This window comes from Corylus avellana, chromosome 2 (genome assembly GCF_965113065.1).
Source record: "Corylus avellana chromosome 2, dhCorAvel1.hap1.2, whole genome shotgun sequence".
In the NCBI taxonomy this organism is placed as follows: Eukaryota; Viridiplantae; Streptophyta; class Magnoliopsida; order Fagales; family Betulaceae; genus Corylus; species Corylus avellana.
This window is the reverse complement of record NC_142491.1, coordinates 12,225,410-12,369,588: the sequence shown is the minus strand read 5'-3', so window position 1 is coordinate 12,369,588 and position 144,179 is coordinate 12,225,410. Positions and strand designations below refer to the sequence as shown.

At 34.4% G+C, this 144,179-nt stretch overlaps 7 protein-coding genes, 4 long non-coding RNA genes and 1 other non-coding gene across 13 annotated transcripts; all 12 read left to right on the top strand.

The window, feature by feature from the left end:
- Window positions 1-1,350: 1,350 nt before the first annotated feature.
- Window positions 1,351-7,631, top strand: LOC148587341 (putative disease resistance protein RGA1). Its single transcript, XM_088513551.1, has 3 exons — window positions 1,351-1,432; window positions 3,104-6,007; window positions 6,379-7,631. Exon 2 carries the CDS (start codon window positions 3,107-3,109, stop codon window positions 5,957-5,959), a length of 2,853 nt encoding a protein of 950 aa, XP_088369677.1. The 5' UTR covers window positions 1,351-1,432; window positions 3,104-3,106; the 3' UTR covers window positions 5,960-6,007; window positions 6,379-7,631.
- Window positions 7,632-30,000: 22,369 nt separating this feature from the next.
- Window positions 30,001-35,374, top strand: LOC132165968 (putative disease resistance protein RGA1). 2 transcript variants are annotated; one of them, XM_088513554.1, is made up of 3 exons: window positions 30,001-32,969; window positions 33,801-33,891; window positions 35,087-35,374. In XM_088513554.1, exons 1-2 carry the CDS (start codon window positions 30,080-30,082, stop codon window positions 33,809-33,811), a joined length of 2,901 nt encoding a protein of 966 aa, XP_088369680.1. In that variant the 5' UTR covers window positions 30,001-30,079; the 3' UTR covers window positions 33,812-33,891; window positions 35,087-35,374. The 2 variants fall into 2 exon arrangements, with proteins under 2 accessions (XP_088369680.1, XP_059432673.2); XM_059576690.2 differs by lacking the exon at window positions 35,087-35,374 and adding an exon at window positions 34,268-34,603.
- Window positions 35,375-39,905: 4,531 nt separating this feature from the next.
- Window positions 39,906-42,960, top strand: LOC148587340 (putative disease resistance protein RGA1). The gene has a single exon (XM_088512555.1). It carries the CDS (start codon window positions 40,060-40,062, stop codon window positions 42,958-42,960), a length of 2,901 nt encoding a protein of 966 aa, XP_088368681.1. The 5' UTR covers window positions 39,906-40,059.
- Window positions 42,961-44,936: 1,976 nt separating this feature from the next.
- On the top strand, window positions 44,937-45,628 carry LOC148587339 (uncharacterized). The gene is made up of 2 exons (XR_015911610.1): window positions 44,937-45,059; window positions 45,338-45,628. It is a non-coding gene; the product is annotated as an uncharacterized LOC148587339 (long non-coding RNA).
- A 2,775-nt stretch (window positions 45,629-48,403) lies between these two features.
- Window positions 48,404-51,179, top strand: LOC132171824 (uncharacterized). The gene is made up of 4 exons (XR_015911333.1): window positions 48,404-48,451; window positions 48,607-48,727; window positions 49,851-49,940; window positions 50,975-51,179. It is a non-coding gene; the product is annotated as an uncharacterized LOC132171824 (long non-coding RNA).
- Window positions 51,180-57,057: 5,878 nt separating this feature from the next.
- LOC148587338 (uncharacterized) lies at window positions 57,058-59,494 on the top strand. Its single transcript, XM_088512554.1, has 4 exons — window positions 57,058-57,369; window positions 57,453-58,445; window positions 58,553-59,041; window positions 59,123-59,494. Exons 1-4 carry the CDS (start codon window positions 57,058-57,060, stop codon window positions 59,492-59,494), a joined length of 2,166 nt encoding a protein of 721 aa, XP_088368680.1.
- Window positions 59,495-67,901: 8,407 nt separating this feature from the next.
- On the top strand, window positions 67,902-73,125 carry LOC148587337 (putative disease resistance protein RGA1). Its single transcript, XM_059605431.2, has 3 exons — window positions 67,902-67,959; window positions 68,163-71,051; window positions 72,457-73,125. The coding sequence occupies exons 1-2, from the start codon at window positions 67,957-67,959 to the stop codon at window positions 71,007-71,009; spliced, it is 2,850 nt and encodes a 949-aa protein (XP_059461414.2). The 5' UTR covers window positions 67,902-67,956; the 3' UTR covers window positions 71,010-71,051; window positions 72,457-73,125.
- A 3,478-nt stretch (window positions 73,126-76,603) lies between these two features.
- LOC148587336 (uncharacterized) lies at window positions 76,604-77,775 on the top strand. Its single transcript, XR_015911447.1, has 3 exons — window positions 76,604-76,725; window positions 76,826-76,936; window positions 77,654-77,775. It is a non-coding gene; the product is annotated as an uncharacterized LOC148587336 (long non-coding RNA).
- Window positions 77,776-84,536: 6,761 nt separating this feature from the next.
- On the top strand, window positions 84,537-87,259 carry LOC148587335 (putative disease resistance protein RGA1). Its single transcript, XM_088512553.1, has 2 exons — window positions 84,537-87,148; window positions 87,250-87,259. Exons 1-2 carry the CDS (start codon window positions 84,537-84,539, stop codon window positions 87,257-87,259), a joined length of 2,622 nt encoding a protein of 873 aa, XP_088368679.1.
- A 15,811-nt stretch (window positions 87,260-103,070) lies between these two features.
- Window positions 103,071-104,355, top strand: LOC132190431 (uncharacterized). Its single transcript, XR_009441131.2, has 3 exons — window positions 103,071-103,180; window positions 104,093-104,175; window positions 104,276-104,355. It is a non-coding gene; the product is annotated as an uncharacterized LOC132190431 (transcript).
- A 7,466-nt stretch (window positions 104,356-111,821) lies between these two features.
- On the top strand, window positions 111,822-124,575 carry LOC148587334 (putative disease resistance protein RGA1). Its single transcript, XM_088513632.1, has 3 exons — window positions 111,822-114,848; window positions 122,925-123,018; window positions 124,290-124,575. Exon 1 carries the CDS (start codon window positions 111,968-111,970, stop codon window positions 114,830-114,832), a length of 2,865 nt encoding a protein of 954 aa, XP_088369758.1. The 5' UTR covers window positions 111,822-111,967; the 3' UTR covers window positions 114,833-114,848; window positions 122,925-123,018; window positions 124,290-124,575.
- Window positions 124,576-137,554: 12,979 nt separating this feature from the next.
- Window positions 137,555-138,835, top strand: LOC148587333 (uncharacterized). Its single transcript, XR_015911510.1, has 3 exons — window positions 137,555-137,664; window positions 138,577-138,659; window positions 138,760-138,835. It is a non-coding gene; the product is annotated as an uncharacterized LOC148587333 (long non-coding RNA).
- Window positions 138,836-144,179: the final 5,344 nt, after the last annotated feature.

The window sequence follows — 144,179 nt, the reverse complement described above, 5'->3', positions numbered from 1 at the left end:
TTTTTTTTTTTTTTTGGATTTCTCCTGCATTTTCTATGGCGTCCATTCACTGGGCATTACCTATAATGTCCATATATATATATATATATATATATATATATATATATATATATATATATATATATATAAATTCGGATGACTTGCCCTCACAATGCTCAATAAGCGGATAAGTTTATTACTTTGTTGAATTTAATTTGCGAGATTTACTAAACACAGCAATAATAAGAGAGTGAAACAGGGAAGTAAAACACAGAAACGTAATATGGTCCTCCTAAATTTGATAATCCTTTTTGGAAAAATTTTATCCTTAGTTGTAAATTCTTTATTTTCTCCTTTTGTCACTATCATGGTATGTTAGTAATTGGCCTTATGCATGATGAATGAATTTCTTTCTTTTGTATAGTTTTTGCAATACATCTCGAGGTTCCTTTAGCATTTCATGACTGTTTTATGGTAGAAATTAACAATTTTTTCAATTTAATGAATTCATCTATAATTTTGTTCTTTATTATTATTATTATTATTTCTGTTTTTTTCTAAGATGTTTTTGTAAAAAAACAAAGTAAATTATAATGAAAAACCCGTGCATAGCAGAGGTTATAGGCCCAGTGGAAATAATAATACTCATTTTAATATATTCTGTCCATTATTATTCACGAGATGGTGAAGAAGCAAATCAAAATATCCACTTGATTTTGAATAGAAAGAAGAAAGAAAGAAAGAAAAAAATATCAATAAAACCTATCGTAGCAACGACTTGAGCAACAGAGCAAGTAACTGAGAATTTGAATAAAACCAACTTTCTTGATGTTGGTATACAAATTACAAAGAAAGGGTCTTCAAATTGGCAACATCAAGGGGAAAAATTACAAAAGAAAAAGACATAAATTGATAATTTTGCAAATCAATCAACGTTTGAGGTCAAGAATTAGAAAACGAGTAATCAAAGTAATTGTAAGTAAGGAGAACCACAAAACCTGAATTTAGAAGGGACCACCAAGCAACAAGTTTCAAACTAGAAATTAATAATGCAAGATGAAAAACAAATAATTGAGTCTTTTTATTAGTTTTATTTTTAATATTAGAATATTAGTTTTTTTAGCTTATTAGTATTTCATTTTATATTTTATTTAAATTTTAAGAGTTATTGTTATTTTATAATTCAATATAAAATCTCCTAATAATCTCAAGAGATAAAGAAAAGGAATGATAGAAACATTGAATTAAAGCGGTTCGGTCAATGATAAATTTATAATACAAAAACTCTATTTATAAAGCTTAAAAATTCCAAGACATTCATTGATTACTCATGTAAGGCAAGTAAGATAATTAAAAGTCTGGAGAAAGAACCCTCTTTCTCTCTTCCTCTGGGCAACATCAAGAAAGACAACACAGATGAGGGAAGATCGAAATCCCTCTTCCCCTTTCTCCGGTAATAATGCACAGTGTCTTTTATGTGATTTTCTTCGGTTTTCATTTTTAGGGAGCTTGCTTTAAATCTTAGTTTGTAGATCTAAATCCAACTAGATCTAGTTTTTTTAATCTTATATCTAACATGGTATACCCCTTTTTCCCCTCTCTCGCTTTGATTATATATATATATATCCAACGTGGTATACAAAAGTCTTCAAATTGGCAACTTTATGGCCTACTCAGAAATTCAGAGCAAAAATCCAATACATGCATGGACATCAAAGACTACTCATTAAGGAGAACCACAAAACCATACATAAGTAAATAGATAGGACCACCGAGAAGTTTCCAAGTAGAAATGATGAAGATCAAAAATAAATAATTTAGTCTTTCAGCATTATTTAGAATATTAATTTTATTTAAGTTATTATTAGTAATTAATTTTATATTTATATTAAATTTTAAGAGTTAGTGTTACTTTATAATTTAATAATGGGTTTAACCCAAAATTAGTCAAATTAAGATTAAAATTTGGTCAGTATTTAATTAAGTGTTCTTTTGTATTTCAATAAAAATAAATTAAAATTAATGAATTAACATATTTTGTTCTGTAAAATTGTGATTATGTTCTTTTGCGGGATGAAAATAATGAGAAGGGAGTAGATGGGACAAGCATTGCTGTGATGGACCACCAACCAAGTTTCATAGTGGAAAGCTTAAGAAGTTTTTTTTTTTTTTTTTCTTTAGAAAATTCTTTCATCTTTATTTCATAATAAGAGATTCATAGTATAAAACTTTCGCAGAGAAATATAGCGTAAACTCAAACCAACAAACTCTCGGACAGCTTTATCTACTGACAAACTTTCACCAAGTGCTCAAGGGATTCGTTTGGCTACTTAATTTGTTAAGTAATTTTTACAAATAAACTTTGTGAACTCAATTATTGTATTTGAATAATCAAATTGATTAGACAAGGGAGGTAGGTAGAGGACAGCATGTCACTGTCAGCATGATGATCATCAAACACTAAAAAGTAAAAAGATTCCCGCCAAACAGCCGGATGGATGAGCATCATCATCAACTTTATCTTTGACCCCTCAACAATGGGGTAAAATTGTGAGAAATGTTTGTCTTTATTAAAAAATTTATTTTTTAATTTTAAATGGTATGGCACATTTTTTATAAATTTATAAATTTATTGTTTAAAATCTATTAATCTTAAAATAAGTCATGTCACTTATAATTAAAATGACAAAAAAATAAACTTTTTAATAAAGTTAAACATTTCTCTAAAATAAAAGATAATTAGCGCTTCAGATGACAACATGGCATCCACTAAATAAGGCATTCCAAGCATAAGAAAAATAAGAGAAAGAAAGAGTTACGTGTTGGCCTATCAATAATCAAGGATTTGTTTGATTTATTAAAAATAGAAATAAAAACGTCAATTGTCATCCTAAATATAACTAAATAATCCTCTCCCTTTCATCTGCAATTGCTGGTTCCACTCTATTTCTGCGTTTTTCAGAGTCTCTCTATATAGTCTTTACATCTTCTCAAAACATTTCTGCAGTTCTACCTTTCACTTTAGAGCTTTCCTTCACTCTCATCATTTCTTCACTCTACCCTTCAACCCCTTCCATCAACAGCGCAGTGTTTCACTTTCGAGCATTCCTTCACTCACCTTCAGGAAATGGCGGAACCACTTCTCTCCTTTGTTGCTGAGCGAATCATTGAGGCTTTGTGCTCACCAGCTATCAAACAGATCGGACTGTTCTGGGGTGTCAAAGATGATCTTCAAAGCCTCACCAACACCGTTTCAACAATCAAAGCTGTGCTTCTCGATGCAGAGCAGAAAGAGGCTGCAGGGAGCCATGCAGTCAAAGATTGGCTCGGGAAGCTTGAACAAGCCATGTATGATGCGGATGACTTGCTGGAAGAGGTTTCAACTGAAGCTCTACGAAGAGATATAATGACCCGTGATAAGAAGGCCAAAAAGGTACGCATTTTCTTTTCCGAATCAAACCAGCTTGCCTTTCGTTTTAGAATGGCCCGTGAGATTAAAGCCATCAGAAAGAAGTTAGACGCCATCAATGCCGATAGGCTTAATTTCCACTTCGAGGTACGCCATGTGGAGACACGAGTCGTGAACAAGGAGAGGGATAACACTCATTCTTTGGTACGTGCGGAAACAGTTATTGGTCGAGAGGGTGATAAGAAGGCTGTTATCGACATTCTGCTGGACTCCACCGTTGAAGACAGTGTTTCAATCCTTCCGATTGTTGGCATCGGTGGATTGGGAAAGACTACACTCGCTCAATTCGTATTCAATGATCACCAAATCCAACAACATTTTGAGCTCAAAATGTGGGTATGTGTCTCTGAAATCTTTGATGTTAAAATTATTGTTGCTAAAATCTTAGAATCTGCAACATACAAGAAACAACCAGATGTTGAAATGAATACACTGGTAAAAAATCTTCTAAAAGAAATCAAAGAAAAGAAATACTTCCTCGTATTGGATGATGTATGGAATGGCGATCATAGAAAATGGTGTCGCTTGAAAGAAGTGTTGATGGAAGGTGCAAGAGGCAGTAGAATAGTAGTGACTACCCGCAATGAAATCGTTGCAAGGACCATGCGCCAAGAAAGCGTTGCAGGGATTATTGGGACTGTTAAATCATATTGCTTGAAAGGTTTAGATGAAGATGCGTCATGGACTCTATTTAAGCAAAAGGCCTTTGAGAGAGGACAAAAGCCGGAGAATTCAAGCATTGTTGCACTTGGGAAGGAGATAGTAAAAAAGTGTTCAGGCGTCCCTCTGGCGATATCGACAATCGGATGTTTATTGGGCTCCAAAAATTCAAAAGCAGAGTGGATGTCTTTTAAGAACAATGAACTCTCAAAAATATCTCAGAATGAAAATGATATCTTACCAACTTTGAAACTGAGTTATGATAATCTTCCTTCACATTTGAAGCACTGCTTTGCTTATTGTAGTTTGTTTCCAAAGGATTACTTGTTTGATTCATCAGAATTGATTCAACTTTGGATAGCACAAGGGTTTGTCAAGTCTTCTGATGATCAAAGCCGATGCTTGGAAGAGGTTGGTAGTGAGTATGTTATGGATTTACTATGGAGATCATTCTTTCAAGAAGCTCGAACGGATAAGTTTGGTGACATAATTGAATGCAAAATGCATGACCTCATGCATGATCTTGCCATATCAGTGGCAGGATCGTTGATGGCCAGATTAGGTGATAAGGAGACAAAAGTCGATAAGAAAACGCGTCATCTATCGTTACTTGGTTACGATAAACCTATTTCTTCGTTGTGTGAAGCAAGTAGGATTAGGACATTTCTGGTTCGCGGTGACCGTAAGCATATTGTGGATAAGAATGGTTGTGATGCAATTTTTTCAAGTTTCAAGTTCTTGCGCATGTTTGATATGTGGTCTATAGATCTTGATTATTTACCAAGCTCTATCGGGGAGCTGAAGCATTTAAGGCGTCTTGATCTTTCTGAGAATAAGAATCTCAAGAAGTTACCAGATTCTATAACTAGGTTGCCGAATTTGCAAGAACTAAGACTCGTGTGCTGTTACTCACTTAAAGAATTGCCGAGAGACATTAAAAAATTGGTCAATCTCAGGCATCTTAATATATATCATTGTATTGGTTTGACTTATATGCCACGTGGATTGGGGCAACTAAATAATCTTGAGACGTTAACAGATTTTGTTGTCCACTCTGGTTCTAACTTCAAGCATTGTGGTGGTTTACGAGAACTGAACGGACTCAATAAGCTGAGAGGAAGTTTATGGATTACAAAGCTTGGACATGGGAAAGATGTTGCATTAGAATTTAAGGCTGTAAATCTAAAGGAGAATCAACATCTTCATGGATTGACTTTATCTTGGAGTACTACTGAAGGAGATGTCAATGATTGGGATGTTGTCGATGATCAAATGCCATTTGAAGGCTTCCAACCGCCCCCAAATCTGAAAGTTCTACGCATATGGCACCATCCGGGTTCAAGGCTTCCGAGTTGGGTTTTTTCATTGACAAAACTTGTGAAGTTGGAGCTACGTGATTGTCGTACATTAAAGTCTCTCCCCCTTCAACATCTCACTTCCGTTCAATACTTGGCTGTTAGTGGTTGTGTTGAGCTTGAGCTAGCCAATGATGAGGATGGGATGCAATGGCAAGGCCCTACGAACCTCCTCTCTCTTTACTTAACTGGACTTCCAAAATTGGTTTCTCTCCCCTCAGCACTTCAATATGCTACCACTCTACAAATGCTCTGCATTTTGGATTGTGAAAGCTTGACGGCTATACCAGAGTGGATCCACAACTTCAAATCACTTGAAGACTTTAAAATTGGTGAATGCTCCAGTTTGACATCACTGCCCGAAGGAATGGGTAGGCTAACGTCTTTGAAGAAACTATCAATTTGGGCTTGTCCCATCTTATTGCGAAGATGCAAGAGAGACACCGGTGAGGATTGGGCAAAGATTGCTCACATTCCAGAGTTATTGTTACAGTAGCAAGAAGATTTGACCATTCAAGAGGATTGTGCATCTTTGACCATTCAGGTATATTACTCATCATTTTATTTGAATACTTCATATAAATTGAAGTACGCACCTTCTTCCCCTCCATTTTCTTCATTTTTCTCTCTTACGGCACCTTCTTTGATTTTTTGGTCGGATGTATTTATTTTAACTAAGTTCAATTTTTTGATTTAGTTACTACTTTCACCTGGTTATTGCAATTTGATGATTTACTTAATTGTTTATTTTAATTTTGCACAGTACTGTTAAGTTGAAAAAGGTAGGTTTTGATGCGCTGGTGAGAAGACTGAAGGATATGATTAAAAGAAAAAATTAGCGGGCATGATATGATAATCTATTGACCTGAATAAAATGTCTCCTACCATCTGTAATGTTTTTGTCAAAATTTGCAGCGATCTCATGAATGAAGGGAGGAACATGCAATGAAGGTCTACGAGAAGGAATGTAGAACAGTGTTTCCATGGAAGATGCTACATATCTATTGTGAGTATTATTTCCTCTTTTTATGTCATAAGAGAAGGAAATAGAAAATCAGCACTTGTATCTGCGATTGTGGGCTTTCTCTAAACCTTATTCATGGATGTAAAACTTATTGGCAATCTTTTGTTTTTGTACCAAAAGACATAATATATTGCAAAGGTTACATAGGAAATAAGATGAGGCAAAACTAGTTTGGAGAGCCTGATCATTGTATGAGTGGATGCTTGCTATATAACTCTCTTTGGCTGTTTATGTTCATCTCTGCATGATTCAAAGTGAATATCAAGTTATTTTCCCCTAGTTGAATTATACATACCTTTTCAGAATGAACATAAAATGGCTTCTTGCGGCTCTAATCTCAACTACCAAATCTTACTATCGAAAAAGAGAAATTCCTTAGGATGACAAAATGATTCATGATATTACAAAATTGATTAATTGAGTAAACTCATACCATTTAGAAAAGAGGATTTTCCAAGCAGCGTCTCCAGAAATAGATAGTAAAAACTTCACTGCGAGCAGAGCCAGCCCAAAATCTAGCAAAAGGCAGGCCTGTAGGGGGCCTCTTGATCATCTAAATAAATTAAAAATTGCATCATTCATCTCTACATGATTGCTGGAGATATTGAATTACTTATTAGTATAAGAAATGACAAAATTGAGTGGATGATTACTATCCTATCATTACTTCTGTTTCTGTTTGTTTAGTTTGTTGCTTGTAGGAATTTTTTCTTTTTGGCTAATAATCTATATTTTCTTTATCAATTTCCTTTTGCAGCATCTGAGCTCAAATTTAAAAGTTGATAGCTATATTTAATTCAATTCCTATGCAGATGAATGGTAGATGCATTATAAGTTATTTGTTGCTATTGATTTTTTCCTACATGAGTGCCATCATGTTTATTAAATTTGTTCTGTTCTGTTCTGTTCTTAAACATTTTGTAATTGTTTGACTATCTCTGCTTATGCTTTTATTAAGTTATCTATACTTGTTTATGTTCTCTTTCCAGATTGTTTATAATTTTTAGTATCTTGACTGATATTCTTTATTTTTCTTTATTTTCTCAAAAGGGGTAAAGGTAATTTGTTTCTTGATGAATGGAATGGCTATACCCTTGAGTATTGATCATTCTTAGCCCCTCTGTAACACAGAATTTATCGTAAGCATAATAGCAAGTAGATATCAATAGATGATATTGCCAAGGCAACAATACAAGCATGCCCCAATTTTTACTTTAAGATTTTGAGTTGTGCGTATAATAGTATTACGTTAATAAATTATTTTAGATCATAAAAGAAAATGATAATACGCAAGATTAGAGGAATTTACTTAGGTCTTAGAATAATGCAAAAAAAAAAAAAAAAAAATTTAACATGTTTTACCAAATGCCTTTATCATTTTAAAATCACACTTATTGAAATCACAATTCCAAACAGACTCGAAGTATCTCTTCAACGAAAGTATTAGTTGGCCTGCGACGAATATTCAAACTAGATACTATATATAAAAGAAAAACTTCGTTTAATCTCCCTGAATCACATTTGTAATTATTTCTCTAAATTTCAAAAGCTCTTCGATAAAATATATATATATATATATAACATGTTTTACCAAATATTTGTGCAATTTTAAAAACAAAATCTTTAAAATCGCATTTATTGAAATCGTACTCCCAAATAGACACTAAGTGTATCTATCTTACAATGTCACCCGTATGCTAGAATTTTTCGTTAAATCTTAATGAAAGGGTGTCAAAGATTCAAAAATACTCATTTTTTTAAAGGAAAAAAAAAAAAAAAAATTGCAATGATTTAAGTGTTGGTCAAAATTTAACCAAATTTACAAAATTATTCACGCCTAAATTTTTGAAAAAAAATCTATATATATTAAAAAAATTATTTTAAAAATTTTGACAATATTTAATAGAAAGTCATAATGAATGGGTAAAATTAAAAAATTAAAAGATGAATACACTAAATTAAGAATTTTTAAAATTTATGAAATAATTTCAAAATGGAGACAATTTAGAAAATTTATGTGAAGTTTTTTCACGTATATTATTGGGATGAAAAATCTATTTTAAAATTTTGAATTAAAATAATTATGTTTAATAGAGAATAAATGTAGAATTTGAAGATTTAATCACGTGGTGTGGGGACTGTGAAGTTTAGAACAGTTGGCGATGTTCAGTCGAATCTCTATGCATAAAAAAGAAACTATTTTACAATTTGTCTCTCTGTGTTGTTTAATTACAATTCATATTTTCAAAGAAAGAACACTTTTACCTCCACTCGCACAACAAACATTCAGCTTAATTTGTAGGTTAGCCCATAGTAATGGGCTTAAATGTCAAGGCTCGATTATTTGGGTCCAAAATATCTTAATAAAATAGATCAAAGGTACATAAATGAGATAATAAAATTTTTAATTTTATTTTGACAGACATTTAGGGTTCATTTGCGTTTGGTATTACGATTTTATAAATAAAAATGTGTGATTTTAAACTAAATCATAGAAAAATAAATTGTTTGAGATTGTGTTTTTAAAAAAATAACAATGTGAAAACATAAGAAATTTGCATTTTCAAATTGCAGACAATGTAGAATTTTTTAAAAATGCACAATTTTAAGGACTAAATTGTGGTTTTAAAAGTCAAACTGTGTTTTCTGCAAACACTTAACTGTGTTTATAAAAATCACATTTTCAAATCGCATATTTTAAAATTGCTATTGTTAAATCGCACCTTTTAAAATCTCAAATCCAAACCAACTCTTAATGTCTCATTAAGGTTAAAATTTCCCTTTGTAATTTTATTGAAAGATATTATTATTAAGGAAATGAAATTTACAAAATAAAAACATAGCCGGATCTTTCACTACCGCAAATATGTGGTTAAATTTTTGTGTGGCCTACGTATGGCCACGCAATCGCTTAAAAAAATATTCAAAAAATAGAAACCCCCTTCTCTCTCTCTCATCTCCGCTAATCTTTCTTCGTTTGACTGATTTTCTTTTTTTCTGAAGACTTTTGTCTTCTCTGCTATCTATCTTCTCCACTACCTCCCATGGATGCAATCCACTTTTGTATTTTTCTACCCAAAATACCCCTAAATTATTATTTTTTTAAATGGTTAATATAAAAATGACCACTTCTTTTTTTTTTTTTTTTTTTGTACCTTCAGTTTTTTAATAAATTTAGTGTTTTTTTTTTTAAAAAAAAAAACCGTTATTTTGAAATAACTTTAAAGGTATATTGGAGAGAAAAATACAAAAAGTGTCAAATTTGAGGATTTTGCTTAAATGTTGGAAAAAAAAAAAAAAAAAAAAACTATAGCGTACTCGTGTTGTAATTTTCTCAATAGTCCAAGTTTAATTTCATTTTTTTCTTTTCCCACAGGAAACTTGGAATTAAATCTTGAAATTAAATCTAGATCATTGAAACTACAACGCATGTATTATAGGTTTTTTTTTTTTTTTTTTTTTTTAGCACTTAAGCCAAATCTCTAATTTGACACACGATATTAATACTAGAGGACGCCCTAATATCACTTTTTAAAATTTGAAAGTGTAAAAATATATATATATATATATATATATATATATATTGACAATAGTATAGGTGGTTAAAAGTATAATTTTTCCTTATAATTTTTTTCCTATTCCCTTCCTAAGTTTTGGGACGATGAAGAGCATGAAAAACTCCATTATATATAAACTTGCTGCAATTGCTGCTTCCATAGTCGTTGCGGGTGCAATTGGAGTATGTATTCCATTACTGGGAAAGACTACTTGGTGCATGCGCTTTTGAGAGTTTCGCGTTGATTGCCAATCTCAATACAGGCAACAAAGGCCTTCAATTCATTATGAATTAAAATGCCCTTCTTAGCACGCAAAGCCCAAATAGTCTTTCTCAGCATTGGAATATAGACTCCAATTCTAATTGCAATGACGATGGAAGTATCAATAGTAGCAAGTTTATATATATTGGTAAGCTTGGTGCTTATCATGCTCTTAATCCTCCCAAAACTTAGGAAGGGAGTAGGAAGTGAGACACAAGAGTGTGAGGTGTGATGCAAAGCTCTCCCGCAATAAAATGGTTATTCAAGGGTTGCCAAATTCTCTACATTAAGAAATAAAGGGAAGGAAAAAATATATTTTAACTTGTTAAACTATCACCACATTTTCATTTACACCTCTAAATTTTTAAAAAGCGAGATTGGAGCTCCCTGTACTACTTTCACAATTTTAAAGAATAAAATATGTTATTTATTCCTCTCTATTTTAACCAATCTAAAAAAAAAAAAAAAACTTTCTTATTCATCTAATTACTTTGGCGAATTGCTACGATGCCCAATAAGCTCAACACTGCATTGAAAAAAAAAAAAAAAAAAACCACTAATGGTGAGAGGATAATACACATAAGATTACTCTTTTCCTTTGGGATATTTCCACTCAGCTATGAGACATCGATCTTGGTATGAATTTTTATTTATTTTTAATTGTGTGTGTGTTTTTTTTATCTGTTCAATCTCCTTTGGTCTTGTACAGCTTTTTCTAATTATTATGAGGCTCTATGTAGATAGCTGGCAGTATTGTGTGCATCACTTTACTACTTTGGTCGTGTAGTGTAAAGGAGTAGTGTCAGTAGGCAGAGTGTGATGTATTAATCAAATCCGCGTCTTGACCTATTAATGTTTGAGCAATGTTTTACATCTCAAATTTTTTTTAAAAAAATTAGTTTTTAAATAATGTATCATCATCTTATGAGATTTAGTATTTTGAAAAGTATGTCACCAACTCATGTAATGGTTATATCTCATTTAGAAACCAACTGTTGATTAAAAAAAAAAATTGAAATATATATCATTTCTCTTAATATTTTTGTATGGTCAGCGCCCCTGTGGTGAACGTGTACGCATGATGCGCGTTCTTTTTGTTGTTGTTGGTTTTCTAATCCGTTTCAGACTTTTTTTTTTTTTTTTTTTTGTGGATTTCTCCTGCATTTTCTGTGGCGTCCATTCAGTGGGCATTACCTATAATGTCCATATATATATATATATATATATATATATATATATGTAAAAAAAAAAAAAAAAATTCAGATGACTTGCCCTCACAATGCTCAATAAGCGGATAAGTTTTATACACTCTTGAATTTTGCGAGATTTACTAAACACAGCAATAATAAGAGAGTGAAACAGGAAAGTAAAACACATAAACGTAATCTGGTCCACCTATATTTGATAATCCTTTTTGGAAAAATTTTATCCTTAGCTGTAATTCTTTATTTTCTCCTTTTTGTTACTATCATGGTATGTTAGTAATTGGCCTTACGCATGATGAATGAATCTCTTTCTTTTGTATGGTTTTTGCAATACATCTCGAGGTTCCTTTAGCATTTCATGACTGTTTTATGGTAGAAATTAACAATTTTTTGAATTTAATGAATTCATCTATAATTTTGTTCTTTATTATTATTTTTATTATTATTATTTCTGTTTTTTTCTAAGATGTTTTTGTAAAAAAACAAAGTAAATTATAACGAAAAACCCGTGCATAGCAGAGGTTATAGGCCAGTGGAAATAATAATACTCATTTTAATTTATTCTGTCCATTATTATTCACGATGTTAGAATATATTATGAATATATAATATATTCTGAATATATTTTGATATTCACCATAATTGCTGATTTGATATATTTTCCCTGTATATATATTTTGATATTATTCTGCAATATTGTACATTAATTCCTTGATTGTATTTCCTAGTTTATCTAGCCTTATTGAAGTTAGTACGTTCTCCACGCAATTCAAAGGCTTTTTCGATCTTGTTTTGATATAACTATTATACCAACAGGCTCAAAAAGGTCTGATCTATCCTGTGGAGTTCTCAGATCGTCGTTCTGAGTTCAACGCGCTCTCACGCGCCGTCGTAAGTGTCTGTGTCACTATTCACGGTCTCACACGTCGCCGCTGGCCACCACGCTCAGCCTAGTCAGCCGTTTTTCAGAAAAATACCGCCAGAATCCAGATCGAAGGCTGCCGATCTATTGGCCTGTAGAAAGTACACGCCACCAAGAGACCCCACGCATTGCCATGCGCCGCCACAACTTTCTGTGGAATTTTGAACCGCCGCACGCACCATTTCCGACCACCACTCGCCGCCCTTGTCAGCTGTTTTCATAAACAAATCTTAGATACGTGTTTGGAGGCTGCCAATCTGTCGAACCAATTGAAGCACGCGCACCGAGGAGCTGCCACGCGCCGCCACCTTTGTAAGTTGTTTTTTGAGCTCACCTAGTTACACTACAATCAGCCACACTAGATTATTTCTGATTTTTGAGCCCATAGACTTGTAATACACTCAGCCACACCAGATTTCAGCCCTTTTAACCAAGCCTATATACCTTATTATACACTCAGCCACACCAGATCCTAACCCTTAAAAACAAGCTCATATCCCCTATCATACACTCGGCCACACCAGATTCGATCTTCTCACCAAGCTCACAGAACCTATCCTACCCTCAACCACACCGGATTATATTCCCAAAAAAAAAAAAAAAATGGTCATACCTACTACCACTCTCCCAAACACCAAAGATATTACCCAACCTATCCTTATTATTCTCAATGGCTCCAATTACCAGGCTTGGTCTCAAAATATGAGTAGGTGGCTCAAAGGATATTGTCTTTGGGAGTATGTTTCTAGTGAAGAACCTAAACCTCTTGCTGGAAAAGAGGAACCCGATGCGGCTTTCTCTACCCGCCTCCGCACATGGAAAAGTATCCATTACAAGATTACTTCTTGGTTCTCCAACACTTGTGTCGTCTCCATCAGCATGACATTTGGCAATCTTGACAATGCCAAATATGTCTGGAGCATGTTATCTCAGGGCTACAGCACTACCGATCTTGCTCAGCAATTTCAGATTGTGACCAAGCTTCATCGCATGCGTCAGGAACCAGGTCAAAGTATTACTGATTTTTATTCACAAATGACTTGTCTTTGGAATCAATTAGCATTCTGTGAGCCTATGTGGAGGGATAAGGTTGATGCCTCTGAGTACATTGCTTTTCGTGATAGCATGCGCCTAGTCGAGTTTCTTGTGGCAATTCGAGATGAGTTTGAGCATACTCGAGCTTCTCCTCTTCACCACTCATCACTGCCATCCTTGGAAAGTGCTCTTAGTGAACTCATTTCAGAAGAAACCCGATTCTCCACTATGAAGTTACACACCTCTGAGATGGTCATGGCCACTACATCACGCAATATGCATGCCCCTAATTCTATTCTTGCCGGGTCTTCCTCATCCAATCGGAATATCCAGTGCCACTATTGTCAGAAATTTGGCCACAGGTATAGTGAATGCAGAAAAAGGCTTTCTCGTGAGAATCATCAAGCTCCTAGTCATAAGGCTGTTGCGGTCACTCATACTGATACATCAGATATGTCTTACACCAATGTTGCACCCTAACCCAGTATCCTATCAGGATTTATCTAAGTCCAATCTTAATACCGCCATGTCCACCACACACAGGTAATTCCTCTTAGCATATTGATTCTGCTTGTTGTAATCACACGACACTGAATTCTTCCATATTTTCTGCAAAATCTGTATTACATAAGCCTACCACCATTTACACTATTAATGGTTCCCATCTTGATGTTAGTCACGTCGGGTCTGTTTCTACTCATCAACTCTCTTTGTCTGATACATACTTGGTGCCTAATCTCTCGTTAAATCTTTTATCTGTTGGTCAACTTTGTGAACTTGGCTTAGAACTGCACTATTCTAACCGAGGTTGTGATGTGCAAGATCCACAGACGGGACAGCTAATTGGGACCGCCCGTAAGATTGGACGTCTTTTCGAGCTTTCATCACTCCATCTTCCTCCTGCTGTGTCTGCTGCCACTCCATCTCGGTCTCCCTCTACTACCCTCAGTTTATGGCACACTCGTTTAGGACATGCATCTATTTCTCGTATTCGTTTTTTAGCTATAAGTGGTCAGTTAGGGTCTGTTGAGTCAAAGTCATTTGATTGTGTTGCGTGTCAACTTGGAAAACAAAGTGCTTTACCTTTTTAATAATAGTGCATATGTTTCTTCTGCTCCTTTTGATTTGGTACATTCTGATGTATGGGGCCCTGTGCCTATTCCCACCATGGGCGGATCCCGCTATTTTGTAGTTTTTGTGGATGATTATTGTCTATACACATGGCTTTATCTTTTACAAAATTGGTCTGAACTTCCAAAAATTTACTCTGAATTTCAACGGATGGTTCAAACCCAATTTTCCCGAAACATAAATTTTTTTCATTTTGATAATGCCATGGAATATCGTGAATCTACCTTCCTTACTACCCTCAGACAAAATGGCACTCTTCCCCGTCGCTCATGCCCAAACTTCTCAACAAAAGGGTCGTGCTGAACATAAACACACGCACATCTTAGACACTATTAGGGCTTTGCTCCTATCTACTTCTATCCCTGAACACTTTTAGGGAGAAGCCGCTCTTACTACTGTTTATACCATTAATAGGGTCCCGTCTCCCACTACCTTAAGTAGGTCCCCCTATGAACTCCTGTATGGTTCTCCTCCTGATTACCAATCCCTCCGCATCTTTGGTTATGTCTGTTTCATGCTTCTTCCACCCCATGAACGAACAAAATTAGAACCTCGTTCTCGCCTATGTTGTTTTCTTGGGTATGGCATTGAACACAAAGGATATCGTTGTTATAATCCTATTTCCAAACGGCTCCGCATCTCGCGGCACGTCACTTTTTGGGAACATCAGTTCTTTAGTGATATGGAGTCTTTTCCTACTAGTTCCTCTAATTCTTCTCCTATCTTCACTAATGTCTCATTTGATTTGCTCCCCGACACTACTGATCTTGATGCAGGGATGACAAGCTCTCTAGACGACATTCTGACGATCGACCCCAATGACTCTGCCCCGCCTGTTGATCCATCTACTCTTGAGCCAGCTCCCTCTGTCCCTCGTCGTTCTACTCGGGCAACATCTCTTCCTTCCCACCTTCATGATTATCACTGTTATTCTGCTTTTGCTACTCTACATGAACCTTACTTCTTCTGTGAGGCTCATACTAACCCTCTTTGGTAAAATGCTATGTCTGAAGAACTTAATGCCCTTTCCAAAACCTATACTTGGGACTTAGTTGATTTACCTCCAAGCAAAACTGCGGTAGGGTGCAAGTGGGTATACAAGATTAAGACAAAATCTGATGGGTCTATTGAGCGATACAAGGCACGTCTTGTGGCATAAGAATTCAATCAGGAGTATGGTATTGATTATGAGGAGACTTTTGCGCCGGTGGCTTGTCTTACTTCTGTTCGATCCCTCCTTGCTGTGGCTTTTGTGCGTCGTTGGGATCTTTTTCAAATGGATGTGAAAAATGCATTTCTCAATGGTGATCTTAGTGAAGAAGTTTATATGCAACCTCCTCCTGGGTACAATCATCTGCCACACAAGGTTTGTCGACTTCGCCGGGGTTTGTATGGTCTGAAACAGGATCCTCGGGCTTGGCTTGCCAAATTCAGTTCCTCTATTGCGCAAATTGGGTTTATTTCTAGCCCCTATGACTCTACTCTTTTTATCTGGCGATCTGATGCTGGTCTCATTTTACTTTTAATATATGTTGATGATATGATTATTACTGGAGATGATACTGTACCGATTGTTCTTCTGATCCAAATGGTTACTATCTCTTTCAAGCCAAATATGCTTCAGATCTCCTTTCACGAGCTGGCTGTACCGATTGTAAAATTGTTGATAGCCCTCTAAAGACAAATGTCAAACTTCGTGTCACTAATGGTGAGCTACTTTCTAATGCCAATCTCTATCGACAATTAGTTCGAAGTCTCATCTATCTTACTGTGACACGACTGGATCTTGCCTATGCAGTCCATCTTGTTAGTCAGTTTATGACCGCACCACGCTCAGTTCATTATACGGTTGTTTTTCACATCCTTCGCTGCGTGAATGGTTTGTTTCATGGTTTGCATTTCTCTTCTCACTCATCATTAGACTTACATGTATATTCAGATGCTGATTGGGCAGGTGATCCCACAGATCGTCATTCCACCATGGGTTATTGTTTCTTACTTGGTGATTCTTTCATCTCTTGGCGTAGTAGGAAACAATATGTTGTTGCCCGCTCTAGCACTGAAGCTGAGTATCATGCTCTTGCTGACACCACCTCTGAGCTCCTCTGGCTCCGTTGGCTTCTACATGATATGGGTGTTTCTCAGGCCTCCAGTTCTCCTATCTTTTGTGATAATCGAAGTGCGATTCAGATTGCGCAAAATGATGTATTTCATGAACGTATTAAACACATTAAGATCGACTGTCATTTTGTGCGCCATCATCTTTTGCAGGGGACTCTCCATCTCTGTCCTATTGCTTCCGCTAATCAGTTGGCCGATGTGTTCCCTAAAGCACATCCACCTGGACGGTTTCGTGATCTTGTTTCCAAACTCAAGTTGGCATCTACATTACCACCTTGAGTTTGAGGGGAGATGTTAGAATATATTCACCATAATTGCTGATTTGATATATTTTCCCTGTATATATATTTTGATATTATTTTGCAATATTGTACATTATTCCTTGATTGTATTTTCTAGTTTATCTGGCCTTATTCAACTATAAATAGGCCTCTTTGTATACAGATCAATACACACATAAATACAATATTCAGTTCCATCCCTATACTCTCTAGTTTACTTTACACACGAGATGGTGAAGAAGCAAATCAAAATATCTACTTGATTTTGAATAGAAAGAAGAAAGAAGAAAGAAAGAAAAAAATATATCAATAAAACGAATCGTAGCAACGACTTGAGCAACAAAGCAAGTAACTGAGAATTTCAATAAAACCAACTTTCTTGATGTTGGTATACAAATTACAAAGAAAGGGTCTTCAAATTGACAACATCAAGGGGAAAAATTACAAAAGAAAAGGCATAAATTGATAATTTTGCAAATCAATCAACGTTTGAGGTCAAGAATTAGAAAACGAGTAATCAAAGTAATTGTAAGTAAGGAGAACCACAAAACCTGAATTTAGAAGGGACCACCAAGTAGCTCAATCGGCTGGGACCACGCCTAATTTAGCGGAGGTCACTAGTTCGAATTTCCCTCCCTCCTCTTATGCGGACATGTCAAAAAAAAAAAAAAAAAAACTAGAAATTAATAATGCAAGATGAAAAACAAATAATTGAGTCTTTTTATTAGTTTTATTTATAATATTATAATATTAGTTTTTTTAGGTTATTAGTATTTCATTTTATATTTTATTTAAATTTTAAGAGTTATTGTTATTTTATAATTCAATATAAAATCTCATAATAATCTCAAGAGATAAAAGAAAAGAAATGAATTGAACATTAAATTAAAGCGGTTCGGTCTATGCCCTACATTTTTCATTGATAAATTTATAATACAAAAACTCTATTTATAAAGCTTAAAAAATCCAAGACATGCATCGACATCAACGGCTACTCAGGTAAGGTAAGTACGATAATTAAAAGTCTGGAGAGAGAACCCTCTCTCTCTTCCTCTGGGCAATATCAAGAAAGACATAACAGAGGAGGGAAGATCTAGATCTTTATTCCCCTTTCCCCGGTAACAATGTACAATACCTTCTCTGTGATTTTCTTCGGTCTCCATTTTTAAGGAGTTTGCTTTAAATCTAATTTGTAGATCTAGATCCAATTAGATCTAGTTTCTTCAATCTTATATCCAACCTGGTATACCCCTTTTTCCCCTCTCTCACTTTGATTGGAAACATGGTATACAAAAGTCTTCAAATTGGCAACATTATGGCCCACTCAGAAATTTGAGGGCAAAAATCCAAGACATGCATCGACGTCAAAGACTACTCATTAAGAAGAACCACAAAATCATACATAAGTAATAGATGGGACCAGCGAGAAGTAAAGTAGAAATGATGAAGATCAAAAATAAATAATTTAGTCTTTCAGCATTATTTAGAATATTAATTTTATTTAAGTTATTAGTAATTAATTTTATATTTATATTAAATTTTAAAAGTTAGTGTTACTTTATAATTTAATAATGGGTTTAACCCAAAATTAGTCAAATTAAGATTAAAATTTGATTGGTATTTAATTAAGTGTTCTTTTGTATTTCAATAAAAATAAATTAAAATTAATGGATAAACTTATTTTATTCTTAAAAATTGTGATTATGTTCTTTTTCGGGACATAAAGTTCTTACAAAAAAACATAACTAAAACATAGCGTAAACTTAAACCGACGAACCCTCGGACAGCTTTATCTCCTAACATTGATAACGTCAAGTGCTCAAAGAGTTTTGTGAAGCGCTCAAATAATTTTGTGAAGGAAACTCATGGAGATTGCACTTGGTTGAATCCTTTCTTTGAGAAGCTTCTCATCATTCTGCAAGCCCATCACCTTCCAGCAACACGGCTAACATTCAATTACAGAAGAAGTAGAATATTAATGGACTGCAATATCCCAATCAATGTCATCTAATTTTGGCTCCCAAAAACAGAGCCCAAACAGAGGGTCACGCTCATGAAAGACGTGGGGATTGGGTAGAGTTGTGTTGTAGTGTGAGTTTTCCTAAATATGTTTGTCATGGACGGTGATATCAGGGATTCCTTTGGCTATGTAATTTATTAAGTAATTTCTACCTAAAGGGGTAAGATTGAAGATAATTAGCGCTTTAGATGACGTTGCCTCCACTAAATAAATAAGGCATCAGAAGAAAAATAAGCGCTACTTTAGAAAAAGCATAAGAAAAACAGAGCTCCTGATCTCCTACAATGCATCGGATGAAGAGAAAGAAAGTGTTACGTGTTGCCCTATCAAGGATTGATTTGATTTATTAAAAAGTAATGTCTTCTACTTTTTCTTTTTCGATTTCAAATTGGTTTCGGATGATAAAGTTTTTCGGAGAAACTTTCTTAAAGCAAATCTATAAAAATGACACGCGGGGTAGCCGTGAGAAGAAGATATTTTTGTAATAATAAGTATAAAATTGAAATAAATTTTAGGAAAAATTTTATTAAGTTCCTTTTCGGCCAATTTTGCAGATTCTTTTGAACTTCTAAATTTTTCAATTTAGACCTTTAAATTTTTATTTTCTCTCACTTTGGATCTCTCTGTTAGTTTTTAACGTTAAAGTCAAAAAGTCTGACTTTTTATGCCCATTATACCCCTAACCAGCCCACTTGAAATTCCAAAAATGCCCAAAATTACAGCACCCACCCCAGCCCAAAACGACACCATTTTGGGTATTAATTTTTTTTTTTTTTGGCTTTAAAAAAAAAAGGGAAATGCAAAATATTAAAAATATTGAAAAACTAAAAAAAAAAAAAAAAACACCCTAGCCCAAAACGGTGTCATTTTGGGCATTAAAGTCAACAATTTTTTTTTTTCCTTTTATAAAAAAAGGGAAAAATATATATATTTTTTTAAATAATTGGAGCCACCCCGTTAGCCGGAGCCACCCCCATGGTCGGTATGTGGGGGTGGTTCGACCACCCCCATGGCCAAGGGGGTGGTCCGGCCATCCCCAAAAGGCCAAAAAAAAAAAAAAAAAGAGGATTTTGGGATGGGTTTGGGCTTTTGGGGGTGGCCGAAACCACCCCAGGCCCTTGGGGGTGGTCCGGTCACCCCCAAAAGGCCGAAAGCCATTCCGATTTTTTTTGTTTTAGCCTTTTGGGGGTGGGCGGACTACCCCCTTGGCCATAGGGGTAGCTGGAGCCACCCTGATTTTTTTTTTTTTTTTTTTTAATATTTTGCTTTATCTTTTTTTTTTTTTTAAATAATAATAATAATTTTAATGACCAAAACGACGTCGTTTTGGGTCGGGTGGGTGTTGTAGTTTTGAGGCCCAAGGTGTAGTTTTAACGTGGGGGTATAATAGGTATAAAAAGTAAAACCGTTTAATCTAACGTTGAAAACTAATAGAGGGGTTCAAAGTGAGAGAAAATAGAAGTTCAGGGGTCCAAAATGAGAGATTTAGAAGTCAAGGGGGGTTTGCAAAATCGGCCGAAAGTTTAAGGAAACTTAGTGAAATTTTTCCTAAATTTTATTAAAAATTATGTATATTTCACGTGTTATTAAAAAAAAAAAAAAAACCTTATTTCTAAGGCTTTTGAGTAAAGAGAACATAGAATTTAACGTAATGGGAATAAGATCAGCCCGTCTAGCATAGTGGCCGGGTGTGTCGTGGAGTCCCTGGAGGCTTATCGAGCAGCAAATTCCCAAAAAGAGGGAGTTGTGTGTTGGGGAAATATTAATGATCTCAAATGGAAAGTCCTTAATAATGACTTTGTTAAAGTAAATTGGGATGCTGTTGTAAATAAACATATAATGAAGATGAGTACTGGTGTGCTTGTTAGAGATGGAATGTGAGAGGTTTTGGCCACTTTATCATCTCCTAAAGATCATATTATTGAGCTAGATGTCACATAGGCAATTGCAGTTTAAGGGTAACCTTTAAATTGTTAACCATGCCTTTGGTTAACACAAGAATACTTTTGGATCATTTTATACTGCAATGTAATTGCCTATAATTTGTCATGGATGTGCACCATTTATGTATATATATATATATATATATATATATATATATATATATATATATGAAGCTTGGATCTCCAAAACTGAAGACATAATTGGCCTAATTGAGCTCATCGTTGTAGTCTATAATTTGATCTGTATGGTTTACAAAAGTCTTCAAATTGGAAACGTCAAGGACCACTTAGAAATTTCATGCATCACTATCAACACTAAAGTTAAAATTAGGGAAAATTTCACTTTATACTTTTAAATTATTATGGGATTTGACAAGTTTCCAAACTTCAAAACATCTTAATTTGAACTCCTCAACTTTAAATTTCAGTCAATCTGAACCTCTCCATCAGATTTAGCCGTTAACTTCTAACAACAATACTTAAAAAGACCAAAATATCCCTAATTTTTTTAATACTTTTTATTTTTATTTTTTTTAATTGGCCTAATTGAGCTCATCTTCTGAAGTTATTAATTTGCTCTGCATAGTTTTGTTGCGATCCTCTCTTGATTTGGAGAAATAAATCTCTGGGTGATAATTATTTTATGTAATCGTTATTCGTTTTATTTCCTTGTTAGTGTTGTTTCCACAATAAGTAGTATAAGTCAAATCTAGTCATATTAAGAATGTATTTTCATAAGAGTCTTGAATATTAATGAATCGGCCCTAATTTTTTTTGGGAATACTGTAATAACTCCGCTATTTAAAAGTTGTAATGTTTATGAATAAAGAAAAGAGAATAATTAATCTAAATTAGCTCTTGCTAGGTCTACGTTTCCTCTAAAAGCCTAAATTATTCCATTACGGACTTAGGTTCGTAGCAAGTTTCTTTCTGGCTTTTTTGAGCAATTACACAGACCCTTCTCTCCCTTTTATCATAGCTTAAGAGCAATTATCAAAAATATTCAAAATAGAATACTTTCGTAGCAACAACTTGAGCAAGTAACCGACAATTTCGATAAAAAAAAAAACAACTTGCTTGATGTTTGAGGTTTTGGCATGGTATACAAAAGTCTTCGAATTGGCAACATCAAAGAAATTTCAGAGCATAAATCCAAGACATGCATCGACATCAAAGAAATTTCAAAGCAGAAATCCAAGACATGCATCGACATCAAGGACTACTCAGTAAGGAGAACCACAAAACCATACATAAGTGATAAATGGGACCAACGAGAAGTTTCAAAGTAGAAATGATGAAGATCAAAAATAAATAAATAATTTAGGCTTCCACTTTTATGTAGAATATTAGTTTTATTTAAGTTATTTGAAATAATTTTATATTTATATTAAATTTTAAGAGTTAGTGTTATTTTATAATTTAATAATAGGTTTAACCCAAAATTAGTCAAATTAGCTAGGATTAAAATTTGGTCGGTATTTAATTAAGTGTTCTTTTGTATTTCAATAAAAATAGATTAAAATTAATGAATAAACATATTGGTGGTGTTTGGTAAATAGGTTAGCCTAGACACTGTAGTTGATGTAGATTGATGTGAAAAAAAAATAAGAATATTTTGTATAAAAAAGTGAAAAAGTGAAATGAAAAAGTGCAAAAGTTTTATTTTGTAGTAATTTTGTTTATTTAAATAATAATAAAAAATAAATAATGTAATATAAAAATTAAAAATATTAAAATATTTTGATATTGAGTTTTTTAGAAAATTGTAATAAATAGTAACAAGGACACCTCACTCATTTACCAAACAAAGCCATTTTGTTCTTTAAACTACTGTTCTTTTGTGGAATGAAAATAATGACAAGGGAATAGATGGGACAAGCATTGCTGTCAAGGACCACCAAAGAAGTATCAGAGTAGAAAGCTAAGAAATAAATGCGTAGACTTTGTCAGGGCAATTTCGTCGAAATCAATGAAATCGTCACTAGTTGTAACTTGTAATAAACCATCAATGAATTATTATTTTAGAGTCTCGGCAGATTAACTGTTTCTCTTTTTTAATATCTTTTTATGGTGATTGTAAACGGGGTGGGCAAATTAATTGTTTACGGCCTATTGACCGTTTATCGATCGTCACTAAATTGTTACCGACTTTCAACAGTCGTTAGGCAAAATAAAAATATTGGTTCGACATCGTTTCGATTCAGTAAGCGGTAAAAAAAGAAAAAATGCCGGTTAACCGACTTAACCGATTTTTCAAGTAAATTTTGAATTTTGTCTGGTAACTTTTATTATTGTGTTTGTCTAAATGATTTGTGGTTGTCATTTTGATCCGTGTTCTATTAATTTACTTTTTCTTTTCATTTATAAAATATATTCTTTACTGATTCTGTAGTTACAATGAAGTTGATAAATCTAAACATAAAAACTTGTAATCGACAATTAACTAACTTAATCGACCACCTATATGAAGTTGGTTAATTAATCGACTTAACTGACTTTTACGAATCGGTATGCGAAAATGACCTTACTGACATCGACCAAGCCGATACCTACCCTTAATTGTGAGAGATAAAAGATGAGAAATAAATATGTAACTTCTATTTTATTGGATGAAATTTCAGATCAAATGCCACCGATTAACTAATAAACTGTTATTAAAAATATCTAGTACTAGACTTTAGTTAAAAATTGCTCAAAATATCACTGGTTAATAAGCGGATAAGTTTTATACTTTGTTGAATTTTGCGAGATTTACTAAACATTGCAACAATAATGGTGTGAAACAAGGAAGTAAAACACAGAAACGTAATCTGGTCCTCCTAAATTTGTTAATCCTTTTTGGAAAAATTTTATCCTTAGCTGTAATTCTTTATTTTCTCCTTTTTGTTACTATCATGGTATGTTAGTAATTGACCTTATGCATGATGAATGAATTTCTTTCTTTTGTATGGTTTTTGCAATACATCTCGAGGTTCCTTTAGCATTTCATGACTGTTTTATGGTAGAAATTAACAATTGTTTGAATTTAATGAATTCATCTATAATTTTGTTCTTTTTTATTATTATTATCCCAAACAGAAGAAAAACAAGAGAAAGAAAGTGTTACGTGTTGACCTATCAATAATCAAGGATTTGTTTGATTTATTAAAAATAAAAAGTGTTTCGGTGCTTCTGCAGATGCAGTGTAGTTTGTGCAGGGGCCATCTAATTGTATACAGCTGTTTCTTACCACTCTCAACAATAACCGAAGTGATGGATTGAGTCTTACAATTTTTTTAATTACTTTTAAAAATAGAAAAAAAAAAAAAAAGTATAATAAATCTATGAGTCAATCCTTCAAAATTTTAATATCGTAAAGTTTTTTTTTTTTTGAAAATTTAGTCTCTAGATCAATTGAAATGACAATAAAATTCATGCCGTTAGAGACGTTAGGGCAACTCAAAACTCACCGTTTTACCCCATTAAAATATTAAATTTTTATTAATTTAATTTTAAAAAATTAAATCAAAAAAAAAAAAAAAATTAAAGGGTGGCCAGGGGTGATAGTGGCCACCCCTGGGTGGCTTGCGGCCACCCCCAAAGGGTTTGGGTGGCCTGGTGGTTTGAGATGACCGCGAGCCACCCCATGGGTTTTGGGGTGGCCTACCCAAACCCCTCATGAGGTGGCTGCGAGCCACCCCATGGGTGTGGACCACCCCAAACCACCCATGGGGTGGCTCAAGTCACCCCAGGGGTGGGTTGCAGCCACCCTACAGGGGTTGGGTGGTGGCCAGGGGTGGCAGCCTTCAATTTTTTTTTTTTTTAGATTTAATTTTTAAAATTAAATTAATAAAAAGTAAATATTTTAATGGGATAAAAAGGTGCGTTTTGAGTTGTCCTAACATCTGTTAAAAAATTTTAACGGCAAGGATTTTATTGTCATTTCAATTGACCTAGGGACTAAATTTTCGAAAAAAAAAAAAAAAAAAAAAAAAAAAAAAAAAAAATTAAGATATTAAAATTTTGAAGGATTGACTCAAGGATTTATTATACATTTTCCCTTAAAAATATAGCTGATGTCTCGTGTTGTCATAACTGTAAGAGTTTTTTTGATCCAAATAAATGTATTTAAGGCTTATATATATATATATATATATCTGATTCATAGTTTCTTATTATAAATCTGACAGAATGGTTCAAATTGACGCGCGAGGTCTAAAGTGAAATTTTCCTTAAAACTATTTTTATATAGCATGCAAAAACTCATGTAGATACTAAAAAAAAAAAAATGGGGAAACTTCAGAAAGCCCTCCTGAACTTCCAGCCGTTTTGACATACCCCCATGAATTTCCAAAATTCTCACTTAGGCCTTCTAAACTTAGGTTTTCTCTCACTTTAAACCCTTCTTTTTATACATATTTTACCATCAACCAAAACTACGTCGTTTTGAACTTTAAAACTACAACACCTACTCAGCCCAAAACGACATCGTTTTGGGCTGAAAAACTATATCACCACCCAACCCAAAACGACGTCGTTTTGAGCATAAAAAATAAAAAAATAAAAAAGGGGGGGGGGGGGGGGGGTGATTGGGTGCATTTGAGGGTGGCCGGACCACCCCCAAGGGGTTGGGGGTGGTTTCAGCCACCCCATACGGCCGGTATGGGGTGGCCGAAACCACCCCAGCCCCTTACGAGTGGTCCGGCCACCCCCAAAAGCACCCGATCCCTAGAGCCACCCCCGATTTTTTTTTTTTAAAAAAAAATTTATTTATTTTTCTTTTCTTTTTTTTTTCTTTTTTTAAAAAAAGAAAATTAATGCCTAAAATGACGTCATTTTGGGCTGGGTAGGTGTTGTAGTTTTAGGACACAAAACCAACGTAGTTTTGAGGAGGGTAAAATGGGTATAAAAAGTCAAATTGTTTGACGTTAACATTAAAAGGGTTCAAAGTGAGAGAAAACTAAAGTTCAGGGGGCCTAAGTGAAAGTTTTAGAAATTCAGGGGGTTATGTCAAAACGACTGAAAGTTTAAGGGGATTTTTTGAAGTTTCTCCAAAAAAAAATTCATGTAGATATTTCAAACTTTGTTTTCTTTTCCCTGGGGCGCCATAAATAGGGTAGATGAATATGAGAAATCTTAACAAAACTATGAATTATTAGTGTTTTTTATTGTGTCAGAAATTGAAAGTTACAGCAGCAAACAAAGAGGTTGCCTAACATACCTATATTTGTGAGTAGTATTATAAGTCTTTCTAGTGTTCTATTAGAGTCATCTCAAATGTGATGTGACTTTTAAAATCACCAATAGATCAAAAGTCAATAAATCATATTTTAAATTAAACGGTAATTTTAAAAGTGATATCATGTTTGTGATGACTCTAGAAGGCTAATAATTGCGAGACCTCAGGCTGCGTCACCCACGTGAAAACATATCCTTCTTAAATTATTGTTCAATTGAAAATATCTTCTTAAATTTGTAATTGAATATCCCTTCAAATTACTAAAAACAAATTATCAATGTCTTACGAACTAATAAAAATATAAAAATACTCAACGAATTTTACAATTAGACAAAAATATTTTTATAAATTTTTTAAAAAAGAATAAAATCTAATATAATGAATTTGTTAATGAGAGATTTGAGGAAGGAAATTTTCAGGATGGTTGAAGATTAGATGACCAAAATATATTTCAGAAAAAAAAAAAAAAAAAAAAATCAGATGACAAGCGAAACATAGAACGTGAAGAAATATATTTTCAATTTGGCATGATTATCCCAAATTGAAAAATACACCTTGGTATTCAATCTGATTATAGCAGTGTTAGTTTTATTTTTGTCTTCCTCAAATGCAATCTCGTTTGCAATCCGTCGGAAGATGGATTTACTTTGAAAAACTTGTTTTTAAAAAAATCAATTTACACCAACATATTCATCTGAAACTAGAAATAAGCTACAAACGATCAACGAACATATACATGAAGGGTATCTTTAACTGTGAAGGACGGTTTTTGGATTTTTTAAGGATGAATTTTACTTTAAATTTGTATTATATATCATCAACATATAAATGCAACTCTCTCCTTTTTTTTCATTTTTTATTTTTTATTTTTAAGTACAAACATATATTCCTTCGCTTCGATGTATCATTTTTGTTTTTGTATAAATTTTTCGTGACCATGTCTAGAAAAAAGGCTTGTCTCTTGGCTCTATTTTATATATCAATATATGAATTATTTTCTACCCAAAACTTAAACAGCCCAAATTTATTATTTTTAAAAAATTAGACATGAGAAATAGCATATAAGAGCAATATGTAAAAGAGTTTTTAATACAACATAGAGCTGAAGCGGCACAATATGGCTATGACAGAATGTTGGGTTCTATTTTGATATACGTTTGAATTGAAAATTGAAATATAAAAAAAAAAAAATTAATTCTTTTTTTTTGTGTATTTTTAGCTAATACTTAATATATATATATATATATATATATATAATTTTCAATGTTAGGCTGGTACGAGGTGAATATGGAAAAAAGAGTGAAGGAGAAGAAAGAGATCGCATGGAGAAAAATATATGAAAATAAATTAGTGCTTCCATGTAAATAATATGTTCATTACTGATAAATAAATGGAGAAACTTCAGTTTGCTCCTTGAACTTCTAGTCAATTTGACAAATTATCACTCAATTTTTAAATCTTTCACTTTGAATCCCTAAACTTTGATTTGCTCTCACTTTGGACTCATTTATTAGTTTGAGGTTGAAAACGGTGTAGTTTTAACGTGAGGATATAATGGGCATAAAAATACAAACCGTTTGAGTTTAATTTTAAAAACTAATAGAAGAGTCCAAAGTGAGAGCAAATCAAAGTTTATGGGTCTAAAATGAAAAATTGAAAAGTTGAGGGGGTTTGTCAAATCGGTTAAAATTTCAGGAGGGGCAAACTGAAATCTCCCCTAAATAAATAAAAGAGCCAGGGGTAAAACAGGAAAGAAGAATTAGGGGGTGTTTGTTAAACAACACTTCCATGGCACTATTCATCTTAAAAAAAAGTTAAAAAAGAAAATAATAATTAATATAGAAAAATAAAAAAGTGGTATTGAAAAATGAAAAAATTTTATTTTGTAATGTTTTTTTATTTAAATAAAAATAAATAATAAATAATAGGATATAAAAAGTAAATAATTTGACATAAATGTAAAAAAAAAAAATTTTAAAAAAATAAAGTGAATAATGTCGCGTAATGTGAAAAAATGGGATTGAATTTAACCAACAAAGCATTAGTTCCTCGCTGTACGTGAATGAATGGCTCAATAAACGAGATTTCAGTATAGAATATTAATTAATAAAGTGAACATTATCTACATCAACCAACCCTTTTACCAAACAAGTTGTGTGGTTTGACTTCAATCCCCTTTGGTGCTCTACAGCTGTTTCTAATTATTTTGAAGCTATTTCAAAAAAAATATATATATTTTGAGGCTCTCTGTAAACATCTGGCAGTAGTGTAGAGGAGTAACGCCAGGGGTGAAGTAAAACAGAACACCACCAGCGTACTAAGCAAGTCAGTCAAAAAAAAAAAAATTCTGTATCACGACCCGTAAGGCCAGTAGGCAACGTGTGATGTAATTGTCAAAGTCGTTGTTATATCAAAATGTAATCAATGACATTCCATTCAAACTAGTTTGAATTTAATTCTTTATTTTATTATTTAAAGAAATAATAAGGTTGAAAGTGAGAATACCACCTAAAATATATTATAACTCTTATTTGCTCTTCTTTTTCTTCATCTTCTCTCGGTCCCTTTATTCCCTCTCTGCTCTATTGCTCTTTTGCTGTTCTCGTGTTGCTGCCGTTGTTCATCCTTTCTCTTCCCCTCTATCAGGTCAGAATTTCACCTTATTTTTTAAGTAATATTCTCCTAATATATTTTTTTTCTCATAAAATACTTTTGTTTTTGTAAAGCTTTTCACTGTTTGGTGTTTATAGTGTTTGTTGTTGCTTCCTATGGTTTTGTAGTTTGTATGATTTGTGTGCATTTTTTATATGCGTTTATGGTATTTGATGCCATAAAAATTTTAATATTTTTTTAAAAAAATTATATTTAGATTAGCGTGCACACACCACAGCACATTACTATGCACTGTAATGTGTAATGCATCACCAATAACAATTAACAATTAACAATTTTTTGAATTTAATGAATTCATCTATAATTTTGTTCTTTATTATTATTATTATTATTATTTCCGTTTTTTTTCTAAGATATTTTTGTAAAAAAACGAAGTAAATTATAATGAAAAACCCGTGCATAGCAGAGGTTATAGGCCAGTGGAAATAATAATACTCATTTTAATATATTCTGTCCATTATTATTCACGAGATGGTGAAGAAGCAAATCAAAATATCTACTTGATTTTGAATAGAAAGAAAAAAATATATCAATAAAACCAATCGTAGCAACGACTTGAGCAACAGAGCAAGTAACTCCAATATTGAAGGTAACATGGTATACAAAAGTCTTCAAATTGGCAACATTATGGCCGGCCCACTCAGAAATTTCAGAGCAAAAATTCTAGACATGCATCGACATCAAAGACTACTAATTAAGGAAAACCACAAAACCATACATAAGTAATAGATGGGACCACCGAGAAGTTTCAAAGTAGAAATGATGAAGATCAAAAATAAATAATTTAGTCTTTCAGCATTATTTAGAATATTAATTTTATTTAAGTTATTATTAGTAATTAATTTTATATTTATATTAAATTTTAAGAGTTAGTGTTACTTTATAATTTAATAAGAGTTAGTCCAACCAAATCAATAGGAGAAAAATTCTGAATCCATTTAGTTATGTGTTTTTGTCTAAAAAAATATAAAATAACAAAATTGTCATCCTAAATATAACTAAATAATCCTCTCCCTTTCATCTGCAATTGCTGGTTCTACTCTATTTCTGCGTTTTTCACACTCTCTCTATATAGTCTTTACATCTTCTCAAAACATTTCTGCAGTTCTACCTTTCACTTTAGAGCGTTCCTTCACTCTCATCATTTCTTCACTCTACCCTTCAATCCCTTCCATCAACAGCGCAGTGTTTCACTTTCGAGCATTCCTTCACTCACCATCAGGAAATGGCGGAACCACTTCTCTCCTTTGTTGCTGAGCGAATTATTGAGGCTTTGTGCTCACCGGCTGTCAAACAGATCGGATTGCTCTGGGATGTCGAAGATGAGCTTCAAAACCTGACCAACACCGTTTCAACAATTAAAGCTGTGCTTCTGGATGCGGAGGACAAACAGGCTGCAGGAAACTGTGTGGTCAAACTTTGGCTCGAAAGGTTAGAAGATGTCATTTATGATGCGGATGACTTGCTGGATGCTGTTTCAACTGAAGCTAGACGAAGAGAAATAATGACCCGTAATAAGAAGGCCAAAAAGGTACGCATTTTATTTTCCAAACCAAACCCGCTTGCCTTTCGTCGTAAAATGGTCCGTGAGATTAAAGCTATCAAAAAGAAGTTAGATGCCATCAACGCCGATTGGAAGAATTCCCACTTGGAGGTACGCCGGGTTGAGCCACGAGTTGTGAATAGGGAGAGGAATAACACTTATGCTTTTGTACCTGCGGAAACAGTTATTGGTCGAGAAGATGATAAGAAGGCTGTTATAGACTTTCTACTGGACTCCAACGTTGAAGACAATGTTTCAATCCTTCCAATTGTTGGCATTGGTGGATTGGGAAAGACTGCACTCGCTCGATTCGTATTCAATGATCACCAAATCCAAGAACATTTTGAGCTCAAAATGTGGGTGTGTGTCTCTGATATCTTCGAGGTTAAAAATATTGTTGCAAAAGTCTTAGAATCTGCAACCAAGGAGAAACCAGCATACGCTGAAATGGATACATTGGTGAGTAAACTTAGAGAAAAAATAGAAGGAAAGAAATACTTCCTAGTGTTGGATGATGTGTGGAATGGTGATCATGGAAAATGGTGTCGCCTGAAAGAAGTGCTGATGGGTGGTGCAAGAGGTACTAGAATAGTAGTGACTACCCGCAATGAAATCGTTGCAAAGACCATCCGCCAGGAAAGCGTTGCAAGCATTATTGGGACAGTTGAATCATATCTCTTAAAAGGATTAGATGAAGACGCATCATGGTCTTTATTTAAGCAGAAGGCCTTTGAGAGAGGACAAGAGCTGGAGAATTCAAGCATGGTCGCACTTGGAAAGGAGATCGTAAAAAAGTGTTTAGGTGTCCCTTTGGCCATTACGACAATCGGAAGTTTACTGGGCTCCACAAATTCAGAAGCAGAATGGAAGGATTTTAAGAACAATGAGCTCTCAAAAATATCTCAGAATGCAACTGAACTTTTACCAACTTTGAAGCTGAGTTATGATAATCTTCCTTCACATTTGAAGCACTGCTTTGTTTATTGTAGTTTGTTTCCAAAGGATTATCTGTTTTATATACCAGAACTGATTCAAATGTGGATAACACAAGGGTTTGTCAAGTCTTATGATGATCAAAGCCTATGTTTGGAAGACGTTGGTAGGAAGTATTTTAAGGATTTACTATGGAGATCATTCTTTCAAGAAGCTCGAACGGATGAGTTTGGTGACATAATTGATTGCAAAATGCATGATCTCATGCATGATCTTGCCATATCAATGACAGGATTGTTGATAGCCACATTAGGTGATAAGGAGACAAAATCCGATAAGAAAACGCGTCATCTATCATTACATAATTACGATAAACCTATTTCTACGTTGTGTGAATTAAGTAGGATTAGGACATTTCTGGTTCGCTGTGACCGTAAGCTGGATAAGAATGATTTTGATGCAATTATTTCAAGTTTCAAGTTCTTGCGCATGTTGGATATTTGGTCTATAGATCTTGATTATTTGCCAAGCTCTATCGGGAAGCTGAAGCATTTAAGGCGTCTTGATCTTTCTCACAATAAGAATATCAAGAAGTTACCAGCTTCTATAACTAGGTTGCAGAATTTGCAAGAATTATTACTCCGGGAGTGTGACTCACTTAAAGAATTGCCGAGAGACATTAAAAAATTGGTCAATCTCAAGCATCTTGATATATATGGATGTGTTGGTTTGACTTATATGCCACGTGGATTGGGGCAACTGAATAATCTTGAGACGTTAACAGATTTTTATGTCCACTCGGGTTCTCACTTCAAGCATTGCGGTGATTTACGAGAACTGAACGGACTCAATAAGCTGAGAGGAAGTTTAGAGATTATAAATCGTCGACATGGGAAAGATGTTGCATTAGAATATGAGGCTGTAAATCTAAAGGAGAATCAAAATCTTCATCAATTGGTTTTCGATTGTTGTGTTACTGAAGGAGATGTCAATGATTGGGATGTTGTCGATGATAAAATGCCATTTGAAGGCTTCCAACCGCCCCCAAATCTGAAACAGCTATCCTTTTGGGGCTGTCCGGGTTCAAGTCTTCCGAGTTGGGTTTTTTCGTTGACAAATCTTGTGAAGTTGGAGCTACGTCATTGTCGTACATTAAAGTCTCTCCCCCTTCAACATCTCACTTCCGTTCAAGACTTGATTCTTGAGCGTTGTGTTGAGCTTGAGCTAGCCAATGATGAGGATAGGATGCAATGGCAAGGCCCTACGAACCTCCTCTCTCTTGACTTAACTGGACTTCGGAAATTGGTTTCTCTCCCCTCAGCACTTCAACATGCTACCACGCTACAAAAGCTCTCGATTTGGGATTGTGTAAGCTTGACGGCTATACCAGAGTGGATCCACAACTTCAAATCACTTGAAGACCTTTCAATTGGTAAATGCTCCAGTTTGACATCACTGCCCGAAGGAATGGGTAGGCTAACGTCTTTGAAGAGACTAGCAATTTGGGATTGTCCCATCTTATTGCGAAGATGGGAGAGAGACACTGGTGAGGATTGGGCAAAGATTGCTCAGATTGCAAAGTTAAGAGTTACACTAGCAAGAAGAAGATTCAAGCACCGATGCATCTTTGACCATTCAGGTATATTACTCATCATTTTATTTGAATCCTTCATATAAATTGAAGTACGCACCTTCTTCCCCTTCATTTTCTTCATTTTTCTCTCTTACGGCACTTTCTTTGATTTTTTGTTTGGATGTACTTATTTTAACTAAGTTCAATTTTTTGATTTAGTTACTACTTTCACCTGGTTATTGCAATTTGATGACTTACTTAATTGTTTATGTATATCGGTAGCTTTTCTTGGTACTGATACTAAGTTAATGGGGCATGCATCTATTCACTATTAACTAGTTAAAATAAATACATCCAAACAATCTTTTCCACTTGCACTCGGTAATCTTTAATACTAAAGAGAGTTGAGTTGAAAAAGGTAGGTTTCATTCATTTATGGGCTTGATATTGTCAAATTAGAAGTTTCTTATTTATTATGGATCAAAGTTTCTGATTTTCTGAACGTTTCTGAATCAAGTATCAAAAATCTTGTTCCTACGTTGAAATATTATAAAAGTCCAATCTTGTTTCTGATGGTTAAAAATGAGGCTACTAAATGCATAGCATTTGAATTTTACTTTTCAGAACTTTTAGAATATGAGTTATCTTTTATTCACTGAAAGGGAAAAGGGAAAGGGGAAAGTGTACAATGTAATTTTCACTCGTTTACGGGATATAGTCGTCTTTTGATTGGATTGGGTCAGCATGCCTATTGCCTTGTTCATTTTGTGATTGATGTGCCAGTGAGAACACTGAAGGATATGATTAAAAGAAAAAATTAGCGGGCATGATATGATAATCTATTGACTTGAATAAAATGTCTCCTACCATCTATTATTTTTTTGTCATAATTTGCAGGGATCTCATGAATGAAGGGAGGAACATGCAGTGAAGGTCTAGGAGAAGGAATGTAGAAAATTGTTTCCATGGAAGATGCTACATATCTACCGTGAGTATTCTTTCCCCTGTTTATGTCATAAGAGAAGGAAATAGAAAATCAGCACTTGTATCTGCGATTGTGGGCTTTCTCTTAACCTTATTCATGGATGTATAACTTGTTGGCAATCTTTTGTTTTTGGAGAGCCTGATCATTGTATGAGTGTATGCTTGCTATAACTCTTTGACTGTTTACGTTCATCTCTGCATGATTAAATTTGTTTATTAACTTTGTTCTGTTCTGTTCTTAAACATTTTGTAATTGTTTAATTGTCTCTGCTTATGGCTTTTATTAAGTTATCTATACCTGTTTATGTTTTTCTCTTTCCAGAATGTTTATAGTTTTTAGTATCTTGACTGAGTTTCATTATTTTTCTTTGTTCAACCAGTTGAAATATGTGAAATGATTGGGATGATTGGCACGGCACGTATACTCATGCCGAAAGCAATGGTGTTGAAGTCATGGATCCGGTTAATTTAGTATTTTAAATCTTTTGTTAATTGTGTCTGTTTTGTGATTAGTTTTGTGACTCTTGAAAACAAAAGATTGTGATCAGTATTGAAGGCCATCACAGCATGTTGAAGTCTTATATATGGATCCTGTAAATTGGTAGCTGAAGGCATTTAATTTTTCTCTTTTTGCTTCTGTAGCCATCTTTTCTTCAAAGATGTTTGCAATCCAAAGTTCATTTTCTATGCGTACTCAGATGCTAATATTTTTCTTTTATCTGATTGTTGTGGGTTATTAAGCTTCTTTTATTTTGAATTAAAGAATCTTCAAATAGTTTTCGATTTCTTAGTTAGCATACCATACCAAGAATTACATAAAATGCCTTCCTACAGAACTATCCCAAAGCTCTTCCAACCCATGCTTTCTTAAATTCAGTTAGAGCTCACTCGTGTTAGAATATATTACGATATATTATTTTATTGTCATTGATTGTAATTAAATTAAATCAGATTTGAATACAATTAAATCTCATTTGATTTGATATTTATACCGTTTTGTATTTTCTCCAACTCCTTATAAATAGGGACTCTTTGTATTGTAAAATCATCAAGTTAATAAAAGCATAATGTAGACTTAAGGCTTTATCTTGTAGATGTATATCATAAATCGAACCACGTAAAATCAGTTGAGTTGTGTCTATTTTATTTTATTTCCGCTATTATCTTATTTTTTCCATTTGTTTATCTTTTCTTTGTAGGTCTTTTTACCATGAAAGATTTAGGATAATCTCTGATTTGGGTAACTTACAAAAACCAAAGTAATTCATTCATATATATATATATAGCCAAAGAGCTAAGAGCTCTGTGCCGTATGAATTACAAGAAGAACAAGAGAAGAAAACAATAAGGAGATAATTGTTAAGAGATATCAACATGATCAACATGGGTGAGTTGTCAATCTCCTTGGATAAATCTGCAGAATCAGGACCAGTGTCTGGATAATCTTGGATCACGATTACATAATATTTTTCATTTTGTAACACAAGTATAATGTGGCTTGTTAAACTTTGGAATTAATGCACTTTTTTATTAAAAAAAAAAAATTTGCCATCATAATTAGTTAAATGATGTGTATGAAGTTGTTTGACAAAATAATGCACTGTTCACTCTTGAAGTAACAATTGATAATTATTTGAACTTGCTCTTCCTGTAAGTCTTATGAAATTTCCACTTTTTGTGTTTAGATATTTTTATTAAGATGCTGATGCAACTTTAGGGGTTTGTTTAAGGGTAACCTCTAAATTGGTAGCCATGCCTTTTGATTAATTAACACAAGAATACTTTTGGGTCATTATTTTCCTCATCCTCAAATAATGCTGGCAAATCTAAATTAGTACAACAAATAAAGATCTGTCATAAGAATGCACTGTACTCCAAGTATTTCCCATCTGCAATGATACCAGTATCCACGTAATTAGATTTATATAATGGCCCACTTGCACTGAGCCTTTGACTGAAATTTGGTCACTAAAGGCATGGAAAGTAAGTGCAACTTTTATACTGCAATGTAATTGTCTATAATTTGTTTATACGAAGCTTGAATCTCCAAAACTGATGGCATAATTGGCCTAATTGAGCTCATCTTCTGTATAGTGAGAGACTGTGAGAGGAATATACATAAGATTACTCTTTTGGAATATTTCCACTCATGACTCAACTATGAGACATCGATCTTGGTCGGAAGAAGACGAGTAGAAAAAGCCCAATTTCTTGTGGCAATGGCCAAAAGGTATTTTTGACAAAAACCTAAAAATGAAGTTTTTTCTCAAAAGTTCTTTTTGACTTAAAAGTTATATTTCTCAAACACAATTCAAAACAGAATAAGGCGGCACACCAGCTGACAAAGATGGTTACTACAAATATCAATGATAAAATATAGAGATACTACACTCCAAATTGTATTAATGATATTGTTTTGATGGAGCAATTAGCTCCATCTCTTTGATCGTTTGTTGGAGACTCTCTCCTCCTCCTGATTTTATCAATGATAAAACAGCAATTTTTTTCAAAAATAAAAAAATAAAAAATAATGTTACACACATTTTCGCTATTCTTCAACTGTACGTGATGTCATTTAAACTTCAATAATGATTTAAAATCGAAGTCTAAGAATATGAAAATAAAAGCGTACGAGTAAGAATGAATTTAGCATCAATATTAGGACAGTGGGCCACGTTGAATCGAATCAATGCTTCAAAAAACTAAGAAAGATTCCTCCATCAGCAATTTGTCTCTTCCTTGTGTTATTTAATTACAATAATTCAGCTTTTGAAAGAAGACTTTTACAATTAACAATGGAGCTAGCTAGGATTGAACGGTGGAAGGTGGGTGTGCACCGCTTGTGATCATCTTACAATAATTAAAAATATTTTGTGGCAGGTGCGCTGTAAATATCAAGGGTTAGTGGGGTTAATTTTTGTTTTTAAAGTAGCAGGTGTGTTTGTCAATTTTCAAATCAAGGATTCGTTTGGCTTGCGCGACAAGTGAATAATGAATTGTATTTAAATATTCAAACTAAGGGAAGGAAAAAATATATTTTAACTCGCTAAATTATCACCGCATTTTTATTTACACCTCTAAATTTTAAAAAGTGAGATCGGAGTTTTCTGTACTAATTTTTTAGATGGCTTTTGTGGTGTTTTACATTGCCCATGGTGTGGAAAAATGATTGTACTTATATAGAGTATGCTCTTTATAAATAGTAAGATGCATTATGGGGTAAATCTAAGAACAAATCCATGTTAAATTTTTCAAAATATCCTTTTTTTAAAAAAAAAAAAGAAAAAAATTGTAAGGATTTAAACGTTGGTTGGGATTTAACTGAATTTATAAAAATATCTTTGCCTAAATCTTTGAAATTTTTTTTTTTTATATAAATATTTTTTAAAAATTTGTATTTTAGGAATTTTGATAGATCCTAACGAATAAGTGAAATTGAAAAAATTGAAAAATGAATATATTAAATTGATATATTTTTTTAAGTTTATATAATAATTTAAAAACAAAATGTGAAATTTTAAGGTTTAAATCACGTGGTGTGGGGACTGTGAAGTTTACAAAAGTTGGCCACGTTCAGTCGAATCTCTGTGCATAAAAATAAAAACTAATTTACAATTTGTCTCTTCTTTGTGTTGTTTAATTACAATTCATTTTTCAAAGAAAGAATACTTTGGAGGCACTCGCACGATTAACAAGGTTTAATCACGTGGTGTGGCCGACCACGTTCAATCCAATCTATGCATCAAAAAACTAAGAAAGATTTGTCTCTTCTTTTGTTGTTTAATTACGATAATTTATCTTTTCAAATAACACTTTTACGTCCACTCGGACAACTAACAATGGAGGATTGGATTTGTGTTTGATTGAAAAAGTAGTTTTTTTTTTTTTCAAAACTCTTGAAACTTTCATCCAAATTTGACAAACCTCCTTAAACTTTAAAATTTCTCAATTTAATCTCCTTAACTTTCAATTGCTCTTAATTTGAACTCCCCCGTCAGATTTAAAACGTTAAAAGTGAGACAATGAAGTTTATACTCCTGATTTTTTTTAAAAATTTCAAATTTACCCTTACTTTCAAATAAAAAAATATGGCCGAGACCCACCGTGGGTTAGCAGACCCACGATTGGGTCTCGGCTAGAGACCCAGCGCGGGTCTGGCCTAACCCGCATGGTCTTTTTATTTATTTATTTTGCTTTAAAAAAAAAACGAAAATTATGAGTATTTTAGTCTTTTTAGGGTTTGTCGTTAAAACTTAACGGCTAAATCAGATGGAGGGGTTCAAATTGAGAGCAATTGAAAGTTCATGGGACTAAATTGAAAGATTTTGAAGTTTAAACAGGGTTTATTAAATCAAGTGAAAGTTCTGGGGTCTTCAATGAAGTTAAAAAAAAAAAAAATGCTTGAGGAGTGTTTTATGAAATAAAGGTTATTAAATACACGAGTGTAAAGAGCTTAACATAGTGAGTCAACGCCAATTTCAAAATAATAATATAAGGCAAGCATTCTAAGTAGATTTATCAAATTTATTAGTCCAGACTCAAAATACTAAAATTCACTTTTTCTTTTTTATTTAACTATCAATTTTTTAAAAGCATTTTTAGTAACCTCAAAACTGATGTTATATACTTATATTCCGATAAAAAAAATATAATTCCTTAGTTTCCTTCTCTAAATTGTATAAATTGTATAATTCCTTAATCTAATCAAAGAAGGATAATCCGAATTTCAGTCCAAATTACGACACCCTAAACTCACATTTCCAAAAATGTCACTCGCATCATCCAACCAAGCTTATCTCTTCAGCGAAAGATGTATTAGTTGGCCTGCAAGGAAGGCAGATAGAAAAAGTTATAGGGGTGAAAAGGTAGGTAGTTATTAACCGTTAACTGTTAATCACTTTTCAAAATAGTTAGGAGAAAAATACTAACCACCTAGATAGTTATAGTTAGCGCTTTTAAAAAACTTAAAACCGCTAATAGTTACCACCTTTATGTATATTATATAATATATATTATATTTTTATATATAAAAATACATGAAACGACGTTGTTTTTATGTTTAAATATATATAAAAATCAAACAATGATGTTGTATATAGCAGAGAATTATCATATTACCATAAAAACGACGTCGTTTCGGTTTTTTTTTATTAACCGCTAACCGCCGGTTAACCGCATAAACGGTTAATGGATTGTACTAACGGCTTAGGCAGTTATGGTTAATGATTTTAGCCAATAACCACTAAGCGTAACTGCATTTTTATTCCTAAAAAAAACTTCGTTTTATCTCCCAAAATCACATTTGTAATTATTTTTCTAAATTTTGAAAGCTCTTAATTAAGTGTATCTATTTTTCAATATCACCCGTATGTTAGGATTTTTCATTAAATCCTAATGAAATGGTGTCAAAATTTCAAAAACACTCCTTATTTTTTAAAAGAAAAAAAAATGTTTTAGTGTTTTAAGACTTTGTTTTAGTGTTTTAAAAAGTTTTTAAAAATTCACGGGTAATAGTTTTTAAAAAGTATTATATATAACCACATTGTTTTAGGGTTTTTATATATAAAATTCTAAAAATGAGTATTATCAAATTATGGTATTGGATTTTTTTTTAATTTTTCTTTTTGAAAAGCAGTTACCGGTTAACAAAGCGGGTAGACAATTTTACTAACTATCTTGGCAATTGTAATTAATAATTTTAGGTAATAACCATCAACCATAACAACATTTTAACACTTACCCCGCACTTATTTTTACTTCTCATATAATTAGTTTTATATTAAAAACTATTTTTGTAGACAGCTGGCTAGAGCAAGGGTTAATGGTTTTTAAAGTAGCAGGTGTGCTGAAATATAAAGGATTAGTGGGGTTAATATGCTTTTTTAAATCAAGGATTCGTTTGGTTTTATTGAGTAATTTTACAGGCTAGTTTGCGCGGCGCAACAAGTGAATAATGAATTGTATTTAAATATTCAAACGAAAGCATCATGAATCATCGGATGAAGAGAAACAAAGCATCTGCACTCACGTGTTCCCATTTCAAGTATTCGTTTGGTTTATTGAATTCATCAAAACCATTTCTTCACTCTTCCCTTCTTCAACTACTTCCGTCGGTCAACAGCGCTGTGTAGTTTCACTTTTGAGCATTCATTCCTTCACCCACCATCACGAAATGGCGGAATCACTTCTCTCCTTTGTTGCCGAGCGAATCATTCAGACTTTGGGCTCACTGGCTGTCAAACAGATCGGGCTGCTCTGGGGTGTCAAAGATGAGCTTAAAAGCCTCACCGACACCGTTTCAACAATCAAAGATGTGCTTCTTGATGCGGAGGACAAACAAGCTGCAGGAGACCGTGCTGTTAAACGTTGGCTCGGAAGACTAGAAGATGTCATTTATGATGCGGATGACTTGTTGGATGCTGTTTCAACTGAAGCTCTAGGAAGAGAAATAATGACCCGTGATAAGAAGGCCAAAAAGGTACGCATTTTCTTTTCCGAATCAAACCAGCTAGCCTCTCGTTTTAGAATGGCCCGTGAGATTAAAGCCATCAAAAAGAAGTTAGACGCCATCAACGCCGATAGGCTGAATTTCCACTTCGAGGTACGCCATGTGGAGACACGAGTCGTGAACAAGGAGAGGGATAATACTCATTCTTTGGTACGTGCGGAAACAGTTATTGGTCGAAAGGGTGATAAGAAGGCTGTTATCGACATTCTGCTGGACTCCACCGTTGAAGACAGTGTTTCAATCCTTCCTATTGTTGGCATCGGTGGATTGGGAAAGACTACACTCGCTCAATTCGTATTCAATGATCACCAAATCCAACAACATTTTGAGCTCAAAATGTGGGTATGTGTCTCTGAAATCTTTGATGTTAAAATTATTGTTGCTAAAATCTTAGAATCTGCAACAGACTCGGAACAACCAGATGTTGAAATGAATACACTGGTAAAATATCTTCTAAAAGAAATCAAAGGAAAGAAATACTTCCTCGTATTGGATGATGTATGGAATGGCGATCATAGAAAATGGTGTCGCCTGAAAGAAGTGTTGATGGAAGGTGCAAGAGGCAGTAGAATAGTAGTGACCACCCGCAATGAAATCGTTGCAAGGACCATGCGCCAAGAAAGCATTGCAGGGATTATTGGGACTGTTGAATCATATTGCTTGAAAGGTTTAGATGAAGATGTGTCATGGACTCTATTTAAGCAAAAGGCCTTTGAGAGAGGACAAGAGCCGGAGAATTCAAGCATGGTCGCACTTGGAATGGAGATTGTAAACAAGTGTTCAGGTGTCCCTTTGGCAATAACGACAATCGGAAGTTTACTGGGCTCCACAAATTCAGAGAAAGAATGGGGGTATTTTAAGAACAATGAACTCTTAAAAATATCTCAGAATGTATCTGACCTCGTATCAACTTTAAAGCTGAGTTACAATCATCTTCCTTCACATTTGAAACACTGTTTTGCTTATTGTAGTTTATTTCCAAAGGATTACGTGTTTGGATCAACAAAATTGATTAGGCTTTGGATGGCACAAGGGTTTGTCAAGTCTGATGATCAAAGCCGATGCTTGAAAGAGGTTGGTAATGGGTATTTAAAGGATTTACTATGGAGATCATTCTTTCAAGAAGCTAAAATGAATGAGTTTGGTGACATAATTCGATGCAAAATGCATGACCTCATGCATGATCTTGCCATATCAGTGGCAGGACCGTTGATGGCCACATTAGGTTATATGAAGACTAACGTCGATGAAAAAACGCGTCATCTATCATTACTTGATGGTTACGATAAACCTATTTCTTCGTTGTGCGAAGCAAGTAGGATACGGACATTTCTTTGCTTGATTAACAATGAGCATAAGAATGATTGTGATGCAATTTGTTCAAGTTTCAAGTTCTTGCGAATGTTGGATCTGTCGGGGAGAAATCTTGATTATGTGCCAAGCTCTATCGGGGAGCTGAAGCATTTAAGGTGTCTTGATATTTCTGACAATGCGAAAATCACGAAGTTACCAGATTCTATAACTAGGTTACAAAATTTGGAAGCACTAATACTCACTTACTGTTTCTCACTTAAAGAATTGCCGAGAGACATTAAAAAATTGGTTAATCTCAGGCATCTTGAGATATTTGGATGTGGTTTAACTTATATGCCACGTGGATTGGGGCAACTGAATAATCTTGAGACATTAACAAATTTTGTGGTCCACTTGGGTTCTCACTTCAAGCATTGCGGTGGTTTACGAGAACTGAACGGACTAAATAAGCTGAGAGGAACTTTAGAGATTAGAAATCTGGGACATGGGAAAAGTTTTGCATCAGAATTTGAGGCTATAAGTCTAAAGGAGAAACAACATCTTCATGATTTGAGATTACATTGGAGTACTGAAGGAGATGTCAATGATTGGGACGTTGTTGATGATCAAGTGTCATTGGAAGGCTTCCAACTGCCCCCACATCTAAAACATCTACAGTTATGTGAGTATCCGGGTTCAAGGCTTTCGAGTTGGGTTTTGTCATTGACAAATCTTGTACATTTGTCGCTATTTGGTTCTCGTACATTAAAGTCTCTCCCCCTTCAACATCTCACTTCCGTTCAAGACTTGATTCTTGATGATTGTCTTGAACTTGAGTTAGCCAATGATGAGGATGGGATGCAATGGCAAGGCCTTACGAGCCTCCTCTCTCTTCGCTTCAGCGGACTTCCAAAATTGGTTTCTCTCCCCTCAGGACTTCAACATGCTACCACTCTACAAAATCTTTCGATTACGAATTGTGAAAGTTTGAAGGCTATACCAGAGTGGATCCACAACTTCAAATCACTTCAACACTTTAAAATTGATAGATGCTTCAATTTGACATCATTGCCCGAAGGAATGGGTAGGCTAACATCTTTGAAGAGCCTAACAATTTTGTATTGTCCAATCTTATATCGAAGATGCAAGACAGACACCGGTGAGGATTGGGCAAAGATTGCTCACATTCCAAAGATAGACTTGTGGTCGGAGCAAGAAGAAAATTCAAGCATCGATGAAGCTTTGACCCTATCAGGTATATTACTCCGATGAGGATGTGGCAAAGATTGCTCACATTCTAGAGTTAGCCTTGTTAGAATATAATCAGAATATATTCTGATTATATTCTGCCAATCACCATAATTGCTGATTGATATACTTTCCCTGTATATACATTGATATTATTCTGTAATATTGTACATTAATTCCGTGATTGTATTTCCTATTCTGTCTGGCCGTATTCAACTATAAATAGGCCTCATTGTATACAGTTCTAAACACACAGAAATACAATATTCAGTTTATCCCTATATTCTCTAGTCTTCTTTAGTTAATTTAAGATGGTATCAGAGCCAAGTTTTGGCCTTCTCTAGAGAAGTAGGAAGTCAGTTCGTTCAAAAGCCTTTTCGATCTTGTTTTGGTATAATTATTATACCAACAGGCTCAAAAAGGTCCGATAAATCCTGTGGAGTTATCAGATCACCGTTCTGAGGTTCAACGCGCTCTCACGCGCCGCCTGAAGTTTCTGTGTCACTATTCACGCGCCTCACGCGCCGCCTCCGGCCACCACGCGCCGCCCAAGTCAGCCGTTCTCAGAAAACTCTGCCAGAATCCAGATCAGAGGCTGCCGACCTACTGACCTACCGAAAGAACGCGCCACCAGGAGCCCCCACGCGCCGCCACGCGCCGCCACAACTTTCTGTGGAATTTTGAACACGCCCCGCGCTGTTTCCGGCCACCACGCGCCGCCATTCTCAGCCGTTTTCAGAAACGAATCACAGATTCGTGATCGGAGGCTGCCGATCTGTCGAACCAGCCGTCGCACGCGCCACCCAGAGCTGCCACGCGCCGCCCCCTTTGTAAGTCATTCTTGAGCTCACCTATTTACTCTACAATCGGCCACACCAGATTTTTCTCTGATTTTTGAGCTCACACACTTATTATACACTCAGCCACACCAGATTTCAGCCTTTTAACCAAGCCTATATTCCTTATTATATACTCAACCACACCAAATCCTAACCTTTTAAAACAAGCTCATATTACCTATCATACACTCAACCACACCGGATTCAACTCTCTCACCAGGCTCACAGAACCTATCCTACACCCAACCACACCGGATTATATCCAAAAAAAAAAAATGGCCGTACCTCCTACCACTCTCCCAAACACCAAAGATATTACCCAACCTATTCCTACTATTCTCGATGGCTCCAATTACCCGGCTTGGTCTCAAAATATGAGTAGGTGGCTCAAAGGACATTGTCTCTGGGAATATGTTTCTGGTGAAGAATCTAAGCCTCTTGCTGGAAAAGAGGAACCTGCTGCGGCTTTCTCTACCCGCCTCCGCACATGGAAAAGTATCCATTACAGGATTATTTCTTGGTTCTCCAACACTTGTGCTGTCTCCATCAGCATGACATTTGGCAATCTTGACAATGCCAAAGATGTTTGGGACATGTTAGCTCAGCGCTACAGCACGACTGATCTTGCTCAGCGGTTTCAGATTGTGACCAAGCTCCATCACATGCGCCAGGAACCAGGTCAGAGTATTACTGATTTTTATTCACAAATGACTTGTCTTTGGAATCAATTAGCACTATGTGAGCCAAAGTGGAGGGATAAGGTTGATGCCTCTGAGTACATCGCTTTTCGCGATAGCATGCGCCTAGCCGAGTTTCTTGCAGCAATTCGAGATGAGTTTGAGCATACTCGAGCTTCTCTTCTTCACCGCTCACCACTGCCATCTTTGGAAAGTGCTCTTAGTGAACTTGTTTCAGAAGAGACTCGATTCTCTACTATGAAGTTACACACTTCTGAGATGGTCATGGCCACTGCATCCCGCAATGCGCGCGCTCCTAATTCTATTGCTGCCGGATCTTCCTCATCCAATCGGAACATCCAGTGCCACTATTGCCAAAAGTTTGGCCACAGATATAGTGAATGCAGGAAAAGACTTTCTCGTGGGAATGGGAATCATCAAGCTCCTAGTCATAAGGCTGCTGCGGTCGCTCATACTGATACATCAGATATGCCTTACACCGATACTGCACCCCAACCCAGTACTCTTTCTCCTGCAGAAATCGAAGCTCTCATTCATCAGGTTTTATCTAAGTCCAATCTTAATACCGCCATGTCCACCACACTAGGTAATTCCTCTTGGTATATTGATTCTGCTTGTTGTAATCATATGACACCGAACTCTTCCATATTTTCTGCAAAATTTGTGTTACCTAAGCCTACCACCATTTACACAGCTAATGGTTCCCATCTTGCGGTTAGTCATGTCGGGTCTGTTTCTACTAATCAACTATCTGTGTCTGATACATACTTAGTGCCTAATCTCTCATTAAATCTTTTATCTGTTGGTCAACTTTGTGAACTTGGCTTAGAATTGCACTTTTCTAACCGAGGTTGTGATGTGCAGGATCCACAGACGGGACAGCTAATTGGGACCGCCCGTAAGATTGGACGTCTGTTTGAGCTTTCATCACTCCATCTTCCTCCTGCTGTGTCAGCTGCCACTCCATCTCGGTCTTCCTCTACCACCCTCAGTTTATGGCACTCTCGTTTAGGACATGCATCTATTTCTCGTATTCGTTCTATAGCTACAAGTGGTCAATTAGGGTCTGTTGAGTCTGAGTCATTTGATTGTGTTGCTTGTCAACTTGGAAAACAAAGTGCTTTACCTTTTAATAATAGTGCATCTGTTTCTTCTGCTCCTTTTGATTTGGTGCATTCTGATGTATGGGGCCCTGCGCCTATTCCCACCATGGGTGGATCCCGCTATTTTGTCATTTTTGTGGATGATTTTTCTCGATACACATGGCTTTATCTTTTACAAAATCGGTCTGAACTTCCGAAAATTTACTCTGAATTTCAACGGATGATTCAAACCCAATTTTCTCGAAACATAAAAATTTTTCGTTCTGATAATGCCATGGAATATCGTGAATCTACCTTCCTTACTACTCTCAAACAAAATGGTACTCTTCCCCATCGCTCATGCCCAAATACTTCTCAACAAAATGGTCGAGCTGAACGTAAACACAGGCACATCTTAGACACTGTTAGGGCTTTACTCCTATCTGCTTCTATCCCTGAACACTTTTGGGGAGAAGCCGCTCTTACCGCTGTTTATACCATTAATAGGGTCCCATCTCCCACTACCTTAAATAAGTCCCCCTATGAACTCCTGTATGGATCTCCTCCTGATTACCAATCTCTCCGCATCTTTAGTTGTGTCTGTTTTGTGCTCCTTCCACCCCATGAAAGAACAAAATTAGAACCTCGTTCTCGTCTATGTTGTTTTCTTGGGTATGGCATTGAACACAAAGGATATCGTTGTTATGATCCTATTTCCAAACGGCTCCGCATCTCGCGGCACGTCACTTTTTGGGAACATAGGCTATTTAGTGATATGGAGTCTTTTCCTACTCGTCCCTCTAGTTCTTCTCCTATCTTCACTGATATCTCGGTGGATTTGCTCCCCGACACTACTAATCTTGATGCAGGGATGACAAGCTCTCCAGACGACATTCCGACGGTCGACCCCAATGACACTGCCCTGCCTGTTGATCCATCTACTCTTGAGGCTGCTCCCTCTATCCCTCGTCGTTCTACTCGGGTAACATCTCTTCCTTCCCATCTTCATGATTATCACTGTTATTCTGCCCTTGCTACTCTCCATGAACCTCACTCATTCCGTGAGGCTCATGCTAACCCTCTTTGGCAGAATGCTATGTCAGAAGAACTTAATGCCCTTTCCAAAACCCATACTTGGGACTTAGTTGATTTACCTCCAGGCAAAACTGCGGTAGGGTGCAAGTGGGTATACAAGATTAAGACAAAATCTGATGGGTCTATTGAGCGATACAAGGCACGTCTTGTGGCAAAGGGGTTCAATCAGGAGTATGGTATTGACTATGAGGAGACCTTTGCACCAGTGGCTCGTCTTACTTCTGTTCGATCACTCCTTGCTGTGGCTTCTGTGCGTCGTTGGGATCTTTTTCAGATGGATGTGAAAAACGCATTTCTTAATGGTGATCTTAGTGAAGAAGTTTATATGCAGCCTCCTCTTGGGTACGATCATCCGCCACACAAGGTTTGCCGACTTCGCCGGGCATTGTACGGTCTGAAACAGGCTCCACGGGCTTGGTTTGCCAAATTCAGTTCCACTATTGCGCAGATTGGGTTTGTTTCTAGCCCCTATGACTCTGCTCTTTTTATCCGGCGATCTGATGCTGGTCTCATTCTCCTCTTACTATATGTTGATGATATGATTATTACTGGAGATGATACTGTTGGTATTCGTAGCCTTCAACAGTTTTTGAGCCAACAATTTGAGATGAAGGATTTGGGTTTTCTCAGCTACTTTCTTGGATTGGAAGTGTCTTCTGATCCAAATGGTTACTATCTCTCTCAAGCCAAGTATGCTTCAGATCTCCTCTCACGAGCTGGCCTTACTGACTGCAAAATTGTTGATAGTCCTCTAGAGACAAATGTCAAACTTCGTGCCACTGATGGTGAGCTACTTTCTGATGCCACTCTCTATCGACAGATAGTTGGCAGTCTCATCTATCTTACTGTGACACGACCGGATCTTGCCTATGCAGTCCACCTTGTTAGTCAGTTTATGACAGCGCCACGCTCAGTTCATTATGCGGCTGTTCTTCGCATCCTTCGCTACGTGAAAGGCACCTTGTTTCATGGTTTGCATTTCTCTTCTCACTCATCATTAGACTTACATGTATATTCAGATGCTGATTGGGCAGGTGATCCCACTGATCGTCGTTCCACCACGGGTTATTGTTTCTTACTTGGTGATTCTCTCATCTCTTGGCGTAGTAAGAAACAATCTGTTGTTGCCCGCTCCAGCACCGAAGCTGAGTATCGTGCCCTTGCTGACACCACTTCTGAGCTCCTCTGGCTTCGCTGGCTCTTACATGATATGGGTGTTTCTCAGACCTCCAGTTCTCCTATCTTTTGTGACAATCGAAGTGCGATTCAAATTGCGCATAATGATGTATTTCATGAACGTACTAAACACATTGAGATCAACTGTCATTTTGTGCGCCATCATCTTTTACAGGGAACTCTTCGTCTCTGTCCCATTGCTTCCGCTGATCAGTTGGCCGATGTGTTCACCAAAGCACATCCACCTGGACGGTTCCGTGATCTTGTTTCCAAACTCAAGTTGGCATCTACGTTACCACCTTGAGTTTGAGGGGGGATGTTAGAATATAATCAGAATATATTCTGATTATATTCTGCCAATCACCATAATTGCTGATTGATATACTTTCCCTGTATATACATTGATATTATTCTGTAATATTGTACATTAATTCCGTGATTGTATTTCCTATTCTGTCTGGCCGTATTCAACTATAAATAGGCCTCATTGTATACAGTTCTAAACACACAGAAATACAATATTCAGTTTATCCCTATATTCTCTAGTCTTCTTTAGTTATTTTAAGAAGCCTTTTGGTCGGAGCAAGAAGAAAATTCAAGCACCGATGCATCTTTGACCATTCAGGTATATTACTCATCATCTTATTTAAATCCTTCATAGAAATTGAAGTACGCACCTTTTTCCCTTTCATTTTCTTCATTTTTCTCTCTTTTATTATTATTATTATTTTTTGGTCTTGTTTTTCAGCTTCTTATTCTTTTTTCTATTTTTTTTTTAAGTGAAGGAAAGATGCGATGGTTCTTGTTCTTGTTGATAATGTTGTATATGCCAAATGAAAGAGGTGTAGGGGAGCGTGCATATGGCTTACACTGCTGGGTTTTTGAGCTTGAGCCTTGCTTGGTAAGCTTTTGTTACGTATTAAATCTGTTACTAGTATTTAATTTTTTTGTACTCGGTCTTTCATTTTTTTTATGTAAATATTTGGCTGGGTTTCTAGTGTTTGTCGTGATAGCTTTACTGCTATGATTTATTGGGTTTAGTGTGCTGATTGCAACATTGGCACGTTTTATATTTGTTTTCCTTTGTCTCAATCTCCCTCCCATTGTCCTCCACTATCTTTCAAAGTAGCAAATTCCAAATCTTAAAAGCATTTATACTTTCTGTTATGATTTAGAATTGAGGAGATAGCAAGGAAACCTTCTACGAAATGTGCCATCTTTGCTGAAATTGGGGTTTATTCTTTTTGCTGAAATTGGGGAAAAATTATGAATTCTGATCAAATTCTTCTAAATCGTTGAGATTACTCAAATTTTTCAATCCGCGATCAAGTACTGTATATTTTCATGCGATTCTTATTTCATTTGCTAAAATCATATAGATTTGTGCACACTATTTAACAATCCTTTGGTAGTCAAAAGTCTGCAAGTGTCAAACAGTATTTTGTAGTGTTTAACTTTAGGGGAGCGGGAGGTGAAGGGCAATCTACAAAATGAAATGGCAGTGCCTCAGTCAAGGTCATTGTAAGAGCCTTTCAGGTTTACATACTATAGTCTATTTTGGGAAGTAGCCAATCTTTTCCATTTGCCCTCAAGAATCTTTAATCCCAAAGAAACAGAGAGCAAAGAACTGTTGCGAAATGATCCATAAAAAGAAAATATTCAAATCAAACCGAAAGAAAGTAAATATGTCCAAATCGTTCGGTATAAGACTATTAAAAATGAGGATACTGAATGCATAGCATTTGAATTTTACTTTTCAGAAATTTTAGAATATGAGTTACCTTTTATTCACTGAAAGGGAAAAGGGAAAGTGTACTAGGAAATTTTCACTCGTTTACGGGATATAGTCGTCTTTTGATTGGATTGGGTCAGCATGCGTATTGCCTTGTTCATTTTGTGATTGATGTGCCGGTGAGAAGACTGAAGGATATGATTAAAAGAAAAAATTAGCAGGCATGATATGATAATCTATTGACTTGAATAAAATGTCTCCTACCATCTGTAATGTTTGTCATAATTTGTAGGGATCTCATGAATGAAGGGAGGAACATGCAGTGAAGGTCTAGGAGAAATAACTTGAAAAGTGTTTCAATGGAAGATGCTACATATCTACTGTGAGTATTCTTTCCCCTGTTTATGTCATAAGAGAAGAAAATAGAAAATCAGCACTTGTCTCTGCGATTGTGGGCTTTCTCTGAACCTTATTCATGGATGTAAAACTTGCTGGCAATCTTTTGTTTTTGGAGAGCCTGATCATTGTATGAGTATATGCTTGCTATAACTCTTTGACTGTTTATGTTCATCTCTGTATGATTAAAAGTGAATATCAAGATATTTGCCCCTAGTTGTATTTTACCTTACATATAATGAACAGAAAATGGCTACTTGCGGTTCTAATCTCAACTACTAAATCTTCCTCTCGAAAAAGAGAAGTTCCCCAGGATGGCAAAATGATTCATGATATTACAAAATTGATTAGGGGAGTATACTCATTCCATTTAGAAAAATGGATTCTCCAAGCTACATTTCCAGAAATAGATAGTAAAAACTTTACTGCCAGAGCCAGCCCAAAATCAAGCAAAAGGCAGGCCTGTAGGGGCCTCTTGATCATCTACATAAATTATAAATTGCATCATTCATGTCTACATGATTGCTGGAGATACTGTATTACTTATTAATATAAGAAATGACAAAATTGAGTGTATCATTACTATTCTATCATTACTGCTGTTTCCTTTTTGTTTAGTTTGTTGCTTGTAGGAATTTTTTCTGTTTCTTGTTTGTTTAGTTTGTTGCTTGTAGGAATTTTTTTCATTTTGGCTATAATCTATATTTTCTTTATCAATTTCCTTTTGCAGCATCTGAGCTCAAAATTTAAAAGTTGATAGCTATATTTAATTCAATTCATATGCTGGTGAATGGTAGAGGCATGATAAGTAATCTGTTGCCATTGATTTTTTCCTCCATGAGTGCCATGATGCTTATCAAAAATGTTATGTTCTGTTCTTAAACATTTTGTAATTGTTTAACTATCTCTGCATGTGGCTTTTATTAAGTTATCTATACCTGTTTATGTTCTTCTCTTTCCAGATTGTTTATAGTTTTTAGTATCTTGACTGAGTTTCTTTATTTTTCTTTGTTCAACCAGTTGAAATATTTGAAATGATTGGGATGACTGGCACAACACGCATACTCATGCCGACAGCAATGGTGTTGAAGTCATGGATACTGTTAATTTAGTATTTTAAATCTTTTGTTAATTGTTTCTGTTTTGTGATTAGTTTTGTGACTCTTTTGAAAACAAAAGATTGTGATCAATATTGAAGGCCAGCACAGTATGTTGAAGTCTTATATATGGATCTTGTGGGTGTTGTATCTTACTTTATGAATTATGACATGTTATAACCTATAACCTGGTGACAATATCAATATTGCAATTGGTATGAGTGAAAAGAGAATTGCTATTTGTTCTTCTCCTTTCTCTTTTTTTTTATACAGCTTTTTAAAAAGTCATTTGAATTTCCGCTGCTTTTGTCTGTAAATTGCTAGCTGAACGCATTTAATTTTTCTCTTTTTGCTTCTGTAGCCATCTTTTCTTCAAAGATGTTTGCAATCCAAAGTTCATTTTCTATGCGTACTCAGATGCTAATATTTTTCTTTTATCTGATTGTTGTGGGTTATTAAGCTTCTTTTATTTTGAATTAAAGAATCTTCAAATAGTTTTCGATTTCTCAGTTAGCATACCATACCAAGAATTACATAAAATGCCTTCCTACAGAACGATCTCAAAGCTCTTCCAACCCTTGCTTTCTTAAATTCAGTTAGAGCTCACTCGTGTTAGAATATATTACGATATATTATTTTATTGTCATTGATTGTAATTAAATTAAATCAGATTTGAATACAATTAATCTCGTTTGATTTGATATTTATACCATTTTGTATTTTCTCCGACTCCGTACAAATAGGGACTCTTTGTATTGTAAAATCATCAAGTGAATAAAAGTATAATGTAGACTTAAGGCTTTATCTTGCAGATGTATGTCATAAATCGAACCACGTAAAATCAATTGTGAGTTGTGTCTATTTTATTTTATTTCCGCTATTATCTTATTTTTCCCATTTGTTTATCTTTTCTTTGTAGGTCTTTTTACCATGAAAGATTTAGAATAACTCTGATTTGGTTAACTTACAAAAACCAAAGTAATTCATTCATATATATATATATATATATATATATATATATATATATAGCCAAAGAGCTAAGAGCTTTGTACCGAATGAATTACAAGAGGAACAAGAGAAGAAAACAATAAGGAGATAATTGTTAAGAGATATCAACACGATCAACATGGATGAGCTGTTAATCTCCTTGGATAAATCTGCAGAATCAGGACCAGTGTCTGCACAATCTTGGATCACCATTACATAATATTTTTCATTTTGTTACACAAGTTTAATGTGGCTTGTTAAACTTTGGAATTAATGCACTTTTTTATAAATAAAATAAAATAAAAAAAATTTGCCATCATAATTAGTTAAATGATGTGTATGAAGTTCTTTGACAAAATAATGCACTGTCCATTCTTTAAGTAACAATTGATAATTATTTGAACTTGCTCTTCCTGTAAGTCTTATGAAATTTTCACTTTTTGTGTTTAGATATTTTTAGGGGAAACTTCACTAAGGGCCCCTGAACTTCCGGCTGATTTTACAGACCCCCCCTGAACTTCAAAAACTCTCATTTTGGACCCTTAAACTTCCATTTTTTCTCAAATAAGGCCCTTCCGTCTACCTGAAGCGTTAAAACCAAACGGAATCGACTCCACGTGACTTTCACGTGATTTTTTTGCCTCAGCTTACCCCTTTTGCCCTCACACGCAGTCAACGAAAATCCTAAAATACCCTCACTTGAAATGGGCGAACATTTAACCTTATTGCTTCGTAATGGACGTCAGAAAGTCGCGAAACACTTCTAGAAGGTACTGAAGGTACTGCCCGTGCGAACCATCGTCATCATCGCCGACGAACCATTGTAGCTGAAGTTTGGACGTCGATTTGCAGCGTGTTAGTTAGAAATCCCATATAAATCAGTCCGAATCGACTATAATCAAGTAAGTTTCGTTATCCCTAAAATTTAGATTTAGGGTTTGCATTCGAATTTTTTTTTTAAATTTGTGGTTGATCAATAATTTGGGTTGGATTGTTTGTGGGTGATTTTGCATGTAACGGCTCTGGATGCGATTTTGAGTAGTATTTATTTGTTTAGGGTTTTTGAGTAGTATTTATTTAAAGTGTGTCATATTCTCGTCGTTTTTTAGATTCGCTGTTTTCTAACAAGGCGTTAAAAGCTGTCATCATATGTGTGATCAGTTTGTCGTTAGTTCCACATATTCTCAAGTTGTTGTTTTTCTGATTTTGTTTTTCTGATCTAAGTGTGGTCCCCTAGGTTGGAGTTGTGTTGGACACGTGATTTGAACGAGATGATTTTATTACATTGAATAAAGTAGTCAAGTGGTCCCTTTCACTACCACTTGTTTGGTTGCTGACCTTAAAAGGCACAAATGTGCTTATACATTGGCAGATAAATGCACTTTTTGTTGAAGTTGTTGTTTACAATACAATATTAGTGCTTGAACTTATACCAAACGGGACCACAACGCATAGTGTGTAGCATAATGTACCATGCTCTTCGGGTTTTTAATATTTTTTCATAACTGTTTAGGGTATTACTACTTTGTGTAGGTGTTTTTTTTTTCTTTCCCTTTGTAGTAGTTAAACTTTAGTGGCGTATTTAAAGTTGTGTTTAGGGATTTTTTTTAATCAATGGCATGTGTCTGTTTGGTGGCTGCATTGAGCACAGGGGTAACATGGATAATATTGTTAGGGTTAGGGGCAAATTTTGTAAAGAGTTGTGTATGGTTTTTATTTAAAATAAGATTAAATGTATTCTTTCATTGGGTCCTGTTATTGGCCAGCAGTTGTGATTGTTGTTGTTTTTTTAATTTGCTGAAATTGTTGAAAGTGGGTTGCTTTGTTATAATGATTGATGAAAGTTAATAGTACTTAAACTTTAGTGGCTTGTTTAAAGTTGTGTTTAGAGATTTTTTTTAATCAATGTCATGTGTCTGTTTGGTGGCTGCTTTGAGCACAGGGGTAACATGGATAATATTGTTAGGGTTAGGGGCAAATTTTGTAAAGAGTTGTGTATGGTTTTTATTTAAAATAAGATTAAATGTATTCTTTCATTGGGTCCTGTTATTGGCCAGCAGTTGTGATTGTTGTTGTTCTTTTAATTTGCTGAAATTGTTGAAAGTGGGTTGCTTTGTTATAATGATTGATGAAAGTTAATAGTACTTAAACTTTAGTGGCTTGTTTAAAGTTGTGTTTAGGGATTTTTTTTAATCAATGTCATGTGTCTGTTTGGTGGCTGCATTGAGCACAGGGGTAACATGGATAATATTGTTAGGGTTAGGGGCAAATTTTGTAAAGAGTTGTGTATGGTTTTTATTTAAAATAAGATTAAATGTATTCTTTCATTGGGTCCTGTTATTGGCCAGCAGTTGTGATTGTTGTTGTTTTTTTAATTTGCTGAAATTGTTGAAAGTGGGTTGCTTTGTTATAATGATTGATGAAAGTTAATAGTACTTAAACTTTAGTAGCGTATTTAAAGTTGTGTTTAGGGATTTTTTTTAATCAATGGCATGTGTCTGTTTGGTGGCTGCATTGAGCACAGGGGTAACATGGATAATATTGTTAGGGTTAGGGGCAAATTTTGTAAAGAGTTGTGTATGGTTTTTATTTAAAATAAGATTAAATGTATTCTTTCATTGGGTCCTGTTATTGGCCAGCAGTTGTGATTGTTGTTGTTTTTTTAATTTGCTGAAATTGTTGAAAGTGGGTTGCTTTGTTATAATGATTGATGAAAGTTAATAGTACTTAAACTTTAGTGGCTTGTTTAAAGTTGTGTTTAGAGATTTTTTTTAATCAATGTCATGTGTCTGTTTGGTGGCTGCTTTGAGCACAGGGGTAACATGGATAATATTGTTAGGGTTAGGGGCAAATTTTGTAAAGAGTTGTGTATGGTTTTTATTTAAAATAAGATTAAATGTATTCTTTCATTGGGTCCTGTTATTGGCCAGCAGTTGTGATTGTTGTTGTTTTTTTAATTTGCTGAAATTGTTGAAAGTGGGTTGCTTTGTTATAATGATTGATGAAAGTTAATAGTACTTAAACTTTAGTGGCTTGTTTAAAGTTGTGTTTAGGAATTTTTTTTAATCAATGTCATGTGTCTGTTTGGTGGCTGCATTGAGCACAGGGGTAACATGGATAATATTGTTAGGGTTAGGGGCAAATTTTGTAAAGAGTTGTGTATGGTTTTTATTTAAAATAAGATTAAATGTATTCTTTCATTGGGTCCTGTTATTGGCCAGCAGTTGTGATTGTTGTTGTTTTTTTAATTTGCTGAAATTGTTGAAAGTGGGTTGCTTTGTTATAATGATTGATGAAAGTTAATAGTACTTAAACTTTAGTGGCTTGTTTAAAGTTGTGTTTAGGGATTTTTTTTAATCAATGTCATGTGTCTGTTTGGTGGCTACTTTGAGCACAGGGGTAACATGGATAATATTGTTAGGGTTAGGGGCAAATTTTGTAAAGAGTTGTGTATGGTTTTTATTTAAAATAAGATTAAATGTATTCTTTCATTGGGTCCTGTTATTGGCCAGCAGTTGTGATTGTTGTTGTTTTTTTAATTTGCTGAAATTGTTGAAAGTGGGTTGCTTTGTTATAATGATTGATGAAAGTTAATAGTACTTAAACTTTAGTGGCTTGTTTAAAGTTGTGTTTAGGGATTTTTTTTAATCAATGTCATGTGTCTGTTTGGTGGCTGCTTTGAGCACAGTGGGTAACATGGATAATATTGTTAGGGTTAGGGATTGTGTATGGTATTATATTAAACTTTTGAATGTAATGAATGTGGCAGGTTACATCATGGGTACTCATTGTATGATGTTTGAAGTCCATCATGGGGGTTGTTTTAACAGGCAATATAGGATTAATTATGTAGGGGGCAATGTTACTAATTACTCAGAGCCGTATGATGGGAACAAATTGAAATTTTCTGATATAGAAGACATATGTAGGACATGTGGGTATAGGTCTGGGGACCTTGTTTATTACAGTGTACCAGGTTTGCCATTAGACCAAGGGCTAAGACTTTTGTCATCTGATTACAATGTAACTGAAATGGTGGCAAAACATATAGATCATTCTCTTGTAGTATTGTATATAGTAACTTATGGTGTAGCAGATGATGTAGTTGATGTAGATGAAGAAGAAGATTCAGAGTGTGAGAGGGAATTTGTGTTTAGGAAGGATGCATTCTGGGATTCAGTTCTTAGTGATGATACAGATTGTCTTGATTCCGATGAGGATACCACTCATCGTACTGAGGCCATTCCTGAGGGGGTTGGACATGCTGAAGAGGTTGTTGAGGAGGATGATGTGGAAGGGGGTGTTGATGATGTTTCTGGGGAGGGTGATGCTGTGGAGGGAAATGCTGGGGAGGGTGATGTTGGTAAGGGTGGGGAAGAGAGAGAAGGGAGTGATAGTAGTGGAGACATGTGTGATAGTGATAAGCTAGAATCACCACATGGTAGTGGTGATGAAAGAGTAGTGCACTTATCCCGTAAGGATGTAACCAAAAGAATCCCTTTTGATTATAGTGATATGCATAATCCGACATTAGTTGTAGGGAATACATTTCATAGTGCAGTGGAATTTAGGAAAGCCGTGAAACAATACAATATTAGTAGGGGGAAGGATTTGAAATTCAAGAGAAATGAATTGAAGAGGATTGTGATTGTCTGCAAAGATCCAAGGTGCAGCTATAGGGTGTATGGGAGGCAGTTGAAGAATGAGACGACATTCCTTTTAGTGTCCATAAGGCCCAAACACACTTGCACTAGGAAGTACCAAAATCATATGCTAACTTCAACTTGGATTGCTGAGTGGTGCATGGACTCTTTTAGGGAACAGCCAAACATGCCCATAGATGTTTTGCAGAAAAAGGTGAAAGCAAAATGGAATGTGGATGTGCATGTCAGTTCTTTGTATAGGGCAAGGAAAAGAGCAAGGGAAATTATTTTTGGTAAACTGGATGAGCAATATTATCGGTTGTGGGATTATTGCTCCATGGTTAGGAGCACTAATGTGGGCAGTTGTTTGATATTGATGGTTGAAAGACCAATGCCTCAGGTGCCATGCAGATTTCAAAGGCTGTATTTTTCATTGGCAGCCATGAAGAATGGTTTTGTGGAAGGGTGTAGGCCTATAGTAGGTCTTGATGCATGTTTTTTAAAGGGTACGTATAAGGGGCAGATGATGGCTGCTGTGGGTAGGGATGCCAACAACAACATGTACCCTATCGCAATTGCTGTTGTAGAGGCTGAGACAAAAGACAGCTGGACATGGTTTCTAGAGGCGCTTGTTACAGATCTTGGCCATACTCGACATGGATGGACTTTTATGTCGGATCGACAGAAGGTAAAATAATAGTTATTTCAATTATTCATATAATTTAAATGTTTAGTGTAATGCAACTAATTATGTTTTCAACTATTGTGCAGGGCCTCGTTCCAAGCCTAGAACAAGTATGTCCGCAGTCCGAGCATCGTACATGTGTTAGACACTTGTACGCAAATTTCAGGAACTCAGGTCATAGGGGTGTGCTACTGAAGGATCTTCTTTGGCAAGCTGCGACATCTTACACAAAGCAAGAATTCTACAGAGTAATGGATGAAATAAAGAAGATGAGTAAGGATGCACATGCATACCTGGAGAAGATTGACCCCAACACTTGGTGTAGGGGATGGTTCAATACAACTTGTAAGTCTGGCCTCTTACACAACAACACTTGTGAGAGCTTCAATTCATGGATTAAAAAATACCGTGACCAGACAATCCTGAGTATGTTGGAAGGTATTAGATGTAAGTTGATGAGAAGGTATGTGAGGAAGAAAGAATTAATCAGTTCAATGGAGGAGGCCTTAGGGCCAAAGATTATGAAGAAGTTAGAAAAAGAAGAGGATGGAGCTTCTAATTGTTGGTGTACATACGCCGGTGAGGGTATGTTTGAAGTTGAGTGCATGGGGAAGAAATTTGTTGTACATGTGGATGGTAGAACCTGTGGATGTAGGAAATTGGATGTAACTGGTATCCCATGTTCTCATGGCATTTCTGCCATTTTACACCAAGGTGGAGACCCAGCTGAATATTTGAGTGATTACTATGGCAAGGAGAAGTACTACAAGTCATATGACTACACTGTCTTCCCTGTGCCAAGTGAAGATCAGTGGCCAATAAGCAACCAACCAAAAATTGAGCCACCGAAGATGAGGGCAGCTCCTGGCAGACCTAAAAAAATTAGACAAAGGGGTGTGGATGAACCAAGAAATGCTTATTCAATTAGGAGGGGGGGCCACAAGAATCAATGTGGGTATTGCATGAAGCTTGGTCACAACAAGAGGTCATGTGTAGCCAGGCAAAGACAAGAGGAACGAAGGTCACGTGTCAGAGAGTACTATAGAGATAATGCATCAACTGATTGGAACTTGGACATGGTAATGGTTTATTCATTGAGAATATTTAATTTTTAGTGTTTACTGCATAATGTTTAATTTACTAAATTGATTTGTGTATTTTGTTTGTTGATTGTTTGTGTTTGTAGTTGGATGGATCTTCAACTGCCACTTCATCTACTGGCAGGAAAAAGAGGAAAGTGAACACACCATCAAGTTCAGGCAGGGCAGGGAGATCACAATCTGAAAGTCAAACACCTACACATCATGAATCCCAGCCTTCATTCAGACCAGCCTCATCACTTCATGTCTCATATACTGCATTACAGCCTTCATTCAGACCAGCCTCATCACTTCATGTTGAATATACTGCATCCCAGCCTTCATTCATACCAGCCTCATCACTTCATGTCTCATATACTGCATCCCAGCCTACAGCACTGCCTGCATTTAGGCCAGCCTCACCGAATGCACCACTGCATGTCTCACAGCCGGAATTTAGGCCATGTGAAGAGATTGCATTACAGCAACAGTCAGAGCCTGTGGGAGTAGCAACTTCTGTCAGCCAGCATGTAAGAGCTGCACCTTCTGCCACCCAGCCAGTCAGAAAAGCAACACCTTATGCATACAAACCGAGTGTGAGTAATTCTTCATATTGTTTATATAAATTAAACCCTTAAACAAAAATTAGATGCCTGATTCTATGTGATTAATTGCAGGCATCTACTATATTTGGGAATAGGAAAAAAAGAACACTAGGGTTGGCCACAAGGACAAGGACAGGTGGCAGATTGAGGGAACTTGTTAGTAGTGGAAGAGAACCTACAAAGCAAAAGATTGTAGTTGACTTGACTGGTAACCCTACTGGGCCACCCCCAATTCCAGGTGGTGGACCAGTATGCGCTTGGGGGCCTCCTAAAGCAGGTGGTATTACATTTCGTACTGCCCCACCTGATTTTGACATACAAAAGGCAAAAGGGACAGCTCTTGACCATCCACCAGGATTTCAGGAACATGTTAGAAGAATGGATAGGGGGAAAGATAAGTCCACCAAAACAGTGAAGGATAAAGGAAAGCAGAAGATGCAGTAACAATCACATTACCAAAATCGTTTGCTGAAATTGTTTGTCTCAGTTTCAACTGTTTTATTGGTAACTACTTGTTGTGTGTTGGGGTATTTTCTAAACATTGTAATGTATTTAGGGTTGATGGCCATGTATTTTTTGAATACAGTTTATGCAAGCTGAAGCTTGGTGTTGTGTTTAGGTACATGTATGTGTAACTTTAGGTGTAAATTTTGTAATGCTTGAATTGATATGAATTATAAGGTAATTTTGATTGGCCATTTATGTTTTGAATACATTTGGTGTAAATTTAGGTGTAAATGTTGAAGTGCTTGCATTGATGTGAATTGTAAGTTAATTGTGATGGCCATGTATGTGTTCAACACATTTGGACCAAATTTTGGTGTTTGATTTGTAGTGCTTGAATTGATATGAATTGTAAGGTAATTTTGATTGGCCATTTATGTTTTGAATACATTTGGTGTAAATTTAGGTGTAAATGTTGAAGTGCTTGCATTGATGTGAATTGTAAGTTAATTGTGATGGCCATGTATGTGTTCAACACATTTGGACCAAATTTTGGTGTTTGATTTGTAGTGCTTGAATTGACATGAATTGTAAGGTAATTTTGATTGGCCATTTATGTTTTGAATACATTTGGTGTAAATTTAGGTGTAAATGTTGAAGTGCTTGCATTGATGTGAATTGTAAGTTAATTGTGATGGCCATGTATATGTTCAACACATTTGGACCAAATTTTGGTGTTTGATTGCTAGTGATTGCATTGACATGAATTGTAGGTTAATTTTGATGCAATGTATGGGTATTACGACATTTGGACCAAATTTTGGATTAGAAGTAAATAAGGAGTAGTCTTTAAGTAGTTCTGATTAAATATATGTACTGCTTGAATTGATTTTGGTGTAAATTTGGTTTTAAGGATACGTGTAAATTTTGGTGTAAATTTGGTAGTGCTTGACAACATGTGGATGAAAATATTGAGCCAATGTTTTATTTGTTTGATATTAAGGTAACACAACAGCAAGCAATAACATCAATTGGGGTCAATACCATGAATTAAGAGGACAAATCCATTTCTTCACTAGAGTCAATTGTGCCAACAAAATCCACCAATTTCAATACAATCACTACGAAATTTGCCAACAAAATCCATCCACTGCATGACTAGACTCAGTCGTGCCAACAAAAATCATACAAACCATAGCAAATATTACAACCTAACTAATACCAGCGAATACATTACCAAAATCGTCAGTTCATACAAGTCTTATAGAAATAAACAAAACAAAATGTCTATCTTAGCTGCTTAACATCAGCCTTGTTGCAAGTCCATTAGAAAAACGGAAACACATCAGTACAGCAACAAGACACCAAAAAGATGCAAGTGCAACTCGAAACTTCAGCTGCATCCAACGATACTCAGTCTCAACCCTTTGAAGTTTAACTTCAAAATTTGCAGCATCAACTTCAATTTTGGACTTGTATTCAGCAAGCTCAAGCTTGCATTTGAAGATTTCCATTGCCCTTTCGGACTTCAACTCATTCTGCCACTCCATCAACATCGACATCACTCGATCACCACACACACAAATTTCAGGTTCAACCCATTTAAAATAATTGCAACCACGGTTTTGTTCATTCTGCATAATCACGTAAATTAGGGTCACAAAAACAATGGTCACAAATATTAGGGTTTACCCAATTAATACAGAATTTGGGCATTACGGGAATGAGCTTCAATTCATGTGAAAAAAAAAATTCTAAAACACATCTTACCAAATAATTAACACAAGCATAAAACCTTTTGCCATAATTTTTGCTTGTTGATGCAGTTTTGATAACTGTTTTGCTCCCACATTTGCAAATTGGATAGCTCGATCCTGAATCGCATACCTCACCCTCGGAGTGCTCCATATTTCACCCCAGTGATTTTTTTCTACAGCTTGGGTAGTGGGTCTTCGTGCTCCTCGTTCTCGGTGGTTTCTTGCACGGCTTCGGTAGTGGGTCTTCGACCTTTCTCGTTCTCGGTGGTTTATTGCACAGCTTGGGTAGAGGGTCTTCGATCTCTCTCGTTCTCGGTGGTTTCTTGCACAACTTGGGCGGTGGGTCTTCCAGCTCTCTCCTTTTCGGTGGTTTCCTCGACAGCTTCGGTAGTGTTTAGGCCTTATATGTTGGTTACTTTGTGACTGAGGGTGAGTGAGTGTGAGGGTGAGTGATTGTCTTTTTTCGTTGACTGCGTGTGAGGGCAAAAGGGGTAAGCTGAGGCAAAAAAATCACGTGAAAGTCACGTGGAGTCGATTCCGTTTGGTTTTAACGCTTCAGGTAGACGAAAGGGCCTTATTTGAGAGAAAATGGAAGTTTAAGGGTCCAAAATGAGAGTTTTTGAAGTTCAGGGGGGGTCTGTAAAATCGGCCGGAAGTTCAGGGGCCCTTAGTGAAGTTTTCCCATATTTTTATTAAGATGCTGATGCAACTTTAGGGGTTTGTTTAAGGGTAACCTCTAAATTGGTAGCCATGCCCTTGATTAATTACCACAAGAATACTTTTGGGTCATTATTTTCCTCATCCTCAAATAATGCTGGCAAATCTATATTAGTACAACAAATAAAGGTCTGTCACAAGAATGTACTATAATGCAAATATTTCCCATCTGCAATGGTACCAACGTCCATGTAATTAGATTTATATAATGGCTCACTTGCACTGAGCCTTTGACTGAAATTTGATCACTAAAGACATGGGAAGTAAGTGCAACTTTTATACTGCAATGTAATTGTCTATAATTTGTTTATACGAAGCTTGAATCTCCAAAACTAATGGCATAATTGGCCTAATTGAGCTTATCTTCAGTATTGTGAGAGACTGTGAGAAGAACATACATAAGATTACTCTTTTGGAATATCTCCACTCATGACTCAACTATGCGACATCGATCTTCGTCGGAAGAAGACGAGTAGAAAATGCCCAGTTTCTTGTGACTGTGTTTGGCAAAGGGCTGGCCAGACCGTACCCATAAATTAAAAAAAATATATATATTCTCAAAATCAATCTCAATATTCTTACTTTTTACATCACGTTAATTATTTTTTATTACTATTCAAATAAAAAAATCATTACAAAACAAATTTTTTTTCACTTTTTTTATACAAAACATTCTTGCATTTTTTATCTCGTATCAATCAACTATGATACAGCCACTCCGGCCAAACTTCAACCCCACTGTGTGTTTAAACTTTAAAGTACTCAATGGCTGTTTCTAGTTAAGAGGTTCATTGTAGACAGCTAGCATGCACGGTAAGGAGTAGGGCCCGTAGCAGCCGAGTGATGTAGTCAAAGTCAGAGTGTTGTCATATCAAGGGCTAGAGTGTTTTTCTTGGGGGTCCAGTGGTGTACGTGTAAACATTTAGGCGTGCACTTATTTATTTATTTATTTTTAATTTATTTCTTGAGGTTGTGTTTAAAAAATTAAGTTTTTGTTAAAAGTACGTTTGAATTATTTTTAGAGTCTATTTGAGATTGAGTTTAAAAAGTTTGAAAGTATTTTTAACACTTAAAAAATTTGTTTATATATATATATATATATATTCGTTTGGTAAAAAGAATTAAAAAAGAATTAAAAGTGCTTTTAAAAGTTCAAAAAGCCTAATAATGACCAAAAACACTTTTGGCAAAAGCCCAAAAATGAAATTTTTTTCCAAAAGCTCTTTTTGACTTAAAAGCTTTATTTTTCAAACGCAATTTCAAACAGACTCTTAAACTTTTTAAACCCTTAAAATAGCTTTCATTTTTTTACCAAATAAATACTTTTTTCTTAAACTTTCTAAGTATTAAACGTATTTTCAAACATGCCCTCAAACACTTTTCTCACGGGCATGTTGTGAGGTTTTTTTTTTTTTTTTTTTTTTGGTAATAAGGAGTGATTAGTATGTGAAATAAAATTTCATTTTTTTATAAAAAAAAATTTTGAAAATATCTTGATTTTTTTTCTTCAGAAAAGTTAAAATAAGGATAAAATAAAGGAAAGAGAGGAAAATTTGCCAAAACAACTACCTCATAGCTCATTTTGGCCAGTTGATATGCATCATCCACCGTTAATTGCAAAGAAAAAAAGAACTTAAATAATAAATAGAGTATATCAATTTAGTGAAGACGTATGTGACATATGAATGCAAAAAAACAAGTATTTCTCTTTTACAAAATCTTGGCTTCAACATCGGTTTTTAGGGGCCATTAATTGTGGCTTTGGATTCGTTTGGTTTTTTATTAATTGAATCCGTTGCATACTTGCATATGACAAACGAAGCTACGAAATTTTTTGAACCGACCTCATCTTTAAGGGGCTGTTTGGCATTGGGCAATTTCTGTTTAATAACTTAAAACTGTAATAAGATTTGATTGATGTAAGGAAAAAATAAATAAGTAAGAATATTTTGGTATGAAAATGTAAAAGAGTAATATTTTGTAATAATTTTTTATTTAAATAATTGATGTGATATAAAAAATAAAATGAGTAGAAATTGAATTTGAGATGAATAGTGTGGAGACTTTTTTTGGGCCATTGACGTCCTATTAGGCCTGGGTATCGGTCAAAACGGTCCGGTTAAGGACCTTATCGGTTATTAACCGATAATTTTCGGTTAAACAGTTTATTAACCGATACCGAACCAATAAGAATTTTAACCGATAATTTCGGTTAAAACGGTACACGGTTAAACGGTCCGGTTAAACCGGTTAACCGATTTAACCGATAGCTTTATATTGATTTATTTTGTTAGGCCAAAAACCAAAAATGAGATTTTTTGACTTTTGAGAGCCCAAATACTTTTTGTTTGGCTAAAATAATTTATTAAAAATGAGTTATTTTAGGGACCAAATACTTTTTGTTGGGACCCAAATATTTGTTTTTTGGGCTAAAAATTGAAGCTTTTTTATATTGATCCACTTCAACCTTTTTTTTTTTTTTTTTTTATTTATTTTTTTTATTATAAAATACATTTTTCCAAAGCAAATGGACTAATTAACACAATGAATGCTAATTAGACTAGCAAAACTAGTTAATGAAAAATGTTTTTACCAAAGACAAAGAAATCTCATCAAATGCCATAACTTAAAAAAAAAACATCAAACCTACCCAAACCCAAATTAAAATAAAATTCATTAATGAATAATAAACAAAGTATTAACTAATTAAAGTCACTTAGCAAAAGGAAAATAAGTCATGGGCAACACCATTTAAAAAAAAAAAAAAAAAAAAAATCCGGTTTCTTATCGGTTAACCGGTTAACCGATAAGAACCGCTTAACCGGACCGGACCGGACCGGACCGAATTCCGGTATACTTTTTTTAACCGATAAGGATATCGGCATATCGGCTACGGTTTATATCGGTTCGGTCGAAGCCGGTAGACGGCCGGTTAAACGGTAACGGTTAATTTGCCCACCCCTACGTCCTATAAGTTTTCAAAGTGCCTGCCTTGTGTGGCTTTTTTGGGAGTGGAGAGATAGGCTTTGCTAGTTTGCTTTGTTCCTCCTCCCCTCGTCCTCTTCGCCTAATGTAATGTTTTTCCTCATCCTTTCTGCCTCTTTTTCCTCTTTCGCCTTTGACAATTATTCTTTTAGACAATAAAACAAAAACGAAAAACAAAGGGTGTGCTGTCGTATCAAAGGGTTATGCTTTTTTAGTGGGGTTGATGCTTTTTAAAAGTAGATGCTGTGAGTGCTTCGGTTTTATTGAATGTGGCGTAGGCTATAATTTTGCTGTGAGTACTTCGTTCCCAAAAACTTTTTATTATTTTTGTTTTGTTTGACTAATAATAAAAATTAGGGAAAAAAAATTCTTATATTTCTCAAATTATTGTTTAATTGACGATGTCTTTTTAAATTTTCAACGAAGACAATATCTCTCAAATTACTAAAAAAAATATCAGTATCTCACCAGGCTAGTAAAAGATAGTAATAATCATACAAATTTTACAATTAGATAAAAATATCTTTATAAATTAGAAAAAAAAAAAACACAATTGCTAATTTTTTATTTAAAAAAAAATCGATTTTTTTTTTCAAACAGAATTTTTAAAAAAAAATTAAATTTGGCCACCCAAAAGCTCAAGTTTATGAGCTTAGACCCAACAATGCTATATTAACCACTCACACAGTCTCATACTTCCTATATTTTTCCAATGTGAAATTCTATCATTTTTTAGGCTCACATTATACTCAACATCAATGACCTTTGAATTTCTTTAGAGAAAGTGAAAAAAAAAAAAAGAAAAAAAAAAGAAAAAAGAAGGGCTACCAAACACAACCTTAGAGCATGTTTGAGATTGTATTTCATAAATAAAGCTTTTAAGCAAAAAATTGCTTTTCTGGAAAAACTTCATTTTTAAGCTTTCGTTAAAAGTGTGTTTTGACAATTTTTAAGTTTTTTGGACCTCTTAAAAACGCTTTCCATTTTTTTTACCAAACAAGTACTATTTTTTAAATGAATTTTTTAAAAATTAAACGCACTTTTAGACCACTCAAAAATACATGCACCCTTTTAATGAAAGGGGCATAACTCATGACTCACGTTTACTTAAAAGGATTTTATTTTATCCAAATTTTGCCCCTTGGAGTTTCTTAGGGCGAAGATGTTTGATATATAATTCTGAGGCGTTCTACAAAATTAAAAAATTTAAAGGCCTTTTTTTTAAAAAAAAAAAATTTTAGGGGCCTGGATGGTAATTCAAGCAATTCCCATAATGACAGTGTTAAAAAAAAAGTGATAATAGTTTAGGTTGTTAAAAAATATTTGTTTTCTTTTGTTTATTTCGAGAAGAGTAATGCTGTACATCTTAAAGATATGACCACACTTGAACCACTTTATCCCGTGAGAGATCCGCATCACACTTTGTGTCTCCTCTTCCTACTCCCTTCTTATTTTTTGGGAGGATCAAGAGCATGACAAGCACCAAGCTCTCCATTATCTATAAACTTGCTACTATTGCTGCTTCCATAGTCATTGCAGGTGCAACTGGAGTTTGTATTCCAATATTGGGAAAGACTACTTAGCATTTGCCTCTCAAGAAGGGCATCTTAATTTATAATGAATTGAAGGCCTTCGTTGTCGATGTGATATTATCACCATCCTCCAAAAACTTAGGAAGGGAGTAGGAAGAGGAGACACCAGAGTCCCGCTCTTTAGATAGAATAAGATGTAATTATTTAGTTACATCTTACATTAAAGACCAAAAAAAAAAAAGTTTATATGATAATAGATAGAATAAGATGTAATAACTCAAAAATAAAATAAAATAAAATAAAAATTAAGTGATTAGGTATACATTATGATATGAGTTTGAATTTTATAATGAACATTTTTGTCTCATTAATGTAAAACACATTTGTTTTCATTAATGTCCTGATGAGGTTGAGTCATGTTATGACTCAGTCGAATTTAAGGGAGTATCATCGGTTTTTTTCTTCTACGATTCTTAGCACATAGATGGTACTATAATTATGCCCAAATAGAATAGCCAAAGATAATCTTCCACACCTAGTACATAATAGTCAATAATATATATATATATAACCCTACTCACTAATTAATATCTCTCAAATCAACTGTGCCTGTCTTCTTTGTCAATTCTTCCATCTCCATTTCCACCTATACTCATACTTTATTTATTTAGTTATAAACGAAAGTTAAGTGTAGATATTTTTATATCCACACAAGGTATTTTATAGTTTTCGTAAAAAAATTTAAACGAAAGTTAAAAGACTTATTTGTTATTTTTTGTATATAATATAAAATTTTTAAAATAATTTTATATTATATGAAGTTTTTTACAAATGGGTGTGACTGGGAAACATTTTTGTGAGTAGTATAAATAGTGCATTGAAGGATTGACGTTTTAAAAGTATTAGAGGTGCATTTACTTACTATGGTTTGCCAACGGTCTCCTAAATAATACAAATCCTTCTCTGACTTCGTCAGAAAACTATGGAAAGCAACACTAATATGATATGTCTTTGTTAATCAATCACATTTCTTAAAAAATAAAAAGAAAAACAGTATAATTGAGAGGGAGAAATACATTCCATCTCCTATGCCAGGTTATAACTTATAAAATTTAATTAGGTGGCCATGTCATCAGTGATGACGTGGCCACTTATGTCAAGTGTCAAATTTTAATTGGTCTATGTGTTAGTAACGTAAACTTCCGTTAAGTCAACTAACGGTCAATAGATGGAATGATCAATTTGGTTTTTATCAAAATCACGGGTATCTCGTATAACACAAATCAAAATCTAAGAAAAAATAAAAAATAAAGTGTCAAAACCTTAAGAAATGTTTTAGTATTTAATCCTAAAGGAAAACCCACTTCAGCATGGGATTATCCCCTGTCCTTAGTACCCCTCACCTAATATTTTATTTACAAGAAAAAGGGTGATTCTTCTGGTTTTGAAAACCACGGGCGTGAATGTGATCATGGTATTTTTCCTTCGCCGTACATAAACTGCTCCGTCTGAACATAAATTGGTACCTTTTGATGTTTGTGTTGTCTAAGTTAACTATGAATCCCATCTCAAAACATTTCTACAATTCTACACTGTTCAGCATTCCTTCACTCATCATTTCTACACTCTACCCTTCAACACCTTCCATCAACAGCGCTGTGTTTCACTCACCATCAGGAAATGGCGGAGCCACTTCTCTACTTTGTTGCGGAGCGAATTATTGAGGCTTTGTGCTCACCGGCTGTCAAACAGATCGGACTGTTCTGGGGTGTCAAAGATGACCTTCAAAGCCTCACCAACACCGTTTCAACAATCAAAGCTGTGCTTCTCGATGCGGAGGAGAAAGAGGCTGGAGGGAGCCATGCAGTCAAAGATTGGCTCGGAAAGCTTGAAGAAGCCCTGTATGATGCAGAAGACTTGCTGGAAGAGGTTTCAACTGAAGCTCTACGAAGAGAAATAATGACCCGTGATAAGAAGGCAAAAAAGGTACGCATTTTCTTTTCCGAATCAAATCAACTTGCCTTTGGTTTTAGAATGGCCCGTGAGATTAAAGCCATCAGAAAGAAGTTAGATGCCATCAACACCGATAGGCAGAATTTTCACTTGGAGGTACGCCAGGTTGAGCCACGAGTCGGGAGTTGGGAGAGGGATAACACTCATTCTTTTGTACCTGCGGAAGTAGTTGTTGGGCGAAAGGATGATAAGAAGGCTGTTATAGACCTTCTGATGGACTCCAATGTTGAAGAGAATGTTTCCATCCTTCCAATTGTTGGCATCGGTGGATTGGGAAAGACTACACTCGCTCAATTCGTATTCAATGATCACCAAATCCAGAAACATTTTGAGCTCAAAATGTGGGTGTGTGTCTCTGATATCTTTGATGTTAAAAATATTGTTGCAAAAGTCTTAGAATCTGCAACCAAAGAGAAACCAGCAGACGCTGAAATGGATACATTGGTGGCTAAACTTAGAGAAAAAATCGAAGGAAAGAAATACTTCCTAGTGTTGGATGATGTGTGGAATGGTGATCATAGAAAATGGTGTCGCTTGAAAGAAGTGCTGATGGGTGGTGCAAGAGGCAGTAGAATAGTAGTGACTACCCGCAATGAAATCGTTGCAAAGACTATCCGCCAGGAAAGCGTTGCAAGCATTATTGGGACAGTTGAATCATATTCCTTAAAAGGTTTAGATGAAGACGCATCATGGTCTTTATTTAAGCAGAAGGCCTTTAAGAGAGGACAAGAGCCGGAGAATATAAGCATAGTTGCACTTGGAAAGGAGATTGTAAAAAAGTGTTCAGGTGTCCCTTTGGCCATATCGACAATCGGAAGTTTACTGGGCTCCAAAAATTCAGAAGCAGAATGGGTGTATTTTAAGAACAATGAACTCTCAAAAATATCTCAAAATGTAAGTGACCTCTTACCAACTTTGAAGCTGAGTTATGATTATCTTCCTTCACACTTGAAGCACTGCTTTGCTTATTGTAGTTTGTTTCCGAAGGATTGCTGGTTTGATACATCAAATTTGATTCGGCTTTGGATAGCACAAGGGTTAGTCAAGTCTTCTGATGATCAAAGCCGATGCTTGAAAGAGGTTGGTGAAGAGTATTTTATGGATTTACTATGGAGATCATTCTTTCAAGAAGCTCGAACGGATGAATTTGGCGACGTAATTGAATGCAAAATGCATGACCTCATGCATGATCTTGCCATATCAGTGGCAGGATCGTTGATTGCCACATTAGATGATAAGGAGAGAAACCTTGATGGGAAAACTCGTCATGTATCATTACTTGTTGGTTACGATAAACCTATTTCGTCATTGTGTGAAGCAAGTAGGATACGGACATTTCTTTTTCTCAATGACCTTATGTATAAGATTGATTGTGATGAACTTTTTTCAAGTTTCAAGTTCTTGCGCATGTTGGATTTGTCGTGCAGAGATCTTGATTATGTGCCAAGCTCTATCGGGGAGTTGAAGCATTTACGGTGTCTTGATCTTTCTTTAAATGAGAATATCAAGAAGTTACCAGATTCTATAACTAGGTTGCAGAATTTGCAAGAATTAATACTCTGGGGGTGTGCATCACTTAAAGAATTGCCGAGAGACATTAAAAAATTGGTCAATCTAAAGCATCTTGAGATACTTGGATGTGGTGGTTTGACTTATATGCCACGTGGATTGGGGAAACTGAATAATCTTGAGACGTTAACAAATTTTGTGGTCCACTCGGGTTCTCACTTCAAGCATTGCGGTGGTTTACGAGAATTGAACGGACTCAATAAGCTGAGTGGAAGTTTAATGATTTCAAATCTTGGACATGGGAAAGATGTTGCATTAGAATATAAGGCTGTAAATCTAAAGGAGAAACAACATCTTCATTCTTTGACTTTGTTTTGGAGTATTCAAGGAGATGTCAATGATTGGGACGTTGTCGATGATAAAATGCCTTGGGAAGGCTTCCAACCGCCCCCAAATCTGAAACATCTATACTTACATCACTATCCGGGTTCAAGGCTACCGAGTTGGGTTTTTTCATTGACAAATCTTGTGAAGTTGTGGCTATGTGATTGTCGTACATTAAAGTCTCTCCCCCTTCAACATCTCACTTCTGTTCAAGAATTGTTTCTTGTGCGTTGTCTTGAGCTTGAGCTAGCCAATGATAAGGATGGGATGCAATGGCAAGGCCTTACGAGCCTCCTCTCTCTTTGCTTCAGTGGACTTCCAAAATTGGTTTCTCTCCCCTCAAGACTTCAACATGCTACCACTCTACAAAATCTTAGGATTACGAATTGTGAAAGCTTGAAGGCTATACCAGAGTGGATCCACAACTTCAAATCACTTCAAGACTTTGAAATTGATGGATGCTCCAGTTTGACTTCACTGCCCGAAGGAATGGGTAGGCTAACGTCTTTGAAGAGACTAACAATTAAGAATTGTCCCATCTTATTGCGAAGATGCAAGAGAGACACTGGTGACGATTGGGCAAAGATTGCTCACGTTCCAGAGTTAGAGTTATTGTAGCAAGAAGAAAATTCAAGCACCCATGCATCTTTGACCATTCAGGTATATTACTCATCAGTTATTTGAATCCTTCATAGAAATTGAAGTATGCATCTCTTGTTCCCCTTCATTTTCTTCATTTTTCTCTCTTAAGTGTTTTTCTCTCTTACAGCACCTTCTTTGATTTTTTGTTTGGATGTATTTATTTTAACTAGTTCAATTTTTTGATTTAGTTAGTACTTTCACCTGGTTATTGCAATTTGATGATTTATTTAATTGTTTATGTATAACGGTAGCTTTTCTTGGTAGTGATACTAAGATAATGGAGCATGCATCTATTCACTATTAACTAGTTAAAATAAATACATCCAAACAATCTTTTCCATTTGCACTAAGTAATCTTTAATCTTAAAGAGAGTAAAGAACTGTTGAGAAAAGATACAGGCCTTATTCAAGAACAATAAAAAGAAAAAAATTCAAATCAAACAGAAAGAAAGTAAATATAAGTGATATGTTAATGTCATAAATATGCAAAAGAACTCTCCGTGATCAAGCCCAAATGGTTCGATATAAGACTCGGTTACCTTCACAACCAAAAGTAGTATTTGTTTGTTCCAATTATTAACCTGCTGAAAAGTAGCATGTGTGGATATTTTAAATAATTGTTATACTGCTACTCTGAAAAATCTTTTGTAGATTTTACATTCATGCGAGGTCTTCATAGGGAATTGTTGGCTGCTTCATTTTGGCTTTTTGTGGCATTAGAAACAGAATAGTAATATTTGGGTAATAAATTTGTTGTGGGACGAATCTTAACTCTTTTGGGTAATAAATTTTTTGGGTTTTTATTTATTTTCCAGTATTTGTTGTATGCAGAAGAGTCGCAGATAGTATTGTCAGCAAAACTACTTATAAGCCTCTTGGATGTAGCACAACTATAATTTTGAACACTGTTAAGTTGAAAAAGGTAGGTTTCCTGCATTTATGGGCTTGATATTGTCAAATTAGAAGTTGTGGGAGTTTCTTATTTATTATGGATCAAAGTTTCTAATTTTCTGAACGTTTTTGAACCAAGTATCAAAAATCTTGTTCCTACTTTGAAATATTATAAAAGTCAAATCTTGTTTCTGAATCTAGTTTATTGGTTAAAAATGAGGATACTGAATGCATAGCATTTGAATTTTACTTTTCAGAAATTTTAGAATATGAGTTACCTTTTATTCACTGAAAGGGAAAAGGAAAGTGTACAAGGAATTTTTCACTCGATTATGGGATATAGTCGTCTTTTGATTGGATTGGGTCAGCATGCCTATTGCCTTGTTCATTTAGTGATTGATGTGCTGGTGAGCAGACTGAAGGATATGATTAAAAGAAAAAATTAGCGGGCATGATATGATAATCTATTCACTTGAATAAAATGCCTCCTACCATCTCTAATGTTTTTTTTTTTTTGTGTCATAATTTGCAGGGATCTCATGAATGAAGGGAGGAACATGCAGTGAAGGTCTAGGAGAAGGAATGTAGAAAAGTGTTTCCATGGAAAATGCTACATATCTACTGTGAGTATTCTTTCCCCTGCTTATGTCATAAGAGAAGGAAATAGAAAATCAGCACTTGTATCTGCGGCTGTGGCCTTACTCTGAACCTTATTCATGGATGTAAAACTTGCTGGCAATCTTTTGTTTATTAAATTCGTTATGTTCTGTTCTTAAACATTTTGTAATTGTTTAAGTATCTCTGCTCTTATGGCTTTTATTAAGTTATCTATACCTGTTTATGTTCTTCTCTTTCCAGATTGTTTATAGTTTTAGTATCTTGACTGACATTCTTTATTTTTCTTGGTCCAACCAATTGAAATATGTGAAATGATTGGGACGATTGGCACAACACGTATACTCATGCCGAAAGCAATGGTGTTGAAGTCATGGATCCTGATATTTTTGTGTTTTAAATCTTTTGTTAATTGTGTTTGTTTTGTGAATAGTTTTGTGACTCTTTTGAAAACCAAAAGATTATGATCAATATTGAAGGCCATCATAGTATGTTGAAGTCATATGGATCCTGTGGGTGTTGTATCTTACTTTATGAATTATGGATCAGTTAATCAGGTAGTAATCTCTTTATGAATTATGACATGTGACAATATCAATATTGCAATTGGTATGAGTGAAAAGAGAAATGTTATTTGTTCTTCTTCTGTCTTTTTTTTTTATTATTATTATTTTGTTTTTTATAAAAAAAAAAAAAAAAAAAAAAAAAAAAAAGTGTCAGTCATTGGATTTGTAGGACTTATATCTTCAACCATGTGGATTTTACAAATCCAATGGCTGGTTAGTTCTCTTAGTGAAAACATGTTTCTGGTTGAACAACATACATCTGAGAATGAAGCTGTGGAGCATGAATTATTGGACCCCCCCAATTACAAGTTATATTAGATGGAATCAACTTTTCTCAATTTTAATCAATTATATAATAATGGTAATTTAGCTTAAGAACAAGGAAAAGAAAAGATACTACTTTTCCTTATATGGATATATTTATGCAATGGTGAGAAAACTTGAACACAAGTTTTATTAAGTTGGCTTTGCAATTGGTAGTTCACGAGGAGAAAGTGAAAATGCGTTGTAGTTGAGGGAAAAAGGTAATTACCCCAAGCAGGAATTCTCACAAAAATGACCAATAAGATACGGGCAGTATTCAAGAACCCAAAAACAGAAGAAAATATCCAAATCAAACAGAAAGAAAGTAAAGATAAGCTGTACATGAAAATAGTAAATCAAAAAGGTCATAAAGCCATATGATTTGTTCTGAAAGTCAAGATATTGAAGTAATAAACTGCGCTCATTTGGTTCAATAAAAAAGAGAGCATATAATATTAACAAATGCGTCACGGAGACAATGATTTACAGGGCATTTGAGGAGACCCACAATGGACAGAACACATCAATTACAGGACTAATCTAAGGAAGGGAGAGAAAAAACAGGGCAATGAGCTAGAAACCAAAACTCAAAAACCCCGCTGGCATGCTTGCCAAAGGAACAGATATGTTGTCATCTACTACCTCTGGTTGAAAAGGATTCCACCACTGTTGCAACCAGAGAAATTAGAGCAACCTTTTGTGCCGTCCAGATCCAATCCAATTGGAAATATCCAAGAGCTGAATAGTAATACAGCATCCTGCATTGTAAACATAATTTTCATGTGAATGCCAAAATTCATATATAGCACTTAAGTTTTGATAAAGTATTTGGTTGGCCACAATGGTGATTTCAAACGCACCCAATGGAAATCAGGAATCCAAAAACAAACATGGATATGCTACCCACCCAACTCTTGTGTTGATTTTAATGAAGCTTCGAGGATCCGATTCTTCTACCTATGATATCAGCAATACCTACAAGCTGTCAAGTTAAAAGTTAATGATTGGAAGGAGTTAGGCATAGCTGAGCTTGGAGGACAGGTATTACCATTACCACCACACATCATTGCCAGTGAGATCACTCCAACAGGAGATTCACGCCAAAAGACAAGAGCACATAAAATCAACTCTAGAACAAAATACAGAGGACCTCTAAGCAACTCCCTACAAGCACGGATATGGGGTTCTTTGCTCTCAAGACCGAGGAATAAGCGTTACCTATGCATTGGATGGTATCTATTTGGTACAGATCTAATCTTAAACTTGATGAATAGTCATGGGTTAGTGGATGTTGTTGCCTTTGTTTGGCCTGATTGGTTGATGACTGTAACTTTAGCTTCGGCTATGATTTGCTTCAGAGTTTTTTGCTCTCTTTGTAAGAGCTCTTGCTCGCAACCTTTTATCAATGAATGAGTATGAAATGTTTTTTATTTCAAAAAAAAAGACACCATTTAAGAAGTTCGATTTACTGCAGTACTTTTCTTGCAACAACCTCTTAACTGTGGTTGTTGCCTTCACAGGTTGCGATTCTTTATTGAGCCCTTTTGCCATTCCTTGTGCTGCCCTTGAAAATACCTGACTTATTTATGATCCTTCTAAGACCATGAATGACACCATTGCTTGTCTGTTACTGTTATTTTCATTGTACTGCATTTTTTATTTGGGCTTTGTTGTTGGGTTGCCCACACTTTTGTTGTTGTATGATCCATAACCCGCTTCCCCTTATTTGAATAAAAAAAAAAAAAAGTGTCCAACTAAGACACTTTATGTCAAGAAAATTGGTACCAGATTCTTCTAACATAAATTTCCTAGAAACTAAAAATGTCGGAGACGTAAAAGAGTAACTTTCAAAAATGTACGGCACTGCATTCATTATTCTTCACATATCATGAGAAATAGTTAGTCTCTATACTTGCTCTTTCCCTCAACCTCACTTAATCAATTTGCAACTGAGAACCTGTGTTCATCACTCTCCTCCAATTCCACACTACTGTCATCTCAAACAACCGCTCTCATCAGATCTTTGCCCACCCCTACACGACGTTGTGTGAGTTGCACTATCAAGGAGGATTGAACGTTGACAAGTGGGACAAAGCACAGATTGGCCCCTACAGGGGAATTGGTATCCAAACGTTTGGTTTTTTGTCTTGTTTTTCAGCTTTTTTTTTTTTTTTTGACCCAAAAAAAGATGGGATGGTTTTTGTACTTGTTGATAACGCTGTAGATGCAAAATGAAAGAGGATGACTTACACTACTGGATCAACAAGCTGTAGATGCAAAATGAAAGAGGATGACTTACACTACTGGGTTCTTTGGGCTTGAGCCTTGCTTGGTAAGCTTCTATTTCCTATTATTAACTGCTACTAGTACTTAAAATTTTTTGTACTTGTATCTCATTTTTTTATGTAAATATTTGGTTGGGTTTCTAGTATTTGTTTTGATAGATGTACTGCTATGATTTATTGGGTTACGCTGGAAAACTACATCTGCTAGTTGGAAGATAATTATTGTCCAATTTGTCATTGTATAATATATTATAGATGGCCATTCAAAATGTTCGTGGGGTTACTCATTAGAAAAGAGTTATTCTTGAGTGTGCCTCTAAAAGGATAGTAGTGAGTGATATATGTCTTCTGGCGCTTCGATTGTTAATATTCAAAAGTTTTACATAAGTTCATCGAATGATGATATTGCAAGTATAAAGTTGGGCTTGGAATTGCCTAGGAGATTACTAATGAGCTAAGCCATTGCATAGGCCAAAGTTATTTTGATGACATTGAACATCATTGGACATTTTCTATTGGCTTTTCCATATGCTCCAAGAGCCTTTATACAGAGCTCTTAATTTGTTTTTTTTAGAACCATTTGATTGATAACAAACATTTTCTCTAGAAATAAACAGCAAAATTAATTGTTTACTTTTTGGCCTGCTTTCCTCTTAAGCAGAACATTTCTGTTTGTGACAAGTTATTACTTAAGTTAGCTCCATTAATTTACTTTTTTTTCTGTTTTTTTTAAAATTACCTTTTTCCGCTTAGAACTCAAGAGTGTTTTTTTTAATAGTTTTGTCTTACTGTGAGGTGTATGAGCAATAAACCCATTAATAGTTGCATGAAATGTCATACATACGAAGTTTATATATTTTTTTAGTTGGGACTTTGGTTGCTTTAATTTGAATCTAGATCTTTCTTTGATTTTTCCTCCCACCTTACATACAGTGTATTGCTTTCACAGGAAAATATATATAGAGATATATTTACAAAAGAAGACCAATCAAGCTAATATAATGGGCTGAATGCTGATTGCAGCATTTGCAGGTTTTCTATTTGTTTACCTCTGTCTCTGTCTCTCTCCTATGGTTCTCTACTATCTTTCAAAGTATCAAATTCCAAATCTTAAAAGCATTTATACTTGCAGCTATGATTCGGAACTGAGGAGATATATAGCAAGGAAACCTACTAGAAAATGTGCCATCTTTGCTGAAACTTTGGGGGTTATGTTTTTTGGTGTTACTCCTGACTCAATATGGTATGAAATAGAGGTTGTTGAAGACCTGCGGTTTTCGGAGTTAATTGTTAATTAGATTGTTTGATGTGTTTATTTAAACTAGTTCAAATATTTGATGTAGTTAGTACTTTCAGTTGGTTATTACAATTTGGTGATTTACTTGATTGTTTATGTATATCTGTAGCTTTTCTTGGTACTGAAACTAAGATAATGGGGCATGCATCTATTCACCACTCTCTCTCTTTCTCTCTCTCTCTCTCTTTTGGTTGATTTGTTGAGATTATGAATTCTTATCAGATTCCAAATTGTTGACATTACTCTGATTTATCCATCCATGATCAAGTACATATATTTTCATGTGATTGTTATTATTATTTTTTTTCTTTTTTAATTTTTACAGTACTTAGGTTGATGCCTTACCAAAATTATGGAGAACATTTAGTTGATTTCAGTTTCCATTTAACGACTGATAATTGATGTAGTGGAATTATCATATACAGTTGTAATTCCACTTTATTTAACATGTTGGTTATAGAGGCACTGTTAATATTGAACTTCTTTGAATGAAAATAAAACTTTATTTTCAATGATTGAGACTATCTCTGCTGGGTGTTAATTCAATCCTTTTTACATTGCTATTTGAGCAAGGACTCTAGCTTTGAGCTCAGGGTTCCATGATCTTTCTTCTGTTTGTGAAATTGCTAATTTCTTGTAATGCTGTATGATATCTTTCTTCAGAAAATGAGAGTTGTGCTACCAATATTAACATAAGGGCCCTTACAGGGCAAAGTAGCAGAAGAATGTTGAAGCATGAAGCCAAACATTTTTCCTAATTGCATTTGATCAGAGAGCTACAGATCACTTTTGAAGCCAAACAGTGTTCCCAATTGATCAACTTAAAGATAATTAGAGATTTTTCTTTTATTTGGAATTGATTTGTTTATGAATAGAAAACTCTTTTGTCTCAAAAAGGGTAAACATAATTGGTTTGTTGATGAATGGAATGGCTATTTCCTTAATTTTCTGTAGTGGTCATTCTTAGCCCTCTGTGACAAATATAATTTCTCGCAACTATGAAAAATAAATAATAGCAAGTATATGTCAGTAGATGATTATTTTGAAGGTGGAAAATATCTTATTGGTACTAAATAATATTAATTCGAAAAATAAATAATAAGATACTTACAATGCAAGAAATTAAAATTAAAGCAAGGAAATATCTCACAATGCTATAGAATTATGTAAGAGCGTTGTCCTTAAATGTTGATTTTTTGTCCCGTGGAGTATTCAACTCGGTACGATTGGGTCTGTTGACACTTAACCTTTAAGGATTAGACTATAGTGACTATCTTAATTAAGGATGCACTTCAAAGTACGAATGTCAAATAAACAACCCTTTAGTTTAACTACAAGATTCAATGTAAGAAAATGAAAAATGAGCATTGAATTGCTCTATATTTCTCTCTTTAAGTAACAAAGTGAAATACTAGAACCAATAATGAGTTATGAATGGCGAAGTTGAAAACTGAAAAAATGAGTATGAAACTTTTTGATAACCTTTTTGTCTAAACTTGATGGTCTTTATTTATAAACGTGGTAAGCGACTATTTAATAAAGACAAAAGTCATAACATGCTATGATTCTTAAGGTTCATGACCATACATTAGAGACAATGAAAATTAGATACTCTTAATTTCAAATGAAATGGAGATAAGCGGGTTAAATAAAAAGGTGGGATAAAATTATCTCAATTTTAACTATCCCAATTTGTACACTTTTTCCAGGATCCATTTTCAAAACAATGGCTTCAACGTATGACCTTGGTTTTACCAATACATAAAATCAACACTAGAACATAATACAGAGGACCCTCTAAGCAACTCCTAAAAGCATGGAAATATCGAAACAAAATCACCAAGAATTACATAAAATGTCTTTTTACATAACTATCTCAAAGCTCTTCCTACCCTTACGTAGAGCTCAATCGTAGGTATTCTTACCATTACATAATATTTTTTTTCATTTTGTAACAGAAGTTTAATGTGGGTTGTTAAACTTTGGAATGCACCTTTTATAAAATATTTGCCATAGTAATTATTTAAATGATGTGTGAAGTTTTTTTAACAAAATAATGCACTGTTCATTCTTTAAGAACCAATTGATAATTATTTGAACTCTGCTCTTCCTTTAAGTCCTATGAAATTTCCACTTTTTGTGTTTAGATATTTTTATTGAGATGCTGATGCAACTTTAGGGGTTTGTTTAAGGCAAACCTTTAAATTGTTAACCATGCCTTTGATTAACACAAAAATACTTTTGGATCATTATTTTCCTCAAATAATGTTGGAAAATGTAAATTAGTACAACAAATAATGATATGTCACAAGAATGCAAATTTTCCCCATCTGCAATGGCACCAGTGTCTATTTAATAGTTGAGATGGGCTCGAGACTGCTAACAGATTTATAATGACCCACTTGCACTATGCCTTTGACAGATGCTTGATCAGTACTGAGGCATGGAAAGTAAGTTCAACTTATAAATTGGAATGTAATTGCCTAGAATTTGTAATGGATGTGGACCATTTGTTTTTTTTTTATAAGAAGCTTGGATCTAGACAACTGATGACATAATTGGCCTAATTGAGTTCATCTTCTGTCTTTATTGGTTTATTTCTACCCTTTTGAGCCCTCTCTCTTTTATATAGCCCAAGAGCATTCATATTGTCCTAGTTAAAATAGCTGAACAGAAGAGAAGCTAAAGAAACCTCTCCATCTTGCTAAAGAATTGGGCCAATTGGCTAGTTGCTACAGGCCTCTGCAATATATATTCTCCTTCCTCTAATAAATTACTCAACTAATGATGAAGAATAATGTACATGGAGTTACTCTTTTGGAATATGATAACGCATCAATATTGGTTGGAAAAAAAATAATGTTACATACACTCTCATTTTCGTACATTTATTTTTACACACCTTTAGATGACTTGTAAAATTATTATTAAATTAAACACAATAAAAATTCATTCTAAATTTAATAATAATTTTAAAAGCCAGTTAAAAAATGTCTGAAAATGGAGGTGAAAAAATGAGTGTGTCATTACGAATAATGTTAGAAGTCTCTCTTATGTTCCTCCAAGAATAATGTGGCTTTTAAAATTGTCATTGGGCTTATGATTCAAAAAAATTGGTTAATATACTTAAGTCGACCCAAGTCCATTAGCTTAGACTTTTTGGTTAGTGTGATGTCAAAATATGTATATTATGGTACGTTTGGCATTGATATTTCATAGACAAAAAGTACAATTTTAAACAAAATCATAGAAAATAAATTGTCTGGGATTACATTTTAAAAAAATTGAGATTTGAAAAAGCTAAAAAATCTGCATTTTTCAAATCGTAGGTAATGATGTGTTTTTTTAAAAACAAACAAGTTTTAAAAGTTAAACTACAATTTTAAAGGTTAAACCGCGATTTTGCCAAACGCTTAACTGTGTTTTTAAAAATGACGTTGTCAAGTTACACATTTTAAAATCGTTATTTTTAAATCGCACTTTTTAAAACCGCAAACTAAAACCGACAAACTCTCAGACAGCGTATCTCCTAACATTGATAACACAACAAGTGCTCAAGGAATTTTGTCAAGTGCTCAAGGAATTTTGTGATGGGAAGACTGATGGAGATTGCACTTGGTTGATTCCATTCTTTGAGAAGCTTCTCATCATTCTGCAAGCCCATCACCTTCAAAGCAACACGGCTAACATTCAATTACAGAAGAAGCAGAATATTAATGGACTGCAATATCGGAATCAATGTCATCTAAATTTTGGCTCCCAAAAACGGAGAACCCAAACAGAGGATCATGAAAGACGTGGGGATTGGGAAGTTGTGTTGTAGTGTGAGTTTTCCGAAGCATATTTCTCATGGACTGGGATTCCTTTGGTTTTATTGAATGAGGCGTAGACTATGTAATTCCTTAAGTTATTTTTACAAATAAAAACTTTTTGAACTCAATTATTGTATTTTTTAAAGAATCAAATTAATTAGACAAGGGAGCTATCTAGAGGACAGCATGCATGATGATCATCAAACTGTAAAAAGATTCCCGCCAAACAGCTTGATGAGCATCATTATCAACTTTATCTTTGACCCTACCACAATGGGGAAGATTGAAGATAAGGCATCAGAAGAAAAATAAGCGCTACTTTTGAAAAAGCATGCAGAAGAATACTTTTGGATATTTTTTTCCTCAAATAATGCTGGCAAATCTAAATTAGTACAACAAATAAAGAATGAGTTGCAGTGCAAATATTCCGAATGTCTATATAATAGTTGAGATAGGCACAAGACAGCTTACAGATTTATATAAAGACCCACTTGCACTTTGACAGATATTTCATCACTAAAGGCATAGGAAGTAAGTGCAACTTTTATGTTGCAATGTAATTGCCTAGAACTTGTAATGGATGTGGACCATTTTTTTTTATTTTTTATTTTTTATTTTTATATGAAGCTTAGATCTCCACAACTGATGACATAATTGGCATAATTGAGTTCATCTTCTATAGTCTTTACTTTGCTTTTTATTGGTTTCTTGTTACCCTTTTGATGAAGTGCATTGACCCTTCTCTCGCTTAGAAATTGATTCTCTCAAGTTGATTAACAGGAGAGAAGGTAGTCCATTTAAGTGAAGAACGGAATGTTTGTTTTACATTTTTGTTTACAGTTTTACTCTTCACTTAAAAGGGACCGGATCCTCTTTAGTTGAAATCAACTCGCAATGATACAAATACCTCTCGCGCTTTCATATAACCTAAGAACATTCACGTTTGGCTCAGTACTTAATAGTTGTTTTAGCTAATGCTGTAGACACGGGAAAAAAAATCTGGCTAAAGAATTGGCCGGTCGCTGCAGACCTCTCCTTCCTCTTAAAAAAAAAAAAAAAAAAAAAAAACTCAACTAATGATTAAGAATAGAATACATAACATGGAGTTACTCTTTTGGAATATCTATGACGCATCAATCTTGGTCGGAAAAAAGTAATGGTACATATACTATTACTTTCGTACATTTATTTTCACACAAACCTTTAGATTCATTATTAAATTAAACTGGGTAAAAAATTATTTTAAATTTAATAATAATTTTAAAAGTGTCTGAAAATGGAGGTGAAAAAAAAATGAGTGTGGCATTATGAGTAATATTAGGAGTCTTTTTTGTGCCCTTCTAAGCGTAAGATGATTTTTAAAATTGCCATTGAACTTATGATTAAAAAATAGTGGTTAATATACTTAAGTCAACTCAAGTCCATTAGCTTAAACTTTGGTTTGTATTGAAGAATAGTGGTTAACATACCTAAGTCAACCCAAGTTCATTAGCTTAGACTTTTTGGTTTATGTCGTGTCCAAATATGAAAAATATAAAAAATCTGCATTTTCAAATTATACATAATGATGTGTTTTTTTAAAAAACGCACAATTTTTAAAAGATAAATTACAATTTTAAAGGTTAAATTACGATTTTTCTAAACGTTTAACTGTGTTTTTAAAAATCATGTTGTCAAATCACACATTTTAAAATCGTAACTTTTAAATTACACTTTTTAAAATCGCAAACTTAAACGGACAAACTCTCGAACAGCATATCTCCCAACATTGATAACACATCTAGTGCTCAAGGAATTTTGAAGTGCTCAAGGAATTTTGTGAAGCGCTCAAAGAATTTGGTGAAGGGAGACGGATGTAGATTGCACACTTGGTTGATTCCATTCTTCGTGAAACTTTTCATCATTCTGCAAGCCCATCAACTTCAAGCAACGCTGCTAACATTCAATTACAGAAGAAGCAGAATGGACTGCAATATCACTTTAGTCGCGTAGACTGTAGGCAGCGTGGAATATAGGCAAAGTTTTGCGTGTTGTCATATCAAGGGCTATAGTGTAATTCTATGGTGAGCCAGTGGCGTTAGTTGTTGTTTTTTCGTGATTTGTTTTCAAATCGGTTTCACACGTGTTTTTACAAATTCTTGTTTTTTAATTGTGGCTTTAGATTCCTTTGGTCTTTGATTTATGTGTGGCCTATGATCCTTTCCATTAAACCAGATTGAGAATTTTTATTTTTTAAATACAATCTAAAAAATGGCTTGTTGTTAAAAAGGCATACCAACGTCTCTATTTTTTTTTTTTTTTTTTCTACATGTTCACATCAGGGGAGGAAAATGAGTGAATAATTCAATTTAGTGACATCCGCGTCAAGATGCGTGATCACTAGCGATTGAGCTGCCATTTGAAGACGTTAAGACGCTATTAATGTTTGGTAAATCTCACAAAATTTAGCAAAGTAAAAATTTATCCACTTAATTAACCAATGATATTTTGAGCAATTTTTAACTAAAGTCTAGTACTAGATATTTCTAAGAACAGTTTTATCAGTTAATTGATGGCATTTTGTATGAAATTACATCTAATAAAATAAAGTAAGTGCAACTTTTATACTGCAATGTACTAGAATTTGTAGTGGATGTGCACCTTTTTTTGTTTATATATATATATATATGAAGCTTGGATCTCCAAATCTGATGAGATAATTTTTTTTTTTTTTTTGTACCGACGAGATAATTGGCCTCTAGCCAAAATAGGCAAAAGATTATTTTAACCCATATATAGAAAAAAAAAATAGGAAAAAAATTTCTCAACTAATTACTTTGGCCAATTGCTACAGTGCTCAATAAGCTCAACACTGCATTTAAATAAATAAATTTTTTTAAAAAATAAACCTCATTAATATACATCAGATTACTCTCGGAATATTTCCACTAAACTATGAGACATCGATCTTGGTGTGAAGTGTGCATAGTTTGAATTCAATCCCTTTTTAGTGTTCTACGGCTAATTATGAGGCTCAGTGTAGACAACTAGCAGTAGTGTGTGATGTAGTAGTCAAAGTCAGCTTGTTGTCATATAAAGGGCTATAATGTTTTTCTAAAGGATGGGGAACATCATATGCGTTCACTTATTTTCATATAAAGGCTCTAGTGCACAATTTGTTTTCAATGTACAAAATCTAATACAATGAATTTGTAAATGAGAGATTTGAAGAAGGTAATTTTTAAGATTCTTGAAGATGACCAAAAAAAAAGAAAGAAGCGGAACATAGCATGTGAAGAGAAAGAAGAGTAGTCTATCATTAACAGCTTTATCCACGTGAAGATAATTGCTTTGATGCATTTTTGTGAAAAAAACAAAAAAAAAAAAAAGGTTTGACCGGTAAAAAGAAGAAGCTCTTGTGAACGTTGGTGGAAGGAAGGCGTACAACTATAAGGAGAGAGAAAAAGCAAAATCAGTAAAAATCAATCCATGCGTGTGAATGAAAAAAGAAAAATGCGAATGAAAACAAGTTAATTAAAAACATTTCTGCAACATTACTAAAAAGTGTCCAACCAAGTCATAATAATTGCTCGTTCCTTCACTCATCATTTCTTCTTCTCAACACATTTCTGCAATTCTACCCTTCAACTAACTACTTCACTCATCATTTCTTCACTCTACCCTTCAACCCCTTCCATCAACAGCGCTGTGTAGTTTCACTTCTGAGCATTCATTCCTTCACTCACCATCAGGAAATGGCGGAACCACTTCTCTCTTTTGTTGCCGAGCAAATCATTAAGACTTTCGGCTCACTTGCTGTCAAACAGATTAGGCTGCTAGGGGGTGTCAAAGATGAGCTTCAAAGCCTCACCGACACCGTTTCAACAATCAAAGATGTGCTTCTCGATGCGGAGGACAAACAAGCTGCAGGAGACCGTGCTGTTAAACGTTGGCTCGAAAGGCTAGAAGATGTGATTTATGATGCAGATGACTTGCTGGATGCCGTTTCAACTGAAGCTCTAAGAAGAGAAATAATGACCCGTGATAAGAAGTCCAAAAAGGTACGCATTTTCTTTTCCAAATCAAACCAGCTTGCCTTTCGGTTTAGAATGGCCCGTGAGATTAAAGCCATCAGAAAGAAGTTAGATGCCATCAACGCCGATAGGCAGAATTTTCACTTGGAAGTACGCCAGGTTGAGCCACGAGTCGGGAGAAGGGAGAGAGATAACACTCATTCTTTTGTACCTGCGGAAGTAGTTATTGGGCGAGAGGATGACAAAAAGGCTGTTATACACCTTCTGCTGGACTCCAACGTTGAAGAGAATGTTTCCATCCTTCCAATTGTTGGCATCGGTGGATTGGGAAAGACAACACTCGCTCAATTCGTATTCAATGATCACCAAATCCAGATACATTTTGAGCTCAAAATGTGGGCGTGTGTCTCTGATATCTTTGATGTTAAAAATATTGTTGCAAAAGTCTTAGAATCTGCAACCAAGGAGAAACCAGCAGACGCTGAAATGGATACATTGGTGGCTAAACTTAGAGAAAAAATCCAAGGAAAAAAATACTTCCTAGTGTTGGATGATGTGTGGAATGGTGAGCATAGAAAATGGTGTCGCTTGAAAGAAGTGCTGATGGTTGGTGCAAGAGGCAGTAGAATAGTAGTGACTACCCGCAATGAAATCGTTGCAAAGATCATCCGCCAGGAAAGTGTTGCAAGCATTATTGGGACAGTTGAATCATATTCCTTAAAAAGTTTAGATGAGGATGCATCATGGTCTTTATTTAAGCAGAAGGCCTTTGAGAGAGGACAAGAGCCAGAGAATTCAAGCATTGTCGCACTTGGGAAGGAGATTATAAAAAAGTGTTCAGGCGTTCCTCTGGCCATATCGACAATGGGAAGTTTACTGGGCTCCAAAAATTCAGAAGCAGAGTGGTTGTCTTTTAAGAACAATGAACTCTTAAAAATATCTCAAAATGAAACTGACCTCTTACCAACTCTGAAGTTGAGTTACGACCATCTTCCTTCACATTTGAAGCACTGCTTTGCTTATTGTAGTTTGTTTCCAAAGCATTACAAATTTTCTTCACCAGAACTAATTCGGCTTTGGATAGCACAAGGGTTTGTCAAGTCTTCTGATGATCAAAGCCGATGCTTGGAAGAGGTTGGTAGGGAGTATTTTATAGATTTACTACAGAGATCATTCTTTCAAGAAGCTGAAACCTTTCTGTTTGGTGACTATCGATGCAAAATGCATGACCTCATGCATGATCTTGCCATATCAGTGGCAGGATCGTTGATGGCCACATTAGGTGATAAGGAGACAAACATCGATGAGAAAAATCGTCATCTATCATTGCGTGGTTACAATAAACATTTTTCTTCATTGTGTGAAGCAAGTAGGATACGTTCATTTCTTTGCCTCGATAACGATGTGTATAAGTATAAGATTGATTGTGATGCAATTTTTTCAAGTTTCAAGTTCTTGCGCATGTTGGATCTGTCTAGTGGAGATCTTGATTATGTGCCAAGCTCTATCGGGGAGCTGAAGCATTTAAGGTGTCTTGATCTTTCTGGCAATAAGAATATCAAGAAGTTACCAGATTCTATAACTAGGTTGCACAATTTGCAAACATTAAGACTCTTTGATTGTGAGTCACTTAAAGAATTGCCGAGAGACATTAAAAAATTGGTCAATCTTAGGCATCTTGATATAGATAGCTGTGATGGTTTGACTTATATGCCACAGGGATTGGGGCAACTGAATAATCTTGAGAGTTTAACAGATTTTGTGGTCCACTTGGGTTCTAACTTCAAGCACTGCAGTGGTTTACGAGAATTGAATGGGCTCAATAAGCTAAGAGGAAGTTTAAAGATTTCAAATCTTGGACGTGGGAAAGATGTTGCATTAGAATATAAGGCTGCAAATCTAAAGGAGATACAATATCTTCATTCTTTGAGTTTATGCTGGAGTACTAAAGGATATGTCAATGATTGGGACGTTGTTGATGATGAAATGCAATTGGAAGGCTTCCAACCGCCCCCAAATCTGAAACATCTACACTTATATGATTATCCGGGTTTAAGGCTTCCGAGTTGGGTTTTTTCATTGAGAAATCTTGTGAGCTTGTGGCTAGTTGATTGTCATTCATTAAAGTCTCTCCCCCTTCAACATCTCACTTCCGTTCAAGACTTGATTCTTGAGCGTTGTCTTGACCTTGAGCTAGCCAATGATGAGGATGGGATGCAATGGCATGGCCTTACGAGCCTCCTCTCTCTTTCCTTCAGTGGACTTCCAAAATTGGTTTCTCTCCCCTCAGGACTTCAACATGCTACCACTCTACAAAAGCTTAGACTTTCGAAGTGTGAAAGCTTGAAGGCTATACCAGATTGGATCCACAACTTCAAATCACTTCAATACTTAGACATTTATGAATGCTCCAGTTTGACATCACTGCCTGAAGGAATGCGTAGGCCAACGTCTTTGAAGAGCCTAACAATTTGGGGTTGTCCCATGTTATTGCGAAGATGCGAGAATGACACTGGTGAGGATTGGGCAAAGATTGTTGACTTTCCAGGGGTATACTTAGTTCTAGCACCCATGCATCTTTGATCCTGAGCCTTGCTTGGTAAGCTTTTGTTTCCTATTATTAATTGCTACTAGTATTTAATTTTTTTGTACTCGTCTTTCTTTTTTTTTTTTTATGTAAATATTAGGCTGGGTTTCTAGTGTCCGTCTCTCTCCCATTGTCCTCCACTATCTTTCGAAGTATCAAATTCCAAATCTTATAAGTATTTATACTTGCAGTTATGATTCATAACTGAGGAGGTTGAAGACCTATTGTTTTTGGAGTTAATTGTTAATTACATTGGGATTTACTTTGTTGTTTGGATGTATTTATTTTAACTAATTTTTTTATTTATTTATTTAGTTAATACTTTCACCTGGTTATTGCAATTTGATAATTTACTTAATTGTTTATGCATATCGGTAGTTTTTCTTGGTACTGAAACTAAGATAATGGGGCATGCATTTATTCACTACCACTTTTTCTCGCTCTTTCGGTTTATTTGGTAGCTTGGAAATATTATGAATTCTGATCAAATTCTTCTAAATTGTTGAGATTACTCAAATTTATCAATCCGTGATCAAGTATTGTATATTTTCATGCGATTCTTATTGCATTTGCTAAAATCATATAAGTTTGTGCACACTATTTGACAATCCTTGGTAGTCAAAAGTCTGTAAGTGTCGAACAATATTTTTTGTGTTCAACTTTAAGGGAGCGGGAGGTGAAACCTACAAAATGAAATGTTAGTACCTCGGTCAAGGACATTGTAAGAGCTTCTCAGGTTTACATACTATAGTCTATTTTTGGAAAGTAGCCAATCTTTTCCATTTGCCCTGAATAATCTTTAATCCCAAAGAAACAGAGAGCAAAGAATAGTCATAGCTAGTATTGTTAGCAAAACAACTTATAAGCTTCTTGGATGTAGCGCAACTATAATTTTGCATACTGCTAAGTTGAAAAAGGTAGGTTTCATGCATTTATGGGCTTGATATTGTCAAATTAAATGTAGTGGGAGTTTCTTATTTATGGATCAAAGTTTCTGATTTTCTGAATGTTTCTGAATCAAGTTTCAAAAATCTTGTATCTACTTTGAAATATTATAAAATTCCAATCAAGTATATACTTACCAAAAGGATTTATCGGTTTAAGAATGTATGGGTTGCCCTGAACCAATATTAGCTAATAGAAGCGTAACGTCTGTGATTAAATGGTTTGGTTACTTTTTATGGTTCTTGAGGAGTCAAGAAGCATTCCTATATCTAGGCAACAAAAGATAGTCAGGAAGCATTGCCCTCAAATGCGACATTGATTAAAAATGAGGATACTGAATGCATAGCATTTGAATTTTTCGTTTCAGAAATTTTAGAATATGAGTTACCTTTTATTCATTGAAAGGGAAAAGGGAAAGTGTACAAGGAAATTTTCACTCGTTTACGGGATATAGTCCTCTTTTGATTGGATTGGGTCAGCATGCCTATTGCCTTGTTCATTTTGTGATTGATGTGCCGGTGAAAAGACTGAAGGATATGATTAAAAGAAAAAATTAGCGGGCATGATATGATAATCTATTGACTTGAATAAAATGTCTCCTACCATCTGTAATGTTTGTCATAATTTGTAGGGATCTCAAGAATGAAGGGAGGAACATGCAGTGAAGGACGAGAAAAGTGTTTCCATGGAAGATGCTACATACATATCTACTGTGAGTATTCTTTCCCCTGTTTATGTCATAAGAGAAGGAAATAGAAAATCAGCACTTGTATCTACGATTGTGGGCTTTCTCTGAACCTTATTCATGGATGTAAACCTTGCTGGCAATCTTTTGTTTTTGGAGAGCTTGATCATTGTATGAGTGTATGCTTGCTATAACTCTTTGACTGTTTATATTCATCTCTGTATGATTAAAAGTGAATATCAAGATATTTGCTCCTAGTTGAATTTTACCTTACATATAATGAACAGAAAATGGCTACTTGCGGCTCTAATCTCAACTACTAAATCTTACTCTCGAAAAAGAGAAGTTCCACAGGATGGCAAAATGATTCATGATATTACAAAATTGAATAGGGGAGAATACTCATACCATTTAGAAAAGAGGATTCTCCAAGCTGCGTCTCCAAAAATAGATAGTAAAAACTTTACTGCCAGCAGGGCCAGCCCAAAATCAAGCAAAAGGTAGGCCTGTAGGGGGCCTCTTGATCATCTACATAAATTAAAAATTGCATCATTCATGTCTACATGATTGCTGGAGATATTGTATTACTTATTAGTAGAAGAAATGACAAAATTGAGTGTATCATTACTATTCTATCATTACTGCTGTTTCCTGTTTGTTTAGTTTGTTGCTTGTAGGAATTTTTTCTTTTTAGCTATAATCTATATTTTCTTTATCAATTTCCTTTTGCAGCATCTGAGCTCAAAATTTAAAAGTTGATAGCTATATTTAATTCAATTCCTATGCAGGTAAATGGTAGATGCATGATAAGTTATCTGTTGCCATTGATTTTTTCCTCCATAAGTGCCATGATGTTTATTAAATTTATGGCTTTTATTAATTTATCTATTTTTCTTGGTTCAACCAGTTGAAATATGTGAAATGATTGGGATGATTGGCACAATACGTATACCCATGTCGAAAGCAATGGTGTTGAAGTCATGGATCCTGTTAATCTTGTATTTTAAATCTTTTGTTAATTGTGTCTGTTTTGTGATTAGTTTTGTGACTGTTTTGAAAACAAAAGATTGTGATCAATATTGAAGGCCATAACACTATGTTGAAGTCATTTGGATCCTGTGGGTGTTGTATCTTACTTTATGAATTATGGTTCAATTAATCAGGTAGTAATATCTTTATGAATTATGACATGTTATAACCTGGAGATAATATCAATATTGCAATTGGTATGAGTGAAAAGAGAATTGCTATTTGTTCTTCTCCTGTCCTTTTTTTTTTTTTTTTTCATACATCTTTTTAAAAAATCAGTCATTGGATATGTAGGACTCATTTCTTCACCCATGTGGATTTTACAAATCCAATGGCTGGTTTTAAAAAAGTTACATAGAAAAAAAAAAGGGGGGAGAAGGATAAAAAACAGTTCCCTTAGTGAAAAAAATGTTTCTGGTTGAACAACATACATCTGAGAATGAAGCTGTGGAGCATGAATTATTGGGCCACCCAATTACAAGTTATATATATTAGATGGACTCAACTTTTCTCATTTTAACCAATTGTATAATAATTGTAATTTAGCTTGAGAACAAGTAAAAGAAAAGATACTACTTTCCCTTGTAAGGATACATTTCTGTAATGGTGAGAAAACTTGAACACAGGCTTTCTTAAGCTACAATTCCTGCACAAGAGAAGGATAAAGAAAATTTCCATTAGTCGCAGGGTTAGTAAACGGGGTTTAGAGTTAAAATTGGCAAGTTTCACAACCCAGTAAGAAAATATAAGACATAAGGCAAATCTCATGATAAAATGTGTATCACAAGTAATCATGAAACAATTTGTAGGGATAATAATCAAATTATAAAGCAAGAGCACTATGGATAATTATTTAAGACTACCTTCCATTTTTTTTTCCCATCATAATTGATGAGGTGCCTTTTCAGCACAATTCATCATTGGACCACCCTATTACAAAATATAGTAGAGAAGTTATAAACCCTTTTACACCCTCCAAGTTCTTTTCTTGGGTACGTCAATGGTTCCCCTAAATCTTGAATATACTATAAATGGTCAGACGAAATGTTCTTGGGGTTACTCTTGAGAAGAGAGTTTTTCTTTAGTGTGCCTCTAAAATAAAGATAGTAAGTGAGATTTCTTCTAACTCTTTAATTGTCAGTGACTCAATATGCAAAAGTTTTACATAAGTGTGTGGAATGATGATTTTGCAAGTATTAAGTTGGCTTTGCAATTGCCTAGGAGATTACTAATGAATCCGTTGCAATTGACCCATTAATAGTTGAGTTCTAAGCAGAAAAGGTATGAGTCTTTGAGGTGTAAGAGTCTTTTTGGCAATAGACCCATTAATAGTTGTATGAAATGTCATTCATACGAAGTTTATATAATTTTTAGTTGGGACTTTGGTTGCTTTAAATTGAATCCAAACAGTCTTTATTTGATTTTTCCTCCCACCTTACATATTGTGTATTACTTTCACTGGAAAATATAGAGATATATTTACAGAAGAAGACCAATCAGGCTAATATAGTTGATAGCTATATTACTTTCAATTCCTATGCACAGGTGAATACTAGATGCATGATATGTTACCTGTTGCCATATCACACGAGGCTTTCCTTCCTTTTACTACTTTTTCCTCACCTTCATCTTCATCCCATCCTCTGTTTCTTCATCTCTCTTTCTTTAGAATTTTATTCCTCACGCCGCATATGGCCGGATCATAGGCTTGCATTTACTCATTCTTCTCCTTTATCTTCTCTTATCCTCTGTTTCTCTATCTCTTTCTTTAATAATTTATTGCTCACGCCACATATGGCCGAATCATGGGCTTGCTGACAGTTTGCTCAAAGGGATTTTCATTGATGCAATTCTATGATATATTATAGAATATTTTCTATAATTATTCTTTGGGAAAATTACAGTTTACCCCCCTAAAGTTGATAGCGTTTTTCAATTCGAACATCAAAGTTTCAATTTTTGCAATCCACCCCCTCAAAGTTCCAAATTTTTGCAATTTGACCAATTGTATCCAAAACTTATCATATTGCCCATAATTTTTATTTTTTTATTTTTTATAAAAAAAATTTAAAAGAATTCGGGATGGCTGTAGCCACCACTTTGGCCATCTTGCCATTTTTGCAACCCCAAATTTATTTATTTCTTTTCATAAAAAAAATAAAAATTATGGGCAATATGGAAATTTTTGGATAATATTGGTCAAATTGAAAAAAAATTGAAACTTTGTGGGGGTGGATTGCAAAAATTGAAACTTTGTTGTTCGAATTGAAAAAAGCTGTCAACTTTGAGGGGGTAAACTGTAATTTTCCCTTATTCTTTTTGTTTTTTTGAATGCAAACTTAATAATTAAAATTTTCTATTCAAGCTTTTCTAAAATATCATTTTTAATTGATATTATGGCTAATTCACTTTTCTTTTTTTCTTTTTTCTTTTTTAAAAAAATGATGTTGTCAATCTTAAGGAGAGTTTTTCAATTTTAATTTTGAAAAACTTCTTTCTCCAAAGCAACTATTTATAACAAGTGTAGTTAACATTTGCAAGCTGTGTCGAAGTACTACTATTTATCATTTTTGGAATGGCATTAGGCTAAATGATTTGGATGTAAAAATCTATATAAATTCGGGGTATTACCCTTTATATCCTGTATTTTTCTAATTTTTTTTTTTAATAAAGGTATTTTTGTCATTCTTAATACAAAGTGGTACGTTGTAATTTTTTGGTAGTTTTGGGAAGGAGTAAGGGATATAATATTATTTTAATTAAAAGTCTGGGAGAGGGAAAACATTACAAATTGTTAAATAGTTTGAATGAGATATATGTACTTTTTTTCCTAAATTATAAATAATTAATTAAAAAATCAGGCGGAGATAAGTAAACTCCAACCTCCCCTCTTCTTATGCATTTGACACTACAATGTTATTTTAATCTTTCATAAATAACACAAATTTAATTTATCTGTCACAAGTAGTTATAAAAATGACATAATGTCAAGAAGGAATACTTTACCAATTGACACCAATGAAGTTTTGTTAAACTTTGGAGTCGGGCCAAATTCAGTGCCTTAGGGGCATATTTTATTTTTCTGGGTTTTCTTTGTGTCTTTTTTAAGACTTATTTTAAGCGATTTTGAAAATTACAAATCCAACAAAAACACACACATATTAAAACCGCTATATGTATATATCTACATATGCAGATAACAGATAGCGGTTACCAACTGCCTACATGTATAACCCTAGTTTAAATCTCATCATTTTGAATTTTCTTTTAGAATTTTATTAAACACAAAATAAGGTGAAGGTGTAGATTAGAGCCCAAACTGATGTGACAGATCATTTTGAAAACCGATTTGCAACCCCATCTCTTAAGTTGTAACATTATTCAGCTAAGTTTGTAGGTTAGCCCATCATGGTAATGGGCTTAAATGTCAAGGCTCTATTAATTGGGTCCAAAATAGCTTAATAGATCAGAGGTCCATAAATGAGATAATTAATTTTATTTTGAAAGACATTTAGGGTTTACGTGCGTTTGACATTTTGATTTCATAGATAAAAAATGTGATTTTAAGCCAAATGTAGAAAATATATCATTTAAAATTGTGTTTTTAAAAAATTACAATGTGAAAACGTAGGAAATTTGCGTTTTTTTTAAAACGCAAACTGTGATTTTAAAAGCCAAACTGTAATTTTCCAAATGATTAACTGTGTTTTTAAAAATCACATTTTCAAATTACACATTTTAAAATCACTATTGTTAAATCTCACTTTTTAAAATCATAAATTCAAACTCTTATCGTCTAAATGGAGTGGTACATTAGGGGATGTGTTTGAATCTCATTAAGGTTAAAATTTCCCTTTGTAATTTTATTGAAAGATATTATTAAGGAAATAAAATTTACAAAAATTAAAACATAGCCGGATCTTTCACTACTCTGTATCTTTTCTCTTTTTTGACTGATTTTCTGAAGACTTTTGTCTTCTCTGCTATCTATCTTCTCCACTACCTCCCATGGATGCAACCCACTCTGACCTCCAAGATCTGATCACCAGACGGAAGCTTTATCTTAATCCTCAAATGGTTAGAGCAACCCCCACCAAAGCTTTACCTGTCAAATACTTGTTTACCATACCCAAACACCTTTATCTTGACTGTATTATGAATCAAGAACCTTACAATGTCCTTAGAATATCAGAGGAAACGTATAGTTAAAACAAACACGCAAAAATTAAGGTAGTTTTATAAAGAGTAATAATCCTATAAATTATATTTTTATTTCATAATTATTTTATAATGTTGGCATGATAATTCTAACCAACTCTTGGATCGAGAGTAGTGCTAGTAGAGAAAGACTTTTATCCCGACTGCTTCCGTGGTTGGTCACCCACTATATTTTTTAGTGGTTTTTTTTTTTATTTATTTTTTTTTTAAAAAAATTTTCTAATATGAGTTTAAAAAAAATGTGGGGTTTGTAGTAATTTTGATTTAATTCCAGTAAGAACATATGTGTTATTGCCAAACTAAATAATAGGAATAACTATTTCATTCCACTCTTCTCTATTCCCACTAATAATTATTCATTTTCTTATAGAATATCCGATCGGCAAACCAAACAAAGCCTTAGTATTTCCTTAAGTAAATAGTAATACAGCATCCACATAATTATAGATACTTTCCTTGTATCTTCATGGGGTATAGCAATTATCACGGGGGCTACAAATATTATTTCCCACCTATAAGAATAACTTATGTTTCATAATCAGATAAATTTTACTTACAAAATTCTGGAGGCTTCTCGATTTTTCATGAGTTGATGGATACCAATAATTCAAGCAATTCCCATAATGAAGCTGATTTTTTTTTTCCCATCTTATACTGAATTTCATAAAGGACTTGCACTTTATTTTTAGGAAAAATATATTTTAACTCTTTGAACTATCACCACATATTCATTTACATCTCCAAACTTTCAAAGTGACATTAGGGCTCCCATAGAACCATTGCCTAACAAATTAAGCACTTTTACATTTTTTTTCTCCCTAAAATACCCCTAAATCATTATTATTTTTTTAAAAAAAATGGTTAATATGAAAAGGGCCACCCCTTTTTTTAACCTTAAGTTTTTTTAATAAATTTAGCTTTTTTAAACGGTTATTTTTAAATAACTTTAATGGTATGTGGGAGAGAAAAATACAAAAGTGTTAAATTTGAGGATTTTGCTTAAATGTTGTAAAAAAAAAAAAAAAAAAAAAAAAAAAAGCTATAGTATACGTGTTGTAATTTTCTCTATAGTCCAGGTTTAATTTCTTCTTTTTTTTTTTTTTTCTCACGGAACACTTGGAAGGAAAACTTGAAATTAAATCTGGATCATTGAAACTACAACACATATGTTGTAGTTTTTTTTTTTAACGGTACTTAAGCTAAATCCCTAATTTGACACACGGTATTAATACTATAAGACGCCCTAATGTCACTTTTTAAAGTTTAAAAGCTTAAAAAAAATATGTGATAATAGTTTAGGTGGTTAAAGTATAATTTTTTCCTTATGTTTTTTTTTTTTCTACACCTTTCCTAAGTTTTGGGAGGATAAAGAGTATGAAAATTGCATCAAGGTCTCCATTATATATTTCCCTGTAGCCTTTTTTCCCTTATTCAATTAAAAAAAAAAAAAAAAAAAAAAAAAGCTCTCCATTATATATAAACTCGCTATTGTGGCTGCTTCCATAGTCATTGCAGGTGCAATTGGAGTCTGTATTCCAATACTAGGAAAGACAACTTGGCGCATGCGCTTTTGAAAGCTTGACGTCGATTGGCCATGAATTAAAATGAATCCCGTGAATTAAAATGCCCTTCTCAACATGCAAAGCCCATATACAAACTTCAATTGCAAGCATAACGACTATGGAAAATTGTAGCAAGTTTATATATATATTCCAAGCAAAACTTTGCTGAGTCTATTGACAAGTTTTTTTTTTTTTTTTTTTTTTGTGATTTTTAATGATTTTGGTGAGTATTGTTTACTCACAAAATAAAACTCGCTAATTTGCTTGAGTCTATAAAAAAGTATTTTGTTTTATTACTTTTAATGATTTGACCGATCAAAATAGATTCTCCTTTTAATGATTCAAGTAGTTTTTTTACAAAGAACCACTAGCCTGGGAGATAAAATCATTAAAACTTTTTTTTAGACGGTTGGAGTGAGAGGCCAATTGTAGCTATCTTACCAGGGCTTGACCATAATAACACCAACTCGCGGGGTGCCGCTTAAGAGGAGTTTCCGCAAACGCACTCTCATGACCACTACCAAAAAAAAAAAAAAAACTAGTTTTATTGACGATTTGGAAGAAACCGACACTATAAGGTGTTGGTTTTTGTTCAACCGACATCAAATTAAAAATGGTGTCAGTTGAACAGTAACTGACACTAATAATAGTGTTGGTTTACTGTTCAACCGATTGACACCAATTTCAAATTTTGAATTTTGAATACCAATTCAACCCTCCTTTCTAATTTAAATATTTTTTTGGGTTTAAAAGTTTAACACACTATAATCCCATTTCACGTTTCTTCCTTTTTTTCTTTTTTCTTTTTTTCATCTTCTTTTATTTTTCTGACTGGATCTACTGATCACCTTTTTTTTTCCTTCATTTTTCTGTAGGCGATTGTTCATTTGGTGGTTCCTCAACATTTTTCCCAAGCCAAGACAATTAAGAGGATACTGGATGTTTGTGAATCTAAGCCCGTTCGAGAAATGAAGTTTTGTGCTACTTTCTTGGAATCCATGGTTGATTTTGTGCGTGCCATATTTGGATTGCAAGCCGCAAGAGCCAAAATCACACGAAGAAGAAGCCCAACAGAGAGATCGATGCCGGCGTAAACAGAGAGAGGTCGAGAAAAGAGAGGGAGAAGAAGAAGAAGAAGTCCAACATACAGAGAGATCGATGCCGACGTCAACAAAGAGAGATCGAGAAAAGAGAGGGAGAAGAAGAAGAAGGAGGAGATTTGGATCTGATCGACATTAAAATGAAAATAAAAATAAAATGTAAAAAATGAAAAATGAAATCAATAAATAAGTGGAAAATATATGTGGGTATATATATATATATATTTTTTGGAATCTAATAAATTAGTGTCGGTTTTGCCTAAACCGACACCTTTTCCCATTTTCCTACCCATGTTTAACTACTCTTTGGAACCGTCACTACAAAGACAAACCGACACCTTTCAAAAGGTGTCGGTTTGGACAAACCATCACTAATTAGTGTCAGTTTTGCCTAAACCGACAACTTTTTCCCATTTCCCTACCCTTGTTTAGCTACTCTTTGGAATCGTCACTACAAAACCGCCACTAGTTTTATAGCGACGGTTTTTAGCCCTAAACCATCATAAAAAAACATTACTAAACCTCTATTTTTTTGTAGTAGATTGATCGAGCCATAGCTTAACACCCGCCTCACTATGGCATCAATAGAACTCAATGTGACGTTTTATAAAGTTTTTAAAAATTTACGGGTAAAAGTTTTTAAAAGTATTATATATATATATAATTCTAAAAATGACGTTATATATAGTAGAGTATTATCAAATTATCGTATTGGATTTTTTTTTTTTTTTAAATTCTATTTAAAAAGCAGTTACCGACTAACAGAAGTAGTTTTGTATTAATTATCATTTTACCACATAGAGGTAAATATAATTATCCCTTCTTATCGCAAGGAAAATTACCTCACAAAATGACTTCCATAAACAATATATGCATTTGGAAGGCATTGTATATGCACAAAATCAAGATTCAAAAGACACCATTTAAGGAGTCCATCTGGTTTACTGCAGTACCTTTCTTGCAACAACCTCTTAATTGTGGTTGTTGCCTTCACCGGTTGCGACTCTTTATTTAGCCATTTTGTCATTAATTACCGCCTTGTGCAGCCCTTAAAAATACCAGACTTATTTATGATCCTTCTGGGACCATGAATAACACCATTGCTAGTCTATTACTGTTATTTTCACTGTACTATATTTTTTATTTGAACTTTGTTGTTGGGTTGCCCACACTTTTATTGTTGTATGATGCATAACCCGCTTCCGGCTTCCCCTTATTTGAATTAAAAATAATAATAAATAATAAATAAATAAGTGTCCAACTAAGACCCTTTATGTCAAGAAAATTGGTACCAGATACGTCTTCAAACATAAATTTCCTAGAAACTAAAAATGTCGGAGACGTAGAAGAGTAACTTTCAAAAATGTAGCGCACTGCATTCTTGATTCTTCACATATCATGAGAAATAGTTAGTCTCTATTCTTGCTCTTTCCCTCAACCCCACTTAATCAATTTGCAACAGAGAACCTTTGTTCATCACTCTCCTCCAATTCCACACTACTGTCATCTCAAACAACCGCTCTCATCAGATCTTTGCCCACCCCTACACGACGTTGTGTGAGTTGCACTATCTGAAAAACTCTAAACAGATAAATATCACAATTTTATGCGGAATTAACGGATATTTATCAAAGCAAACAATCACCAAAATATGAACAATCACACACAAAGATTTTGGTGACGAAGAGGAAACCTTTTAGAGACCGATCTAAAAGTAAAACCTCTCCGGGGCAGCCAAACCCAGGAAATCACTATCAAAAGATTATCCAGAGATTACAGACACTAGGAACACTTACAACCCTTTGCAAGACCTTGGCTCTGTAAGATCGACAAGCCTACAACTCGTCTCCGCGCTCACAATCTTCTTCAACGTGATTCTCCTTTACCGGACCCTTCCGATAGACTTTTCAACCGTAGATTTATCAAAGGAATAATTAAAACTCTAAGAGATTCACTTTAACGCTCACCACATATGATCTCTCTTAGCACAGCCTCCGACGAACTCTTTGGGGGTGAAAATTCGTACTTCTCTCTTCTATAATGATGTATATATATCCCCGACAAAACCCTAGACCTAACCCACTTAAAATCATGTTTTTGGGCCTAAAACTTACGGGGTGTCCGGACATGTTAATGGGCTGTCCGGACACAGCTTTGCGGAGCAAAATTTGAGTTTCTGGAAATGAGGTCCGGACCCGGGGAAGGCATGTCCGGACATGGGTGAAACAGCATTCTGGAAATGCTGTCCAGTCTTGATCAACAGCCCCGATCGATGGGCGTTTGTGGTCCGATTGAGCTGAAATTTTGCAGGGACGTTCATAACACATGAATCTACATTATGAACGGTGGAGATTGGATTCTGAGAATTCTATATCAGTGTTTGAGCTCGTGAACAGTAGCCTCTGCATTTTGGAACTGAATTAAGCCAACACAAGAACTAACAAACTCCCCCTTTGGCAATTCAGTGACAAAACCAAAATGTCGAGCCAATCCCATCATCTCCCCATATTTACTCCCCCTTTTTGTCACAGAATGACAAAAGGTCTTCATATTTCCTGAAACACTTCACAAAATACATCAAGGCATATGTGGAACAAGAAGACATAAATAAAACTCATGATAAAAAAATGACGTAGCATGCGTGATTATAAAGAAACATCAGCAAAACTCCCCCTCAATGTATGACTCAATTAACAACAGGAAACTGGAAATGCAAAACATGTTTCTCCCCCTTAAAAGTTAAAAGAACACACATGATAACACATCAATGACTCATGTATTGTACAATGAATATCCAAACATGCTCCAAATATGCAAAATATACATGAGACTAGAAATGGCTAGAAACTCATATTGCTTAACCCAAGCCAAGAAAATGTTCCATTCAACCTATGTTTGTGTGGTGTGTGGGTAAGCCATCCAAAGAGAAAAATTTTCAATTTATAAAATGAGGAGAAAGTTTCACCACCATGAGGTTTTGACAAGTATATCAAATCAAAAGTGAAACCTTATCATACTAGGGTCTAGCCACTCTCATCCTATACAATTCTCTTTGTAAAATATTTTGCACAAGTTTGACACAGTGAAATAAATTCCTTTTGGAATATGATATTTTGATTTTATTTGTTTCACTATTTTGTTTATTTTTCTCTTTGAGAAAGTGTCCTTAAACTTTTGGAGCTTATCACAACAGAGAAAGCAGGAATTTTTAAGCCCTAGGTTCAACTAGCATATGGTCAATTTGAAAAATATGACTAGTCAAAAACCTCATATGGCTACCTAACAGACCTCACAAATAAAGTGAAACAAAACTTCAATTTAAGCTTAACTGTGCACAAGAGATAAAGCATAGGCAAAAAGTACCACATAAGCTCAGGCTTTAGGTAACCACAAAAACAAGTCTATTGACACAAATTTTCATCTCATGCATATTAAGAACATTCCAAGACGTAAGGAATTAAATTCATAAAAAGCAACATGAGAAATTAATGAACTATCTAGGTGCATAAGACAAAATAAAGAAAAGAAAAAAAACAACCAAAGTAAAATATTTTTGTCTTTTTGAAATTTTTTACAAAAGAAAAACAAATGCAAAACAAATAAAAATGCAATGCAAAACAAAGCAACATGCTTGAATTGAGATTACATTTGGCAAGACATGAATGTCCTTTAGCATTAAACTTTCATCACATCTTATAGGTCCCACTACAAAATAATGATTTGGTTTAATAACTACTTCTAGGTCTTCACAAGACATTACACATTCCTAAACATTTGATTAGCAAGGAGACAAAAATCTTGGTGGTCCGCACACAACATCTCATCTATAAACTTTTCAAAGATCATGATATATGAATTTCTTGAAAAATCCTTTATGAATATGCCTCAAAACATGAATCTCAAAACAATCATGTATATACTCTTCATACAGAAAGTGTAACAACAAAAACAATGCAGTGCATAAACAATAAAGCAAAAACAAAAAAAATGCAATGAAAAAAAAAACAACATGCTCTAGGATATTATAAAATAAGCAAAACAATCAATCCTAGGCATGTTATTGACTCACCTAATTTTAGGTGAGATCACTACCACTCCCCCTCAATGGGTGAATGATATCATCCTTCCTAACCCACACTTGAGAAATCTTAGGTCTAGACTTATGACTTTGCTCAAACTTATCTAGCCTAGATAGCACTTCTCTCATCATTATGACCAAACCCTCACTTTCTTTCCTAGAATAGGAATTTTCACTTTTATGCTTATGGGATTTCAAATCAAAACACTTTGGTCGAATATGACCAACCTTTCCACAATGATGACAAGTGGGCACAAACCTTTTAGAAGATAATTTTCTATGAGGATGCATGACTCTAAGCTTAGGGTAAGATGCATGATGCTTAACATAAATTTTCTTACCTTTCTTACCATGGAGAGTCGGAGCAGCTGCATGATTTTCTTTCTTTGGAGCAGCTTTGAATTTCCAACAGTTTGGTCTAATGTGACCAACAATCCCACAATGATGGCATGTAGGAAAAAGCTTACCTTGAGTTTGTTTAACTGAAGGAGTCTTAGAAAAATTAGCCTTGGTTTCTTTAACATTCACAGGATTATGATTCAAGGACTCATTAGAAACATGTGAAGTAGATGCACCAACATTATCAACAATCATACTAGGCTTGTTAGAAACAAATTCTTTAGTACAAAGAAAACTTTTCAAATTATCACTAGAGAAATTTCGTGAGAGTTCCTTAGAAACATTCAATTCATTCTCAAGTGATAAAGACTTTTCAACAAGCACAGAAATCTCAGATTTCAAAGAATCAATCAAGATATGTGATTTAGACAAATCATTCGCCAAAGATTCTTTATCAGATTTCAAAGAATCAATTAGGACATGTGATTCAGACAATTAATTAACAATAGATTCATTCACATGCTTAAGATCTTGAAAATCCCCCAAACAATTTGTGTATTGATGTCTCAAAAGAGTGAATTTTTCCAACAAATTGTTGAAGGAGTTTATAAGATCATATTCCCCTTGAGAAGTATTCATAGTAAACAGGAGTCAACAGATCTCACTCAAGAATTTAATCCAAACAGAGTGAACCCGCTCTGATACCAATTGAAAAACTCTAAACAGAAAAATATCACAATTTTATGCGGAATTAACGGATATTTATCAAAGCAAACAATCACCAAAATATGAACAATCACACACAAAGATTTTGGTGACGAAGAGGAAACCTTTTAGAGACCGATCTAAAAGTAAAACCTCTCCGGGGCAGCCAAACCCAGGAAATCACTATCAAAAGATTATCCAGAGATTACAGACACTAGGAACACTTACAACCCTTTGCAAGACCTTGGCTCTGTAAGATCGACAAGCCTACAACTCGTCTCCGCGCTCACAATCTTCTTCAACGTGATTCTCCTTTACCGGACCCTTCCGATAGACTTCTCAACCGTAGATTTATCAAAGGAATAATTAAAACTTTAAGAGATTCACTTTAACGCTCACCACATATGATCTCTCTTAGCACAGCCTCCGACGAACTCTCTGGGGGTGAAAATTCGTACTTCTCTCTTCTATAATGATGTATATATATCCCCGACAAAACCCTAGACCTAACCCACTTAAAATCATGTTTTTGGGCCTAAAACTTACGGGGTGTCCGGACATGTTAATGGGCTGTCCGGACACAGCTTTGCGGAGCAAAATTTGAGTTTCTGGAAATGAGGTCCGGACCCGGGGAAGGCATGTCCGGACATGGGTGAAACAGCATTCTGGAAATGCTGTCCAGTCTTGATCAACAGCCCCGATCGATGGGCGTTTGTGGTCCGATTGAGCTGAAATTTTGCAGGGACGTTCATAACACATGAATCTACATTATGAACGGTGGAGATTGGATTCTGAGCATTCTATATCAGTGTTTGAGCTCGTGAACAGTAGCCTCTGCATTTTGGAACTGAATTAAGCCAACACAAGAACTAACACTATCAAGGAGGATTGAACGTTGACAAGTGGGACAAAGCACAGATTGGCCCCTACACGGGAATTGGTATCCAAACGTTTGGTTTTCTTTAATTTTGGTTTCTTGTCTTCTTTTTCAGCTTTTCTTTTTTTTTTTTACCGAAAAAAAGATGGGATGGTTTTTGTACTTGTTGATAATGCTGTAGATGCCAAATGAAAGAGGATGACTTACACTACTGGGTTCTTTGGGCTTGAGCCTTGCTTGGTAAGCTTCTATTTCCTATTATTAACTGCTACTAGTACTTAAAATTTTTTGTACTTGTATCTCATTTTTTTATGTAAATATGTGGTTGGGTTTCTAGTATTTGTTTTGATAGATGTACTGCTATGATTTATTGGGTTACGCTGGAAAACTACATCTGCTAGTTGGAAGATAATTATTGTCCAATTTTTCATTGTATAATATATTATAGATGGCCATTCAAAATGTTCATGGGGTTACTCATTAGAAAAGAGTTATTCTTGAGTGTGCCTCTAAAAAGATAGTAGTGAGTGATATGTCTTCTGGCGCTTCGATTGTTAATATTCAAAAGTTTTACATAAGTGCATCGAATGATGATATTGCAAGTATAAAGTTGTCCTTGCAATTGCCTAGGAGATTACTAATGAGCTAAGCCATTGCATAGGCCAAAGTTATTTTGATGACATTGAACATCATTGGACATTTTCCATTGGCTTTTCCATATGCTCCAAAAGCCTTTATACAGAGCTCTTAATTTGTTTTTTTAGAACCATTTGTTTGATAACAAACATTTTCTCTAGAAATAAAGAGCAAAATTAATTGCTTACTTTTTGGCCTGCTTTCCTCTTAAGCAGAACATTTCTGTTTGTGACAAGTTATTACTTAAGTTAGTTCCATTAATTTACTTATTTTCTGTTTTTTTTAAACCTTTTCCGCTTAGAACTCAAGAGTGTTTGTTTAATAGTTTTGTCTTAAGTGGTCTTACTGTGATTTTCTGTGAGGTGTATGAGCAATAAACCCATTAATAGTTGTATGAAATGTCATACATACGAAATTTATATATTTTTTTAGTTGGGACTTTGGTTGCTTTAATTTGAATCTAGATCTTTCTTTGATTTTTCCTCCCACCTTACATATAGTGTATTGCTTTCACAGGAAAATATATATAGAGATATATTTACAAAAGAAGACCAATCAAGCTAATATAATGGGCTGAATGCTGATTGCAGCATTTGCAGGTTTTCTATTTGTTTACCTCTGTCTCTGTCTCTCTCCTATGGTTCTCTACTATCTTTCAAAGTAACAAATTCCAAATCTTAAAAGCATTTATACTTGCAGCTATGATTCGGAACTGAGGAGATATATAGCAAGGAAACCTACTAGAAAATGTGCCATCTTTGCTGAAACTTTGGGGGTTATGTTTTTTGGTGCTACTCCTGACTCAATATGGTATGAAATAGAGGTTGTTGAAGACCTGCGGTTTTCGGAGTTAATTGTTAATTAGATTGTTTGATGTGTTTAATTTAAACTAGTTCAAATATTTGATGTAGTTAGTACTTTCAGTTGGTTATTACAATTTGGTGATTTACTTGATTGTTTATGTATATCTGTAGCTTTTCTTGGTACTGAAACTAAGATAATGGGGCATGCATCTATTCACCACTCTCTCTCTTTCTCTCTCTCTCTCTCTCTTTTGGTTGATTTGTTGAGATTATGAATTCTTATCAGATTCCAAATTGTTGACATTACTCTGATTTATCCATCCATGATCAAGTACATATATTTTCATGTGATTGTTATTATTATTTTTTTTCTTTTTTAATTTTTACAGTACTTAGGTTGATGCCTTACCAAAATTATGGAGAACATTTAGTTGATTTCAGTTTCCATTTAACGACTGATAATTGATGTAGTGGAATTATCATATACAGTTGTAATTCCACTTTATTTAACATGTTGGTTATAGAGGCACTGTTAATATTGAACTTCTTTGAATGAAAATAAAACTTTATTTTCAATGATTGAGACTATCTCTGCTGGGTGTTAATTCAATCCTTTTTACATTGCTATTTGAGCAAGGACTCTAGCTTTGAGCTCAGGGTTCCATGATCTTTTCTTCTGTTTGTGAAATTGCTAATTTCTTGTAATGCTGTATGATATCTTTCTTCAGAAAATGAGAGTTGTGCTACCAATATTAACATAAGGGCCCTTACAGGGCAAAGTAGCAGAAGAATGTTGAAGCATGAAGCCAAACATTTTTCCTAATTGCAATTGATCAGAGAGCTACAGATCACTTTTGAAGCCAAACAGTGTTCCCAATTGATCAACTTAAAGATAATTAGAGATTTTTCTTTTATTTGGAATTGATTTGTTTATGAATAGAAAACTCATTTGTCTCAAAAAGGGTAAACATAATTGGTTTGTTGATGAATGGAATGGCTATTTCCTTAATTTTCTGTAGTGGTCATTCTTAGCCCTCTGTGACAAATATAATTTCTCGCAACTATGAAAAATAAATAATAGCAAGTATATGTCAGTAGATGATTATTTTGAAGGTGGAAAATATCTTATTGGTACTAAATAATATTAATTCGAAAAATAAATAATAAGATACTCACAATGCAAGAAATTAAAATTAAAGCAAGGAAATATCTCATAATGCTATAGAATCATGTAAGAGCGTTGTCCTTAAATGTTGATTTTTTGTCCCGTGAAGTATTCAACTCGGTACGATTGGGTCTGTTGACACTTAACCTTTAAGAATTAGATTATAGTGACTACCTTAATTAAGGATGCACTTCAAAGTACGAAGGTCAAATAAACAACCATTTAGTTTAATTACAAGATTCAATGTAATAAAATGAAAAATGAGCACTGAATTGCTCTATATTTCTCTCTTTAAGTAACAAAGTGAAATACTAGAACCAATAATGAGTTATGAATGACGAAGTTGAAAACTCAAAAAATGAGTATGAAACTTTTTGATAACCTTTTTGTCTAAACTTGATGGTCTTTATTTATAAACGTGGTAAGCGACTATTTAATAAAGACAAAAGTCATAACATGCTATGATTCTTAAGGTTCATGACCATACATTAGAGACAATGAAAATTAGATACTCTTAATTTCAAATGAAATGGAGATAAGCGGGTTAAATAAAAAGGTGGGACAAAATTATCTCAATTTTAACTATCCCAATTTGTACACTTTTTCGAGGATCCATTTTCAAAACAATGGCTTCAACGTATGACCTTGGTTTTACCAATACATAAAATCAAAACTAGAACATAATACAGAGGACCCTCTAAGCAGCTCCTAAAAGCATGGAAATATCGAAACAAAACCACCAAGAATTACATAAAATGTCTTTCTACATAACTATCTCAAAGCTCTTCCTACCCTTACGTAGAGCTCAATCGTAGGTATTCTTACCATTACATAATATTTTTTTCATTTTGTAACAGAAGTTTAATGTGGGTTGTTAAACTTTGGAATGCACCTTTTATAAAATATTTGCCATAGTAATTATTTAAATGATGTGTGAAGTTTTTCTAACAAAATAATGCACTGTTCATTCTTTAAGAACCAATTGATAATTATTTGAACTCTGCTCTTCCTTTAAGTCCTATGAAATTTCCACTTTTTGTGTTTAGATATTTTTATTGAGATGCTGATGCAACTTTAGGGGTTTGTTTAAGGTAAACCTTTAAATTGTTAACCATGCCTTTGATTAACACAAAAATACTTTTGGATCATTATTTTCCTCAAATAATGTTGGAAAATGTAAATTAGTACAACAAATAATGATGTGTCACAAGAATGCAAATTTTCCCCATCTGCAATGGTACCAGTGTCTATTTAATAGTTGAGATGGGCTCGAGACTGCTAACAGATTTATAATGACCCACTTGCATTGTGCCTTTGACAGATGTTTGATCAGTACTAAGGCATGGAAAATAAGTTCAACTTATAAATTGCAATGTAATTGCCTAGAATTTGCAATGGATGTGGACCATTTGTTTTTTTTTTATAAGAAGCTTGGATCTAGACAACTGATGACATAATTGGCCTAATTGAGTTCATCTTCTGTCTTTATTGGTTTATTTCTACCCTTTTGAGCCCTCTCTCTTTTATATAGCCCAAGAGCATTCATATTGTCCTAGTTAAAATAGCTGAACAGAAGAGAAGCTAAAGAAACCTCTCCATCTTGCTAAAGAATTGGGCCAATTGGCTAGTTGCTACAGGCCTCTGCAATATATATTCTCCTTCCTCTAATAAATTACTCAACTAATGATGAAGAATAATGTACATGGAGTTACTCTTTTGGAATATGATAACGCATCAATATTGGTTGGAAAAAAAAATAATGTTACATACACTCTCATTTTCGTACATTTATTTTTACACACCTTTAGATGACTTGTAAAATTATTATTAAATTAAACACAATAAAAATTCATTCAAAATTTAATAATAATTTTAAAAGCCAGTTAAAAAATGTCTGAAAATGGAGGTGAAAAAATGAGTGTGTCATTACGAATAATGTTAGAAGTCTCTCTTGTGTTCCTCCAAGAATAGGGTGGCTTTTAAAATCATCATTGGGCTTATGATTCAAAAAACATTGGTTAATATATTTAAGTCGACCCAAGTCCATTAGCTTAGACTTTTTGGTTAGTGTGATGTCGAAATATGTATATTATGGTGCGTTTGGCATTGATATTTCATAGACAAAAAGTGCAATTTTAAACAAAATTACAGAAAATAAATTGTTTGTGATTACATTTTAAAAAAATTGTGATTTGAAAAGGCTAGAAAATCTGCATTTTCAAATCGCAGGTAATGATGTGTTTTTTTAAAAACAAACAAGTTTTAAAAGTTAAACTACAATTTTAAAGGTTAAACCGCGATTTTGCCAAACGCTTAACTGTGTTTTTAAAAATGACGTTGTCAAGTCACACATTTTAAAATCGTTATTTTTAAATCGCACTTTTTAAAACCGCAAACTAAAACCGACAAACTCTCAGACAGCGTATCTCCTAACATTGATAACACAACAAGTGCTCAAGGAATTTTGTCAAGTGCTCAAGGAATTTTGTGAAGGAAGACTGATGGAGATTGCACTTGGTTGATTCCATTCTTTGAGAAGCTTCTCATCATTCTGCAAGCCCATCACCTTCAAAGCAACACGGCTAACATTCAATTACAGAAGAAGCAGAATATTAATGGACTGCAATATCGGAATCAATGTCATCTAAATTTTGGCTCCCAAAAACGGAGAACCCAAACAGAGGATCATGAAAGACGTGGGGATTGGGAAGTTGTGTTGTAGTGTGAGTTTTCCGAAGCATATTTCTCATGGACTGGGATTCCTTTGGTTTTATTGAATGAGGCGTAGACTATGTAATTCCTTAAGTTATTTTTACAAATAAAAACTTTTTGAACTCAATTATTGTATTTTTTAAAGAATCAAATTAATTAGACAAGGGAGCTATCTAGAGGACAGCATGATGATCATCAAACTGTAAAAAGATTCCCGCCAAACAGCTGGATGAGCATCATTATCAACTTTATCTTTGACCCTACCACAATGGGGAAGATTGAAGATAAGGCATCAGAAGAAAAATAAGCGCTACTTTTGAAAAAGCATGCAGAAGAATACTTTTGGATCATTTTTTTCCTCAAATAATGCTGGCAAATCTAAATTAGTACAACAAATAAAGAATGAGTTGCAGTGCAAATATTCCGAATGTCTATATAATAGTTGAGATAGGCACAAGACAGCTTACAGATTTATATAAAGACCCACTTGCACTTTGACAGATATTTCATCACTAAAGGCATAGGAAGTAAGTGCAACTTTTATGTTGCAATGTAATTGCCTAGAACTTGTAATGGATGTGGACCATTTTTTATTTTTTTTTATTTTTATATGAAGCTTAGATCTCCACAACTGATGACATAATTGGCATAATTGAGTTCATCTTCTATAGTCTTTACTTTGCTTTTTATTGGTTTCTTGTTACCCTTTTGATGAAGTGCATTGACCCTTCTCTCGCTTAGAAATTGATTCTCTCAAGTTGATTAACAGGAGAGAAGGTAGTCCATTTAAGTGAAGAACGGAATGTTTGTTTTACATTTTTGTTTACAGTTTTACTCTTCACTTAAAAGGGACCGGATCCTCTTTAGTTGAAATCAACTCGCAATGATACAAATACCTCTCGCGCTTTCATATAACCTAAGAACATTCACGTTTGGCTCAGTACTTAATAGTTGTTTTAGCTAATGCTGTAGACACGGGAAAAAAAATCTGGCTAAAGAATTGGCCGGTCGCTGCAGACCTCTCCTTCCTCTTAAAAAAAAAAAAAAAAAAAAAAAACTCAACTAATGATTAAGAATAGAATACATAACATGGAGTTACTCTTTTGGAATATCTATGACGCATCAATCTTGGTCGGAAAAAAGTAATGGTACATATACTATTACTTTCGTACATTTATTTTCACACAAACCTTTAGATTCATTATTAAATTAAACTGGGTAAAAAATTATTTTAAATTTAATAATAATTTTAAAAGTGTCTGAAAATGGAGGTGAAAAAAAAATGAGTGTGGCATTATGAGTAATATTAGGAGTCTTTTTTGTGCCCTTCTAAGCGTAAGATGATTTTTAAAATTGCCATTGAACTTATGATTAAAAAATAGTGGTTAATATACTTAAGTCAACTCAAGTCCATTAGCTTAAACTTTGGTTTGTATTGAAGAATAGTGGTTAACATACCTAAGTCAACCCAAGTTCATTAGCTTAGACTTTTTGGTTTATGTCGTGTCCAAATATGAAAAATATAAAAAATCTGCATTTTCAAATTATACATAATGATGTGTTTTTTTAAAAAACGCACAATTTTTAAAAGATAAATTACAATTTTAAAGGTTAAATTACGATTTTTCTAAACGTTTAACTGTGTTTTTAAAAATCATGTTGTCAAATCACACATTTTAAAATCGTAACTTTTAAATTACACTTTTTAAAATCGCAAACTTAAACGGACAAACTCTCGAACAGCATATCTCCCAACATTGATAACACATCTAGTGCTCAAGGAATTTTGAAGTGCTCAAGGAATTTTGTGAAGCGCTCAAAGAATTTGGTGAAGGGAGACGGATGTAGATTGCACACTTGGTTGATTCCATTCTTCGTGAAACTTTTCATCATTCTGCAAGCCCATCAACTTCAAGCAACGCTGCTAACATTCAATTACAGAAGAAGCAGAATGGACTGCAATATCACTTTAGTCGCGTAGACTGTAGGCAGCGTGGAATATAGGCAAAGTTTTGCGTGTTGTCATATCAAGGGCTATAGTGTAATTCTATGGTGAGCCAGTGGCGTTAGTTGTTGTTTTTTCGTGATTTGTTTTCAAATCGGTTTCACACGTGTTTTTACAAATTCTTGTTTTTTAATTGTGGCTTTAGATTCCTTTGGTCTTTGATTTATGTGTGGCCTATGATCCTTTCCATTAAACGAGATTGAGAATTTTTATTTTTTAAATACAATCTAAAAAATGGCTTGTTGTTAAAAAGGCATACCAACGTCTCTATTTTTTTTTTTTTTTTTTTTAACATGTTCACATCAGGAGAGGAAAGGGGGTAGATAATTCAATTTAATGACATCCGCATCAAGATGCATGGTCACTTGCGATTGAACTGCTATTTGAAGACGATTAAGACGCTATTAATGTTTGGTAAATCTCACAAAATTTAGCAAAGTAAAAATTTATCCACTTAATTAACCAATGATATTTTGAGCAATTTTTAACTAAAGTCTAGTACTACATATTTCTAAGAACAGTTTTATCAGTTAATCCATGGCATTTTGTATGAAATTACATCTAATAAAATAAAGTGAGTGCAACTTTTATACTGCAATGTACTAGAATTTGTAGTCGATGTGCACCTTTTTTTGTTTATATATATATATATATATGAAGCTTGGATCTCCAAATCTGATGAGATAATTTTTATTTTTTTTTGTACCGACGAGATAATTGGCCTCTAGCCAAAATAGGCAAAAGATTATTTTAACCCATATATAGAAAAAAAAAAAATAGCAAAAAAATTTCTCAACTAATTACTTTGGCCAATTGCTACAATGCTCAATAAGCTCAACACTGCATTTAAATAAATAATTTTTTTTAAAAAAATAAACCTCATTAATATACATCAGATTACTCTCGGAATATTTCCACTAAACTATGAGACATCGATCTTGGTGTGAAGTGTGCATAGTTTGAATTCAATCCCTTTTTAGTGTTCTACGGCTAATTATGAGGCTCAGTGTAGACAACTAGCAGTAGTGTGTGATGTAGTAGTCAAAGTCAGCTTGTTGTCATATAAAGGGCTATAATGTTTTTCTAAAGGATGGGGAACATCATATGCGTTCACTTATTTTCATATAAAGACACTAGTGCACAATTTGTTTTCAATGTACAAAATCTAATACAATGAATTTGTAAATGAGAGATTTGAAGAAGGGAATTCTTAAGATTCTTGAAGATGACCAAAAAAAGAAGAAGCGGAACATAGCATGTGAAGAGAAAGAAGAGTAGTCCATCATTAACAGCTTTATCCACGTGAAGATAATTGCTTTGATGCATTTTTGTAAAAAAAAAAAAAAAAAAAATGTTTGACTTGTAAAAAGAAGAAGCCCTTGGAAGGAAGGTGTACAACTATAAGGAGAGAGAAAAAGCAAAATCAGTAAAAATCAATCCATGCGTGTGAATGAAAAAAGAAAAATGCGAATGAAAACAAGTTAATTAAAAACATTTCTGCAACATTACTAAAAAGTGTCCAACCAAGTCATAATAATTGCTCGTTCCTTCACTCATCATTTCTTCTTCTCAACACATTTCTGCAATTCTACCCTTCAACTAACTACTTCACTCATCATTTCTTCACTCTACCCTTCAACCCCTTCCATCAACAGCGCTGTGTAGTTTCACTTCTGAGCATTCATTCCTTCACTCACCATCAGGAAATGGCGGAACCACTTCTCTCCTTTGTTGCCGAGCAAATCATTAAGACTTTGGGCTCACTTGCTGTCAAACAGATCGGGCTGCTCTGGGGTGTCAAAGATGAGCTTCAAAGCCTCACCGACACCGTTTCAACAATCAAAGATGTGCTTCTGGATGCGGAGGACAAACAAGCTGCAGGAGACCGTGCTGTTAAACGTTGGCTCGGAAGGCTAGAAGATGTGATTTATGATGCAGATGACTTGCTGGATGCCGTTTCAACTGAAGCTCTAAGAAGAGAAATAATGACCCGTGATAAGAAGGCCAAAAAGGTACGCATTTTCTTTTCTGAATCAAACCAGTTTGCCTTTCGTATTAGAATGGCCCGTGAGATTAAAGCCATCCGAAAGAAGTTAGATGCCATCAACGCCGATAGGCAGAATTTCCACTTGGAGGTACTCCAGGTTGAGCCACGAGTCGGGAAAAGGGAGAGGGATAACACTCATTCTTTTGTACCTGATGAAGTAGTTATTGGGCGAGAGGATGATAAAAAGGCTGTCATACACCTTCTGCTGGACTCCAACGTTGAAGAGAATGTTTCCATCCTTCCAATTGTTGGCATCGGTGGATTGGGAAAGACTACACTCGCTCAATTCGTATTCAATGATCACCAAATCCAGAAACATTTTGAGCTCAAAATGTGGGTGTGTGTCTCTGATATCTTCGATGTTAAAAATATTGTTGCAAAAGTCTTAGAATCTGCAACCGAGGAGAAACCAGAAGACGCTGAAATGGATACATTGGTGGCTAAACTTAGAGAAAAAATCCAAGGAAAGAAATACTTCCTAGTGTTGGATGATGTGTGGAATGGTGATCATAGAAAATGGTGTCGCTTGAAAGAAGTGCTGATGGGTGGTGCGAGAGGCAGTAGAATAGTAGTGACTACCCGCCAAGAAATCGTTGCAAGGACCATCCGCCAGGAAAGCGTTGCAGGGATTATTGGGACTGTTAAATCATATCCCTTGGAATGTTTAGATGAAGATGCGTCATGGTCTTTATTTAAGCAAAAGGCTTTTGAGAGAGGACAAGAGCCAGAGAATTCAAGCATTGTCACACTTGGGAAGGAGATAGTAACAAAGTGTTTAGGCGTCCCTCTGGCCATATTGACAATCGGAAGTTTACTGGGCTCCAAAACTTCAGAAGCAGAGTGGTTTTCTTTTAAGAACAGTGATCTCTTAAAAATATCTCAAAATGAAACTGACCTCTTACCAACTCTGAAGTTGAGTTACGACCATCTTCCTTCACATTTGAAGCACTGCTTTGCTTATTGTAGTTTGTTTCCAAAGCATTACGAATTTTCTTCAGCAGAACTAATTCGGCTTTGGATAGCACAAGGGTTTGTCAAGTCTTCTGATGATCGAAGCCGATGCTTGGAAGAGGTTGGTAGGGAGTATTTTATAGATTTACTACAGAGATCATTCTTTCAAGAAGCTGAAACCTTTCTGTTTGGTGACATGTATCAATGCAAAATGCATGACCTCATGCATGATCTTGCCATATCAGTGGCAGGATCGTTGATGGCCACATTAGGTGATAAGGAGACAAACATCGATGAGAAAAATCGTCATCTATCATTGCGTGGTTACAATAAACATATTTCTTCATTGTGTGAAGCAAGTAGGATACGTTCATTTCTTTGCCTCGATAACGATGTGTATAAGTATAAGATTGATTGTGATGCAATTTTTTCAAGTTTCAAGTTCTTGCGCATGTTGGATCTGTCTAGTAGAGATCTTGATTATGTGCCAAGCTCTATCGGGGAGCTGAAGCATTTAAGGTGTCTTGATCTTTCTGGCAATAAGAATATCAAGAAGTTACCAGATTCTATAACTAGGTTGCACAATTTGCAAACATTAAGACTCTTTTATTGTGAGTCACTTAAAGAATTGCCGAGAGACATTAAAAAATTGGTCAATCTTAGGCATCTTGATATAGATAGCTGTGATGGTTTGACTTATATGCCACAGGGATTGGGGCAATTGACTAATCTTGAGAGGTTAACAAATTTTGTGGTCCACTCGGGTTCTAAATTCAAGCACTGCAGTGGTTTACGAGAATTGAATGGGCTCAATAAGCTAAGAGGAAGTTTACAGATTTCAAATCTTGGACGTGGGAAAGATGTTGCATTAGAATATGAGGCTGCAAATCTAAAGGAGATGCAATATCTTCATTCTTTGTTTTTATGCTGGAGTACTAAAGGATATGTCAATGATTGGGACGTTGTTGATGATAAAATGCAATTGGAAGGCTTCCAACCGCCCCCAAATCTGAAACATCTAGGCTTATATGATTATCCGGGTTCAAGGCTTCCGAGTTGGGTTTTTTCATTGAGAAATCTTGTGAGCTTGTGGCTAGTTGATTGTCATTCATTAAAGTCTCTCCCCCTTCAACATCTCACTTCCGTTCAAGACTTGATTCTTGAGCGTTGTCTTGACCTTGAGCTAGCCAATGATGAGGATGGGATGCAATGGCATGGCCTTACGAGCCTCCTCTCTCTTTCCTTCAGAGGACTTCCAAAATTGGTTTCTCTCCCCTCAGGACTTCAACATACTACCACTCTACAAAGGCTTAGTCTTTCGAATTGTGAAAGCTTGAAGGCTATACCAGATTGGATCCACAACTTCAAATCACTTCAATACTTAGACATTTATGAATGCTCCAGTTTGACATCACTGCCTGAAGGAATGCGTAGGCCAACGTCTTTGCAGAGCCTATCAATTTGGGGTTGTCCCATGTTATTGCGAAGATGCGAGAATGACACTGGTGAGGATTGGGAAAAGATTGTTGACTTTCCAGGGGTATACTTAGTTCTAGCACCCAGGCATCTTTGATCCTGAGCCTTGCTTGGTAAGCTTTTGTTTCCTATTATTAATTGCTACTAGTATTTAATTTTTTTGTACTCGTCTTTCTTTTTTTTATGTAAATATTAGGCTGGGTTTCTAGTGTCCGTCTCTCTCCCATTGTCCTCCACTATCTTTCGAAGTATCAAATTCCAAATCTTATAAGTATTTATACTTGCAGTTATGATTCATAACTGAGGAGGTTGAAGACCTATTGTTTTTGGAGTTAATTGTTAATTACATTGGGATTTACTTCGTTGTTTGGATGTATTTATTTTAACTATTTTTTTTTTTTTTGTTATTTAGTTAATACTTTCACCTGGTTATTGCAATTTGATGATTTACTTAATTGTTTATGCATATCGGTAATTTTTCTTGGTACTGAAACTAAGATAATGGGGCATGCATTTATTCACTACCTCTTTTTCTTGCTCTTTCGGTTTATTTGGTAGCTTGGAAATATTATGAATTCTGATCAAATTCTTCTAAATTGTTGAGATTACTCAAATTTATCAATCCGTGATCAAGTATTGTATATTTTTCATGCGATTCTTATTGCATTTGCTAAAATCATAAAAGTTTGTGCACGCTATTTAACAATCCTTGGTAGTCAAAAGTCTGTTAAGTGTCGAACAATATTGAAAATTTTAAAACGACTCCAAACGACACATATTTAAATGTCTAGATGATTCACAAATATTAAGCAGAATAAGATCTGACCTAACAATTAATAATCAACCAAATTCAGATATGTAATGAAAAACAAGAACACAGATATTTGATTACGAAGAGGAAACCATTTAGAGAACTCTCTAAATGTAAAACCTCTCCGGGGCAGCCAAACCCAGGAAATCAATCCACTATAAGAAGAATAAGGAATACAAGAAGAATTACAAAACCTTTGCAATCTACTCTTCCTTGTACACGACAAGCGACCCACTTGACTTCTACCGCAGTAGCCCTTTCCAGAACATCTGGCACAATTCTTCTATACGATTTCCTTTCACCGGAACTCCGATTGGCTTCACGTATTTAATCCCTTCTCAAATAAGCTAGAACAATATCTCTCTCTAAGCTCTCTGATTTTGCTCACCAAAATACGTACGTATAAATGTAGCAAGATCGTGTTTAAATAGAAAATAAAACAAAATAAAGCAGCAATGTCCGGACAGGGCTAATCTGGGGTCCGGTCATGGCTAGGGTTACATATGCGTAACCTAGCAATGTCCGGACCTCCAACACTTATGTTCGGACATCTCATAAAGATTGAGGCTTTCTGGAAATGGGGTCCGAACCCAGCTTCTAGTGGTCCGGACCTCTTCATCAAAATGCAGTTTCTGGAAATCAGGTCCGGACCCAGCTTCTGGCGGTCCGGACATGCCCTTCAATAGATATTTTCTGGAAATTGGGTCCGGACCTGGCTTCTGGTGGTCCGGACAGGGCCTTCTAGAATCTGCTTCCGGGACATGTTGAGGTGCTCATTTTCAACAACTTACACGCAAACCGAATGTGCCAAAACCTAAACTAACAAACTCCCCCTTTGGCCATTCGGGGACAAAAATATACATGAAAATGACACATCAAAATCAACTCCCCCTTTTTGTCTCAGAAGAACAAAGGAGGCACACAAAAACAAATGAAATTCTAGAGTTAAAAAAAAAACAAAGAAAAACAACCCATTAAACCTATAAATAAGTAGACTAAAAAAAATATTCTGGCCAAAAGAAGAACAAAACAAAACATATGAGAAGATCATTCTTGCCAAAAACTGTCCTTGATATACTTTACATCTTTCTCCAAAGTAGTTAGGTGGGTGGTTATAGCTTCGATGCTTTGGCCTTGAGTCATCAGGCGGTTGTTGATAGCTTCAATGCTTTGGCCTTAGGCTTTAAGTAAGTCAAATATTATGCAGCGCAATCTGTGTTAGCAGCCTCTCTAGAGCCCGTACATAACCAATCGGAATTTTGTTCTTGTTTTCGTCCCATACAAGCTTTCGACTTGGATTAAGAACCGCCATGATCTCCGCTTTAGTTGGTTATGGCTCAGTCTCCAAAAATGGAAGCGGCTTCTTATTTGTCAAAGGAATCCCAGTAACTTCACTTATCAACTCAGGAGTGACATTGAGAGTTTTCCCTGAGACCTTGGTCTTGAATGACGGAAAACCAACCAAGTCAATGTCTTCGATGTTGTAGTAGAATTCCCGAACTAATCGAGTTTATGCATTAACAGGAACGAACACAGAGGTCCATTGATTGGCCTGGAATATTTCATGAATGAATCGAAACGGTTCCACTTGAAGATCATTTTGCTCTACTCCACGCTCGATCACAATGTTGCGTGTCAAAGGCTTGTCTTGTAAGATTGATTTTTCTTCTCGAGCGCGCTTCCTCCTTGGTGTGGATTCCGAATTTTGATACACCATTTTCTGCATTCTCACCCCAAAGAAAGAAGTAAATGATAAAAGAATATCACAAATTACTAGAAGAAATTAGATTGAAAAAAAAAATTTATAGGAAACATGTGATTCGAAAAATGAGATAGATGTACCAGAAACAAAAAATAAATGTTGAACACAACAAAAATAATTTATTTCACAAGGAAAAGTGAAGATAGATGCAAACATATGTCATGTAGACATTCAATCAAACAGGTGATAGGCATTAAGGTATTGAATATAACATGATGAAAAGAATTCATGAAAACCGAAAATACCTTGCCTAGGAACATTCCAACCAATATCTAAAACCCAATGACAGTGAAATATAATAATGTAATTGAAAAATTGTAGCTCAATTGAAAACCGGAATCTTTGAGACATTTTATCAAACACATTGTATGCCAAAAAAACATGTAGGCATGGAAGACACATGTTAAGATTAAAAACCATTCCTAAATACATCAAAGTGCATGTAGTTTGCAACAATCATATGAGATAGAAAGAATAATCAATGTGAATCAAGGACTCAAACAATTCGGAATTGTAAAATTAAACCCAAACAGTCACAGCCGAGAAGTTTATTTGAACACAAAATTGAAAAGAAGAAGGAAAGAAAAACATACCTGTGATGATTGAATGTGGATACTGGACTATGAAATAGAGAAATCAGAGATAAAAAGAAAGAAACAAAAAAAAAACGAAACAAAAAAAATTTGTATGAAGTTAATCGGACGAGAGAGAGAGAAGTATGATATGGAACACACTGCAGGTTATATAAAATAACCAATGCCGTGTCTGGACAGGAAATTTCCTTGTCCGGACCGCATCCCAAAAAAAATAAATTCATAATAAATTTTTTTTTTTTTTTTATTGAAAAGGAAAACATAATTTTTTTTAATTATTATTATTATTATTATTATTATTATTATTATTATTATTTATTTATTTTTTTAAATTGAAAAGGAAAAGATAAATTGTATAGATAATCAATAAACCATGCATGTCCTCATGAATATCTTAACAATTTGGAGTGATCAACAAATTACACTTACATCTTAAATGTATCATATACATGACACAACCTTATTCTGTGAATGCAGTCAAGTAGGCAATAATCAGAAATCTCATGTGAATGTGTAGTGTGTGAAAACTCCTATTAAATAAGATTTTATCAGTGGAATGGAAATCTAGGCAGACATTTTGTAAATGAAAGACAAACAGTCTGATTCAAGCCACAGTAAAACCTTATAATGTTAGGATCTAGATTCCCTCATCCGATACACTCCCCCTGAGACTAATCATTTGCTTTTACCATGTCTTTTAGTAATCATCTATTTCCGCAATGATTTGATCACTGATTCTTTCTTTAGGGACATATAGAAGCAAAACTAAGTCATTTGGGCTTATTTTATGCCCTTTCCCTTTTTTTTTTTCTTTTTTTGTGGAAGAAAATGTTGGAATTTTTTAGAGCTAGGTTCAACTAACGAGTTGGTCAAGTGAATGGAACTGACACTACCTATCTTCCAAGCAAAATGTTTGCTCCAAATTCCCAAACACATAACAAAAATCTAAACTTAATGGGGGCAAAAAGTGCACAATTTCGAACATGAGAAAAACTGACTCTTACTCCTTTAACAGTCTTCAGAAAAACAAGGTATATCAGAAACATATGGAGCAATAGATGTAAATTGCAGAAATATTGACCCCACTCATATGTAAAATATTCATTTGAGCACAAAACATGAGAAACTGAGTATCCAACACTTAAAACAATCTAAAAGAATAAAAAAATAATCAAAGAAAATAAAAACAAAGCAAACAAAAATTAAAAAAGAAACAAAAATGTCCTAGAACAGCTATAAACAAATATCAATATGCTCAATTTCTAGGCATGGTCTATGTGTCCACCTAATCTAGGTGAGTCCATTACCACTCCTCCTCAATGGGTGAATGGTATTAATCTTCTTGACCCAAACTTTATTCACATCAGGGACAACTGTGTGACTCTTATCCAAGACATCTAACCGTGTTACTACGTCTCTCATCATGTTGAATAATTTCTCATAACTATTTCTAGAATGGAAATATTTTCTTTTAGGCCCATGACTGTTAAGCTGAAAACACTTAGGACGAATATGTCCAAACTTACCACAGTTATAACACGTAGGAATAAACCTTTGAGAAGGTTGGTTTCTTAACATGTGCATACTTCTCGACTTAGAACTAGACATATAGGAATCAGTTAGAGTTCCCTTACCTTTTCCACCTTTGGAAATTTGAGGAGAAATTACCTTCTTTTCAGCCAAGTTATCTTCTTTGTTTACTGGTTTCACAAAAATCATATCTGAAGAAGAAGCAACATTAGTAGATAAAATAGCAGATTTATCAAAACCCAATCCAGTTCTATCAAACGAATGTTTCTGATTATGTAACATTTGATTTAGCTTTTCACTAGAGAATTTTGTTAAATGATTCTTTGATTCATTCAGTTCATTCTCTAAGGATTTCACTTTGGCAATTAGCATTTGATTTTCAGACATCAAAGTATTATGAGTAGCAAGAGAATCAGTTAAGGTGACAGAAAGTTGATCATTTTCAAGATTAACCTCATTGAGTTTCTTCAATTGCTGCTTATTCAGCTTTTTCAGTTTAGTGTATTCCACAAAGAGATTATTATAAGCATTTTGCAAATCATCTTCTTCTTTCGAATCATTATCGGACACACTTTGTTTGTCTTGAGAATTACACTCACTATTCTCATGCTCACTCTCATAACTAACTCCAAATGCTAAGTAATTAACTCCCTGTTCAGCATCATCCTTATCTGACTCATCACTTTGAGTCACATTAAATGCCTTGCCATTTTACTTTCTCAAGTTAGCACAGTCAACACGAATGTGCCCATGTCCTCCACATTCGTGACACTTGATACCTCTAGGTGACTTTCCTTTCTCAACATTCTCATTTCTAGATTTCTCAGAAAATTGTGAATTGCTATTTCTAAAATTTCCTTTCTTGGCTCTAAAAAATTTCCTAAACTTCTTAGCAAACATAGCAATTTCTTCCTCATTTCCAGAATCCTCATCAGATGAACCACAAGAGTCAACCTTAACATTTTTTGCCTTAAGAGCAATATTTTTGGTGTTTTTGTGTTTAGGAAGAATTAGCTCAAAGGTCTGAAGGGAACCTACAAGTTCTTCTACTCTCATAGTATCTAAGTCCTTGTTCTGTTGTATAGCAGCAATTTGTGGAATAAACCTCTCAGGCAAAGATCTTAAGATTTTTTTCACCACTTTAGCATCATCCATTTTCTTTCCCAAATTAATGGTAGAGTTTCTAATGGCACTAAGCTTTGAATAAAATTCATCAAAAGATTCATCTTCCTGCATTCTAATCTCCTCAAACTGAGAAACCAACATTTGAATTTTTTAAGTTCTAACAACCTTAGTTCCTTCATGTGTGATTTCTAAAGTTTCCCAGGCTTCTTTAGCTATTTCACATCTAGAAATTCTAGAAAATTCCTCATTTGAAACAGAGATGTAAATAGCATTTATAGCTTTGTCATTCGCAGTAGCATTATTCTTTTCCTCTGTTGTCCATTCAGCTATTGCTTTTTCTGGACGTGTCCATCCAGATTCGACAATATGCCAAACATTAATGGATTTAAAATATGCTCTCATATGAATTTTCCAAAGCGTATAATTTGTTCCGTCAAAGACGGGAAGAGAATTAGGAGCAACAGTATGAGACATTTGATATGGAGTCTCGGATCACACTCAGGAAATAAATCCTTCAGAGTGAACCCGTTCTGATACCAATTGAAAATTTTAAAACGACTCCAAACGACACCTATTTAAATGTCTAGGTGATTCACAAATATTAAGCAGAATAAGATCTGACCTAACAATTAATAATCAACCAAATTCAGATATGTAATGAAAAACAAAAACACAGATATTTGATTACGAAGAGGAAACCATTTAGAGAACTCTCTAAATGTAAAACCTCTCCGGGGCAGCCAAACCCAGGAAATCAATCCACTATAAGAAGAATAAGGAATACAAGAAGAATTACAAAACCTTTGCAATCTACTCTTCCTTATACACGACAAGCGACTCACTTGACTTCTACCGCAGTAGCCCTTTCCAGAACATCTGGCACAATTCTTCTATACGATTTCCTTTCACCGGAACTCTGATTGGCTTCACGTATTTAATCCCTTCTCAAATAAGCTAGAACAATATCTCTCTCTAAGCTCTCTGATTTTGCTCACCAAAATACGTACGTATAAATGTAGCAAAATCGTGTTTAAATAGAAAATAAAACAAAATAAAGCAGCCATGTCCGGACAGGGCTAATCTGGGGTCCGGACATGGCTAGGGTAACATATGCGTAACCTAGCGATGTCCGGACCTCCAACACTTGTGTCTGGACATCTCATAAAGATTGAGGCTTTCTGGAAATGGGGTCCGGACCCAGCTTCTGGTGGTTCGGACCTCTTCATCAAAATGCAGTTTCTGGAAATCAAGTCCAGACCCAGCTTCTGGCGGTCCGGACATGCCCTTCAATAGATATTTTCTGGAAATTGGGTCCGGACCTGGCTTCTAGTGGTCCGGACAGGGCCTTCTAGAATCTGCTTCTGGGACATGTTGAGGTGTTCATTTTCAACAACTTACATGCAAACCGAATGTGCCAAAACCTAAACTAACAAATATTTTTTGTGTTCAACTTTAAGGGAGCGGGAGGTGAAACCTACAAAATGAAATGTTAGTACCTCGGTCAAGGACATTGTAAGAGCTTCTCAGGTTTACATGCTATAGTCTATTTTTGGAAAGTAGCCAATCTTTTCCATTTGCCCTGAATAATCTTTAATCCCAAAGAAACAGAGAGCAAAGAATAGTCATAGATAGTATTGTCAGCAAAAGGTAGGTTTTGCACACTGTTAAGTTTTGCACACTATAATTTTGCACACTGTTAAGTTGAAAAAGGTAGGTTTCATGCATTTATGGGCTTGATATTGTCAAATTAAAAGTAGTGGGAGTTTCTTATTTATGGATCAAATTTTCTGATTTTCTGAATGTTTCTGAATCAAGTTTCAAAAATCTTGTTTCTACTTTGAAATATTATAAAATTCCAATCAAGTATATACTTACCAAAAGGATTTATCGGTTTAAGAATGTATGGGTTGCCCTGAACCATTATTAGCTAATAGAAGCGTAACGTCTGTGATTAAATGGTTTGGTTACTTTTTATGGTTCTTGAGGAGTCAAGAAGCATTCCTATATCTAGGCCACAAAAGATAGTCAGGAAGCATTGCCCTCAAATGCGACATTGATTAAAAATGAGAATACTGAATGCATAGCATTTGAATTTTTCTTTTCAGAAATTTTAGAATATGAGTTACCTTTTATTCACTGAAAGGGAAAAGAGAAAGTGTACAAGGAAATTTTCACTCATTTACGGGATATAGTCCTCTTTTGATTGGATTGGGTCAGCATGCCTATCGCCTTGTTCATTTTGTGATTGATGTGCCGGTGAAAAGACTGAAGGATATGATTAAAATAAAAAATTAGCGGGCATGATATGATAATTATTGACTTGAATAAAATGTCTCCTACCATCTGTAATGTTTGTCATAATTTGTAGGGATCTCATGAATGAAGGGAGGAACATGCAGTGAAGGTCTAGGAGAAGGAACGAGAAAAGTGTTTCCATGGAAGATGTTACATACATATCTACTGTGAGTATTCTTTCCCCTGTTTATGTCATAAGAGAAGGAAATAGAAAATCAGCACTTGTATCTACGATTGTGGGCTTTCTCTGAACCTTATTCATGATGTAAACCTTACTGGCAATCTTTTGTTTTTGGAGAGCCTGATCATTGTATGAGTGTATGCTTGCTATAACTCTTTGACTGTTTATATTCATCTCTGTATGATTAAAAGTGAATATCAAGATATTTGCTCCTAGTTGAATTTTACCTTACATAAAATGAACAGAAAATGGCTACTTGCAGCTCGAATCTCAACTACTAAATCTTACTCTCGAAAAAGAGAAGTTCCATAGGATGGCAAAATGATTCATGATATTACAAAATTGAATAGGGGAGAATACTCATATCATTTAGAAAAGAGGATTCTCTAAGTTGCGTTTCCAAAAATAGATAGTAAAAACTTTACTGCCAGCAGGGCCAGCCCAAAATCAAGCAAAAGGCAGGCCTGTAGGGGGCCTCTTGATCATCTACATAAATTAAAAATTGCATCATTCATGTCTACATGATTGTTGGAGATATTGTATGAGGGCTAAGCGTCAATCGGTAATGTCGGTTTCGGTAGAAAAATTGTATTTTCGCCTTTCGAACAGACAATGCTGGTAAAGTCGGTTATTTCACCGACTTATACCGCCAAATTTTATTTTATTTCGCATTTCGAACCGAATGGCGGTTGGTAAAGTCGGTGTCGGTCGGAAGTCGGGAAAGTCGGTTTCGGTAATGTCGGTATGTGGAAAAGTGGCAAATTTGTCGATAAAGTCGGTTTGGTTAAAAAACCTCTTCCGCCTACCGAACCGAAAAATTCGGAATAAAAAAATCATGCCACCTACCATCCTCCATCTAGTCGGTAACGGTCGGTGTCAGTCGAAAGTCGGTCGGAAGTCGGTTAGTCGGTAATTTGCTTAGCCCTATATTGTATTACTTATTAGTATAAGAAATGACAAAATTGAGTGTATCATTACTATTCTATCATTACTGCTGTTTCCTGTTTGTTTAGTTTGTTGCTTGTAGGAATTTTTTCTTTTTAGCTATAATCTATATTTTCTTTATCAATTTCCTTTTGCAACATCTGAGCTCAAAATTTAAAAGTTGATAGCTATATTTAATTCAATTCCTATGCAGGTGAATGGTAGACGCATGATAAGTTATCTGTTGCCATTGATTTTTTCCTCCATAAGTGCCATGATGTTTATTAAATTTATGGCTTTTATTAATTTATCTATTTTTCTTGGTTCAACCAGTTGAAATATGTGAAATGATTGGGATGATTGGCACAACACGTATACTCAAGTCGAAAGCAATGGTGTTGAAGTCATGGATCCTGTTAATCTTGTATTTTAAATCTTTTGTTAATTGTGTCTGTTTTGTGATTAGTTTTGTGACTGTTTTGAAAACAAAAGATTGTGACCAACATTGAAGGCCATCACACTATGTTGAAGTCATTTGGATCCTGTGGGTGTTGTATCTTACTTTATGAATTATGGTTCAATTAATCAGGTAGTAATAATATCTTTATGAATTATGACATGTTATAACCTGGTGATAATATCAATATTGCAACTGGTATAAGTGAAAAGAGAATTGCTATTTGTTCTTCTCCTGTCCTTTTTTTTTTTTCATACATCTTTTTAAAAAATCAGTCATTGGATCTGTAGGACTCATTTCTTCACCAATATGGATTTTACAAATCCAATGGCTGGTTGTTAAAAAAGTTACATGAAAAAAAAAAAAGTGGGGGGGGGGGGGGGGGGGGGGGGGTTGGTGGGAAGGATAAAAAACAGTTCCCTTAGTGAAAAAATGTTTCTGGTTGAACAACATACATCTAAGAATGAAGCTGTGGAGCATGAATTATTGGGCCACCCAATTACAAGTTATATTAGATGGACTCAACTTTTCTCATTTTAACCAATTGTATAATAATTGTAATTTAGCTTGAGAACAAGTAAAAGAAAAGATACTACTTTCCCTTGTAAGGATACATTTCTGTAATGGTGAGAAAACTTGAACACAGGTTTTCTTAAGCTACACTTCCTGCACAAGAGAAGGATAAAGAAAATTTCCATTAGTCGCAGGGTTAGTAAACGGGGTTTAGAGTTAAAATTGGCGAGTTTCACAACCCAGTAAGAAAATATAAGACATAAGGCAAATCTCATGATAAAATGTGTATCACAAGTAATATAAGAGATAAGGCAAATCTCATCATAAAACATTAGCTTGAAGAAAATGTGTATCACAAGTAATCATGAAACAATTTGTAGGGATAATAATCAAATTATAAAGCAAGAGCACTATGGATAATTATTTAAGACTACCTTCCATTTTTTTTTTCCCATCATAATTGATGAGGTGCCTTTTCAGCACAATTCATCATTGGACCACCCAATTACGAAATATAGAGAAGTTATAAACCCTTTTACACCCTCCAGGTTCTTTTCTTGGGTACGTCAATGGTTCTCCTAAATCTTGAATATACTATAAATGGTCAGACGAAATGTTATTGGGGTTACTCTTGAGAAAAGAGTTTTTCTTTAGTGTGCCTCTAAAATAAAGATAGTGAGTGAGATTTCTTCTAACTCTTTAATTGTCAATGACTCAATATGCAAAAGTTTTACATAAGTGTGTGGAATGATGATTTTGCAAGAATTAAGTTGGCTTTGCAATTGCCTAGGAGATTACTAATGAATCCGTTGCAATAGACCCATTAATAGTTGAGTTCTAAGCAGAAAAGGTACGATTCTTTGAGGTGTAAGAGTCTTTTTGGCAATAGACCCATTAATAGTTGTATGAAATGTCATTCATACGAAGTTTATATAATTTTTAGTTGGGACTTTGGTTGCTTTAAATTGAATCCAAACAGTCTTTATTTGATTTTTCCTCCCACCTTACATATTGTGTATTGCTTTCACTGGAAAATATAGAGATATATTTACAGAAGAAGACCAATTAGGCTAATATAGTTGATAGCTATATTACTTTCAATTCCTATGCACAGGTGAATACTAGATGCATGATATGTTACCTGCTGCCATATCACACGAGGCTTTTCTTCCTTTTACTACTTTTTCCTCACCTTCATCTTCTTCCCCTCCTCTATTTCTTCATCTCTCTTTCTTTAGAATTTTATTCCTCACGCCGCATATGGCCGGATCATAGGCTTGCATTTACTCATATTCTTCTCCTTTATCTTCTCTTATCCTCTGTTCTCTATCTCTTTCTTTAATAATTTATTTCTCACGCCACATATGGCCGAATCATGGGCTTGCTGACAGTTTGCTCAAAGGGATTTTCATTGATGCAATTCTATGATATATTATAGAATATTTTCTATAATTATTCTTTGGGAAAATTACAGTTTACCCCCCTAAAGTTGATAGCGTTTTTCAATTCGAACATCAAAGTTTCAATTTTTGCAATCCACCCCCTCAAAGTTCCAAATTTTTGCAATTTGACCAATTGTATCCAAAACTTATCATATTGCCCCTAATTTTTATTTTTTTATTTTTTATAAAAAAAATTTAAAAGAATTCGGGATGGCTGTAGCCACCACTTTGGCCATCTTGCCATTTTTGCAGCCCCAAATTTATTTATTTCTTTTCATAAAAAAAATAAAAATTATGGGCAATATGGAAATTTTTGGATAATATTGGTCAAATTGAAAAAAAAATTGAAACTTTGTGGGGGTGGATTGCAAAAATTGAAACTTTGTTGTTCGAATTGAAAAAAGCTGTCAACTTTGAGGGGGTAAACTGTAATTTTTCCTTATTCTTTTTGTTTTTTTGAATGCAAACTTAATAATTAAAATTTTCTATTCAAGCTTTTCTAAAATATCATTTTTAATTGATATTATGGCTAATTCACTTTTCTTTTTTTCTTTTTTCTTTTTTAAAAAAATGATGTTGTCAATCTTAAGTAGAGTTTTTCAATTTTAATTTTGAAAAACTTCTTTCTCCAAAAAGCAACTATATATAACAAGTGTTGTTAACATTTGCAAGCTGTGTCGAAGTACTACTATTTATCATTTTTGGAATGGCATTAGGCTAAATGATTTGGATGTAAAAATCTATATAAATTCGGGGTATTACCCTTTATATCCTGTATTTTTCTGATTTTTTTTTTAATAAAGGTATTTTTGTCATTCTTAATACAAAGTGGTACGTTGTAATTTTTTGGTAGTTTTGGGAAGGAGTAAGGGATATAATATTATTTTAATTAAAAGTCTGGGAGAGGGAAAACATTACAAATTGTTAAATAGTTTGAATGAGATATATGTACTTTTTTTCCTAAATTATAAATAATTAATTAAAAAATCAGGCGGAGATAACTAAACTCCAACCTCCCCTCTTCTTATGCATTTGACACTACAATGTTATTTTAATCTTTCATAAATAACACAAATTTAATTTATCTGTCACAAGTAGTTATAAAAATGACATAATGTCAAGAAGGAATACTTTACCAATTGACACCAATGAAGTTTTGTTAAACTTTGGAGTCGGGCCAAATTCAGTGCCTTAGGGGCATATTTTATTTTTCTGGGTTTTCTTTGTGTCTTTTTTAAGAATTATTTTAAGCGATTTTGAAAATCTGTAAACATGTGTTTACTGTTTTAGAAGAAATTCAACAACGTTACAAATCCAACAAAAACACACACATATAAAAACCGCTATATGTATATATCTACATATGCAGATAACAGATAGCGGTTACCAACTGCCTACATGTATAACCCTAGTTTAAATCTCATCATTTTGAATTTTCTTTTAGAATTTTATTAAACACAAAATAAGGTGAAGGTGTCGATTAGAGCCCAAAGTGATGTGACAGATCATTTTGAAAACCGATTTGCAACCCCATCTCTTAAGTTGTAACATTATTCAGCTAAGTTTGTAGGTTAGCCCATCATGGTAATGGGCTTAAATGTCAAGGCTCTATTAATTGGGTCCAAAATAGCTTAATAGATCAGAGGTCCATAAATGAGATAATTAATTTTATTTTGAAAGACATTTAGGGTTTACGTGCGTTTGACATTTTGATTTCATAGATAAAAAATGTGATTTTAAGCCAAACGTAGAAAATATATCATTTAAAATTGTGTTTTTAAAAAATTACAATGTGAAAACGTAGGAAATTTGCGTTTTTTTTAAAACGCAAACTGTGATTTTAAAAGTCAAACTGCAATTTTCCAAATGATTAACTGTGTTTTTAAAAATCACATTTTCAAATTACACATTTTAAAATCACTATTGTTAAATCTCACTTTTTAAAATCATAAATTCAAACGAACTCTTATCGTCTAAATGGAGTGGTACATTAGGAGATGTGTTTGAATCTCATTAAGGTTAAAATTTCCCTTTGTAATTTTATTGAAAGATATTATTAAGGAAATAAAATTTACAAAAATTAAAACATAGCCGGATCTTTCACTACTCTGTATCTTTTCTCTTTTTTGACTGATTTTCTGAAGACTTTTGTCTTCTCTGCTATCTATCTTCTCCACTACCTCCCATGGATGCAACCCACTCTGACCTCCAAGATCTGATCACCAGACGGAAGCTTTATCTTAATCCTCAAATGGTTAGAGCAACCCCCACCAAAGCTTTACCTGTCAAATACTTGTTTACCATACCCAAACACCTTTATCTTGACTGTATTATGAATCAAGAACCTTACAATGTCCTTAGAATATCAGAGGAAACGTATAGTTAAAACAAACACGCAAAAATTAAGGTAGTTTTATAAAGAGTAATAATCCTATAAATTATATTTTTATTTCATCATTATTTTATAATGTTGGCATGATAATTCTAACCAACTCTTGGATCGAGAGTAGCGCTAGTAGAGAAAGACTTTTATCCCGACTGCTTCCGTGGTTGGTCACCCACTATATTTTTTAGTGGTTTTTTTTTTTTATTTATTTTTTTTAAAAAAAAATTTTCTAATATGAGTTTAAAAAAAATGTGGGGTTTGTAGTAATTTTGATTTAATTCCAGTAAGAACATATGTGTTATTGCCAAACTAAATAATAGGAATAACTATTTCATTCCACTCTTCTCTATTCCCACTAATAATTATTCATTTTCTTATAGAATATCCGATCGGCAAACCAAACAAAGCCTTAGTATTTCCTTAAGTAAATAGTAATACAGCATCCACATAATTATAGATACTTGCCTTGTATCTTCATGGGGTATAGCAATTATCACGGGGGCTACAAATATTATTTCCCACCTATAAGAATAACTTATGTTTCATAATCAGATAAATTTTACTTACAAAATTCTGGAGGCTTCTCGATTTTTCATGAGTTGATGGATACCAATAATTCAAGCAATTCCCATAATGAAGCTGATTTTTTTTTTCCCATCTTATACTGAATTTCATAAAGGACTTGCACTTTATTTTTAGGAAAAATATATTTTAACTCTTTGAACTATCACCACATATTCATTTACATCTCCAAACTTTCAAAGTGACATTAGGGCTCCCATAGAACCATTGCCTAACAAATTAAGCACTTTTACATTTTTTTTCTCCCTAAAATACCCCTAAATCATTATTATTTTTTTTTAAAAAATGGTTAATATGAAAAGGGCCACCCCTTTTTTTAACCTTAAGTTTTTTTAATAAATTTAGCTTTTTTAAACGGTTATTTTTAAATAACTTTAATGGTATGTGGGAGAGAAAAATACAAAAGTGTTAAATTTGAGGATTTTGCTTAAATGTTGTAAAAAAAAAAAAAAAAAAAAAAAAAAAAAAAAGCTATAGTATACGTGTTGTAATTTTCTCAATAGTCCAGGTTTAATTTCTTCTTTTTTTTTTTTTTTTCTCACGGAACACTTGGAAGGAAAACTTGAAATTAAATCTGGATCATTGAAACTACAACACATATGTTGTAGTTTTTTTTTTTAACGGTACTTAAGCTAAATCCCTAATTTGACACACGGTATTAATACTATAAGACGCCCTAATGTCACTTTTTAAAGTTTAAAAGCTTAAAAAAAATATGTGATAATAGTTTAGGTGGTTAAAGTATAATTTTTTCCTTATGTTTTTTTTTTTCTACACCTTTCCTAAGTTTTGGGAGGATAAAGAGTATGAAAATTGCATCAAGGTCTCCATTATATATTTCCCTGTAGCCTTTTTTCCCTTATTCAATTAAAAAAAAAAAAAAAAAAAAAAAGCTCTCCATTATATATAAACTCGCTATTGTGGCTGCTTCCATAGTCATTGCAGGTGCAATTGGAGTCTGTATTCCAATACTAGGAAAGACAACTTGGCGCATGCGCTTTTGAAAGCTTGACGTCGATTGGCCATGAATTAAAATGAATCCCGTGAATTAAAATGCCCTTCTCAACATGCAAAGCCCATATACAAACTTCAATTGCAAGCATAACGACTATGGAAAATTGTAGCAAGTTTATATATATATTCCAAGCAAAACTTTGCTGAGTCTATTGACAAGTTTTTTTTTTTTTTTTTTTTTTTGTGATTTTTAATGATTTTGGTGAGTATTGTTTACTCACAAAATAAAACTCGCTAATTTGCTTGAGTCTATAAAAAAGTATTTTGTTTTATTACTTTTAATGATTTGACCGATCAAAATAGATTCTCCTTTTAATGATTCAAGTAGTTTTTTTACAAAGAACCACTAGCCTGGGAGATAAAATCATTAAAACTTTTTTTTAGACGGTTGGAGTGAGAGGCCAATTGTAGCTATCTTACCAGGGCTTGACCATAATAACACCAACTCGCGGGGTGCCGCTTAAGAGGAGTTTCCGCAAACGCACTCTCATGACCACTATCAAAAAAAAAAAAAAAACTAGTTTTATTGACGATTTGGAAGAAACCGACACTATAAGGTGTTGGTTTCTGTTCAACCGACATCAAATTAAAAATGGTGTCAGTTGAACAGTAACTGACACTAATAATAGTGTTGGTTTACTGTTCAACCGATTGACACCAATTTCAAATTTTGAATTTTGAATACCAATTCAACCCTCCTTTCTAATTTAAATATTTTTTTGGGTTTAAAAGTTTAACACACTATAATCCCATTTCACGTTTCTTCCTTTTTTTCTTTTTTCTTTTTTTCATCTTCTTTTATTTTTCTGACTGGATCTACTGATCACCTTTTTTTTTCCTTCATTTTTCTGTAGGCGATTGTTCATTTGGTGGTTCCTCAACATTTTTCCCAAGCCAAGACAATTAAGAGGATACTGGATGTTTGTGAATCTAAGCCCGTTCGAGAAATGAAGTTTTGTGCTACTTTCTTGGAATCCATGGTTGATTTTGTGCGTGCCATATTTGGATTGCAAGCCGCAAGAGCCAAAATCACACGAAGAAGAAGCCCAACAGAGAGATCGATGCCGGCGTAAACAGAGAGAGGTCGAGAAAAGAGAGGGAGAAGAAGAAGAAGAAGTCCAACATACAGAGAGATCGATGCCGACGTCAACAAAGAGAGATCGAGAAAAGAGAGGGAGAAGAAGAAGAAGGAGGAGATTTGGATCTGATCGACATTAAAATGAAAATAAAAATAAAATGTAAAAAATGAAAAATGAAATCAATAAATAAGTGGAAAATATATGTGGGTATATATATATATATATATTTTGGAATCTAATAAATTAGTGTCGGTTTTGCCTAAACCGACACCTTTTCCCATTTTCCTACCCATGTTTAACTACTCTTTGGAACCGTCACTACAAAGACAAACCGACACCTTTCAAAAGGTGTCGGTTTGGACAAACCATCACTAATTAGTGTCAGTTTTGCCTAAACCGACAACTTTTTCCCATTTCCCTACCCTTGTTTAGCTACTCTTTGGAATCGTCACTACAAAACCGCCACTAGTTTTATAGCGACGGTTTTTAGCCCTAAACCATCATAAAAAAACATTACTAAACCTCTATTTTTTTGTAGTAGATTGATCGAGCCATAGCTTAACACCCGCCTCACTATGGCATCAATAGAACTCAATGTGACGTTTTATAAAGTTTTTAAAAATTTACGGGTAAAAGTTTTTAAAAGTATTATATATATAATTCTAAAAATGACGTTATATATAGTAGAGTATTATCAAATTATCGTATTGGATTTTATTTTTTTTTTAAATTCTATTTAAAAAGCAGTTACCGACTAACAGAAGTAGTTTTGTATTAATTATCATTTTACCACATAGAGGTAAATATAATTATCCCTTCTTATCGCAAGGAAAATTACCTCACAAAATGACTTCCATAAACAATATATGCATTTGGAAGGCATTGTATATGCACAAAATCAAGATTCAAAAGACACCATTTAAGGAGTCCATCTGGTTTACTGCAGTACCTTTCTTGCAACAACCTCTTAATTGTGGTTGTTGCCTTCACCGGTTGCGACTCTTTATTTAGCCATTTTGTCATTAATTACCGCCTTGTGCAGCCCTTAAAAATACCAGACTTATTTATGATCCTTCTGGGACCATGAATAACACCATTGCTAGTCTATTACTGTTATTTTCACTGTACTATATTTTTTATTTGAACTTTGTTGTTGGGTTGCCCACACTTTTATTGTTGTATGATGCATAACCCGCTTCCGGCTTCCCCTTATTTGAATTAAAAATAATAATAAATAATAAATAAATAAGTGTCCAACTAAGACCCTTTATGTCAAGAAAATTGGTACCAGATACGTCTTCAAACATAAATTTCCTAGAAACTAAAAATGTCGGAGACGTAGAAGAGTAACTTTCAAAAATGTAGCGCACTGCATTCTTGATTCTTCACATATCATGAGAAATAGTTAGTCTCTATTCTTGCTCTTTCCCTCAACCCCACTTAATCAATTTGCAACAGAGAACCTTTGTTCATCACTCTCCTCCAATTCCACACTACTGTCATCTCAAACAACCGCTCTCATCAGATCTTTGCCCACCCCTACACGACGTTGTGTGAGTTGCACTATCTGAAAAACTCTAAACAGATAAATATCACAATTTTATGCGGAATTAACGGATATTTATCAAAGCAAACAATCACCAAAATATGAACAATCACACACAAAGATTTTGGTGACGAAGAGGAAACCTTTTAGAGACCGATCTAAAAGTAAAACCTCTCCGGGGCAGCCAAACCCAGGAAATCACTATCAAAAGATTATCCAGAGATTACAGACACTAGGAACACTTACAACCCTTTGCAAGACCTTGGCTCTGTAAGATCGACAAGCCTACAACTCGTCTCCGCGCTCACAATCTTCTTCAACGTGATTCTCCTTTACCGGACCCTTCCGATAGACTTCTCAACCGTAGATTTATCAAAGGAATAATTAAAACTCTAAGAGATTCACTTTAACGCTCACCACATATGATCTCTCTTAGCACAGCCTCCGACGAACTCTTTGGGGGTGAAAATTCGTACTTCTCTCTTCTATAATGATGTATATATATCCCCGACAAAACCCTAGACCTAACCCACTTAAAATCATGTTTTTGGGCCTAAAACTTACGGGGTGTCCGGACATGTTAATGGGCTGTCCGGACACAGCTTTGCGGAGCAAAATTTGAGTTTCTGGAAATGAGGTCCGGACCCGGGGAAGGCATGTCCGGACATGGGTGAAACAGCATTCTGGAAATGCTGTCCAGTCTTGATCAACAGCCCCGATCGATGGGCGTTTGTGGTCCGATTGAGCTGAAATTTTGCAGGGACGTTCATAACACATGAATCTACATTATGAACGGTGGAGATTGGATTCTGAGCATTCTATATCAGTGTTTGAGCTCGTGAACAGTAGCCTCTGCATTTTGGAACTGAATTAAGCCAACACAAGAACTAACAAACTCCCCCTTTGGCAATTCAGTGACAAAACCAAAATGTCGAGCCAATCCCATCATCTCCCCATATTTACTCCCCCTTTTTGTCACAGAATGACAAAAGGTCTTCATATTTCCTGAAACACTTCACAAAATACATCAAGGCATATGTGGAACAAGAAGACATAAATAAAACTCATGATAAAAAAATGACGTAGCATGCGTGATTATAAAGAAACATCAGCAAAACTCCCCCTCAATGTATGACTCAATTAACAACAGGAAACTGGAAATGCAAAACATGTTTCTCCCCCTTAAAAGTTAAAAGAACACACATGATAACACATCAATGACTCATGTATTGTACAATGAATATCCAAACATGCTCCAAATATGCAAAATATACATGAGACTAGAAATGGCTAGAAACTCATATTGCTTAACCCAAGCCAAGAAAATGTTCCATTCAACCTATGTTTGTGTGGTGTGTGGGTAAGCCATCCAAAGAGAAAAATTTTCAATTTATAAAATGAGGAGAAAGTTTCACCACCATGAGGTTTTGACAAGTATATCAAATCAAAAGTGAAACCTTATCATACTAGGGTCTAGCCACTCTCATCCTATACAATTCTCTTTGTAAAATATTTTGCACAAGTTTGACACAGTGAAATAAATTCCTTTTGGAATATGATATTTTGATTTTATTTGTTTCACTATTTTGTTTATTTTTCTCTTTGAGAAAGTGTCCTTAAACTTTTGGAGCTTATCACAACAGAGAAAGCAGGAATTTTTAAGCCCTAGGTTCAACTAGCATATGGTCAATTTGAAAAATATGACTAGTCAAAAACCTCATATGGCTACCTAACAGACCTCACAAATAAAGTAAAACAAAACTTCAATTTAAGCTTAACTGTGCACAAGAGATAAAGCATAGGCAAAAAGTACCACATAAGCTCAGGCTTTAGGTAACCACAAAAACAAGTCTATTGACACAAATTTTCATCTCATGCATATTAAGAACATTCCAAGACGTAAGGAATTAAATTCATAAAAAGCAACATGAGAAATTAATGAACTATCTAGGTGCATAAGACAAAATAAAGAAAAGAAAAAAAACAACCAAAGTAAAATATTTTTGTCTTTTTGAAATTTTTCACAAAAGAAAAACAAATGCAAAACAAATAAAAATGCAATGCAAAACAAAGCAACATGCTTGAATTGAGATTACATTTGGCAAGACATGAATGTCCTTTAGCATTAAACTTTCATCACATCTTATAGGTCCCACTACAAAATAATGATTTGGTTTAATAACTACTTCTAGGTCTTCACAAGACATTACACATTCCTAAACATTTGATTAGCAAGGAGACAAAAATCTTGGTGGTCCGCACACAACATCTCATCTATAAACTTTTCAAAGATCATGATATATGAATTTCTTGAAAAATCCTTTATGAATATGCCTCAAAACATGAATCTCAAAACAATCATGTATATACTCTTCATACAGAAAGTGTAACAACAAAAACAATGCAGTGCATAAACAATAAAGCAAAAACAAAAAAAATGCAATGAAAAAAAAAACAACATGCTCTAGGATATTATAAAATAAGCAAAACAATCAATCCTAGGCATGTTATTGACTCACCTAATTTTAGGTGAGATCACTACCACTCCCCCTCAATGGGTGAATGATATCATCCTTCCTAACCCACACTTGAGAAATCTTAGGTCTAGACTTATGACTTTGCTCAAACTTATCTAGCCTAGATAGCACTTCTCTCATCATTATGACCAAACCCTCACTTTCTTTCCTAGAATAGGAATTTTCACTTTTATGCTTATGGGATTTCAAATCAAAACACTTTGGTCGAATATGACCAACCTTTCCACAATGATGACAAGTGGGCACAAACCTTTTAGAAGATAATTTTCTATGAGGATGCATGACTCTAAGCTTAGGGTAAGATGCATGATGCTTAACATAAATTTTCTTACCTTTCTTACCATGGAGAGTCGGAGCAGCTGCATGATTTTCTTTCTTTGGAGCAGCTTTGAATTTCCAACAGTTTGGTCTAATGTGACCAACAATCCCACAATGATGGCATGTAGGAAAAAGCTTACCTTGAGTTTGTTTAACTGAAGGAGTCTTAGAAAAATTAGCCTTGGTTTCTTTAACATTCACAGGATTATGATTCAAGGACTCATTAGAAACATGTGAAGTAGATGCACCAACATTATCAACAATCATACTAGGCTTGTTAGAAACAAATTCTTTAGTACAAAGAAAACTTTTCAAATTATCACTAGAGAAATTTCGTGAGAGTTCCTTAGAAACATTCAATTCATTCTCAAGTGATAAAGACTTTTCAACAAGCACAGAAATCTCAGATTTCAAAGAATCAATCAAGATATGTGATTTAGACAAATCATTCGCCAAAGATTCTTTATCAGATTTCAAAGAATCAATTAGGACATGTGATTCAGACAATTAATTAACAATAGATTCATTCACATGCTTAAGATCTTGAAAATCCCCCAAACAATTTGTGTATTGATGTCTCAAAAGAGTGAATTTTTCCAACAAATTGTTGAAGGAGTTTATAAGATCATATTCCCCTTGAGAAGTATTCATAGTAAACAGGAGTCAACAGATCTCACTCAAGAATTTAATCCAAACAGAGTGAACCCGCTCTGATACCAATTGAAAAACTCTAAACAGAAAAATATCACAATTTTATGCGGAATTAACGGATATTTATCAAAGCAAACAATCACCAAAATATGAACAATCACACACAAAGATTTTGGTGACGAAGAGGAAACCTTTTAGAGACCGATCTAAAAGTAAAACCTCTCCGGGGCAGCCAAACCCAGGAAATCACTATCAAAAGATTATCCAGAGATTACAGACACTAGGAACACTTACAACCCTTTGCAAGACCTTGGCTCTGTAAGATCGACAAGCCTACAACTCGTCTCCGCGCTCACAATCTTCTTCAACGTGATTCTCCTTTACCGGACCCTTCCGATAGACTTCTCAACCGTAGATTTATCAAAGGAATAATTAAAACTTTAAGAGATTCACTTTAACGCTCACCACATATGATCTCTCTTAGCACAGCTTCCGACGAACTCTCTGGGGGTGAAAATTCGTACTTCTCTCTTCTATAATGATGTATATATATCCCCGACAAAACCCTAGACCTAACCCACTTAAAATCATGTTTTTGGGCCTAAAACTTACGGGGTGTCCGGACATGTTAATGGGCTGTCCGGACACAGCTTTGCGGAGCAAAATTTGAGTTTCTGGAAATGAGGTCCGGACCCGGGGAAGGCATGTCCGGACATGGGTGAAACAGCATTCTGGAAATGCTGTCCAGTCTTGATCAACAGCCCCGATCGATGGGCGTTTGTGGTCCGATTGAGCTGAAATTTTGCAGGGACGTTCATAACACATGAATCTACATTATGAACGGTGGAGATTGGATTCTGAGCATTCTATATCAGTGTTTGAGCTCGTGAACAGTAGCCTCTGCATTTTGGAACTGAATTAAGCCAACACAAGAACTAACACTATCAAGGAGGATTGAACGTTGACAAGTGGGACAAAGCACAGATTGGCCCCTACACGGGAATTGGTATCCAAACGTTTGGTTTTCTTTAATTTTGGTTTCTTGTCTTCTTTTTCAGCTTTTCTTTTTTTTTTTTACCGAAAAAAAGATGGGATGGTTTTTGTACTTGTTGATAATGCTGTAGATGCCAAATGAAAGAGGATGACTTACACTACTGGGTTCTTTGGGCTTGAGCCTTGCTTGGTAAGCTTCTATTTCCTATTATTAACTGCTACTAGTACTTAAAATTTTTTGTACTTGTATCTCATTTTTTTATGTAAATATGTGGTTGGGTTTCTAGTATTTGTTTTGATAGATGTACTGCTATGATTTATTGGGTTACGCTGGAAAACTACATCTGCTAGTTGGAAGATAATTATTGTCCAATTTTTCATTGTATAATATATTATAGATGGCCATTCAAAATGTTCATGGGGTTACTCATTAGAAAAGAGTTATTCTTGAGTGTGCCTCTAAAAAGATAGTAGTGAGTGATATGTCTTCTGGCGCTTCGATTGTTAATATTCAAAAGTTTTACATAAGTGCATCGAATGATGATATTGCAAGTATAAAGTTGTCCTTGCAATTGCCTAGGAGATTACTAATGAGCTAAGCCATTGCATAGGCCAAAGTTATTTTGATGACATTGAACATCATTGGACATTTTCCATTGGCTTTTCCATATGCTCCAAAAGCCTTTATACAGAGCTCTTAATTTGTTTTTTTAGAACCATTTGTTTGATAACAAACATTTTCTCTAGAAATAAAGAGCAAAATTAATTGTTTACTTTTTGGCCTGCTTTCCTCTTAAGCAGAACATTTCTGTTTGTGACAAGTTATTACTTAAGTTAGTTCCATTAATTTACTTATTTTCTGTTTTTTTTAAACCTTTTCCGCTTAGAACTCAAGAGTGTTTGTTTAATAGTTTTGTCTTAAGTGGTCTTACTGTGATTTTCTGTGAGGTGTATGAGCAATAAACCCATTAATAGTTGTATGAAATGTCATACATACGAAATTTATATATTTTTTTAGTTGGGACTTTGGTTGCTTTAATTTGAATCTAGATCTTTCTTTGATTTTTCCTCCCACCTTACATATAGTGTATTGCTTTCACAGGAAAATATATATAGAGATATATTTACAAAAGAAGACCAATCAAGCTAATATAATGGGCTGAATGCTGATTGCAGCATTTGCAGGTTTTCTATTTGTTTACCTCTGTCTCTGTCTCTCTCCTATGGTTCTCTACTATCTTTCAAAGTAACAAATTCCAAATCTTAAAAGCATTTATACTTGCAGCTATGATTCGGAACTGAGGAGATATATAGCAAGGAAACCTACTAGAAAATGTGCCATCTTTGCTGAAACTTTGGGGGTTATGTTTTTTGGTGCTACTCCTGACTCAATATGGTATGAAATAGAGGTTGTTGAAGACCTGCGGTTTTCGGAGTTAATTGTTAATTAGATTGTTTGATGTGTTTAATTTAAACTAGTTCAAATATTTGATGTAGTTAGTACTTTCAGTTGGTTATTACAATTTGGTGATTTACTTGATTGTTTATGTATATCTGTAGCTTTTCTTGGTACTGAAACTAAGATAATGGGGCATGCATCTATTCACCACTCTCTCTCTTTCTCTCTCTCTCTCTCTCTTTTGGTTGATTTGTTGAGATTATGAATTCTTATCAGATTCCAAATTGTTGACATTACTCTGATTTATCCATCCATGATCAAGTACATATATTTTCATGTGATTGTTATTATTATTTTTTTTCTTTTTTAATTTTTACAGTACTTAGGTTGATGCCTTACCAAAATTATGGAGAACATTTAGTTGATTTCAGTTTCCATTTAACGACTGATAATTGATGTAGTGGAATTATCATATACAGTTGTAATTCCACTTTATTTAACATGTTGGTTATAGAGGCACTGTTAATATTGAACTTCTTTGAATGAAAATAAAACTTTATTTTCAATGATTGAGACTATCTCTGCTGGGTGTTAATTCAATCCTTTTTACATTGCTATTTGAGCAAGGACTCTAGCTTTGAGCTCAGGGTTCCATGATCTTTTCTTCTGTTTGTGAAATTGCTAATTTCTTGTAATGCTGTATGATATCTTTCTTCAGAAAATGAGAGTTGTGCTACCAATATTAACATAAGGGCCCTTACAGGGCAAAGTAGCAGAAGAATGTTGAAGCATGAAGCCAAACATTTTTCCTAATTGCATTTGATCAGAGAGCTACAGATCACTTTTGAAGCCAAACAGTGTTCCCAATTGATCAACTTAAAGATAATTAGAGATTTTTCTTTTATTTGGAATTGATTTGTTTATGAATAGAAAACTCATTTGTCTCAAAAAGGGTAAACATAATTGGTTTGTTGATGAATGGAATGGCTATTTCCTTAATTTTCTGTAGTGGTCATTCTTAGCCCTCTGTGACAAATATAATTTCTCGCAACTATGAAAAATAAATAATAGCAAGTATATGTCAGTAGATGATTATTTTGAAGGTGGAAAATATCTTATTGGTACTAAATAATATTAATTCGAAAAATAAATAATAAGATACTCACAATGCAAGAAATTAAAATTAAAGCAAGGAAATATCTCATAATGCTATAGAATCATGTAAGAGCGTTGTCCTTAAATGTTGATTTTTTGTCCCGTGAAGTATTCAACTCGGTACGATTGGGTCTGTTGACACTTAACCTTTAAGAATTAGATTATAGTGACTACCTTAATTAAGGATGCACTTCAAAGTACGAAGGTCAAATAAACAACCATTTAGTTTAATTACAAGATTCAATGTAATAAAATGAAAAATGAGCACTGAATTGCTCTATATTTCTCTCTTTAAGTAACAAAGTGAAATACTAGAACCAATAATGAGTTATGAATGACGAAGTTGAAAACTCAAAAAATGAGTATGAAACTTTTTGATAACCTTTTTGTCTAAACTTGATGGTCTTTATTTATAAACGTGGTAAGCGACTATTTAATAAAGACAAAAGTCATAACATGCTATGATTCTTAAGGTTCATGACCATACATTAGAGACAATGAAAATTAGATACTCTTAATTTCAAATGAAATGGAGATAAGCGGGTTAAATAAAAAGGTGGGACAAAATTATCTCAATTTTAACTATCCCAATTTGTACACTTTTTCGAGGATCCATTTTCAAAACAATGGCTTCAACGTATGACCTTGGTTTTACCAATACATAAAATCAAAACTAGAACATAATACAGAGGACCCTCTAAGCAGCTCCTAAAAGCATGGAAATATCGAAACAAAACCACCAAGAATTACATAAAATGTCTTTCTACATAACTATCTCAAAGCTCTTCCTACCCTTACGTAGAGCTCAATCGTAGGTATTCTTACCATTACATAATATTTTTTTCATTTTGTAACAGAAGTTTAATGTGGGTTGTTAAACTTTGGAATGCACCTTTTATAAAATATTTGCCATAGTAATTATTTAAATGATGTGTGAAGTTTTTCTAACAAAATAATGCACTGTTCATTCTTTAAGAACCAATTGATAATTATTTGAACTCTGCTCTTCCTTTAAGTCCTATGAAATTTCCACTTTTTGTGTTTAGATATTTTTATTGAGATGCTGATGCAACTTTAGGGGTTTGTTTAAGGTAAACCTTTAAATTGTTAACCATGCCTTTGATTAACACAAAAATACTTTTGGATCATTATTTTCCTCAAATAATGTTGGAAAATGTAAATTAGTACAACAAATAATGATGTGTCACAAGAATGCAAATTTTCCCCATCTGCAATGGTACCAGTGTCTATTTAATAGTTGAGATGGGCTCGAGACTGCTAACAGATTTATAATGACCCACTTGCATTGTGCCTTTGACAGATGTTTGATCAGTACTAAGGCATGGAAAATAAGTTCAACTTATAAATTGCAATGTAATTGCCTAGAATTTGCAATGGATGTGGACCATTTGTTTTTTTTTTATAAGAAGCTTGGATCTAGACAACTGATGACATAATTGGCCTAATTGAGTTCATCTTCTGTCTTTATTGGTTTATTTCTACCCTTTTGAGCCCTCTCTCTTTTATATAGCCCAAGAGCATTCATATTGTCCTAGTTAAAATAGCTGAACAGAAGAGAAGCTAAAGAAACCTCTCCATCTTGCTAAAGAATTGGGCCAATTGGCTAGTTGCTACAGGCCTCTGCAATATATATTCTCCTTCCTCTAATAAATTACTCAACTAATGATGAAGAATAATGTACATGGAGTTACTCTTTTGGAATATGATAACGCATCAATATTGGTTGGAAAAAAAAATAATGTTACATACACTCTCATTTTCGTACATTTATTTTTACACACCTTTAGATGACTTGTAAAATTATTATTAAATTAAACACAATAAAAATTCATTCAAAATTTAATAATAATTTTAAAAGCCAGTTAAAAAATGTCTGAAAATGGAGGTGAAAAAATGAGTGTGTCATTACGAATAATGTTAGAAGTCTCTCTTGTGTTCCTCCAAGAATAGGGTGGCTTTTAAAATCATCATTGGGCTTATGATTCAAAAAACATTGGTTAATATATTTAAGTCGACCCCAGTCCATTAGCTTAGACTTTTTGGTTAGTGTGATGTCGAAATATGTATATTATGGTGCGTTTGGCATTGATATTTCATAGACAAAAAGTGCAATTTTAAACAAAATTACAGGAAATGAATTGTTTGTGATTACATTTTAAAAAAATTGTGATTTGAAAAGGCTAGAAAATCTGCATTTTCAAATCGCAGGTAATGATGTGTTTTTTTAAAAACAAACAAGTTTTAAAAGTTAAACTACAATTTTAAAGGTTAAACCGCGATTTTGCCAAATGCTTAATTGTGTTTTTAAAAATGACGTTGTCAAGTCACACATTTTAAAATCGTTATTTTTAAATCGCACTTTTTAAAACCGCAAACTAAAACCGACAAACTCTCAGACAGCGTATCTCCTAACATTGATAACACAACAAGTGCTCAAGGAATTTTGTCAAGTGCTCAAGGAATTTTGTGAAGGAAGACTGATGGAGATTGCACTTGGTTGATTCCATTCTTTGAGAAGCTTCTCATCATTCTGCAAGCCCATCACCTTCAAAGCAACACGGCTAACATTCAATTACAGAAGAAGCAGAATATTAATGGACTGCAATATCGGAATCAATGTCATCTAAATTTTGGCTCCCAAAAACGGAGAACCCAAACAGAGGATCATGAAAGACGTGGGGATTGGGAAGTTGTGTTGTAGTGTGAGTTTTCCGAAGCATATTTCTCATGGACTGGGATTCCTTTGGTTTTATTGAATGAGGCGTAGACTATGTAATTCCTTAAGTTATTTTTACAAATAAAAACTTTTTGAACTCAATTATTGTATTTTTTAAAGAATCAAATTAATTAGACAAGGGAGCTATCTAGAGGACAGCATGATGATCATCAAACTGTAAAAAGATTCCCGCCAAACAGCTGGATGAGCATCATTATCAACTTTATCTTTGACCCTACCACAATGGGGAAGATTGAAGATAAGGCATCAGAAGAAAAATAAGCGCTACTTTTGAAAAAGCATGCAGAAGAATACTTTTGGATCATTTTTTTCCTCAAATAATGCTGGCAAATCTAAATTAGTACAACAAATAAAGAATGAGTTGCAGTGCAAATATTCCGAATGTCTATATAATAGTTGAGATAGGCACAAGACAGCTTACAGATTTATATAAAGACCCACTTGCACTTTGACAGATATTTCATCACTAAAGGCATAGGAAGTAAGTGCAACTTTTATGTTGCAATGTAATTGCCTAGAACTTGTAATGGATGTGGACCATTTTTTTTTTATTTTTTATTTTTTATTTTTATATGAAGCTTAGATCTCCACAACTGATGACATAATTGGCATAATTGAGTTCATCTTCTATAGTCTTTACTTTGCTTTTTATTGGTTTCTTGTTACCCTTTTGATGAAGTGCATTGACCCTTCTCTCGCTTAGAAATTGATTCTCTCAAGTTGATTAACAGGAGAGAAGGTAGTCCATTTAAGTGAAGAACGGAATGTTTGTTTTACATTTTTGTTTACAGTTTTACTCTTCACTTAAAAGGGACCGGATCCTCTTTAGTTGAAATCAACTCGCAATGATACAAATACCTCTCGCGCTTTCATATAACCTAAGAACATTCACGTTTGGCTCAGTACTTAATAGTTGTTTTAGCTAATGCTGTAGACACGGGAAAAAAAATCTGGCTAAAGAATTGGCCGGTCGCTGCAGACCTCTCCTTCCTCTTAAAAAAAAAAAAAAAAAAAAAAAAAACTCAACTAATGATTAAGAATAGAATACATAACATGGAGTTACTCTTTTGGAATATCTATGACGCATCAATCTTGGTCGGAAAAAAGTAATGGTACATATACTATTACTTTCGTACATTTATTTTCACACAAACCTTTAGATTCATTATTAAATTAAACTGGGTAAAAAATTATTTTAAATTTAATAATAATTTTAAAAGTGTCTGAAAATGGAGGTGAAAAAAAAATGAGTGTGGCATTATGAGTAATATTAGGAGTCTTTTTTGTGCCCTTCTAAGCGTAAGATGATTTTTAAAATTGCCATTGAACTTATGATTAAAAAATAGTGGTTAATATACTTAAGTCAACTCAAGTCCATTAGCTTAAACTTTGG

Bases quoted from the DNA above. Each gene is read 5' to 3' on its own strand.
- LOC148587341 (XM_088513551.1), top strand. From the start codon at position 3,107: ATGGCGGAACCACTTCTCTCCTTTGTTGCTGAGCGAATCATTGAGGCT.
- LOC132165968 (XM_088513554.1), top strand. From the start codon at position 30,080: ATGGCGGAACCACTTCTCTCCTTTGTTGCTGAGCGAATTATTGAGGCT.
- LOC148587340 (XM_088512555.1), top strand. From the start codon at position 40,060: ATGGCGGAATCACTTCTCTCCTTTGTTGCCGAGCGAATCATTCAGACT.
- LOC148587338 (XM_088512554.1), top strand. From the start codon at position 57,058: ATGGTTGAAAGACCAATGCCTCAGGTGCCATGCAGATTTCAAAGGCTG. The intron at 57,370-57,452 runs GTAAAATAATAG...ACTATTGTGCAG, and splicing joins TTATGTCGGATCGACAGAAG to GGCCTCGTTCCAAGCCTAGA. The intron at 58,446-58,552 runs GTAATGGTTTAT...TTGTGTTTGTAG, and splicing joins CTGATTGGAACTTGGACATG to TTGGATGGATCTTCAACTGC.
- LOC148587335 (XM_088512553.1), top strand. From the start codon at position 84,537: ATGGCGGAACCACTTCTCTCTTTTGTTGCCGAGCAAATCATTAAGACT.
- LOC148587334 (XM_088513632.1), top strand. From the start codon at position 111,968: ATGGCGGAACCACTTCTCTCCTTTGTTGCCGAGCAAATCATTAAGACT.